This window comes from Larimichthys crocea, chromosome XXIV (genome assembly GCF_000972845.2).
Source record: "Larimichthys crocea isolate SSNF chromosome XXIV, L_crocea_2.0, whole genome shotgun sequence".
NCBI lineage: Eukaryota > Metazoa > Chordata > Actinopteri > Sciaenidae > Larimichthys > Larimichthys crocea.
Window position 1 is genome coordinate 11,419,927 of NC_040034.1, and position 138,563 is coordinate 11,558,489.

General features: G+C 40.5%; 14 protein-coding genes across 23 annotated transcripts; 6 read left to right on the top strand and 8 right to left on the bottom strand.

The window, feature by feature from the left end:
* Window positions 1-2,626: 2,626 nt before the first annotated feature.
* LOC104939609 (proline-rich membrane anchor 1) lies at window positions 2,627-14,647 on the bottom strand. Its single transcript, XM_027274601.1, has 4 exons — window positions 13,922-14,647; window positions 13,005-13,146; window positions 10,687-10,819; window positions 2,627-4,691 (listed from the first exon to the last, which is right to left on the bottom strand). Exons 1-4 carry the CDS (start codon window positions 14,201-14,203, stop codon window positions 4,592-4,594), a joined length of 657 nt encoding a protein of 218 aa, XP_027130402.1. The 5' UTR covers window positions 14,204-14,647; the 3' UTR covers window positions 2,627-4,591.
* An 8,220-nt stretch (window positions 14,648-22,867) lies between these two features.
* Window positions 22,868-34,745, bottom strand: LOC113744631 (proline-rich membrane anchor 1-like). 2 transcript variants are annotated; one of them, XM_027275242.1, is made up of 5 exons: window positions 33,618-34,745; window positions 32,689-32,830; window positions 30,377-30,509; window positions 24,620-24,696; window positions 22,868-23,588 (listed from the first exon to the last, which is right to left on the bottom strand). In XM_027275242.1, exons 1-5 carry the CDS (start codon window positions 33,897-33,899, stop codon window positions 23,551-23,553), a joined length of 672 nt encoding a protein of 223 aa, XP_027131043.1. In that variant the 5' UTR covers window positions 33,900-34,745; the 3' UTR covers window positions 22,868-23,550. The 2 variants fall into 2 exon arrangements, with proteins under 2 accessions (XP_027131043.1, XP_027131044.1); XM_027275243.1 differs by having other exon boundaries at window positions 22,868-23,585; window positions 33,618-34,744.
* Window positions 34,746-39,257: 4,512 nt separating this feature from the next.
* LOC104921400 (protein FAM181A) lies at window positions 39,258-43,084 on the top strand. 2 transcript variants are annotated; one of them, XR_002043170.2, is made up of 3 exons: window positions 39,258-39,638; window positions 39,747-40,818; window positions 43,016-43,084. XR_002043170.2 is itself a non-coding variant. In XM_010733923.3 (2 exons), exon 2 carries the CDS (start codon window positions 39,806-39,808, stop codon window positions 40,583-40,585), a length of 780 nt encoding a protein of 259 aa, XP_010732225.2. In that variant the 5' UTR covers window positions 39,258-39,638; window positions 39,747-39,805; the 3' UTR covers window positions 40,586-40,967. The 2 variants fall into 2 exon arrangements, 1 of the variants encoding a protein (XP_010732225.2); XM_010733923.3 differs by lacking the exon at window positions 43,016-43,084 and having other exon boundaries at window positions 39,747-40,967.
* asb2b (ankyrin repeat and SOCS box containing 2b) lies at window positions 40,993-47,215 on the bottom strand. Of its 2 annotated transcripts, XM_019279520.2 has the most exons (9): window positions 47,109-47,215; window positions 46,356-46,568; window positions 43,582-43,751; window positions 43,226-43,381; window positions 42,869-43,114; window positions 42,614-42,785; window positions 41,812-42,412; window positions 41,558-41,711; window positions 40,993-41,410 (listed from the first exon to the last, which is right to left on the bottom strand). In XM_019279520.2, exons 2-9 carry the CDS (start codon window positions 46,469-46,471, stop codon window positions 41,280-41,282), a joined length of 1,746 nt encoding a protein of 581 aa, XP_019135065.1. In that variant the 5' UTR covers window positions 46,472-46,568; window positions 47,109-47,215; the 3' UTR covers window positions 40,993-41,279. The 2 variants fall into 2 exon arrangements, with proteins under 2 accessions (XP_019135065.1, XP_027131042.1); XM_027275241.1 differs by lacking the exons at window positions 46,356-46,568; window positions 47,109-47,215 and adding an exon at window positions 44,405-45,016.
* A 2,342-nt stretch (window positions 47,216-49,557) lies between these two features.
* Window positions 49,558-52,084, top strand: ccdc197 (coiled-coil domain containing 197). Its single transcript, XM_019279523.2, has 9 exons — window positions 49,558-50,053; window positions 50,157-50,202; window positions 50,408-50,584; window positions 50,670-50,827; window positions 50,912-50,994; window positions 51,078-51,250; window positions 51,332-51,442; window positions 51,538-51,654; window positions 51,733-52,084. Exons 1-9 carry the CDS (start codon window positions 49,680-49,682, stop codon window positions 51,916-51,918), a joined length of 1,425 nt encoding a protein of 474 aa, XP_019135068.2. The 5' UTR covers window positions 49,558-49,679; the 3' UTR covers window positions 51,919-52,084.
* A 1,492-nt stretch (window positions 52,085-53,576) lies between these two features.
* LOC104921398 (ubiquitin thioesterase OTUB2) lies at window positions 53,577-55,293 on the top strand. The gene is made up of 5 exons (XM_010733921.3): window positions 53,577-53,872; window positions 53,951-54,069; window positions 54,153-54,237; window positions 54,755-54,946; window positions 55,055-55,293. The coding sequence occupies exons 1-5, from the start codon at window positions 53,792-53,794 to the stop codon at window positions 55,259-55,261; spliced, it is 684 nt and encodes a 227-aa protein (XP_010732223.2). The 5' UTR covers window positions 53,577-53,791; the 3' UTR covers window positions 55,262-55,293.
* Window positions 55,294-55,333: 40 nt separating this feature from the next.
* Window positions 55,334-60,324, bottom strand: ddx24 (DEAD (Asp-Glu-Ala-Asp) box helicase 24). 2 transcript variants are annotated; one of them, XM_010733918.3, is made up of 9 exons: window positions 60,200-60,324; window positions 59,093-59,993; window positions 58,537-58,995; window positions 58,299-58,452; window positions 56,919-57,431; window positions 56,404-56,479; window positions 56,098-56,286; window positions 55,882-56,011; window positions 55,334-55,797 (listed from the first exon to the last, which is right to left on the bottom strand). In XM_010733918.3, the coding sequence occupies exons 2-9, from the start codon at window positions 59,988-59,990 to the stop codon at window positions 55,517-55,519; spliced, it is 2,700 nt and encodes an 899-aa protein (XP_010732220.3). In that variant the 5' UTR covers window positions 59,991-59,993; window positions 60,200-60,324; the 3' UTR covers window positions 55,334-55,516. The 2 variants fall into 2 exon arrangements, with proteins under 2 accessions (XP_010732220.3, XP_010732221.3); XM_010733919.3 differs by lacking the exon at window positions 60,200-60,324 and having other exon boundaries at window positions 59,093-60,178.
* Window positions 60,325-61,861: 1,537 nt separating this feature from the next.
* On the bottom strand, window positions 61,862-64,117 carry serpina10b (serpin peptidase inhibitor, clade A (alpha-1 antiproteinase, antitrypsin), member 10b). Its single transcript, XM_010733916.3, has 5 exons — window positions 64,016-64,117; window positions 63,160-63,795; window positions 62,811-63,084; window positions 62,460-62,607; window positions 61,862-62,350 (listed from the first exon to the last, which is right to left on the bottom strand). Exons 2-5 carry the CDS (start codon window positions 63,761-63,763, stop codon window positions 62,159-62,161), a joined length of 1,218 nt encoding a protein of 405 aa, XP_010732218.3. The 5' UTR covers window positions 63,764-63,795; window positions 64,016-64,117; the 3' UTR covers window positions 61,862-62,158.
* Window positions 64,118-64,241: 124 nt separating this feature from the next.
* atxn3 (ataxin 3) lies at window positions 64,242-70,481 on the bottom strand. 2 transcript variants are annotated; one of them, XM_010733915.3, is made up of 11 exons: window positions 70,379-70,481; window positions 68,002-68,166; window positions 67,857-67,901; window positions 67,664-67,749; window positions 67,504-67,570; window positions 67,336-67,423; window positions 67,130-67,259; window positions 66,819-66,982; window positions 66,438-66,594; window positions 66,204-66,268; window positions 64,242-66,080 (listed from the first exon to the last, which is right to left on the bottom strand). In XM_010733915.3, the coding sequence occupies exons 2-11, from the start codon at window positions 68,053-68,055 to the stop codon at window positions 66,031-66,033; spliced, it is 906 nt and encodes a 301-aa protein (XP_010732217.1). In that variant the 5' UTR covers window positions 68,056-68,166; window positions 70,379-70,481; the 3' UTR covers window positions 64,242-66,030. The 2 variants fall into 2 exon arrangements, with proteins under 2 accessions (XP_010732217.1, XP_010732216.1); XM_010733914.3 differs by lacking the exon at window positions 70,379-70,481 and adding an exon at window positions 69,169-69,300.
* ubr1 (ubiquitin protein ligase E3 component n-recognin 1) lies at window positions 70,006-87,245 on the top strand. Its single transcript, XM_027274918.1, has 47 exons — window positions 70,006-70,251; window positions 71,779-72,038; window positions 72,882-72,960; window positions 73,291-73,401; window positions 74,652-74,779; window positions 74,869-75,007; window positions 76,080-76,142; window positions 76,275-76,398; window positions 76,555-76,662; window positions 76,761-76,849; window positions 76,929-77,027; window positions 77,169-77,326; window positions 77,401-77,500; window positions 77,601-77,729; window positions 77,831-78,011; window positions 78,100-78,152; window positions 78,292-78,402; window positions 78,504-78,569; window positions 78,678-78,779; window positions 78,881-78,944; window positions 79,024-79,148; window positions 79,242-79,294; window positions 79,385-79,487; window positions 79,574-79,622; window positions 79,717-79,871; window positions 79,974-80,073; window positions 80,166-80,269; window positions 80,389-80,469; window positions 80,793-80,974; window positions 81,090-81,298; window positions 81,388-81,484; window positions 81,612-81,764; window positions 81,853-81,953; window positions 82,328-82,427; window positions 82,522-82,670; window positions 82,751-82,806; window positions 82,922-83,018; window positions 83,180-83,247; window positions 83,431-83,578; window positions 83,665-83,752; window positions 84,137-84,273; window positions 84,355-84,463; window positions 84,544-84,606; window positions 84,692-84,769; window positions 84,863-85,033; window positions 85,131-85,232; window positions 85,968-87,245. Exons 1-47 carry the CDS (start codon window positions 70,207-70,209, stop codon window positions 86,107-86,109), a joined length of 5,229 nt encoding a protein of 1,742 aa, XP_027130719.1. The 5' UTR covers window positions 70,006-70,206; the 3' UTR covers window positions 86,110-87,245.
* On the bottom strand, window positions 86,208-92,717 carry prph2la (peripherin 2-like a). Its single transcript, XM_010733913.3, has 3 exons — window positions 91,035-92,717; window positions 90,527-90,773; window positions 86,208-89,569 (listed from the first exon to the last, which is right to left on the bottom strand). Exons 1-3 carry the CDS (start codon window positions 91,613-91,615, stop codon window positions 89,297-89,299), a joined length of 1,101 nt encoding a protein of 366 aa, XP_010732215.1. The 5' UTR covers window positions 91,616-92,717; the 3' UTR covers window positions 86,208-89,296.
* Window positions 90,621-101,907, top strand: LOC109142542 (protein ELYS). Of its 5 annotated transcripts, none has more exons than XM_027274919.1 (20): window positions 90,621-90,742; window positions 94,573-94,735; window positions 94,832-94,921; window positions 95,005-95,148; window positions 95,263-95,421; window positions 95,515-95,596; window positions 95,696-95,879; window positions 96,032-96,175; window positions 96,573-96,763; window positions 96,846-96,975; window positions 97,062-97,125; window positions 97,224-97,356; window positions 97,453-97,624; window positions 97,716-98,055; window positions 98,138-98,228; window positions 98,317-98,420; window positions 98,514-98,665; window positions 98,769-99,192; window positions 99,836-99,942; window positions 101,317-101,907. In XM_027274919.1, exons 2-20 carry the CDS (start codon window positions 94,645-94,647, stop codon window positions 101,425-101,427), a joined length of 2,913 nt encoding a protein of 970 aa, XP_027130720.1. In that variant the 5' UTR covers window positions 90,621-90,742; window positions 94,573-94,644; the 3' UTR covers window positions 101,428-101,907. The 5 variants fall into 5 exon arrangements, with proteins under 5 accessions (XP_027130720.1, XP_019132121.2, XP_019132123.2 ...); XM_019276576.2 differs by lacking the exon at window positions 90,621-90,742 and adding an exon at window positions 93,473-94,389; XM_019276578.2 differs by lacking the exon at window positions 90,621-90,742 and having other exon boundaries at window positions 93,473-94,735; window positions 98,344-98,420.
* A 2,568-nt stretch (window positions 101,908-104,475) lies between these two features.
* tmem179ab (transmembrane protein 179a, genome duplicate B) lies at window positions 104,476-107,251 on the top strand. Its single transcript, XM_019276665.2, has 4 exons — window positions 104,476-104,845; window positions 105,302-105,439; window positions 105,531-105,609; window positions 105,697-107,251. The coding sequence occupies exons 1-4, from the start codon at window positions 104,544-104,546 to the stop codon at window positions 105,868-105,870; spliced, it is 693 nt and encodes a 230-aa protein (XP_019132210.1). The 5' UTR covers window positions 104,476-104,543; the 3' UTR covers window positions 105,871-107,251.
* cxxivh14orf180 (chromosome XXIV C14orf180 homolog) lies at window positions 106,560-119,909 on the bottom strand. Its single transcript, XM_027274927.1, has 11 exons — window positions 119,831-119,909; window positions 119,386-119,620; window positions 118,609-118,639; window positions 115,477-115,563; window positions 114,039-114,159; window positions 112,065-112,095; window positions 111,479-111,587; window positions 109,686-109,852; window positions 109,437-109,569; window positions 108,984-109,010; window positions 106,560-108,596 (listed from the first exon to the last, which is right to left on the bottom strand). The coding sequence occupies exons 2-11, from the start codon at window positions 119,536-119,538 to the stop codon at window positions 108,391-108,393; spliced, it is 1,065 nt and encodes a 354-aa protein (XP_027130728.1). The 5' UTR covers window positions 119,539-119,620; window positions 119,831-119,909; the 3' UTR covers window positions 106,560-108,390.
* Window positions 119,910-138,563: the final 18,654 nt, after the last annotated feature.

Here is a 138,563-nt window from a genome sequence, read left to right on the forward strand (position 1 = left end):
GTGGGATAATTGTATCAGGGGCCTAACTGTTGTATTCAACAGATTTGAGTCAGTAGATGACTAAGAGAATTTCTATAGACCTGTGTTAGTAATAGTGAGGGTCTGAAAGTAAATGCTTGTTGAATCTTAGATATTCTCACCGTGTCATTCATATTCTATCACTTTTTAAGTTGCTTGGTTGCAAGCTGGATAATAAAAGTACGAGTTTTTCTAAATGCTTGGACACTTTGTCTTTTTATATGAATTGCAGACCGCTTCAAAATTCAAATGTGACATTTACTGCCCTTTGATGTCCTGACTGATAATGGAAAATGTCCAGTTTACCATAATGCATGTGGCAGAGCGATAAAATCATCTCTGTTGTTTACTCTCCTGGACAAGAAACTGAACCTCAGGTGTCTCTGGGAAAATGACATGACATGCATTACTCAGCTTCAGTCTCAGATCCTTGTCAGACTGTCAGTCATGCTGCCTCTCTCCATGAGAGCTCACATCAATCAGAGGGCAAATCTGAGTTACAGCAGCAACTTTGTAACTCGATAAGGTGGAGCCAGACATTGGAGGTAAACAAGACTATTCGGTTGTGCCCCACTCCCCGCCCCAAAGTGGAAAATCCTATCCATCCCCCTCTTCATTGGCAGCAGCGAAACAGATTGGACCACGTATAGACCAAGCAAACACAATTACCTTTGGCCTAATGTGGTTTGTCGTGATTAAGGATTGTTGTGGGGTCGAACTGCATTACCACAAAGCTCTTGTCTGAAAATAACAGATGACATGACAGCAGGGCTAGAAAGCCGAACAGCACATTAATCTTTGTTTTGATCTTTACTGCTGCAAGAATTTCATTATCAAGCTTTAACATGAATTAGATCTGATGATATAAATGTATTCTACAAGAGGAAATTAGTTTATTGGACAAAAATAGGCCCAATAGGTCCAATTTGATTGACTTTTTTTTTCAGCTTTTTAGTCACCGCAAGAGGACCCATGTTGAGATGTGTGCACCAAATTAATCAATGATATCAGAAAATGTCACTAATGAAAACACACACACACACACACACACACACACACACACACACACACACACTCACACACACACACTCCCTGATGACCTCAAGCGAGCTGAATCAGGCTGCAGTGCCCCTTCTCATCAACCTCCAGTCTTGGCTCATCAAAGAGCAACTCTCTTGCTGTGTGCCTCTGAGTGTGTATTAAAGTGATGATGGATGCAGGTGTGTATGTGCATGTGTCCCAGCATGCACGTGTGTGTGTGTGTATGTGTTTAATCAAGTCCCCGTTGCTCTGGAGTTGCACCTGTCAGCCACTGCCACCGTTGTGATCGTTTGAACTCGCAGCCCTTTTCCAGAGAACCTCTCTCATTAGCAGCAGCTTATGTAATCAGAGTCCCACAGGTATCCAGCACTTTCCCCGCCCCTGCCTGCTGCCTCCTGGAGGACCATATGGGAGCACTGACCTGATGAGCAGGCAGCTGGAGGTAGTGAGGGTAATTAACACTGACCAAAGGCCTCTCAGGCAGAGAGAGTGGGTCCTCAAAGATTGTGAAGGTCAGCTGAAAAAGCACTGTGTGAGCTCTCTCTCTCAGACACACGCACAGTGTACTTGTGCACCAGCATGGTGTGTATCACCAGGTGCTTGCAGTGGTGACATTCCTTGATTTAGGAGCAGGTTGAGAGAGATTATCTCATACAGGCTGTAACAGATGAAAATATCCAATAGTTTTGTACTGAACCCAAATTTCTAAGAATCTGTGTACCACCGTTCTTTTGCTCTCTAGAAGTACCTTCAGAAAGCCTCATGAAACTGGTTGAGACAGAGACAATCCCTGCTTCCTCGCCTCGTGCTGTCACATTGCTTTTATTACAGTAAAATCCAGTGACTTGGCTGGACAATGCATGAATGTTTAAATTGCTCAGACTGTCCATTGGCATTACTATCAAATGGCACATCTAAAGCAGGGAAGGCAAACTACTCTATGGTCCCTCATTCACATTGTAATTTGTGGACATTCCTCTTCAGTGCACCTCTGCATCAGCCAGGTTTGTCCCATAGTTTGTTTCACATCATTAACTGCAGTTAATGTAATGTAATGTGCAAATTAAATTAGAAACGGGAAAATGTCTATCTGATTTAATGTCTCTGTTTCACAGAGGTGTTTTGAATATATTCTCTTCTTTTTTGTTATAGCAACTTCTGTTCTTGCTTTAGCTGCAGAAATCCTTCACACACATCCATGATTTCTTCTGTCACATTATTATTGATTGAGCCCAGACTTAACACAATATGTAACGTATAACTTTTCTCATTTGCGTCATTAAGCCCCATGGAGTAGAATACGCTTAATAATCGCAGTTCATTAAAGATACAATGTGGGAGACAGACTGAGAACATGTCCTCCACTGCGGGGGGCTCAGGAGACAAGGCCAGCACAGCTCTTTCCAAGACATGAACGGCAGAACACAGCACAGTGCAGGGTGGGCACAGGCTAAATATAACAGTCTCACTTTTATCACCTTCGCCACATATGGGCCAGTTTATCCGCAGTATGGTAACAGATTTCTGCACATACTGTACATCTCGTAAACACAAGACTGCAGCTCTGTTGTTGTGTATAGTTTTATTTACAACTGAAAAACTCAGCAATGAAATCAACTTGCACATCTTTTTGTTTGGTATAATGCACAAATTGTGTACTATTGATTGCCATATATACATTAATGGCTTGCTCCATTAACTTGACAACATTGACATAATTTCAAATGGTAGCACACTGTTTAAGTTTTACTATGTATAAACATGTTCTGTTACACTGTACATTAACAGTCCAGAAGGCAGATATTTAAATATCAATATTTACATTCATGCATCCATCATTTCTCTCATATAGGTACATGTTGGGTTATACAGTTAGCTAATAACCTGTGCATGTTTAGATGCAAGCTTGTGTTTTTCCAGATTTCCACAGTTTAGCCAAAATCTATACTTAACAGACAGCCACAGAGAACAACCCACTCTCACCGAGTACACTCATCTGCATGCATACTCACAGACAGACACACACACTTGTACGCGCACACAAAAAAACACACACAAAGACATACACTCACACATGCACACAGTAACAGACACACACAGATGTAATGTAAAAAAAAAAAAAAAAAGAACAAACAAGAACAACAGAGCAGCGTTGAGTGATGCTCCAGTTCAACTCAGTTTTGTTTTTCCAGTGGGGCTGTGGAGGATGCATCTGACAGCACTGAGTCACACACGTCCCTGCTGAGGCCACCCTCTGTGCAACATGATCTCTGGCTATTGGCTCAGTCTCCTGTCTCTCACCAGTCGGAAAGGTCAGCCCTGGGCTCATGTCCCCTGTTTCTAAAGCAAAGGGCTAAGCCCTTCTTGACAGATAGAAAAATGAAGATTGTCAGATTCAAGGCTGAAGGCATCGAGCTGACTGCAGAACTCAGAGGATATTACCAAATGACTTGACTTTTTTGGGGGGTGGGGTGGGGGGGTTGAACACATTCATCTGATTCTTCAGTTGAAGCCTCAGAAAAACAGAGAGAAGCATATCAAACATCCAGAGACAAAACTACAGATACCAAAACTCTTTGCAGAGCAAGCATCAGTGCAAGCATCAGTGTCTCAACAAACTGACAGCAGGCTTAAAGCATCAGAGCATCACAGATGAATTATTCACTTAAAAACAGAGCTATAAAGAAATAAAATTAATTTATCAAGATGTTCAATATTTGTAAAGATGTGAATAACTTACAAGACAGTTATTTTTCTTTAAGTAGAAAAATAAATTCAAAGGTAGATAATTAAATAGAGTCAAATAAATCGATCAATGACTGAAATAGTATATTACATTGAGCCGAAGTCTTCGGTGGCATTTTTGGCATGGTAAAATAACTAAAATGTCCCATGTTAATGTCGTTGTTCCTCTTTATTTCCATGATATGGATTTCTTTAAATTGCATAGTCAGATGAATCCATATCTCAGAGACAGAACCGACAGTAACATCATGCCTGTCTCAAAAATGGAGAACAAAAGATGGATAGTGTGTGGATTGGAATATAAAAATGTTGCATTCTCTGTAAAAACTGCATGCACTTATTTATTATGTGTGATGGGCTGTCCTGCCTGGCCGCCCATGGGACTGCAGGGCTGCTGTATTGTCTGTTGCTCCGTTGCAGATGTCAACAGTGTGTGAGGTCTGGATCTGCGGCAGACTGGCAGACAGTCCCTCTCCAGCCAGCAGCCAACCAGCCTGTCAGCAACACTTGCTGTTACTAAGAGCATAATGTTCAACACCATGGGGGTTTATGGACTTTTACTCCATCCTTTCAGTCTTGATTTTTTCCTTCCATCTTTTACAGCTCTTCTTGAGCTGAACGCCGTCTTCAGTCCAGGCAACATGCCAAGCAAAGAGGGAAGCTTTACCTATTTGAAAACCTTGGGTAAAACCCAGTTGCATTCTGGGTGAGATGGGATTGTTGTGTTTGGTGGTGGGAAAGGTGAGAGACAGTAATGTGATGTCACTTGCTTCTACCAGGAGACAGTCTATACCACAGTGTTGTTCGTACCCATGGCCTTCTTGTTACGGATGCTCATGGCATATTCCCCACGACTTGTCCCGTTCTCTTCTTTTCGTAGTGGTTTCCTGCGAATAAACATTTTCATAAAGTGAGGACAAAATCCTTGACAAGAGAGATGTGACATTAGCTACAGGCCATGTAATTAAACAGAGTTTCTAGATTTAACCTTTAGGCTGATTTGATTTCACAGACTGCTCTGGTCTCTGCAGTCCTTTCTAATAACCTCAGTGTTCAAAGGTCACTTTTACAAGAAGACAGGAGGCATGGATACATTGCAACACAGGGGATGAGGCAATTACCTTCTCTGACTGGTAGATGCAACCATTCCTCTAAGTAATGAGTCTGTATGTGGCTGTCAAAACAACTTGGAAATGTGCGAGCTACCACAAAGAATATTCTGGGATTTGATATTGAGTTTACTTTCCTATCATTCTACTTGGAAAAAATATCAAAGGATCTGGATAACAGAGACAAGTATTTATTAAAACTTCTCATGCCAGCAAATAAAAAGGCAATAACTAGATGCTGGCTTCTTAGAGAACTTCCCACCTTGAACCAATGGACAGATATGATATATAACATAGACAGTATGGAATGCATAACTTTAGGTTGAGATTAAAGAAGGAAAAGGGAAAAGAATAATGGTCTAAATGGGTTACATACTTAGTTGATGCAGTGTTGGAGTGTGACAACTGAAATTGTAGTAAACACAGTTGTGAATGTGAATGAAAGTGTATCATCCTGTGCCTACGTGTATCATTGAATGTGACTAAATGACCTCATATTTGTGTTATGAAACAGTGTAGTGTAAAAAAAACAACAACAACAACTTGGAAATAAAATTGATACATCCTGTGAAATTCCCCCTCAGTACTGGCTGTGGTGTAATACTTTCATTTCTATGAGTATGTTCTGGTGTGAAATAAAGATGCAACCCATGATCCCCTTGCTACTACTGGTCTGTGAAGAGCAGTATCACTCAATACAGCCCATTTCATGCACTCCCTGGTGCCTTTGTGGTTATTATATTTGTCCAGTGTACTGTGGCTTCTGCACTGACCCCCTCAGCCGCTCGTTCCTGCTCAGGCTTATGTAACGCAGAGACAGATCTGAATACAGTTAGTACAGTCATTGTCCCACACAGCACTGTACAGTGCCTTCATTGGCACAGAGGACCCTTAAGCGACATCTTAGCTCAGTGTCTCCTCTGCTCTGAAAGCTGCCCTGGCTGGCCAGTCCAACTTTGACAAGAGTCATTCCCAGGCCAGTCCAGTACACATCTTTTTCCCTTCTCAGGAATCCTTACAGGATGAAATGAACTCCTTTATGACATTATGTTTTATCTTTGTTGGCACTGTGTCGGAGAGGGGATTTTTATCGAATCAAAATAAGAGACTATACAACTTTTGAAAAAAGAGTTTTTTTCTCTAAGAAATGATAAGAAATGATAAACTAATGTTTGATAACTTTGTATAAAAGTTGCTGTGAAAATGTAATTATTGAGTTAGTTAAATTACTTCTGTACACTACAATTTAGCATGTGTCATCCCATAAACGCCACAAATGGCAAGTTTAGTAAAAAACACAGACTACTTTTAAAAGAGTCAGTATGTGGGTGGCATCAAGACTAGATGCTACCTATACACCTACCTTATTTCCCCCTTGCTGTCAACTCAATTTAACAGCTGTCTTTTTTTGTTGCTCTCATGCACGTAAGCCAATCTGATTTCGCCACACCAATTTAACAATCATCTTGTTGCTGTCAGGTTTTTAAAACTGTTCATGTCTTGGCTGTTTTTCAGCTGTCATTTCAGCACTGTGAACCACCTCCACTTCACCACCTCCATCTCTCCACCTCCTGTGTTCAGAGCTCCTGAAAGCCAGCAAAACTCAATTTTTCATTTGAAGATACAGCAGGAAAACTTTCATCTGTCACTCCCAGAATTTTTACCAGTCTTTAAAAAGGTTTTTAAAAAAAATTACAATGAGGTCTTTGCTTTGCACAGTCTTTCGGCATTTTCTAAATCAGCTTCTTGAGGTAACCTGAAATGATTTTCCAATAATCCTGAAGGAGTTCCTACATATATATATATTATAGATATAGATATATAATATATATATATATATAATAATATAATATATGATATAATATATATATAAATATATTATATATATATAAAAGAGGAGAGAGAGAGAGAGAGAGAGAGAGAGAGAGAGAGCACTGTGCTGGCGTTTCCATCACTGTGCAGTCCAACTCATCTCAAAGCATCTCATTTGGGTTTAGGGTTTAGTGTGGAGGCCAGGTCATCTGATGCAGCACTCCATCACCTCTTTCTTGGTCAAATAACCCTTAATAACCTGGAGTATTATTTGGGTCATATCCTTTTGAAAAACAAATGATGGTCCCACTAAGTGCAAACAAGTTAGGATGGCATGTTGCTGCAGAATTCTATGGTAGCCATGCTGGTTAGGTGTCGTTTGAATTTCACCAACAGTGTCAGCAGAAAAGCACCCAAACTAAGAACTCCTCCTCCATGTTTCATGATGGGAACCACACATGCGGTTACCATCCATTGACCTTTTCTGCATCTCACAAAGACATGGTTGGAACCAAAAGTGTCAAATTTGACTCATCAGACCAAAGTACAGCTCTCCATTGATCTAATGTCCATTCCTTATGTTTCAGCCCAGGAAATCCCCCTCTTCTTGTTGGTTTCCACTAATGAACTTGACAAGACACACCTGTTGGTTGAAAACCAACCTTAGCTGATTCAGAGAAGACTAAAGCCTAAAATACATTGCATGCGTTACGGCTCCGGAACGGCTCCACCGCGGTGACGGAGCCGATACGTTGCTGATACGTCGCTGTGGTGGAGCCGTTCCGGAGCCGTTCCGCATGCAGTGTATTTTAGGCTTCAGAGTTGAAAACTGTCATCAAACCAAAAAGTGTCTACTTGGAAGAATCAAAGAAAATGTGTCCAGACTTCAAACTAACTCTTCTCACTTTTAACTGAAATGTAACACTGCAGATTGAGCTTTCTTTTCTATTTTATAGTCTCAGTTTATATTTTGATTATATTTTGCATTGTGATGTATGAGCAAGATGATTAAGAATTACTGTATTTGGTAACAATATTAGTTGAATTCTTGGTCGTGATGTGAGCTAATGGCTGTCAAGCAGAGGTATAAACAAAAAATGAGGCAATGACTAAGACTTACTGTGGGACTCTGTCAGATGGGAGAAAATGTATGGCTTAGGACACCATGAATACATGCTGGCCATATAGGACAGATGCTGTTTGCTGCTTGATGCCTGCTTTTCAGCCCCAGTGTGGAAACCCATTCTGCTGCAGGGGAGATGATTGGCCAATTGTCAGCAGTTGGGGGGGTGGGATATACCAAAGTTTTCTCTATGGGACAGATGACATGGTTTACCGCCAGTCTGGGAATTCTTCAACTTGAAATAGAGTGGGGTGGGGTTGATGTTCTTTTAACATTATGCATTGTCCTTGGAGGTCACCAGTGATTTTCATTTTAAATATTCAGGTCAGTATTCCATCTATTAGGTTGTAAAATGCTGTTTGACACTGGCATATTCAAAGGTTCTTTGGCCCTATTTATTTCTTCAAAGATGTAATCTCTGCTCAGGCTGACCATGTCACTTTTAGCCACCACACAGGGCGGAGCATTGGGGCCTCAAACTGACCTCTACCCAGGTCTTCAATAATAGATGCTGTGCTGTTGACACATTGCAGGTAGCAACACAACACCTCACAGGTTAGATGAATATTTCATATCAAAGCTGTGCAATCACAGCACACGTTCCTGTTTGAAGTTTGGGGAATGGATCATGACGAAATTGACGACATGTGTTGAGCTGTTTACAATTACTCCAGCCATCTGGAAATTAGATAACATGCTACGGTTCAAAGAAAAAGCATTAAGAAGCAGACTGTAAAAATCTGTCAACAGTTTTGATGTTGCTGTAATAGTCATTTTAAAATTAAACAGACGGGATAAATAATGTATTAGTAAATATTGGCTTTAAATTTTGCCTGACAAGTATTTTCCTTTTATTGTATCCGTGGTTGGTATTTTGGATATCCTGAATTGCCCTTGGGTGGGACCAACTGTGATGTATTATCTGTCTTTGGACAAGCCTCCCAGAGTGGTAAGTGATTAGAAAAGGCATCTAGCTTCATTAGTCAGTTGGTTTGAGTTTTGTTTGTTTTGGCTTTTTGGATGGCTAACAGCCTAGACTGCAGCATCATGTCTTTAGCTTTGGATGGCACAGCAACACTGAAACGCAGCATGTGTCTGAATCCTCTTCTCTATGCTTGCACACACCAGTCTCCCTGGTGCTCTGGATGCTGTATACAATTGTATGAAAGTGTTTTTCTCTCTCAAGCCCCTTTGCTCCTGACAGATGACTGGCAGACAAAGATTATAAAAAATAACAAAAGGCCAGGAGGGCTGGGACCTGCAGAGCTAGCTCCTCTGCTGTCTGCTCTGGCCTTGGCCCTCAGCCAGCTGATTTTCATTGGGAAAGCCCAGAGCACTGAGGGGCTGAGAGGGCTATAACTGGCTGTTTTTCTCACCGACAAACCCTCTCTCACATTGTTATTGACTAAGGCGCTCAGTTACTGCCTTTGCTTGCTTGGCTTTTTGCTGGGTTGTTTCCTCTCAGGAACGATGGACAATCAGAGCATCTTTGACGAATGTTAAAAGAAGCACGTTTTCCCCTGGACTGCTCTCCTATTGGCTGATGACTGATGAATGTCTAAGGAGGGTAGTCTGGCTGGACCTGAGTATTTTTCCCTCCTCATTCAGAGTGTAGGGCAACTCAGTGTGGCACAAAGTCTGCAGTCTCTAGACTGTAGGCTCTAGCCCACAAAGCTTCAGGACACGACCCGCTTGCATGTATAAAAGATGTGGCCTGCGACTGAATGACTGCGCAAATTAATTCATAAATAATAACTTGGGTTTGGGGATAGAGCCTTTTGCAACAACACTTTCCTACTGCTGCATTAAAAAAGGTGCCCCTTGGCTACGCAGGGCACTGGAGAATTGCCATAATGAATTCCTGAGCCAACCACCTATTACTTCCACTGCCTGACTGTGCCTATTTGTTGTTTAAAGACAGAGTTGCGCTGAGGAAAGCCACATCTGGCACGCATGCTTAATACAGTTCCATAAATTTAATAAAGGTGTGATACTAAATCAATTTAAATACACATAAATAAAACAATTTAATGCATGCATCTGTGGCTCTTCTCACATGCATGGGTGTGTGGGAGAATGTTTATGACACTTTCATAGAGTGCGTAAATATGCCAAGATGATGTATCTACAGTATGTATTTAAAGATGCTGTGTTTATGGATGGCTGCACACAAGTATCCTCTGCATACCCCTCTCTGTGCATGTGCAGTGCTTTGCACGATGCAGACGTGTGTATGTGTTTGTTAAATGTCTGTGAACGTTAACATGGATGTCAGAGTGCATGTGTGACACCGTGCTGCCTGAATGTCACACAGAGAATTGGGTCTGGTTTGTGCTGCAGGCTAAAACCTCACACAGCCTTTTCTCTAATAAGCCAAATGGGGGAAAACAGTTCCTGCTGCTACAGCAGCATCTTGGGATTCCTCTGCTTGCCATTCGCTTTCATGAAGCAAGCTGTGATTCTTGGAAGCTTTAGACACTTATGCAAATTAAAATGAACACGGGATCGTAAAGTCACTCAATTACTTAATTTAGGTTATAGGATGTTACTTGGTGACTCAGTGTAGTGGATCTTCCTTGTTGACATTTACAACCCTTTCCATTACCTAACCTCTGACCTCAGTGCGACCCAACAGGGTGATGACATCACTGTAGCCTCCTGTGTCCTCACACACTGAGGCAGGAGAGATAGTTCAGCCTCCCATGGGTCAAATTACGCATGATATGTTGAGTAGCCTTGCAGTGACAGTTCCTATTTCAATTTGTTCATAATTTTAAAATATGTCAGAGATGCAGCAGAGTGAGATTTAAATGAAAGCAAAAAGAAGTGACATCCAACCTCTTCATGGCCTTGTAGCAGATGATGATGGCTGAGAGGAGGAAGACAACTGAGGCACAGCCCACGGTTCCAAGCACTATAAAGTCCATCTCTGTCCACCAGGGCCTCAACAAGGGCAAAATGGGCTTTACCACTAGAAAAAAGAAGAAAGGGGTAGGAGAAGAAAGATGTGGATGTAGAAGAATTAATAGAATTCTAACAAAATATAGAAAACCAAAATGTATTATGCTGATCACTGACACAAGTCTGTTATTAAATCCTTAGTGGTTGCATTATACAATAGAATAACAGAGCAGCATGAAGGTGATTTCACCCCCTGCTATCTGAGTTGGGAAAACACTGTGCACTCGCCTGTTCTGTAGGTCTTAGGTTCAACGTTCAAAGATATCCAACCCAACGGCATGAATCATTTAAGGTCCCATCAGTCTTCCTTACACCAGCACGTCTATAAATCAGTTTAGTCATGTGCATATCTATCTATCTATCTATCTATCTATCTATCTATCTATCTATCTAATGACAGGAAGGATTTACATCATAATCACAGCAAGAAATACTCCTTAGTAATGCCGTAGACTATTTACCAACACAGCACATTTCTTTGGAGCATATAACAAGGCTAGTACTCCTATAGTATAGTACACCTAACATAAGTCAGTATAATTTAAAAGCTCCTCTCTGCCAAACTTCCATCTTAATCCTGCATTTTGTCAACAGCTGTAGGGTTTAATTCATGGAATTAATGCACGCTTCTTTGATAGACCATTTTTCATTTTACCACACAGACTTACTTAAGATTGGCAATTTTTCACTTTTTTAGATAAGGTCTCAGTCATTGTCCTAGTTTTGTATATCAGCATATTCATTGCATTTTTAAAGACTACAATTTAAAGCAAAATTTCAGCCCTAACCGTTCTGCAAATTGTGCTACTGAAGTGATGAAATGATAATTATGCGCCTTATGCGATTAAACTGAACTGAAAAAAAAGCTCCCTTAAAGTGAATTATTCATGGTGTCTCCACCCTCTCCAAACATTTCTGTGTGAAGCTGAAAAGGAATAAAAATTTGCCTGCTTATCATATCTATCATGATACACTGCTGTTTATAGAAGCTTTAAACACTCTAGATGTAGCAGTCCACTCATGCGTTGGGCATTCAACCCCCCCGTCTTAGCTTAGAGTCAGATGGTCCTGGCAGCATTTATGCAGTGACCAACATTCACAGAAGGGTCTATAACTCTCAGTTCATAGGTAGCTCACATGGTGAGTCAGGAGGGAAAAAGGTCCATTTAAATTGACCAGACGGGAAAAAAAATCACTGGAACTGATTGATTCAAACCTTTTCACTGCTGTCTGTTGAGACTTTAATGATTAAGTACCCCTTCCTGCTCATAATATAAAGGGCTCAGGGTGAGTGATTCTAAAGAGTCACAGTAATAGCTCAGAATGGCTGCATCATCAGCAACGCCTGTCCCATATTTCAGTACACTGTTCATTAAAATGCTTGAGAGTAAATACAAATCATATTAAGTTTCAGCGAGCATGCTGGTAAAATATGTTCTCCTATCTGTGAGTGGTTTACCATCTCAGAGTGGGACGAGAGAGGGAGTGTCATAGGGGAAAACTTCAACAGGCAGCGGATCCACACAGGTTTGCTGTATGTGCTTTTTACATACAAGCACTATTACATGAAGCACACACAGATATCCTTATTGCTGGCTGGTTAACTTAAAAAAAAACCTCCATAATGAAACTGGAACTACTGGGCTGGGTCATTAGCCTCTTATCTCTATCAAATTAAAGCTAATTTAATTAACTCATCTGTTTTAATCAGAGGTCCTCCAGGGGGAAACCCTACCACTGAACCACTGAGCTTGGCAGCCCAGCAGGCATGGATTTCACAAGCAGCTGGGTACTCCCCAAGGTCAGACCCAGCATAAAGTAGTCCTGTGTTCAGCTGTCAACATCCTGCTGGCTCTATCACACGCACAGAGGTGCACATGCAAAAACTGTGTCCATGCACAGGCCCTCACACATCAATCTCAGGGGTGTAGATGGTACATTTTTTGTTTTAAAAGAAACAACCATCCATCCATTATCTGTAACCGCTTATCCTCATCAGGGTCTCGGTGGGGCTGGACAAGTCTTTAAAAGAAACACTTCAAATCAAAAAGTTCTTCAGGTTATCCAGTTGCTTAACACCTGTGTCTAGCTGGGAATGAGATCCAACTATGGGGCGAGAGCAGACTGAAAGCGAGACAGAAAGACTTGGAGTGAGACAGGTGTGAAAACTGGGAGGGTGAGCTGAGAGTACTTACCTGTGGTGCCCAGTAACCGTGGGGGAGGCGGTGGAGGCGGCGGAGGAGGAAGGGGAGGGTATCTTTGACACTGGCATGCCAGCTGGCACTGTTCACTAACTTTCTCCGCCACAGTCCGTGAGCATGACCTCTGAAGTTCTCCCTTATGGTGTGAAAGAGAGACAATGAAATGACTGAGGAGCCCCCCTTCACTGCATTTACTCACAAGAGTATACCATCAGCACAACGCTGTGCAGCACAAATGGAGATGCTTGAACACTCAGGAGCCTCTTAGTGAACAGCACTGTGGATATCCTCTCAGCATTCTTTTCATATCACAGCTCCAGTGTTGTCACTTGTGTATAGTACATGCAGAATAGTATCACGTCTATCCTGTAAGAAACCACCCACCGAGAGTGGGCAGCAGGCTGCCCCCAGGAGTATGCGTGGGTTGACTTGGAAACTCAAGTCACATGAACCCTCGCAACACTGTGTGCGTGTGAACAACAGCTCACCATTATCTGTAGGCAGCAGCGTGGGGCAGAGGTTAGAATACTCATCAGTAACATATGCCTGCTGCAGAGATCCTGGTGGGATAACTGAATGTTGTTATCATTTAAACACAGTTGGCTTCTCCATGTTCCCACTGCAAGAGAGCTGAGTGTCTCTCTGTGTATTTCTCCTGCCTTAGTAGAAACTCCACTAATGCATGCCTGTCAGTATTCCCTAAACACAGGTGATGCCCTGGACTGGTGCCCCTAACATCCTGTGTAAACACACATGCAATATTAATAACTGCAGCATATCAAGTGCATAGGCTGTTTAAAAATATAATCTGTTAAACACTTCTTATCCATAATCCATCAGTAAATCAAACTCCAGGTACATTCGTGTAACCCCTTCTCATGCGTAAATAGTCAGCTGAATTTGGTGCTTACCTGGCATGAAAGTAAAAACAGTGAGAGAAGACAATGACCAAAGAAAAAAGGCCAAAAGCTCAAAGTAAATGACATTAGATCTTGGACCAGCATTCCTCCTGCGCTGTTCTCGAAGACACTAGGCAGCGTTTCCAACAAATGAATGCAATATTCATAGGCTTGAACAGTTTGGGAAATAACCATCCACTCTGTCCACTTCAGCGGCGATATCTGTGACAAGCGTCTCCAGAAATAGTTTATGCCACAATCATTTTCCTCTTGAAATCCCGTTGTCGATAGCATAGGACAAGTGAGCCGGTGGAATGAGTAGCAAATCTCGATAATTCACATCTCGGAAAGTAGTTTTTTCTTTTCTTACTGGCACTCAGATAGCGACCTTAATCACGCCGGTACTCCGTGCAATGTGAGGGCGGTAGATGGCCCGTACCTTACATCCCTCCTCGGCTGCAAGCATGAGTGCAAATGGGCCACTCAAGCCATCGAAGTTGAAGAAACAAACAGACGAACAGAGAGCTCCTCGGCAGGATTCCTCACAATAAGATCACACATCCCCTCAACTTATCTAGGCTGAATACTGTATGGGCGAGTCCGGAGGGCAGAGCCGAGGGTTAAACTGATGCATCGCCCTCTGTGCCAAAACACAGCGGACTATTTTATACTGGAGCATCACCACCGCGCACTTGATGCAGCGCTCACATCAGCTCAATCCTGACAGCGTGCTCAAATAAATTCACGCTCCGCTTCACAAACCCCCCCAAAATGGAAGGAGATGTAGTTTTAAAGGCGCCGGTAACGTCAACTAGGGTTTGTTTGTTTTGATTTATTTCTTTTTTTATAGGGTGGTCCAGGCAGAAAGTATAAGCCCACAATGCGTGGAGGCGAGTCCATAAGGATGACGCGATGAATTAAAGTCAAGTGGAGAGAAGAGGAGAGAGTGCAAGACGCCTACCGACTGTGCTGTGTGTCCCAAAGTAAGCTGCCATAAACATCAGTGATGTAACCTGGCATTTACTGCTTAACAAAGACAGTTTTATTAGATCTTCATTTTTAATTGCTCCTTTATTATCACCTCTGACACCATTACCTTGATGTAAGAGGTGATGATGCGGACCAGAGTGCAAAGATTCAGATCGCAATGAATAGTTTTTAAGAGTTGCAGAGTTGCATAATGTTGTTGGTGGTCTCCACTAGGCACAGTTATGAAATGACCCCACAGCCCTGAGCCATGTACATAGAGAGCCAACGTGACATTTATTGGAGATTACTAAAACAGTTAACTGACAGTGGGAATAAAACCTTAGTGCTCATCTTGACATTAATGGATGAAGCAATATAGAAGAAACGTTTTTAGATCTGCATTTGTGTCTCTTTGGAACAATTCTTTGATAAACACTACATTATTTTTACATCACCACATTCATAACAAGGTCCCTTTACTAACTACACTTGGTACTCAAATCACTAACAATGAGTTACCTAATTGATCACAATGAAGCTAAAGCAATTACTATTTTTGTATTTTTGATTTACTCTACAAGAAAACTGCACAGAATACCAAGGGTATATTGGAACTGCTGATTGAAGCTTTAAACGTGTTATCTTGGGATTTAAGAAATGGTGATTTTTCACTATTTTCTGACATATTTTTATGGCCTCAGGTATTTGCAGCCCTACACAATTTAAATACTTTGCCTTTCTGTATCCTACATGGATCTTTGTTGTCCCATCACCATTCCTTAAACTGTTAAAGATCCATTATCTTTCTTTCTCAAAGGCACTTCACCAGCTTGAAGCTTAATTGTCGGGCAGTGTTTATGGTCAGTACACATAAATTCACAATCATTTGTAGTGCCCAAATGACTTCTGTTCATCTGGTGGTATTTTGCTTGTGGTTCAAATATCAAAAGTGACAGCCAATTATGTCACAGATTTATTCAAAATACAAAAACTGCATCTAAGGCACCTATTCAAACAACTTTGGATTAAGATCATTAGATTGAACATTAAGCCCAACAGCCTTTTGTTGCAGCTGAGCTTTTATCACATTGCTTGCCTATCAAAAAGCTCTTCACAGACAGTAATGGGGTGAGCTCATGCACAAGAGCTGTGGATGACTTTTAGAGTGGAAAAATCGCAGCTGCTGTAAAACTACATTTGCACATACGATGCAGAGATATTTCAGAGTTTTTGAAGTGTAAGCCTGGATTGGGCATGTAGTGTACCCACTGGTCCAGCTTGTCCATCCTCTGATACAGTCTCTCCGTGTATTGATTATCTGACAAGAAAAAAACACTACATCCTGCTGGTTCCTTCCTGCTGGCTCAGTCTGCCAGAACATACATCACATCCCTTTTAAACTCAGATAAGAAAACCTCTTAATAAGATTGCTATGGTCTTTCAATGTTATTATTCTTGCCAATATACTTAATCAGCAGTACTACAAACAAACAGAGTCCAAATGTATTACATAAGTAATAGCAGGCAACAAGAGATTTTAAAACCCTGTGTCGTTTAAGGAATATTAATGTTCAGGTAAAATGAACTCAACTGCATGTACCTTTACTATCTGTGTAACAGTCCATCTTGATTGTATCATAGAGGAGGTAGATTGCCATCTAGTGGGAACATCTGGCAACACATGGCAAGACATTAAGGTGCTCTATATAAATATATTAAAAGATCAAATGCAAGTGGATTAATGCAAAACAAAACAACAGAATCTAATTCTGAAAAATCTAATTTTAGAACAAAGACATTTCTTGTCTAAGTAATATGGACAAAGTACACTATTGTCCTCAGGAAAATGACATCTTCCTTATTAATTCCATTGTATAATGTTTAAAACTGGGAAGTTCTGGATGTGATAAACCAGATCATCCAGCTGTCCAAGGATGAAGTATGGTCTGTCTATGTTCTGAGGAACTTTCTTTGTTCTTAACTTTCCATGTGCTTTTGACAAGGTACCACATATCACCACACCAAAACATCAGCCATCTGTCACTGCTGTGTCTGGCAGCATTTTTTTTTTCCATATTTTCTTTTAGCACATTTAACAGACTCACTGAGTGTGTCTCTGGTGATTTGCTATGCCACCTCCAGTCATCCTCGAAGATATTGAACATAGTCAGACTGAAGGGGCTATGTCAGGATTCAGAGAAAAGCCAGGTACCAGGTCCAGAGGCTCACTTACTTCCCGGCACAAAGACACTTACTTCACAGTTGAAGTTCCAGGGGAAACGCAAGACCAAATAGCATGCACATTTTCTGGAACTGGAACTTTTCTGCAATGTCTCTGGTGCTCCATAAGAGTATGCCCATTCTGATGCAAGCACTTCAGCCACAGTTATTGGTCACTGAGTAGAGAAAAAGGACTCTCGCAGAGAGTTGGACTGGATAGAGTTGTTATCCATGTAGTAGAATCACGTAACCAGTATCCATCTCAAATGGAGAGCCACTTCCACTGGTTCTTTGTGGGTAGGACTGCATGGCGAGTTAGCCAATTCTAGACCTGATGATGTGATGCTGAATTCCATCTTCTACGGACATGTCAAGTTCAAAGCTTCCCACATGAGGTGAAGGCTCTCAAGGCTGGCAAATCAGTACCACCCAGCTGCTGGCTGAAGATGCTGTCTCCTAAAATGGACCCTACCACTGGCCTCATCCACACTGGACAACATTTACAATGCTTGGATAGTACAAACTATTGTTATACAATTTAATTAAATAATTAAAAAAGTAGATTCACATCTCCTACCAAGTCAAATTCCAATTTGACTCACCCAGAGCTTCTGACTTTGGAGGCAGCGTGAAACCTGCTCAATCAAAATGCTGGTAACTGGTATCGGGGCTCTACCTGAAGAAGTTATACTTACCCTTTTTTAATGAGGTAGAAGGTATCTTCAGTGCCGAACCTCTTGGATATGTGACATCAGACATAATGGACCCAGATCATATCACGTGTAGTATGCTGCTGATTGGGTGGCAGGGCACCTCTTAGCACCAAGTAAACTACACATCACCACCACCATCTCTGTCACCAAAAAACAATGGCAACACAGTCAGACAATGGTGGGTCAATTTTGGATGATATCCACCCTTCAGTTCTGGCAAAAATAGTATCACATGGCTGAAGACTTGCTTTGGATTTTGTGGTAATGATTACCACATATCAGTCCTAATGGATGCATAACACCAGCTGGAGTTCAAATCAATGGTCGGAACTGATCGTCATCCTGTGACCTGGGTAGGTGTGTCCTTCTTGAACTAGAATAAAGCACATTTGCAAATGTAGAAAAACTACATAAATCAGTCAAATATCTGAAATGATCGACAAACATCTCATCCAACTGTCTAGGTAATAGGACACTGCATGTTGGGATGAATGCCAATTTGCATCTCCTCTTTCTCATTCTCCATCACTTTAAAAGCACAGGAGTGGGGTGACAGGCCAGGAGAGGAGAACCCCATTGTTAGTTTGCCTTTTCAGCTAAACAGAGAGGTATGGGGAAGAAAAAGAGAGAGGAGGACAATAGGGTCCCATTGACTCTCCAGAACAAGGGAGAGAGGGAGGGCTGCACTCTCTAGTATGATAGACCAGTCAGACCACATATAGACCTGCAGGGTCTCTCCTCAGACAACCCCAAACTGAGTGAATGAGGCAATCAATCATGTAGCCTGCAGCTCTCTGAATAAATGGCCCGTATAGCCTTGATATAGGCTGCGGAATTTTTAAAAAATTCCCTGTCCTTGTACTAAAGTGGTTCAGTATGCTTTAAGGGCAGCAGAGTGCACAGCTTCACTATTCTCTGTCTATTCTCTGTCTCCCCGCCTCTCCTTTTGCTGCCTGGGCTTTCCCCTCTATTCAGACTACAGAGTTTATGCTCTCTTCGCAGCATGAGCAAGGGAAAGTGATAATAGAAAAAGGCAGTCTTGCTGCATCAGTACATTTTCACCATTCTTTATCTCCTTGCATCCGGGATAAAGATAAGTTCCATATGTCCCTCTTTAATGTGTTAGACCTTCTGCAGGTCCAGGTAAAATACTGTCTTTATGTCCTTCACACACAGTCACATGAAATTTCATCCGGAATCCAGTTTTAAAACTGGCTGTGGGCTTTCTCAGTTTGTTATCAGTGCACGGTTAGCAGAAACTACGATAATGCAAAAGCACATGATCTCAACGCAGCCCGGGGTAAGACTTTAGTCGATGTGTGTTTGGATCTTATTAGAATCAGCCTCATAAAACAGCAAGAAACAAAGATAGGGCCCACTGTGATTTCCTCCTAAATGAGAAACTGTTTTTGTTCCTGATAGTGCACAACAGCAGCCATGAAATGCATGAGACAATACATAAGTGGACTACACTGCAGATATGCACACACTAACCACTTAAAGTAAGTCTTGTTTGAACTTGATTAGTATCTCTTGGCCAGGGCTCCCCCTTCTGTATGCCCATCCCTCATTGGTTTGAAACAAACAATAGAAACAATATCCCTTTAAATGAACCCTCCCAGGTTTTATTAATGTGATATATGACAACCTAACTGGTCTTTTCTGTTTTGGTCTTGATCTCTGTTCCATGCCTTCATGTTTGTCCAGCTGGGGACCATCTACTGCGAGCAGGCAGCCACTACTCCATCCCTGTTAAACCAGAACCAGAACCAGACAGCATCCTCCAGCGCCATCCTCACTAACCGGGAGTTCTGGAGTTGGGTTACACCCAGCATTCTGCAGCTCATGGCCCACAATAGTGATGTAGTGGTGAGTGCTCTGCTTTATTTTTTCCACTGGGGATCCTTTTAGGCTAGCTCAGGTAGGAAAACAGGTCTGGAAATGTGGTGTGCTTATTCATATGAAAAGTACATATGAAAAGTTTCAACTTTTGGATTGATTCCTGTTTCGGGTATTATGAGGAAACTATAACTCTGTTTGAGAAAATTATAGTTTCCTTGCTATAAATTTTCTCTCAGGTTGTAGAAATAGTATGTCTTCATGTTATTAGTTTGATGGAAACCATGCGAGGAGTGCAACTCAACATCATTCAAACTGAAATATTGTCACATTCCCTTCCTTGCCTCATCAGCATCTTTCTGTGACGCCACATTTGCATCTCCAGGCTATCCAGAACCAGGTGAACCACCAGCATCTGCAGGGCCAGACACATAGAGCTGCATGCATCCTCTCTAACTGAACTCTGTGACTCTTATGTAAACTGATGATGTGTGGGATTCATTGGACTGAATCATTTTCAGCACCTTTGTTTTAATACCTGTGTATGTACAGTAAATCTGTGCTATTTTGAAGTACTAGCACTGGAGCTGATAATTAAAGGTTTGGCAAGCTTGTGTGGGATAATTGTATCAGGGGCCTAACTGTTGTATTCAACAGATTTGAGTCAGTAGATGACTAAGAGAATTTCTATAGACCTGTGTTAGTAATAGTGAGGGTCTGAAAGTAAATGCTTGTTGAATCCTAGATATTCTCACCGTGTCATTCATATTCTATCACTTTTTAAGTTGCTTGGTTGCAAGCTGGATAATAAAAGTACGAGTTTTTCTAAATGCTTGGACACTTTGTCTTTTTATATGAATTGCAGACCGCTTCAAAATTCAAATGTGACATTTACTGCCCTTTGATGTCCTGACTGATAATGGAAAATGTCCAGTTTACCATAATGCATGTGGCAGAGCGATAAAATCATCTCTGTTGTTTACTCTCCTGGACAAGAAACTGAACCTCAGGTGTCTCTGGGAAAATGACATGACATGCATTACTCAGCTTCAGTCTCAGATCCTTGTCAGACTGTCAGTCATGCTGCCTCTCTCCCAATGAGAGCTCACATCAATCAGAGGGCAAATCTGAGTTACAGCAGCAACTTTGTAACTCGATAAGGTGGAGCCAGACATTGGAGGTAAACAAGACTATTCGGTTGTGCCCCACTCCCCGCCCCAAAGTGGAAAATCCTCTCCATCCCCCTCTTCATTGGCAGCAGCGAAACAGATTGGACCACGTATAGACCAAGCAAACACAATTACCTTTGGCCTAATGTGGTTTGTCGTGATTAAGGATTGTTGTGGGGTCTAACCGCATTACCACGAAGGTCTTGTCTGAAAATAACAGATGACATGACAGCAGGGCTAGAAAGCCGAACAGCACATTAATCTTTGTTTTGATCTTTACTGCTGCAAGAATTTCATTATCAAGCTTTAACATGAATTAGATCTGATGATATAAATGTATTCTACAAGAGGAAATTAGTTTATTGGACAAAAATAGGCCCAATAGGTCCAATTTGATTGACTTATTTTTTTAATTTTAGCTTTTTAATCACTGAAAGACGACCAGTGTTAAGAGGTGTGCACCAAATGAATCAATGATATCACTAAATGTGACTAATGAACACACACACACACACACACACACACACACACGCACACACAAATGCACCACCCACACACAAATGCACCACCCACAACACACACGCACACACTCCCCGGTGACCTCAAGCGAGCTGAATCAGGCTGCAGTGCCCCTTCTCATCAACCTTCAGTCTTGGCTCATCAAAGAGCAACTTTCCTGCTGTGTGCCTCTGTGTGTATTAAAGTGATGATGGATGCAGGTGTGTATGTGCATGTGTCCCAGCATGCACGTGTGTGTGTGTGTGTATGTGTGTGTGTTTAATCAAGTCCCCGTTGCTCTGGAGTTGCACCTGTCAGCCACTGCCACCGTTGTGATCGTTTGAACTCACAGCCCTTTTCCAGAGAACCTCTCTCATTAGCAGCAGCTTATGTAATCAGAGTCCCACAGGTATCCAGCACTTTCCCCGCCCCTGCCTGCTGCCTCCTGGAGGACCATATGGGAGCACTGACCTGATGAGCAGGCAGCTGGAGGTAGTGAGGGTAATTAACACTGACCAAAGGCCTCTCAGGCAGAGAGAGTGGGTCCTCAAAGATTGTGAAGGTCAGCTGAGAAAGCACTGTGTGAGCTCTCTCTCTCAGACACACGCACAGTGTACTTGTGCACCAGCATGGTGTGTATCACCAGGTGCTTGCAGTGGTGACATTCCTTGATTTAGGAGCAGGTTGAGAGAGATTATCTCATACAGGCTGTAACAGATGAAAATATCCAGTAGTTTTGTACCGAACCCAAATTTCTAAGAATCTGTGTACCACCGTTCTTTTGCTCTCTAGAAGTACCTTCAGAAAGCCTCATAAAACTGGTTGAGACAGAGACAATCCCTGCTTCCTCGCCTCGTGCTGTCACATTGCTTTTATTACAGTAAAATCCAGTGACTTGGCTGGACAATGCATGAATGTTTAAATTGCTCAGACTGTCCATTGACATTACTATCAAATGGCACATCTAAAGCAGGGAAGGCAAACTACTCTATGGTCCCTCATTCACATTGTAATTTGTGGACATTCCTCTTCAGTGCACCTCTGCATCAGCCAGGTTTGTCCCATAGTTTGTTTCACATCATTAACTGCAGTTAATGTAATGTAATGTGCAAATTAAATTAGAAACAGAAAAATGTCTATTTGATTTAATGTCTCTGTTTCACAGAGGTGTTTTGAATATATTCTCTTCTTTTTTGTTATAGCAACTTCTGTTCTTGCTTTAGCTGCAGAAATCGTTCACGCACATCCATGATTTCCTCTGTCACATTATTATTGATTGAGCCCAGACTTAACACAATATGTAACGTATAACTTTTCTCATTTGCGTCATTAAGCCCCATGGAGTAGAATACGCTTAATAATCGCAGTTCATTAAAGATACAATGTAGGAGACAGACTGAGAAGATGTCCTCCAAGACATGAACGGCAGAACACAGCACAGTGCAGGGTGGGCACAGGCTAAATATAACAGTCTCACTTTTTTCACCTTCGCCACATATGGGCCAGTTTATCTGCAGTATGATAACAACGGATTTCTGCACATACATCTCTTTAAACACAATAGCTCTGTTGGTATGTACAGCTTTATTTACAAATGAAAAACTCAGCAATGAAATTAATTTATGCACATCTTTCTATCTGTTTGGTATAATGCACAAATTGTGTACTATTAATTGCCATATATACATTAATGGCTTGCTCCATAACAACATTGACATAATTTCAAATGGTAGCACACTGTTTTACTATGTATAAACATGTTCTGTTACACTGTACATTAACAGTCCAGAAGGCAGATATTTAAATATCAATATTTACATTCATGCATCCATCATTTCTCTCATATAGGTACATGTTGAGTTATACTGTTAGCTAATAACCTGTGCATGTTTAGATGCAAGCTTGTGTTTTTGCACAGTTTAGCCAAAATCTATACTTAACTGACAGCCACAGAGAACAACCCACTCTCACCGAATACACTCATCAGACCCCATCGCGCGCATACACAGATTTAATGTAAAAAAAAAACAACAACAACAAAAAAACAACAATAGAGCAGCGTTGAGTGATGCTCCAGTTCAGCTCAGGTGTGTTTTTCCAGTGGGGCTGTGGAGGACGCCTGTAACAGCACTGAGTCACACACATCCCTGCTGAGGCCACCCTCTGTGCAACATGATCTCTGGCTATTGGCTCATTCTCCTGTCTCTCACCAGTCACAAGGTCAGCCCTGGGCTCATGTCCCCTGTTTGTAAAGCAAAGGGCTAAGCCCTTCTTGACAGATAGAAAAATGAAGATTGTCAGATTCAAACAAAACACGGCTGAAGGCATCGAGCTAATGCATTTTCTGCATCAGTGTCTCAACAAACTGACAGCAGGCTTAAAGCATCAGAGCATCACAGATGAATTATTCACTTAAAAACAGAGCTATAAAGAAATAAAATTAATTTATCAAGATGTTCAATATTTGTAAAGATGTGAATAACTTACAAGACAGTTATTTTTCTTTAAGTAGAAAAATAAATTCAAAGGTAGATAATTAAATAGAGTCAAATAAATCGATCAATGACTGAAATAGTATATTACATTGAGCCGAAGTCTTCGGTGGCATTTTTGGCATGGTAAAATAACTAAAATGTCCCATGTTAATGTCGTTGTTCCTCTTTATTTCCATGATATGGATTTCTTTAAATTGCATAGTCAGATGAATCCATATCTCAGAGACAGAACCGACAGTAACATCATGCCTGTCTCAAAAATGGAGAACAAAAGATGGATAGTGTGTGGATTGGAATATAAAAATGTTGCATTCTCTGTAAAAACTGCATGCACTTATTTATTATGTGTGATGGGCTGTCCTGCCTGGCCGCCCATGGGACTGCAGGGCTGCTGTATTGTCTGTTGCTCCGTTGCAGATGTCAACAGTGTGTGAGGTCTGGATCTGCGGCAGACTGGCAGACAGTCCCTCTCCAGCCAGCAGCCAACCAGCCTGTCAGCAACACTTGCTGTTACTAAGAGCATAATGTTCAACACCATGGGGGTTTATGGACTTTTACTCCATCCTTTCAGTCTTGATTTTTTCCTTCCATCTTTTACAGCTCTTCTTGAGCTGAACGCCGTCTTCAGTCCAGGCAACATGCCAAGCAAAGAGGGAAGCTTTACCTATTTGAAAACCTTGGGTAAAACCCAGTTGCATTCTGGGTGAGATGGGATTGTTGTGTTTGGTGGTGGGAAAGGTGAGAGACAGTAATGTGATGTCACTTGCTTCTACCAGGAGACAGTCTATACCACAGTGTTGTTCGTACCCATGGCCTTCTTGTTACGGATGCTCATGGCATATTCCCCACGACTTGTCCCGTTCTCTTCTTTTCGTAGTGGTTTCCTGCGAATAAACATTTTCATAAAGTGAGGACAAAATCCTTGACAAGAGAGATGTGACATTAGCTACAGGCCATGTAATTAAACAGAGTTTCTAGATTTAACCTTTAGGCTGATTTGATTTCACAGACTGCTCTGGTCTCTGCAGTCCTTTCTAATAACCTCAGTGTTCAAAGGTCACTTTTTACAAGAAGACAGGAGGCATGGATACATTGCAACACAGGGGATGAGGCAATTACCTTCTCTGACTGGTAGATGCAACCATTCCTCTAAGTAATGAGTCTGTATGTGGCTGTCAAAACAACTTGGAAATAACATCGATACATCCTGTGAAATTCCCCCTGAACACTGGCTGTGGTGTAATACTCATACTAATATTTTTATGACTATGTTCTGGTGTGAAATATATGATCCTCTTGCTACTACTGGCCTGTAAGGAGCAGTATCACTCAATACAGCCCATTTCATGCACTCCCCGGTGCCTTTGTGGTTATTATATTTGTCCAGTGTACTGTGGCTTCTGCACTGACCCCCTCAGCTGCTTATGTAACGCAGAGACAGACCTGAATACAGTTAGTACAGTCATTGTCCCACTCAACACTGTACAGTGCCTTCATTGGCACAGAGGACCCTTGAGCGACATCTTAGCTCACTGTCTCAGTGCTCTATGTGAAAGCTTTCCAAATTTGGTGCGGAGTCATTCCCAGTCTAGAGCAGCACAAATCTTTTTCCCTTTTCTTGAATCATGCAGAAAAGGAAGTCTTACAGGGTTTCTGATACACGATATAATGCAATTCAATGCAACAACCTTGCAAAAAAAACATACTGAAGACACTATTCAGAGCCATTGTTGGGTTTGTCTGTCCTGGACTCCTGTAGTAACATGGCCGTTCAACAGAATTCAACAAAAGGCTCATTCTTTGGTAACTAACAATGAGCCTTATTTTCAAATAATAATAATGACAATAATATTCAATTTCTGACATATTCTGCCAATGGACCTCCTCACAAAATCGCACACACTGGACCTTTAGAGGATCACCCTCCTCTTTCAAGGGCAATAGCGAAACTACTGGCTGTTAAATGCACAAAAACATTGAAGTGCTTTATTTGTGGTGTTCTTTTCAGCTAGGGGCTGCTGTAGAAATATGACAATGCAATATGGTGGACTCCATGGAGGAGGACCCACGGCATCTGTAGATATATTAAAGGTTCATTCAAAGGTAATAAAAACTAAAATTCATATATTGAGATAAGTATACACTAAAGTTATACATATTATAGTCAGTTTCTGCCATATGCTGTATATAAAGCCTCCCAAGACTTGGACCGCAATTTTGTGTTGTTGTTATTGAGTTACTGAGTTATATTTGTTCTGTGGCTTGATTCTGTTTCTGTTCTATGTACATGTACTTAAAACCTTATCGTTGAGTTGAATCAACATCTCAGTAAAAAGAAATGCATCACGCATGCATACATTGTGAGCTTGAAAACTGTAGCATTTATTTTAGGCCTAATACATAAATGATATTATATTCCACCATATATTATTTCCAAATTTCTGTTTATGCTTCCTGACTTACTAGTATTTGATTTTCATTTTTCTTTATATTTTTCTACTTACTATGTTTACTGTTAACGTACCAAGACACCAGGGCAAATTCCCCCACTTGGGAATAAACTGAATTCAGATTCATTGAACTGCATTACAGTTAATGCCTCCATATCTATTTGTACAGACATTTGCTGAATCATAATCAATCTGAGACCATAAAAGATATTGATGTTTCTCTAGAATATAACACAGTTGATATGAATATTCCTTCAGAGGTTAAATTATGATGTGTAGCCTACTTTTCTTGCACATGTTCATTTCCCCCTTGCTGTCAACTCAATTTGCCAGCTGTCTTTTTTTCTTGCTCTCATGCACATAAACCAATCTGATATCGCCACACCTATTTAACAATCATCTTATTGCTGTCAGGTTTTTAAAATTGGTCCTGTCCAGGCTGTTTTTCAGCTGTCAGTTCAGCTCTGTGAGCCACCTCCACCCCTCTACCTCTTGTATTCATCTGAGCTCCTTGGAAATCCTGATCAGTAAAACTCTCACTCTGTCATAGGATCATTAACAGTCTTTAAATTGTTTCATCTCAATGGAAAACAAATTACAGTGCGGTCTATCTAAATAATAAACACTCTCAGTATGGCATCCACTGTAATTCTTAGCAATGCGACATGACTCTGCCATTGCCACTGATCCCATGACTATTTTCTCTAGCATCCCCATTAGTTTACATTTGTTATTCTTATGGAAATGTTGTCCTCTATTGGACGGATTGCTATGAAATTTAGTACAAACTTTCTTGTTCCCCTTAGAATAAATTGTAATAACTTTGGCGATACCATTAACTTTCCATTTTGACCCGACGTTCATTATTTCAGTTTGTCCAATACTTTCATTTATGACCAAATCCCTGCAAAACTAAAGATATTCCCAGCCTCTGCTGTATTTTGTGTTTAGTGCTGATTAGAAAATGTTAACAGTCAAAACTGGGATAGTGAAAATGATTAACAACACACCTCTTTAACATCAGGGTAAGCAGCATCACTGTGAGCATGTTAGGATTGCATTTACCTCAAAGCACCATTGTGTACAGCCTCGCAGGACCACTAACATACTGTAGCTGTAGACTCTTAGTCTTGTTGTAAGTCTTATAAATCATCTTTAATCACATCTATAAGATTTCTTGGTCATTTTATAGTCTCAGATTGATGATGATTTTTGTGTTAATATCACATATGAGAAAGATGATAAAGAATGACTGCATTCGGTAACTATGATGTTGCTGGAAGTGATGTGAGCTCACTCTCAAGCAAAGTTGTAAACAAAATGTGATGCAATGGCTAAGACTTGCTGTGGGACTCTGTCAGATGGGAGGGGTTGTATGTCTTTGGACACCAGGGATATATCCTGGCCATGTAGGACAGATGCTGCCTGTCCCTGTAGGACATGAGGAAAGCTTCAAAAAGGAAACTGTCCAGCCCCAGTGTGGAAACAGATTCTGCTGCAGGGGAGATGATTGGCCAGTTGGCTGGAGCTAGAGGAATGGGATATACTAAAGTTTTCTCAATGGGACAGATGGCATTGTTTACAGCCAGTCTTTGAATTCTTCTTGAAATTAGGTGGTGAAATGCTGCTTGCCACTGGTGATCTATAGCCTGCTGGAAAGTGCTTTGGCCCTATTTATTTCTTCGAGGATGTAATCTCTGCTCAGGCTGACCATGTCGCTTTTAGCCACCTCACAGGGTGTAGTACTGGGGTCTCAGACCAACCTCTACCCAGGTCTTCAATAATAGATGCTGTGCTGTTGGCACATGGCAGGTGGCAACACAACACCTCACAGGTTAGATGAATATTTCATATCAAAGCTGTGCAATCACAGCACACGTTCCTGTTTGAAGTTTGGGGAATGGATCATGACGAAATTGGGACATGTGTTGAGCTGTTTACTATTACTCCAGCCATCTGGAAATTAGATAACATGCTACGGTTCAAAGAAAAAGCATTAAGAAACAGACTGTAAAAATCTGTCAACAGTTTTGATGTTGCTGTTATAGTCATTTTAAAATTAAACAGACGAGATAAATAATGTATTAGTAAATATTGGATTTAAATTTTGCCTGACAATTATTTTCCTTTTATTGTATCCGTGGTTGGTATTTTGGATATCCTGAATTGCTCTTGGGTGGGACCAGCTGTGATGTATTATCTGTCTTTGGACAAGTCTCCCAGAGTGGTAAGTGATTAGAAAAGGCATCTAGCTTCATTAGTCAGTTGGTTTGAGTTTTGTTTGTTTTGGCTTTTTGGATGGCTAACAGCCTAGACTGCAGCATCATGTCTTTAGCTTTGGATGGCACAGCAACACTGAAACGCAGCATGTGTCTGAATCCTCTTCTCTATGCTTGCACACACCAGTCTCCCTGGTGCTCTGGATGCTGTATACAATTGTATGAAAGTGTTTTTCTCTCTCAAGCCCCTTTGCTCCTGACAGATGACTGGCAGACAAAGATTATAAAAAATAACAAAAGGCCAGGAGGGCTGGGACCTGCAGAGCTAGCTCCTCTGCTGTCTGCTCTGGCCTTGGCCCTCAGCCAGCTGATTTTCATTGGGAAAGCCCAGAGCACTGAGGGGCTGAGAGGGCTATAACTGGCTGTTTTTCTCACCGACAAACCCTCTCTCACATTGTTATTGACTAAGGCGCTCAGTTACTGCCTTTGCTTGCTTGGCTTTTTGCTGGGTTGTTTCCTCTCAGGAACGATGGACAATCAGAGCATCTTTGACGAATGTTAAAAGAAGCACGTTTTCCCCTGGACTGCTCTCCTATTGGCTGATGACTGATGAATGTCTAAGGAGGGTAGTCTGGCTGGACCTGAGTATTTTTCCCTCCTCATTCAGAGTGTAGGGCAACTCAGTGTGGCACAAAGTCTGCAGTCTCTAGACTGTAGGCTCTAGCCCACAAAGCTTCAGGACACGACCCGCTTGCATGTATAAAAGATGTGGCCTGCGACTGAATGACTGCGCAAATTAATTCATAAATAATAACTTGGGTTTGGGGATAGAGCCTTTTGCAACAACACTTTCCTACTGCTGCATTAAAAAAGGTGCCCCTTGGCTACGCAGGGCACTGGAGAATTGCCATAATGAATTCCTGAGCCAACCACCTATTACTTCCACTGCCTGACTGTGCCTATTTGTTGTTTAAAGACAGAGTTGCGCTGAGGAAAGCCACATCTGGCACGCATGCTTAATACAGTTCCATAAATTTAATAAAGGTGTGATACTAAATCAATTTAAATACACATAAATAAAACAATTTAATGCATGCATCTGTGGCTCTTCTCACATGCATGGGTGTGTGGGAGAATGTTTATGACACTTTCATAGAGTGCGTAAATATGCCAAGATGATGTATCTACAGTATGTATTTAAAGATGCTGTGTTTATGGATGGCTGCACACAAGTATCCTCTGCATACCCCTCTCTGTGCATGTGCAGTGCTTTGCACGATGCAGACGTGTGTATGTGTTTGTTAAATGTCTGTGAACGTTAACATGGATGTCAGAGTGCATGTGTGACACCGTGCTGCCTGAATGTCACACAGAGAATTGGGTCTGGTTTGTGCTGCAGGCTAAAACCTCACACAGCCTTTTCTCTAATAAGCCAAATGGGGGAAAACAGTTCCTGCTGCTACAGCAGCATCTTGGGATTCCTCTGCTTGCCATTCGCTTTCATGAAGCAAGCTGTGATTCTTGGAAGCTTTAGACACTTATGCAAATTAAAATGAACACGGGATCGTAAAGTCACTCAATTACTTAATTTAGGTTATAGGATGTTACTTGGTGACTCAGTGTAGTGGATCTTCCTTGTTGACATTTACAACCCTTTCCATTACCTAACCTCTGACCTCAGTGCGACCCAGCAGGGTGATGACATCACTGTAGCCTCCTGTGTCCTCACACACTGAGGCAGGAGAGATAGTTCAGCCTCCCATGGGTCAAATTACGGATGATATGTTTAGTAGCCTTGCAGTGACAGTTCCTATTTCAATTTGTCATCACTTTAAAATATCTCAGAGATTTATTAGAGAGAGATTGAACTGAAAATAAAAGGAATGACATCCAACCTTTTGATGGCCTTGTAGGAGATGATGATGGCTGAGAGAAGGAAGACAACTGAGGCACAGCCCACGGTTCCAAGCACTATAAAGTCCATCTCTGTCCACCAGGGCCTAAACTTGGGCTTCTGGGGCTCTATCACTGGAAAAAAAGAAGAAAGGGGTAGGAGAAGAGAGATGTGAACATAGAAGAAAAGAATGAATAGAACACGTTTTCCCGAAATAAATTAGAAAAATACAACACAATAGCAGCATCAGAGCAGCATAAAGGTGATTTTACTCCTTGCTCATTGAGTAAGGAAAGCACTGTGCCCTTGGCTGTTCTGTAGGTCTTAGGTTCAATGTTCAAAGATATCCAACCCAACACCATGAATCATTTAAGGTCCGGTCAGCCTTTCTTACACCAGCACTCTTGTCCACACCAATTACTGTTGCAGGAACCTCTTCCTCCTGCCCACATTAGATCCATGGAGTAAGATCACTTCTAAATGTGAATGTTAAATAACATCATGTACATCAGCAACTTGATGTGTGTTATCCACTTACCTCCTCACTTTCTGCAGCATTTGATCTATCTGTCTATACATCCATACATTTACAGTTATTTCGTTATGAATGAGGGGTAGGATTTACATCATAGCAACAAATGGTAATGCTGTAGACTATTTTCCAACACAGCACATTTCTTTGAAGCTCATATGGCTCTCTCCAATACTGCATGAATTTAAAAGCTCCTCTCAGCCAAACTTCCATTTTAATCCTACATTTTGTCAATGGCTATAGGGTTTAATTCAGTCAGCGGTAAAGATATACTTCGTTGTGATAAAGCACACGCCTTTGAAGGACTTCGGAAACAATTTCACCACACAGACTTACTTAAGATTGGCAATTTTTCACTTTTTTAGATAAGGTCTCAGTCATTGTCCTAGTTTTTCACGTTAGCATATTCATTCCATTTTCAAAGACTACAGTTTAAAGCAAAATTTCAACCCTAACCGTTCTGGAAATTGGGGTACTGAAGTGATAAAATGATAATTATGCGCCTGTATAGATTAAACGGAGGACTGAAGGAAAAAAAACTCCCTTAAAGTGAATTATTCATAGTGTCTCCACCCTCTCCAAACATTTCTGTGTGAAGCTGAAAAGGAATAAAAATTTGCCTGCTTATCATATCTATCATGATACACTGCTGTTTATAGAAGCTTTAAACACTCTAGATGTAGCAGTCCACTCATGCGTTGGGCATTCAACCCCCCCGCCTTAGCTTAGAGTCAGATGGTCCTGGCAGCATTTATGCAGTGACCAACATTCACAGAAGGGTCTATAACTCTCAGTTCATAGGTAGCTCACATGGTGAGTCAGGAGGGAAAAAGGTCCATTTAAATTGACCAGACGGGAAAAAAAATCACTGGAACTGATTGATTCAAACCTTTTCACTGCTGTCTGTTGAGACTTTAATGATTAAGTACCCCTTCCTGCTCATAATATAAAGGGCTCAGGGTGAGTGATTCTAAAGAGTCACAGTAATAGCTCAGAATGGCTGCATCATCAGCAACGCCTGTCCCATATTTCAGTACACTGTTCATTAAAATGCTTGAGAGTAAATACAAATCATATTAAGTTTCAGCGAGCATGCTGGTAAAATATGTTCTCCTCTCTGTGAGTGGTTTACCATCTCAGAGTGGGACGAGAGAGGAAGGGTCATAGGGGAAAACTTCAACAGGCAGCGGATCCACACAGGTTTGCTGTATGTGCTTTTTACATACAAGCACTAACACACACATAAAAATATCCTTATTGCTGGCAGGTTAACTTCAGAATGAAACTGGAACTACTGGGCTGGGTAATTAGCCTCTTATCTCTATCAAATTAAAGCTAATTTAATTAACTCATCTGTTTTAATCAGAGGTCCTCCAGGGGGAAACCCTACCACTGAACCACTGAGCTTGGCAGCCCAGCAGGCATGGATTTCACAAGCAGCTGGGTACTCCCCAAGGTCAGACCCAGCATAAATTAGTCCTGTGTTCAGCTGTCAACATCCTGCTGGCTCTATCACACGCACAGAGGCGCACATGCAAAAACTGTGTCCATGCACAGGCCCTCACACATCAATCTCAGGGGTGTGTACGGTATATTTTTCTTTCTTTTTTTAAAGAAACACTTGAAAACAAGAATGGTTTTCCAGACAAGCCAGTTGCTTAACACCTGTGTCTAGCTAGGAATGAGATCCAACTATGGGGCGAGAGCAGACTGAAAGCGAGACAGAAAGACTTGGAGTGAGACAGGTGTGAAAACTGGGACGGTGAGCTGAGAGTACTTACCTGTGGTGCCCAGTAACCGTGGGGGAGGCGGTGGAGGCGGCGGAGGAGGAAGGGGAGGGTATCTTTGACACTGGCATGCCAGCTGGCACTGTTCACTAACTTTCTCCGCCACAGTCCGTGAGCATGACCTCTGAAGTTCTCCCTTATGGAGTGAAAGAGAGACAATGAAATGACTGAGGAGCCCCCCTTCACTGCATTTACTCACAAGAGTATACCATCAGCACAACGCTGTGCAGCACAAATGGAGATGCTTGAACACTCAGGAGCCTCTTAACACTGTGGATATCCTCTCAGCATTCTTTTCATATCACAGCTCCAGTGTTGTCACTGGGGCTGTTGTGTATAGTACATGCAGAATAGTATCACGTCTATCCTGTAAGAAACCACCCACCGAGAGTGGGCAGCAGGCTGCCCCCAGGAGTGTGCGTGGGTTGACTTGGAAACTCAAGATGATAACATTCAACATGAACCCTCGCAACACTGTGTGCGTGTGAACAACAGCTCACCATTATCTGTAGGCAGCAGCGTGGGGCAGAGGTTAGAATACTCATCAGTAACATATGCCTGCTGCAGAGATCCTGGTGGGATAACTGAATGTTGTTATCATTTAAACACAGTTGGCTTCTCCATGTTCCCACTGCAAGAGAGCTGAGTGTCTCTCTGTGTATTTCTCCTGCCTTAGTAGAAACTCCACTAATGCATGCCTGTCAGTATTCCCTAAACACAGGTGATGCCCTGGACTGGTGCCCCTAACATCCTGTGTAAACACACATGCAATATTAATAACTGCAGCATATCAAGTGCATAGGCTGTTTAAAAATATAATCTGTTAAACACTTCTTATCCATAATCCATCAGTAAATCAAACTCCAGCTACATTCGTGTAACCCCTTCTCATGCGTAAATAGTCAGCTGAATTTGGTGCTTACCTGGCATGAAAGTAAAAACAGTGAGAGAAGACAATGACCAAAGAAAAAAGGCCAAAAGCTCAAAGTAAATGACATTAGATCTTGGACCAGCATTCCTCCTGCGCTGTTCTCGAAGACACTAGGCAGCGTTTCCAACAAATGAATGCAATATTCATAGGCTTGAACAGTTTGGGAAATAACCATCCACTCTGTCCACTTCAGCGGCGATATCTGTGACAAGCGTCTCCAGAAATAGTTTATGCCACAATCATTTTCCTCTTGAAATCCCGTTGTCGATAGCATAGGACAAGTGAGCCGGTGGAATGAGTAGCAAATCTCGATAATTCACATCTCGGAAAGTAGTTTTTTCTTTTCTTACTGGCACTCAGATAGCGACCTTAATCACGCCGGTACTCCGTGCAATGTGAGGGCGGTAGATGGCCCGTACCTTACATCCCTCCTCGGCTGCAAGCATGAGTGCAAATGGGCCACTCAAGCCATCGAAGTTGAAGAAACAAACAGACGAACAGAGAGCTCCTCGGCAGGATTCCTCACAATAAGATCACACATCCCCTCAACTTATCTAGGCTGAATACTGTATGGGCGAGTCCGGAGGGCAGAGCCGAGGGTTAAACTGATGCATCGCCCTCTGTGCCAAAACACAGCGGACTATTTTATACTGGAGCATCACCACCGCGCACTTGATGCAGCGCTCACATCAGCTCAATCCTGACAGCGTGCTCAAATAAATTCACGCTCCGCTTCAGCCCTCCCTCCATTCTCTGTTTTGTTTGTTTTATTTCTTTTTATATATAGTGGTCCAGGCAGAAAGTATAAGCCCACAATGCGTGGAGGCGAGTCTGTAAGGATGACGCGACCGAATTAAAGTCAAGTGGAGAGAAGAGGAGCGAGTGCAAGACGCCTACCGACTGAAAACATTACCCATGTTGGATGTGCTGTGTGCCTGCTAGAACACTCCAATGTCCCAAAGTACGCTGACATAAACATCAATTATGCAACCTGGCATTTACTGCTTAACAAAGACATTATATATTTGATGTTCATTTTTAATCCTTCCCAATATCACCTTTGCACCATTACATCGATATAAGAGGTGATGATGTAGGTCAGAGTGCAAATTCAAATGGAAATGAATAGTTTTTAAGAGCAGAGTTGCATAATGTTGTTGGTGGCCTCCACTAGGCACAGTTATGAAATTACCCCACAGCCCTGAGCCATGTACATAGAGAGCCAACGTGACATAGTTTATTGGAGTTCACTAAAACAGTAGTTTGGATCTTGGAGTTTATTTGAAATACTTATTTGATATCACCACATTATTGTTACACCACCACATTTGTAAAAGTCACTATTTCAACAATTGTTAATTATGCAAGAAGAAAACTGCAGACAAGTTCCAGCTTCTCAGATGTCACAGCTACTTTATTGTATATTTGTTAATGTGATATCTTTGGGTCTTTCATTGCTGACTGGACATTTATATATGTCACCTAGGGATTTCGGAGATGGTGCATTTTTTTCTGACATTTTATGGTCTCAATTATGACATGCGTCATTAGTTGCAGCCTTACACAATTTAAACACTTTGTCCTTCTGTATTCTACATGCATCTTTGTTGTGGAGTCCCATCACCATCCCTTTGACTGTTGAAGATCCGTTATCTTTCTTGCTTAAAGGCACTTCACCAGGGATTATGCTTGAAGCTTAGTTCTCTGGCAGTGTTTCTGCTCAGTTTCATTGCTCATTCATGTTTCATAGTCATCTGCCGTGCCCAAATGATTTCTGTTGCTCTGACAGTATTGCTTGTGGTTTAAATAACAAAATTGTATCACAGGCTACTTGATACCAAATGATTTCAAATAACATAAACAGAATCTGAGGCACCTATTCAGACAATTTTGGATTAAGATCATTAGATTGAACATTGAGCCCAACAGCCTTTTGTTGCAGCTGAGCATTTATCACATCTCTTGCCTATCAAAAAGCTGTTCACAGACAGTAATGGGGTGAGCTCATGCACAAGAGCTGTGGATGACTTTTAGAGTGGAAAAATCACAGCTGCTGTAAAACTACATTTGCACATATAATGCAGAGATATTTCAGAGTTGTTGAAGTGTACAACAAGCCTGGCATGTAGTGTGTCCACCGATTCAGCTTGTATATCCTCTGATACAGTCTCTCCGTGTATTGATTATCTGACAAGAAAAAAACACTACATCCTCCTGGTTCCTTCCTGCTGGCTCAGTCTGCCAGAACATACATCACATCCCTTTTAAACTAAGATAAGAAAACCTCTTAATAAGATGACTATGGTCTTTCAGTGTTATTATTCTTGCCAATATACTTAATCAGCAGTACTACAAACAAACAGAGTCCAAATTTATTACATAAGTAATAGCAGGCAACAAGAGATTTTAAAACCCTGTGTCGTTTAGGGAATATTAATGTTCAGGTAAAATGAACTCAGCTGCATGTACCTTTACTATCTGAGTGTTTCTCCTTTATTGTAACAGTCCAGTTGGCTGTATCATAGTGGAGGTAGACTGCCATCTAGTGGGAACGTCTGGCAACACATGACATTTAGGCACTTCATATTAAAAGATCAAGTGCAAGTGGGTAAATTCGTTGTTGTTGTTTTTAAACTCTTGACTGAATAAGTAAATACCTGAAACTCAAGTAAAAAAGAAAGTAGTATAAGGAATATACAGAAAGCGCACTGAAGTTTCATGTTTTGCACTTATATTTGTACTTATACCTACCTACCTATTTTGTGTCTATATAAAGCTGTTTTGTCCCTTCATAACAATTTAAATATATTTTACAAGAGAGAAATAATAGCAAACATCAACAAAGAATGAAAACCAAAAGGACAATAAATTGGTCTAATGCAGTCCCAAAAAAAGTGAATGCCCCCCCACAACCCCACAGTTTCAGTGATCACTTTTCAGTGATTAATGAGAATTATATGAGAAACAACTAATAAAAATAATCCAAGTTCAATTTTAGTGAAATTAGGGTCAGCATGATAGCATTAAAAAGAGTCTTATTTACTGTCCCAACAAAATTCATCTTGATTTAACTAAGTATCCTTCCATATTCCCTCCACCACTATTGAGGGAGACCAACTCAAAGAAAACAATTGTTTGGGCAAAGAAACACAAGGAATGGGCATTAGATGAGTGGAAATCTGTATGGTCTGTTCCAAATATGTGATATTTGGTTTGGTTGACACAGGTGAATGGATGGTGTCTGCATGTGTGGTTCCCACTGATAAACAAATGTGATGGTGTTGGGGTGCTTTGCTGGTGACACTGGCAATTTATTCTAACTTTGAGGCACACCTAACCAACATGACTAACATAACATTCTGCAGTGACATGCCATCCCATGCACCTGCACTCATAGTTTGTACAATGTAGAAAATAAAAATAAAGGGAAAAAAGAATGCTCAATAAATGAATAAATACATTTGACTGGTACTGTATATATACATCTGTTCATATGTATATATACCTTACTAAGTCCATAGCATAGTGTTTAAAACTGTGAGGACCCACTATATAACAGTTTTTATTGCTTTGCAGTAACCAGTCATCTCTCACAGAGATCTGGGTTACTTCCTAACACGACTTCTTCTGTTGTCAATCATTACACCATCTTATTGTTCTCAGGAATCTAAAAAGTACATCTATTTATCTATTCTATTTATATGACGAGAATATTTAAGAATAGGCATTTATTTCCAGCACTGCTTTTGAATACAGTTGTTTTGGATAAAAGCGTCTGCTAAATGCAATGTAATGTAATAATGTAATGTAATGTTTATTTTGTTTGTTTATTTTTTGTGATGAAGAAACATGAAATGATTCAAAGTCCTTTCATTTCCTGAAATGTGTAGATTTGTGTTGTGTGATTAGTTTAGTTATGATTCCTATTTTACTTTGACCTATAGAGAGATATTATTGATATGTATATTATTGATATGTAATCCATTATATGTTGTTTTATGTCGTATTAGATGTTTTAAATGTCTTGTATTCCTTGCTCTTGTATATTTATCTGGTTTGTTTGTGCTGCTGTAACACTTTGTTTGTCCCCTGGGGATCAATACAGTGTTATCTTACAGCTATTTTTGAGCAAAGAGAGATGTTGCCATGATAAAATTCACTAATGGATTGAACAGCTTCTGCCAGAGAGCTAGTACAGACAGAGTCAGATTTCAGTTGTATTAGTGCCCCACTGGGCTTCTACTAAATAGATTTCTGTTACAGAATGCAAACATGGTGAGAAATGACGTTTCAGCATTTCACGTTGTATCATTTCAGACTCAAAACACTTCTGGGGTGCAACCTTTTCTGAGTGCAGTTTGCATGTGCACCAAAGATATGCAAGTTAGGTGCATATCTTTTGTGCACACATGCAGCAGTTAAAGTGACACTTGTGTGCCTGTCTTTGTTGGATGGATTGATGGTTTGTGTAGTTTTCTGTGACCCCCATAAACTAAAATAAAGTGGATAGGTAAATATAGAAAAGCTCCATAAATTAGCTTAACCCTCAAAATATGTGAAATGATCGACAAACATCCCATCCACCTGTCTTGGCACAAGAACAGGGACATGTTGTGAGATTTATAGATGCCACTATGCTTCCTCTTTCTCATTCTCCCTCACTTCAAAAGCACAGGAGTGGGGTGACAGGCCAGGGGACGGGAGCCCCATTGTTAATTGGCCCTTTCAGCTGAACAGAGAGGTGAGGGGAAGAAGAAGAGAGGAGGACAATAGGGTCCCAGTGCCTCTCCAGAACAAGAGGGATGCACCGCCTAAAAAGATAGACCAGTCAGAGCACATATAAACCTGCAGGTCTCTCCTCAGACAACCTTAAACTGAGTGAATGAGGCAATCAATCATGTAGCTGCAGCTTTCTGAATAAATGGCCCATAATATACTGCATAATTTTTTAAAGATTCCCTGTCCTGGTACTAAAGTGGTTCACTATGGGTAGCACAGTGCACAAGCATGAGGTGTTACTTACCAGACAAACAGTTTCCTCACATCTCACTCCACTGCTGCTGCGGTTCAGTGGAACGATAGGTACTCTTTTTCCACTTCAGTAAGGGGATGAAGCTCAATTAGCATTTCACAAGTCCCCTTTTCCTACTCCATTGCAACCTTCCCCGTGGAGCCCATGCTTTCTCTGGGGATTGTCCTGTTTTGGGCCCTTGTTGCCGTTGGCAGGGTGACAGTATTCGAGTGTGCAAACTTGTGCTATTGTCCGCGGGCCAGAGGGAGCCATGGAGACCCCATAATATGACACAGGAAAATGTTTGCTGATGGCAATTCTATGGGCTTTGTCCGACTCTTTCTCCTTCATGACGACTCGATTTAAGTCTCTAAATGTTTGACTACAAATGCAGGAGTGCTATCCAGCTCCTTCCCCTTTGTCCCGCGAGGTTTGAATGAGTAATTCAGCCTTTGTGTCGCTCGATTGAGGGGGCAAACAGAAAGACAAGATTCTTGAGCGTTCAAGCCCCTTTCCATGGTTATGCACTCTTTAGATCCCCCCCACCCTTCACCAAATCCTACAGCTGACATCACTCTTGGGGAGGGTATGGGGGGTATCTATGTTACAAGCTCAACGTTACCAGCTCCAGAATAAAGCTAGAGTGCATGCATATTTCAGCAGAAATTGCACTCATTTTTATTTTAGCACACTCCGAATTTTAAGAGATGTTTGGCCAACGCGCAGAAATCACCATGTAGGAAAAATATCGCATCCCCTCAGCGGTTTTTTCCAGATCTCCATGACAACAATTTGCAATGGTGAAGAATTCGATACCAGGGCGCTTGGAGGCTGATTGGGGTGCATTGTGAGGGGCCTGGGGTCGCTGATTGGTTCAAGGAAAGCACCATAACTACAAGGAGTTTATATTCATTCAACTAGTTGAAGTGTTCCCTACTGCAGCCTGGAGAGAAGTCTGTGCTTGGACTGTGGTTTTGAGGAGTCTGGACTCATCCAGCAGTGGTGAGTAAAGACTTATCACATTCAATTTAGACTTGATTGCAGAATTCCTCAAATACACAGAAATGCGCAATTACGCAAAGCCTAATTTTTTTTCTGATTTCCCTTTAGATCTTGATGGTGGACTACAAATTCTAAAATGGACTGATTAGGCCAAAATCATTGCAAATATGGCAAACGCAGACAGTGAGGTAAAGACGTTGCTGAATTTTGTCAATTTGGCATCCAGCGACATCAAAGCGGCCTTGGACAAGTCAGCTCCGTGCAGACGCTCTGTTGATCACAGGAAATATCTGCAGAAACAGCTCAAACGTTTCTCTCAGAAGTACTCCAGAGTGCCGAGATGTCACACACACAGATCTGCTGAGTACGGGTGCACCAAACCCATGGGGACTATTCACCAGAGTGTAAAGGTCGCAGAGAAATCCAGTCCTGATGCTCAAAGTGTGGAGAATGTGGGCTGCGCTGTGGAGCAGGTGCCTATGAGGAAACGCCAACTACCAGCCTCATTTTGGGAGGAACCTAAGTTGACCCAAACTAAGAGGGAGCACACACATTTAGGGGTCAAAAGGAACCACGCAGGCACATCTGAGGGCAGCGAAAACGAAAAGAGGAAAAAGAGTTATGATGATGACGCAAAGGCCAATCTGTCTGCATCCAGTCGACGCAACACTGCCGACAAAGACTCGCTGAAACTGGACCTGACCTCTCACCACTGTGTGAGTGTGTGCGCCTGCTGCCCCTTCCAATATCACGGACACCAGGTCCTCCACAGTCATATTGTTGTCCCCCATCCGCCCCTGGGACTGTGGAGCAAAGCAGCAGGGAGTGAAATAGAGAGACCCGAGCATCCTTATGGACAGAAAATTCACACGCACGTTGTGGTCAAACCCATACCAACCAAACCCACCGTGCAGTCACCGATCTTCAGTGTGTTTGGATTCATTTAATTACTCCTCTAATGGACCCGTCACACGATGTGTAAATAGGACTAATTATTTCCTCCTGTGCTCTACACAGACAACTCTTCCTCTTTCAACATTTGTACATGAGACACTTCCTCAAGCACTTACCGGAAAGCTTCATCTATTTTTATCGTATAACTCAAGTTGCACTTGCAAAATAGCGTCATCATGTTCACTTTCATGTCATTCTGACGCCTCTGAGTGTCTGAAAACTGACAGTAAGTTAAAAGGTTTCTACTTTTAGGTTTCTACAGTGAATGACTGTTGCTTTTTTTAAGTATACATGCAAATCAATGAAAGCATCCTGTTTTAGTTTTCTCTTTCAACTATGGAAATAGAATGTGGGACATAGTTTGCTTTTCTTTGTCAAAGTAATGTTTGATAGGCACATATGAAAAAAATGCCTTTTATTTTTTAATAAATGATTCAACTTCCCTCAAGGACTCCTTTGGGAAATAGATCATTTTTACTGGAGCACTTCTGTGAAACTGCAAAACATTCTGACATACAGATTAAAGGAACCCAGTGTCACATTATATATGTTATAAATAGATGTTTTATACATAGAACATTGCTTTTTTAGATTTAAGATATTAGAGGCAACTAAAAAAAGAAACACAATGATAAATTTAGTTCCACATCTGATGCCTATGTTGCTTGATGTTCTTCTTAAAGTCAGTCAGTCAGTCAGGGTCAGGTATCTGATCAGTCTGTTTGGCAGAGGTAGGCTTGTGAGAGATTTCAGTCTGTGTCTCCCCATTTCAGTCCGAATCTTTAATCTGCAAAGGTGCAGCAATGGACGAGGTGACGCTGTAGACAAGACAGGAGAAAAGACAAAGAGGACTGTCACTTGCATATTTGTAGACGAACTGTATTACATGCACATGTGAGGAAGTGAAAGAGACACATTTGCATGTTAGGATGGAAGTAAATGATAAGATTTTGCCTGACACTTACATGACTTCCTCTTAACAGCGAGCCATTCTTCACGGCTGTCCAGTAGTTCAGTGAGCTTGCTGCACAGCTGAACATGGCCAACATGCTCCAGCAGCAGGTCTATGATCGGTCCTGCCCATTTACACATAACTGATGCTGAGATCCACTCACAGAACTGAAAAAAAATTGGAAAAAAGACAAATTGCTTATAAAGAACATACAAATTTCAGTTACTTTGTGAAATCTGTGACATTACTTTTGCTTCCTTTTCAAACCTGTGTTTCCCTTTCTGGTGGCTCACTGCAGTTTAAAGGAAGTATATTTTCATTCAGCAAAACATATCCATTGCTGCCATTTCTTATATGGGATCCTTCTCCTGTTGGGTGAGGTGCATTGCCATGTGTACATGTAAAACAGGAGAGAGCATCGCAGCCATTGTCCAAAAGGCACTTGAGCAGAGACAGATTATTCATGCAAAGTGCAACAACAGCAGGGAACGCAGTAGCATAAGACGGGATTCTAGCGTTGGCATCGGCCCCTCTCTCCAGCAGTAAGGACACAGTGCTGACACAGCCCTGCCGTACAGCCATCAGTAAAGGACTGACTGGGTCCAGGCTTAGACTAGCACCAGCGTTTAGTAGCACCTCTGCTGTCTCAGTGCTGCCGTTGGCGATAGCAAAGTAGAGGGCTGTTGCTCGTTGATCAGCATACTGGACAGAGTGACTGTGGGCCAGTGTGGCGTTTACATCTGCACCTGTCTTCAGCAGCACAGCTGCCACAGTGTGTCTGTTGTGCTCTGCTGCCAGGTGGAGGGGGCTGATGCAACTGTGACGGAGCCTGGCTCGACTTGTCACTGGGACAAGCAGGGACACAATCCTGAACACAAAGTGAGGATGTTAACAAAGCAGAATACATTGAGGCAACAAAGACAAAGTAATTTATTTAACTCTTATTATATCACTATTTACAGTAAATGCTCTATTGCACATTGACCACAATTGTTGTATCTGAATATCTACATCTTAACCATTGTTAACTATTATAATGACACCTAATTACTCAGCTTACTCAACTTACTCATGGTGTCCATATTGTGCAGCAAAATGCAATGGCAGCAGTCCTGAGTTGGTGGGTTTGTTGGCATCAGCGTTTTTAGTCAACAGCACCGCTACGCTTTCCCTGTGGCCATTTTTACTAGCCTCATGCAGCGCTGTGACGCCATCACATGTCTGGATGTTCACATCTGCACCTACAGAAAAGCATCAAGTCTTTATAACCTTTAAATGAAGATGAAAAGCGTTAAAAGGGGGAATATTTTGTGTAGTAAAGTACCTTTTCCAATAAGGTAACACAGTGCCCTCATCTGTCCTCGCTGAGCTGCTACAATGAGTGGTGTGATGCTGTAGGTATTAGGTGGATTGATTGAGGCCCCGGCTCTTATTAGTATCTCACAGATCTCTGTATTGTTTTTGGATACAGCCTCATGGAGGGCTGTCCAACCCTGACCACACCGCTGGTTCACTGTGGCTCCATAGGACAGAATGAGGCTCACCATATCCACATTCTCCAACTCACAGGCTACAGAAACAGATAAGACACACTGAGTCATTTCCACACTACACACCTAGTTATCCACACTTGTTTTAGTCTATATAGATCTGCTGTATACAACTGATTTCACAGCTGTACCTTTGTACAAAGGGGTCTCTTTGTTCTTGCTGCTGATGTCGGGGTCGGCGCCTGCCTCCAGAAGGCACTGCACACATGACGAGTGTTCACAAGACACAGCGAGCAGCAAGGCTGTCTGCTCCTGCAAGGTACGTTTGTCCACTGAAACTGGATGGGCTGAAGACAAAAATATACATAAATACACAAAACAAAACAAACTGAGTGACTTTTGTAGCATATTAAGACATGTGCAAACAACGTTTGAAAGTCAGGGACATGTCAGCACTCTGTCCATACTGTTCTCATTTTCCTACATTATCGCACTGAGCCTATTTGATTCAAATTAAAGATCCTCAATAATGCTTTGAATGTCATACCCCTCAGTAGGATCTTCAAGCACTCCGTCTGTCCACAGAAGGCAGCATGGTGCAAAGGTATCCACCCATCTTTGTCCTCCTTCTGGAGGTGGTGAGCAGCGGATGTTGCCAGATCATTAAGAGCCTTCAGATCGCCTCTTCCAATGGCAAAGACCACTGGGTCAACATCCCTTAAAAGGAGAGAAAAAACACTTTATTATTTACACTAAAAATACAATTAAGTGTAATTTCAGACAGACATCAGCACTGTTTGAGGGCTGTAGTTGTGATGCAACCATGGACCTTTATTTGTTTGTTTACGTTTATTAGGGACCATGTACAATTAAAACATGCATTGTACCAGAGTTAGCCTCAGGCTAATTTACATCCGCAGTCCCTGGCAGGACATAAAACGTCAAAAAACATATGAACATGTACATATATACAATAGACAAGTCACTCATGACACACACAAACACACACAACATAAAAACATTCTGTCAGCACCATAAATCAGTGGTTACAGATTTGACTGTTTTTTAGTGTTTTCAAACATTTTCAGTTGTGATAATATATAGATTTAGATGAGTATCTGAATCTTGGCCCCTTTTAACAGCAATACTGAATTCTAACAAATGTAATATTATATATATATAGTATAGTAGTATAATATATTATAGTTATTAAATGAATCATTAAACATATCTCAATAATATTTTTCTAAAGTGACACAGAAGATCTCAGTTCTCACACACACAGACCACACACACACACACACACACACACACACACACGCGCGCGTAAACACACGCAGTCTCTGTGCCAAACCAAACAAAAGACTCACTCCGGCTCTGACGTTATGTCGCTCTGAGCGTCTCCTCTCCTCCTGTCTCCCCGCAGTCGCGACACAACATTATTACATTTACCTCCAGCATTACGAAATTGAGATAAGTATTCAGAATAGCTGAATTTGGTCATTACTGGTGAGAGATTTCACGGCAGTATGTGGTCACAGGGCGCAGCGAGCAGCGTCGAGCGGGGGGCTCAGCTGTGCTCTCTCAGATTATTTTGGGACTGTATTGTCGAGCCGCAGAGTGACGGGTTTATCCATATATGTCAAGAGACTCGGTCATTCAGAGATAAGGCAGGCAATGCTGGAGGTAATGCAGCCCAAAGATGTCTTTCTTTGCACGGAGCCTTTATTCTATTGGCTGGTTTCCACATTAAACAGCCAGTTAATAAAAAATGACTAATCTTAAAGGGGAACTTAGGCAAGAATGAGCAGGAACAATACCAGAGTGGGGAAACATAAAACAATTAATGACAACAACAGCTACAGAAGATAAAAGATAGACCCATCATCATTCATGAGTCTCTCTTTTTTGAGACCTATAAATAAATGAGTTCACAACAAAGCATAGAAACCAGGGCTGTAGCCAAGATTTTAGAAATACTGGGAGGTTTAGACTCTGTATCCCTTTGAAGTTTGCTGTCCAGGTCTGAGAACGATAAAACATGTTCAGCTGCATTGTACTGGAAGATGCTCAGAGAAGTCTTTTCAAATAAAGTATGAGAATCATGTCTAAAATCCCAATTGTTCATAACTTGTATGTTTTGGTAGAATGTAAACAACTCTGTAAACTCTCATTTACATTGATAACATAAGCTTTGACCACAATCTCTGGTTTATGTTTGATAATGTATTCACACTAGAGAAAATTAATTTATTTTATTTTATCTATTTCTAAGACACAGATTTTCCCTCACATGCCTCCTAAAAGGGTTCAAAATTAAAGGTGTGTAAGATTTAGAGGTTCTATTTACAGAATATGACAGAAATGGAATATAATATACATGACTATGTTTTCATATTATCAACTGTAAATGATTTTTTTGTTTTCATATCTATAGATGCTGCAGATCCAGCTTCCTCAGAGTCTGCCAAAATGAACTGCCATGTTCCTACAGTAGCCCAGAAAGGACAAACTAAATATTGACTCTAGATAGGACCTTTCATATTGTATTGCACACAACATATTTTCTCCTTCTTGATGAAAAGGAAAGGATGAGGAGAGAGGGGTGCAATCAGCCAATCCGCTATAGATGCCACTAAATCACTGGTCTTTTAAATCCTATTGGGGGCACTGGTGAGCAAATTGTGTCTTAACTTTTTTTTTAATTTGGCTTGGCTGCATAGTCTGGAAAAGCAACAAATACTGTAAAACAACTTGATTAGGGGTTCAACCAAAGTTTAGTTGTCTTTTTCCTGACAAGGGAGTCCTCCCATACTGAGGAATAGACCCTATGCTTTGGAAATGAAAGAACTCCCCATAGAAATTCATGAATAACAGCCAGTTATACTGGACATAATTTTACTACACAAACCTCTGGCTGGACATTATAACGAGTCACAGCTATGAGGTAAGACAAGCTGTCATTTCTCAAAGGAAGACACACAAAGTACAGCAAAATACAATAAAGTTAAAAGTGTAACAGTGTAATGAATAACTTTGCCAGCAGTTTCAGATATCCAGAAGGGACAAAACTTTTCCTTTGTTGTTTTCTTTTGGCAATTTAATGTGCTGATCAACTGTTATAAAGTAAAAGTAAAGTAAAAAGAAACACTGAAAGAATTACTTTATTTTAGTGGAAAGTGATTATAGTGAATATAAATCAGCATAGTCATTTCAACCAGAATAACACGAAGATGTATTCCGGGATTGTTTTACTATAATAAATGCTATGCAGTACCTTGTAAAAAAAGTGCCTAATAAAGTAATATCATGTTTCTTTACCTGAGCACTGTTGAGTTGACTGAAGTGTGGAGACTCAGGGAGTAGACAGCCAGCCTGTCTCTGATATCATTGTTTAATCTCTGGTAAAGAGACCTGGATCTGCTGACAGCGATCATCACAGGAGGAAGATGTGTTGCTTAGTCTGAGGACATGGACATCCAACAGTGCGCTGCTGCCTTCTTCATAGACTAGTGATAAAGCTGCTGGTCCAGACTGTAAGATTAGGAACCAAAGATAGAAGACAAAAGGTTTGCAAAGCCCCTAAAACTAAAGATAATGCATATACAGTAAAACACACATATGCTATCATAGCCATACTGTATGAATTAGCGACCAAGCTCTTTTGACAGAGCTGAAATCTGCACTGGCAGACATCAGAGAGCAGCAGCTTAGGGCCATGTGGATAGATGCCTTTTAAGGGCATGTTCAACTGTGTTTGATTCAACTTGATTCTGCTGCTCAACTCTGATGTGAGGCTGAGTTTAGTGCTACAGTGAGTTATGCAGCAGAAAGACAGCATTAGAATAACACATAAAGCTAGAGCTACAGTTTATTTGCTCAACTGTGTTTGACTACGTCCAATGGACTAAGAAAATGCTGCTATATCCTGAACAAAGAACACACACAGAAAGAGGAGAGCTCTGAACACATTTAGATGATCAAATGTATTAAAACAGTTTCATAAGCTACCCATTCATAACCTTATACAGAGACGTTTAAAGCTTGCACCATAATTCAAAGACTTTAACTCACCAAGTGTTGCTGGTTCCTTATTCACAGAAACTCCTTCAACATGTGTGCTGATCCTCCTTTAAACACATCCCCCTGTTGTTTCACTCTCGCATGATGTGAAATTTTAAAAACGTGCTTAAAGAGCCGTGACAGCTGATTTTTGTTTTGCAATCACTTCTTCTGACGTGTTTGTAAAAAATGCTTCCTGCAGTAAAATGGAAGTACACAAACAAGTTCTTCAGCTTATCTATGTACAACTTGAGGAACTAGACTACCGAGTAGCTCTGAAGTTGTTAACACACTTCTTTTTGGCTGACAAAGACAATCTGGAAGCAAATTGTTTTTTTATTTACATCCATAAAAATAAAATATAGTATATACAAACATATAGCTCTAACATTATAACCATCATGAAGGTGGAATTTAGAGCAGGGCTGTTGGATAAGAAGATTAGAAAGGTGGCATTTATTTACACCTATTTATAACTCAGTTCACATTGAAGTTTTCCTATAAGCATTACCAGAACTTTTGTTTTCTGTTTTTGTTTCTTTCTCACAAGCGTGTCATAACAATAATGTGATGCCTCAGTTCCATTGAAATGTATCAGGAAGCCTTGTCAGTGAGCCAACATACACAGTGACATGGCCATTAAAATAGTAGAGGTAAGTGAAGTTCAGCTCTTTGATATTAATTACACTTGTTTTCCTGCTATCTTTAATTTAATCTATAATTAGGATGCAGCTTCATATCAATGTCTGCTATGAAAAAAAAAATGTAATCAAATATTTAGCCCCCTTTCACTCAAACATGTGATTTACTTAATGTTACTTCACTTGAATGTTTGACCTTCACTGTGCAGAATGATGTATGTGTTTCTTTGTGCTTACATCAAATCTGTGTTTAAGGTGCGTGCAAGCACATTTTTGTGACATCACAACTACTTTGGAAACCATCATGGTTCAATATGCAACTTATTATGCAACACACACATGATGTTGAAACTTCTCACTGAGAATGAACTTTTCAGTGAAATATGAGATCTTGCATCCACCAGTTAAACTTTGTGTTATGAGCCTTTTTTTATTTTTATGTATGCTTTTATCATTCCATACCAAAACTGAGTTAATTGTGGGACATAGTGGTGTAAAGTACCAAATACATAGGTACAAATTTGAGGTAGTTGCACTTTGGGTTGAGTACTACTTGAGTATTTCCTTTTGTATTATAACTTTATACATCTACTTCACTACAAATATTGTACTTTTTTAATCCATTAAATGTGAACTGGCTGAGATAATCCTACTTCTTGGGAAATAAGCTGGAAAATGCATTGTCACAAGGCCGTTTTTCTCATGAAAAGTTGACTTGATATGTGGTTCTCATAGAATGGCGATGCTACAAACAAATGAACTTTTTTTTTCAAATGAGTTTCTAGTTTCACGTTTCAGGTTTATTTGTCATGGGTCAACAATACAATGAAATGTGTTGAACAAGAGGAATCTCAGCATTAAGAGCACTAATCAGTGTAGCAGCACTACACATAACAATAAAAATAAAGAAGTAAAATACAATATTCTAACATTTTTAGGTAATAAGGAATCAAATAGAAACACAAAATAAAGATACTAAATATAAAATAGGCTAAAATAGAATATGAAAAATATGTGTAGGTGTTCTGTATGTGTGAGTAAGTGTTGAAGTGTTACTATATACATAGATATGACATACTATATAAATAGGATATACTACAGTATCTAAGTTGATAGTAGGAGTAAAGTGGCACGTGTACACAGGGATATTGGAGTATTGATTTAAACAGAGTAAAGTGACTGGTGTTAAAAGTATTGCACAAAAAAAAATATCAAGTCTGGTTCAGTAGCAGCAGTCATAATTTGCAAAAGTCCTGTTTGGTTTTGTGTTCAGAAGTCTGGTGGTGCGTGCAGCCATTCCCCTGTACCGTCTGCAAGCTGGGTGGCTGTGGTCCTTTGAGATGCCTTCTGCAGGCACCGGTAGTGAAAAATGTCCTGTATGGCCGGGAGTCTGTTGCCTCGACTACTCTCTGTAGTGATGTGTGGCTGTGAGGAGCTCCTGTACCAAACTCTGATGCAAGCTCTCAATGGTGCTCCTGTAGAAGCTCCTGGATAAGTTCTTATAGAGCATGACGCATTGCTGCAGATTACACTACCTAACAATATAAAGTACTGAGCTCAACTGTAAACATCTACAGCAGTAAAGTGTAACATACACATTAATGCAGCAGTAATATTAATCCAAAAACATCATCTATGATAGGGGACCATTTTTACTACCATTTTTTTTAAACTTTTGATACTCTAAGTACATTTAGCTGATAATACGTTTCTGAACTATTTTTTTTATAGTATTGTAGTAAAGAACTGTGATTACTTGTTCACAAGTCTGCAGAGTAACAGACCCGTTCATCCCGTACTGTGCATCCCGTCTTTGGACCGCATGTGTCAGCCGTCTGTAGTTCGGTCCTCTGCTTAATTTGGTAAACAGTTCAGGGGAATTAAAACGAAGTGATCTCTCTTCATTTTCTCCTCGTCTCGGATCTCTAACGATCTCATTTCCATGCCATTTATTCAGTCAATAAAACAGTGCCGCCTCCCTGGCAGTTGCCATGACAACGGAGAAACGATCCCGGCACATTCCCTGTTGTCTCGCCTCCGTTACCTGGGCAACAGCTACACAAATCCAGGAAAACATCCGGAACAGGCCCGTTTGGACTTCTTTCTGATCGTCCAAACGTGGAATAACTACAGGACTTGTTCACTCATCAGGATTCCTGGACGATATATTTGCAAAAAAACAAAACAAAACAAAAACAAACGCAACACCATGACGACGTCTTTACTCCCTGTCATAGACAGTAGCGATCCTCGTCTAAAACTGACGGTGCAAAACAGAATGAGAAATATTTTTGTAACACAGTCGGAAGACACCAGGTAGGCATTTGCTTTTTATTATAAAGTGGGCAGCATGTCAATGTCCTTTCTCTTTAAAAACCCATTCATGAATGTTTCGCCTCATAATTATTTTTCTCCTCAGACAAAGAAAAGAGGAAAATGTCAACCACATACCAGTTGTAACAGAGGTGAGACAGTATAAAAATAAGGATACATTCATTTCTTGTCAACCTGTGTATTTAGGAAATATAATATTAATATTAAAATAACATTACTAATAAATAAATTTGATTTGTGCTGACTCACTCTTTCGTGGATCTTTTAGGCTATGTGAAAAGAGTTTTAGTGTTTGTGCAGCTGATTGTATTTTTTAATATGTATATATATATGCAGACTCCCAGCAGAGTCCTTGAGACAGGAGTGAATACTACACAAAAGACCCTGGTTCTGAAGAAACAGGCTGAGTTGGATGAGGTGGACAAACAACTAGCACTCAAACGGCAAGAGTTTAAAAGCTATGTGGAGGCTCTAGCTCGGAGAAGGTCTGAACTGGAAATAAAACAACAGCAGGTGAATGGGAACCTCCCAATTTGAATATACCACTGTCAAATGACTCTGTCCTAACACAGTTTCCCTTTGGGATCCGTTTACCCAGACTAAAGAGAGGGTGATGAAATTTGAAAAGTTTGTGGCTGAAAATGATGTGAAGCGACGCCAGGCGCGGAAAAAGTTTGAGGATGCACGGGAGCAGAACATGTTGAAGCAGAGAGAGTTAGAAGATCTGACAGAACAGCTGAAACAACTTAGAGCCAGGTGAGAACGAATGAAAGCTTTAATGTGAAGATATCACTTCTTAAGTCATCTTTTTCACCTCTGTTATCATATCTCAATTCACAGCCATCAAGTTTTAAAGGAGAGAATGGCAAAATACAAAATCTATGAGGATTACTTGATGAAAACACTAGATTATTTCCCCAGCTGTGAGTTCAAAACTGACTGTTTACATGGACCTGCTCTATTTATCCTAATGAGTTACTTATACACCGAGTGTAATCCTTTTCAGCTTACCTTGACAATGGGTCTGACTCTTTGGTTATGCCCATCATTCGGCGCCATGAGACCCTGTCCATCACCCACAAAGAGCTTCTGCAGCGTGTACGGCGTCTGGAGGAAGAGGTTGAGCAGGGCCAGCGACAACTGCAGACCATGAAGCAGGAACACAGCGTAAAAAAACTGGTCAGACACACAGAGATACTATTTAGATTATATGGCATTGCTTAAATGAACAACCTATTAGAGTTTTTATGTGTGTTGCAGATGGCCAATAAGGAACTGTCTGAACTCCAGAGTGAGTTAGAAACCCTGAAAGAGAAGAACAAGCAGATGGAGGTTAACCTGATGACGCAGGAAAGCCTGTCCAGAGAGAAGGTATGCTTTCAAGATTATGAGATGAAAATGACTCTTAGCTAAATTACAGACAGGAGATTTGGATAGAAACATTGTCATATGCCATTGTCTCTCAGGTTGGACAAGTGGGAGCCTTGCTTATGGCCATCAACAACCTTGCCGAGCAGTGTTATCTAGACGCATATGGACCTCTGGAAAACATGAACGTACTGACAATGATGGACATGGTGAAGGTAATATTGGAAGAAAAGAGTTAAATATTAGTATTTGTACTGTGAAATTGAAATTCCTTTGCCTAACTTTGTTTTCAGGAATATCTTCTGGATAAGGCAGACACAGAGAAGAGAGTGAGGAGACTGATGGAGTCAGGGTCTGCCATGACAAGTAAAACAGCTCTGACAGACAGAAGAGGGAGAGGATCGATGAAAAGCATGAGCAGCAAAACACAAATCAAAAGTCCGAGCAAAGTCAGCAGAAAGAGCGAAACAATGAGTTGATGAAGAACTTTTATAATTCTGATTTCATGTTTGTTAAGTGTGAATGTTTATTGTTGACCTTGAAAACAGTAGTTTGACTCTGGAGTAAATAAACCTTGTGTTGTGTTATTGTCATCAACATTTCAGAGAGTTTTGGCTCATCTTTGTTTAGTTTATGTTGTAGAGTTTCAGTAGACAGAAATCTTTAAATGCTATGCACCAAATTTTGCACTAAAACTTAATAGATTTTGTAAATTACTGTGCACCAGAACTTCGAAAATATGTGTCTGGAATGTAATCATTGCTGCATTTTGAAATAAATGGTAACATTCAAATTAAGCTGTTTGTAAGGAAGAATTCTCCCTTAAATGGGTGTGCAATGGCATGCATGCTATTTTCTGTTTTTAAATTATGTGGAGCAAGGATTCTTTGCAGTATTGTGCATTTTGTTTGTACAGTAAACTAAATATAATGTTGCACAGACAATCTGACATTGCTCTTATAGGTCCTACATATCACTAACACATTTTCTGCAAAGCAAATAATTGATTATGACCTGCTTGGCCTTGCCCGACAGGTTTTATACAACCTCCAAGTGCAGTGGATCACCAGTTATGCTGCAGTGCTACTCATCTGGGCAGTGCAGTGGAAGCAGAAAAACATGACAACATGCCTTTTTGTCTTTAATTTGTATTCCTGCAGTTTAAGTAATAATCTGGCATGTCAGGCTATGAAGCAACACTTCAGTTTAGAGTACTTCTGGCTAGTGTGACTATCCTCCATCCTCCTGCCATTTTAGTAGATGCTTCATAAATGTGAAAGGATCCCTTCAGTGGACTGTCTGAGCCCCCTACCTTCAGGGCTTCAGAATACTATTTATGACTAGTGGTGGAGAGTAATTAAGTACATTTACTCTTAATTTTACTTGGATAATTTTGAAATAATTGTATTTTAGTATTTATATATATTTTTGCTACATTTCAGAGGGAAATAATGTAACAGCTATAGTTACCTGATGGTTTGGAGATTTAAATATAGCAACAGATAAATATGATACATTATTGTACAGGTAAAATACAGTACTTTAGATAATACTTTTATGCTTCAACATTAGAATGTTTTTTATGTGTATTTTACTTGTAACAAAATATATTTATTTTACACTAAAGTATTGCTGATTTTACTGTTGGTGACTCTCATACAGTTATGGAAACATGTAGAAACTAACCTACAATAGGCTAATTATGTATTGTCGTAATGGTTGTTTGTCTCTATGTACCCTATGATGAACTGGCAACTTGTCCGGGGTGTACCCCGCCTCTCGCCTCGCGTCAGCTAGAATAGGCCAACACACCGGTGTCTATCTAACAGGACCAGTGTGCAGGATTTAGGGGCATCTAGCAGCTTAGTTGTTGATTGCAACCCCTCACCTCAATCTCTCCTCACGAGCATGAAAGAGACTGACCCTTGCTGACCCCGTGAGGTAACAGAAACATAGAGATACTTCTTTTCATGTGATTATACACTAAAAAAAAAAGTTATGCATATTATATTCTTCTGCCATATTTTGTAAATAGAGACCTCCTACATCTTACACACTTGACCTGTAAGGCTCATCCCAGGCTTCATCTACAAAGGCTTTAAAGCATGTACTGTCCCTTTAACACGAGCACGTGGTACATGCAAACATCCGGTTTTCAGGAAATGGAAATGAAATCGCAACAATGTTTTGACACATACCTTTGACGCAGAGAGTCTTGCCTAAACTATAATTACCTTTTCTTGCATTGCTGCCCCCCCCCTCCTCACATGTTGTTGAAACACGGAGGTATGTCACGCGGCTCGTCGGGCCCTGAAGCTGTGGTTTGGGCTCTCTAGTTAACGCTGTCGACAAATGGAGGCTGGCAGCCTGGTCTCATGCAGAGAGGACATTTCTTCGCTGTTTCCTGAGCAAACGCCGGGTGCCAAATATAAAGTAGGCTTTTTAACTTGGGTTTGGTTGGTGCACTGCAGATGGTATCTTATATTAACCACACCTATTGTCCTTTGTTAGGATTTAAGCAGCCAATTTTCCTCCGTGAGACAAGTGCGGGGGGATGGAAACTGCTTCTACAGAGCCCTGTGCTTCGCACACTTGGAGTCAGTGCTGCACAGTGCCAGGGCTTTGCAGAGGTCAGTTATCATCGTTACCATTACCCATTCGTGCAGACTGAACTCAAACTCATTTAAGTTGGTCTTGTTGGTTTCATTTTCAGATTTAAGGAGACAATTATACAAACCTGCAAAGATTTTGCTACTGCGGGATTTGATGAGAGTTCCTTTAAGCACCACCTGAACACGGTAAATCATTTCCTTTCCCAGGCACACCATTTATTTTTTTGTAGCCAGGTAGCAGAAGGGAACAGTAGGGAGTGATTATAATTAGCATAATAAACACTTTTATTGATCAAAAATGCTCAGACAATAAGGGGAATTTGTTTTTTTAAAACACACTTAGAAAAAATTACATGGAGGAGGCCAAAGCTTTGAAAAAGTGGCCTGGGACCTATTTGTTATATACCTTAATAATTCCAGGTTGGGTCGATAAATGACAATGTTTTTGTGACTGTAACAAAATTTCATTCACAAGTGAGCTTCTGGATAGGACAGCCACTTTTCCAATATACTGTATTGTACTTAAACCTACCATCTTGTGTGATTTCCAGTCAGTCCACACTCTGTAACTGTCTGTATGTTAGTGATTGACATCTTGAAAATAGGAACCCACTACTGAAAGTGATACATTTAAGAGTGACTAGTCTGCTTCGTATTAAAAAAGGTGCAGGAAAAGTACCTAATTGTTTCTGCTCTCTTGAAGCTGGTGAACGTTGTGGAGCAGTGCCAGGCTGATGAGCAGGAAGACCGGCTCCTCCAGCTCTTCAATGAGCAGGCGACGTCTGACAGTGTGGTGCAGTATCTCAGGCTGCTCACTTCAGCGCACCTGCAAAACCAGGCCGACTTCTTCTGCCACTTTGTGGAAGCGCCCAATCTGCTAGCCTACTGTCATCAAGTTAGTGACAAAGTGTTGCCGCCATCTAGTGAAGAAAAACAAAACACACACCGTCTTTTACTGTCCAGAAATTAACAAAATTGTAATGACTTCACTTTCTTCCTTCAGGAAGTGGAGGCCATGGCGATGGAGTGTGATCACGTGGACATCTTAGCTCTGTCACAGGCGCTGGGTATTTGCATCCACATCGTCTCCATGGAGGGCGATGATCAGCAGTTGGCTCACCATGTCATTCCAGAGGGTGCTGAACCCTCTTTGCACCTCCTCTACCAAACATCACATTATAACATTCTCTACCCACGACCTCAACACTGACCAGTCATCCAGCAGGATTCAACTCAGGAATATTGACTTTGGTTGAACAAAATCCAAACTAGGCTTAAGATGCTTATGAAAACAGATTTTTATAAAATCTTGCAGTATACAGCAATTCAACAACATCTGCATTTTTTTTGCACATTGTGCAATAAGTATTTCAATGAACTGCAGAGAATTTATGTAAACATTTACATAAATCAACAGTTACATAAATCCTTATGGCCTTTTTTTTTAATCACATTTGCATAAATGTTACTGCTCCTGTTGTTGTTTCTTCTTTTTCTTCTCCTTTTTCTGCTGTGGTGGAACACCTTTTTTTAACTTCTGTTTCTTCTGTATTGAAACCCGGGTAAGGGCACTTTCCTTCCCTGCGAGAGGCATGTGAGGCAGGGATAGCTTTCCCATTTGAGTGGGGTACTTGGTCTTTATCACATTCTTGAAGATGGGCTGGGAGATCAAATGCTTCAAATGCTTTTTCATCCCCTTCACCATCTTCTGCTGCTCTCTGTCATCGTCCTCATCTTTTGCTCTGCCTGTGGATATAGATGGTATATTCAATTGTCTGTATTTTAACGTTTCTTAATAAACTGGATATGTTACAATATATTTTGTGTTACCAATTAAAAGATTGTCATCCAGGTCCACCTCCAGGGCCTCTGCTGCTTGTCTGAACCAGGAGTTGTGGTGCTTCTCCCTGCTGTTGTGGAACTCGATCTTCTCTATCTGTCTGGCCAAGTTCACCCGCTCCTGTGGAGAAACACACTCGACAATAAACTATCAAATATAATCACTTTAAATGTCACATAAAATCAGGAGCTGAAGCTGGATCTCACCTTGATTGCTTCCATGCATTTGGTCTCTATGGGGAACATGGGAAGCTCCTCGTCCTTCCCAAGAGTCTTGTAAATCTTTTTGAAGTTCATCATGTCGTCTGGGCCTATTAACAGCAGACTCAGACCCTCTTTGGTGGCTCTTGCTGTTCTGCCACTCCGATGGACATAGGTCTCAGATGTCCTGGGAACCTGGTTAGCGTTGCAACTAATTAGTATCACAGTTATGTAGGGCAATACTCATTTGTCGTTTGAATACAAGTAGCTTGTTTTCATTTAAAAATAAATGTTCAGGTCAAAGGAGATTACCTGGTAGTGAATAACATGCTGGACATTGGGGATGTCCAGCCCTCTTGCTGCCACATCAGTAGTCAGCAAAACACAACTGTGAAAAAGTGGGTTTTAAAAAGTGTCAATTCAGACCTCGCCAAGACGGCTGCATGTACAGACAGATCAAAGTACACTCAAGTCTCTGCACGCTCCACTTAACAAAACTCTCGTACGAAGTTACAACTATGTCCTCTGGCCTTTGAAGAAGCTCCTCCCTCCGTTATAAAAAAATGTACTTTTAATTTGAAAACTACTGTGGCTACAAACTTGTAAATTACAGAACTATATTATATTCTGTCCTCATGGCTCTCAATGGTGGAACTAGTCATTAAAAACACAATCCAGGCTTTTTCGCACACACCAGATAAAACCTTTAAGCTTAGTTGGAGTTTAACAGGTTTTTATATTCCATCATATGTACACAGTTACTGTATTAAGTGCAACCCTAAGGCAAATACCTTCAGACTGGTGATGCATGTGTGTGCAAAACTCACCTGTCCCTTTCAGCAAACCGTTCCAGGTTTTTGAGGCGTTGTTTCTGGTGCATGTTGGCATGAAGAGGCAGTGGAGTGAAGTCCAAAATAACCAGCAGTGAGTTCAGTCTCTTGATACATTCTATACTGTTGGCAAACACCATGGTACGGCCTGGATACTGGAGCAAGAAGTAATAAAGATAGAAGTCCTTCTCCTCTTTCTGACAGTGGATTCGTGTTTCAGTCAGGGTCTCCACAGTTGCCTCCTTCCTGGTCAGGTCAATGACTTTGGGCTTGGACTTGATGCCTACTTTCTCCATGAGAACCTCCAGCCTGCTCCTCTGATCCAGTCGTTTCTTCTTCTTCTGCTGGAGGCGGGAAGGCAGAATGTGCACCATGGTCAGTGTGGCCGAGAACACAAATGTTTGTCTTGTGGGATTGAAGTGTGCAGTGTTCAGCATCTCCAGTAGACTCTCCAGCTCTGCAAAGTGGCCTCTCTCTACCATGCGATCTGCTTCATCAATGACCAGGCACCTGAAAAATAACACAACCAAGAAACCCTGTAAATTATCTGTATCATAAAATTATTAAGAACTAACTAAGACTCTATTAAAATCATTACGGTATCTTAATGACTTTAATTTTCAACACAGATTTTGCTGCCGCCTCTGGCCTTTTGTTTTAAAGTGATTGGACAGGGAACCCTCCAACAAATAGTAATAATGTACCTGTAGTCGCTAGGTCATTTTCATGGATATCTTAGATGATTTCTTCTTCTTTCTTCTCCTATGTTTGGAAATTAGCTAATACAGTCCCTCTGGACTAAATTTTTGACCACAAATCAAAACGTTCTTTGCAATTGTAAACAGGACGTTGCCGTAATAATGCATTTATGGCCATAAAATATACCCTTCAAGAACCAAAATCAATAATGCAGTTTGTCAAAATCTGATGAATAAATAAGGATAGCTAGATGATAATTCAGAGTTTATTGACTTTGAGTGGCTTTGTAGTGTGAGGACATGAACCTGTGCCGTCTAAATTGTTGAGTAAAAGCACACTGTAATTAAAAACTAATATCATACTAAACTGTATTAGGCTTAAGAGGGCTCTCTAAGATCTTTTACATAATTTAGGAAATATAAACCCCCTGACACATTCCCCCTCTTTTTTTGTTGATGATATATATACTGTATGTTTGTGTTAAAAACACAAATCAATAAAAACAGAATTAAATAAAATTATCTAATATTGAGTTATTGCAGTTTTTGTTTGCAAGTGTGATGCCCTTCATTTGATCGAGTACAGTTACATTTAGTTCAGTGTACTGAATCTGATCATTTTATCTTTGTTATTTTACATTTCTGCAGATTTTTAAGTCAGGTGTGACCTGCGACTTACCGGAGCTGTCTCAAGTTCTGCAGATGTGGATGCCTCTCCTTAATCAAGTCCCACAGACGTCCTGGAGTGGCGATAATGATCTCTGGTCTTCGCTTTAGCATCCTTCTTTGTTTCTGTTGCGCCATTCCACCCACTACTATTGCCGTTTTGATGTCTGCAGGAGAATAACGTCTTCAGTATCTTGACATTCATCATTTTTTAAATTTTAAATTAATTACAACCCTTTCATAAAAATTACCTGTGAATTTTGCGACAGCGTCGATATGGTGCTTGACCTGAACAGCCAGCTCTCTGGTGGGAGTGAGCACCAGTCCAAGCAGAGGTTGCCCCCGACTACCATCAGGTTTTTCTTCTGCTTCAGTCGTCGGATCAAAGTCAAACTCTGCGTTGTCGATAACTTGAACACATCCGAGCCTCTCGTTGTCATCTTGTTCTTCAACATTTTCATCTTCACTGTCATGCTCGTCTGCGTCACCTTGATCCTCCTCTGTGATGCTTTCACCTTCTTCCTCCTCAGCCTCCATGTCACCCACCTCTTCTATGGAGGATTCTCCTGACTTTGTGGACTCAGGTAAGTACAAACTCTCCACCTGTGTGGTTGCTTCAGTGTTGTCATCAACATCCTTTTCAGAACTGTTCCTCCACTCCAGGATGGCGTGGATCATGGGAATGCCAAAAGCCAGTGTCTTCCCACTTCCTGTAATGACAGCGCTCACATTAGCTTCACTCGTGGAGTGTCTTCACACAATCAAGATTGTTAGAGGACAAAAGAGCAAAAATTTCTTTTATCTTACCTGTTTCAGCTGCACCCAGTATATCCATACGATCCCTGATAGCTGAAGGCAAAGCCAGGGCTTGAATAGGTGTCGGTGACCCAAATCCAAGACTGCTCAGTGCCTTTAGCACAGGGGAGGGAACAAACAGGTCCTTCCAGGCAGTCACATCAGCATTTTTGTCATTAGAGCCAGAAAGTGCTGCGTTTGTCCAGTTCTTTTGCTGCTTTTTGGGGTTTTTTGTCATTTTGTCTTGGGTGGATTTTTCTTCTTCCTGAGCTTGAGGTTCTGATGGAGACTCCTGGTTTGGCTGTTCTTCTAGGACCTTTTGTATTTGGTGCTGCTGCTTCTGTTTCTGCTTTTTGTTGGTCTTCTTCGTTGGTTTTGATTGGGCGTCAGATTCTGCGTTAACAGCTGTGTCCTCCTTAGCTTCATCTTTCTCTCCATCCTCACCTGCAGCTACATCCTCCTGTGTCACTTCTGCAGAGGTGTCGTCTGGTTGGGCTGTTTCCTTTGTGGCCGGTTTCTTATTTTTCTTTTTCTTCTTCTTCTTGGCTGGTTCCTCTGTTGTACCTTCATCTTTGCTCTCAACATCCACCTTCTCTCCAGCCTCGCCTGCCTCTCTTGCTTTTCTTTTCTTTGCTTTCCTCTTCTCCATTTTCTCCTTCATCTTCTCCTTCATCTTCTCTTTCTTCTTCAGCTCTTTTGCTGCCTCAGCTACAGCCTTCTCAGAGTCCACCAGGCGGTAATCTGTCAGCTCTTCAAAACACACCAGACCCTCCAGGCCCTCCTCGGAGAAGATACTTGGATCAAGCTCTATAGCTTTCCAGCTGCCTTTCGTATGGATGCTCCGTTTGGCTTTCTTCTGTACCCCGGAGGACAGACGCTTGTTTTTCGGATTTATCTTCTTCGTCTTCATTTTCTTACAAACACATAAATCAACAAAATAACAATCGGTGTGTTAAATCACCTCCCTCAAGCTGAGTTGCTGAAGCGTGTGTGTGAAGTTAGCTCGCAGCCAAAGTGGCGAGTTACTCCAAATATATCGAAAATGCTCAGATACAGTTGGTTTGTTGCCTCACACAAATAGATAATAACTATAAGTAAACACAATGAAAAAAGCAGTACCTTAAATGTCTGTGGTTTCTCCAAATGTCAAAATATTGCTGCAAACTATAACCACGCATGACACGAGGAGGCAGCCATGACAGTGTTGATCACGTGGTTTGAAAAACTTTATTTGTACCACAGCTGGTGCAGTGACGTGTTCGCTGCAGGACGAGGCCATTCACAAAGTTACATGTGTGTAAAACTGAATTTTTTACTGTAATTTTTATTTATTTTATGGTTGCCCATATAAGAGCACATTTTAGAAATAACTTGAGAACTATATATTATATAAAACAAAACATTAAATCATCACTGAGGGGAAAAACATTATCACTTATTTTGAATACAAAGAAAAGAAACTATGTATTATTGTCAACCTTTATAATTTAATAGGGAAATGTCACATCCATAAATGTAGATTTCAAGATTCATCACCATCATTTAAGCTATTTTTGATTGAAGTTGATTATTATTTTAAGTCTCTTAAGTTAATTACTAATAAAAAATGTCTATCTATATTAAATATATTCATGCATATATTTTCAACCAGTTATAACTAGAACTTTATTTATATGTAAGATTACAAAGTCTGTCACATCTAAGTTTTCATATAACTATACCGATGCTATGTTACTATTGCACAATGTAAACTAGTATGACTGAATTTCTTATTTGTTTGTTTGTTCTTTCAATAAAGTTTGAAAAAAATGAAAAAACAAAACAAACAAAGTTACACGTGTATTAGTCATGTTATATATTTTTCACAAGTCGTCCTTGCTGCAATCACAATATATTAAAGTGTTCTATTTAAAATCATATCTGGTGATCAGCTTCTTAAAATCTAATAGATAAAGTCATAATTTCATTTTTAATGTGACTAAGATTAATGTTTAAGACTAAATGTAGCCTACTAAACTTAACAAAACATAAAGTATTTATATGTTGTAAGTAAGGGCTTTATTAATAATTAAAACATGTTGGGTTGGGAAACATTTTCTTGCTGGTAACAAATGTAAGTTGCTCACCTCCATAATTACTGTGGATATAAAATGTTAATAAGTCATTAATACATAATAAGCTAGCAGCATACAATTATAACTGTAAATAAATCATTAATAAATGTTTTTTCCTCCCCACAGTTGTTAATGTTATTAAATATTTAAAGGTTGTTGTCCGTCCAGCTCTTTTTTAGAATCAAATAGTCCACTGAAAGAGAATAAACAGCAGCCACCCTGTAAAAAAATAGTGCAAAGTCTGCCATACAAAGGTAAAATAATTCAAGTAAATGTAACAAAACTATAAATTTGAAATTTTCAGGCAAGAATTGGCAGAGAACACTGTTATTTAACAGATTATTAGAATCAAACAATAAAGTGATGATACTAATAGATCTATCAGAGTTCTATGTTCTATGTTCTTTTCTAAGATTTGTCATTATTGGCACTTTTAAAATGTATTTAATTTACAGATAATGTCTGTAATTACAGAGTTTTGTATATACTGTATTTCAAAAACCAGAAATGATATAGATATAGATAGATATAGATATAGATTTTACAATCTTGCAGCCTAACGGTTGTCCTTATTCATGGTTTTTCTATAAAGCATCAGCTATTTACTGTTAATTAAAGTTATAAATTCAGCCCCTTAAAAGATTTGTTGAAAAATTGACAACTGCAATTTAAGTCATTTGTTCATTTATTTATGATTCAGTTGTTGTGGCACTCACACAAAACCAACCACTCATTTAGTATGCACACATTATTATACCAGAGCTGACATGATTTGATCAAATCCAAAAGAAAGCCACACCAACTTCTATTCTTTATCAATAGAGGCTTACAGAAAAGATAGGTACAAGAATTGTAAGCCAAATTTAAGATAAAAAAAAATGCACTGAAGCCTTTTAAATGACTGAATAAACATGACATGGTCATGCGCAATCACTTCACAACTCAAACAAACCAGTCATGACTGCTATTCTTTGGTGGGGTCAATCACCCTGCCCATGAACAGCAGACAGTTTGTGGCTTCATGGTATATGAAGAAGAAGAATGGTCTGTTGACACTGAAAATCCTGGGTAACGAATATGGAGTAATGCCAATTGTTGTGGAAGCTGCTGCAGTGGTCCCAGTCTCATCCACCTCAATCACAGCTTTGTGCAGCACCTTTTTTTTTAACAGAAAAAAATAAATAAAATTCATCATCATTCATCATCTGCAGTTGTTGGAATATGCAAGTATGCTGTAACAGTATTTTAACAAATTTAGCACTAACCTCTGACACCTTGAGACCTGCATCCTTGCTCATCTTTGTCAGATTGGCTGAATTACTGAAGACACTGGCCATGCCCATACCTGGTAGAATTTTGTGGAGGAGGTACGACTGCTCCATCTTGAATTTGGGCATGTTGACTTCCAGCTTGCTGTGAACAAGACATGGACAGCCATGTTGAGTAGACTCAGACATGAGTAGGTAATTTCAAGTTTGTTGCTGGATGCGTTTACAGCACCTTTCTAAAGCAGATGTAATCTTTGCTCTTATAGCCAAAATACAACAGAATACATTCAACAAAATAGGAGAAAAGCTAAGAATGACAACCTTAAATTTTTCCACATCAAAACTTACGTTCTGTACAGTTTTTTGACCCAGCTGAGAAACCTCTCAGCAGAGATCTCATCATCAATTACAGTGTAGTCTACGCCTTTGTTGGGTAGAAGGATAAGCATGGAAACACCTTCCTCGTATGGTAGCTTCAACACTTTGGCACCAAGAGGAACATCTTCCATCATGTAGAACTTGTCCTCTATAAACATCATTGGCACTTGAACAACACTATAGTTGTCGATGTAGAAGGGGGCATTTGTAGTTAAATTGGAGTTAAAAGGGATCTGCCATGCTCCTGTAGAGGAAATAATGCTGTTAATTTAATTGTTGGACACTACAGGTCAAAGGTCAAATAGGAGTCAAAACATACCTTGGAAGAAAATTGTGTTGATTAACATGAGTTGGGTCGATGCATCCAGGGCATCCATCATGTCTGTCACTTTGTCCTGAGTTTTTTTCTGGATATACTCATTGATGAAGTCGATGCTCCCTTTTGTGTCACTGAAGTCTACATTTTTGATGTCAGCGTCAAAAAACCTCTTGATCTGGTCCTCAAACATCTTCTCCACCTGAAACTGTGGGTGCATAAAGAGGGCCATACCTTGGTCCAGTTTCAGTGATCCATTGTGTGTGATGTTCTCAATAAGGAGCTGAAAGAGTTTTGGGATAAGTTCTGGCTGGTCTGCATGCTCCAGCTGCTCCAAGTTAAGTCCCTTCAGTAGTTCCTGGCGTGTGAGGGCACCAGAAGCCTCTACGAGAGCAGCAAAGCTGGTAGAGATGCTCAGAGGTGATAAAAAGATGTTCTTGTCATGGTAGCTGGATATTCTTCTGTAAAGGTTAATGGCAAAGTCCATATTTTTAAAGGAGAGATCTGAGATGGTGGCACTTGGAGAGGGTACTTGGTGCACAGGATCAAGGAAGCACATGTAGATTATGATGAAAATAAATCCCATTTTCATTTTGTGTACCGCCATGGTTTGAGTCTGAGAAGGTTTGGGAGCAAAAACTGAAACATGCAGACATGTAGATGTCAAAAAGTTATTAAAAAGCACAATAAAACAGTAAAATGGCAATTGATTTCTACAAAAAAGACTAGATCTAATAAATAAACTTAATTTTTCCATTCACATTATCACCAAAACCACCTGAATAAATGCAGTTTTGAAACGCAATACATAATTATGATGAAAATAATTTTCCCCCCATATTAACCAACTCATACGTACCATTCAGCTTGAGCAAGATTATGTCTGAAAGCTCTATCTAATATTTGGGGATACAAAGTGCAAGTGTGCTCTGAACGTTACATATTAACCATGGCATACCGCCTGTTGTCCGGTTACAAATAGTCTCTGTTTTATTTGTACATTTGGGGACATCTTTTCCACAGCTCATGTCACAACAACTGTCAATAATGTTAAAATATACAAAAATGAGACATGACAAACTTGAGGAGGAGTGAATGTCACTTTAATCCTGGAACAAGAACTAATACATTAAATGAAAGAATGTGCTATGGTATTGTGAAATATAACAAAAATGAAGAGTACTTACTGTAAGAATGTAGTGAGTGAAAATAATGTAATGATAAAAACCCAGCTACCAACATTTTATACTCTGTCACAAGTGCATTTTAAATAGAGAAAAAAGCCTAACAGGATAAGAAATGAAGACAATTATGAAATCATGGAATTCTTAGAAGTCATCCAGCACAAGAAGTCCAAATCCTAACTTTTGTGGAAGAATCAAGATATAGCCATGCTGAACGGTCATCCAGAAAATAAATGTAAACACTGTTTTAATGCTGCAATATGGTTGTGTGTTGGAACCAGACTCTTCTGAACAGAAGCTTGTAGAGGGAAATGGAAAAAGATTCAAACAAGTTGTGGTCAGAATCAAACTCAAAAAAATAAAATCAAACATTAAGTGTATACATGGTGACACATTTCTGATGTATTGTTTCTTTCTTTGGATTTTGAATTACACAAAGTGTGAGGTTAAATACCCGTCACCCTTCATTATCACTATTTTATTCTTATTTCCGAAAGCCATAAATCAGTCAATGGCTTTCGTAGCTTTAATTCAGGGCAACCTCAGTGCAAATTAATATATTTTTGTACGACTAATGTGTACAAAGTATGTCGAATCAGTGCAATTCATGTATTTTATGGGCTGTGACATTGGAGGCTACAAACTCTTTATAATATCTTTCTAATATGGTCCGTGACAAATACTGAGACATATAAGGTAGGCTGATTGGTTTTAAGTGATTATGCTGTGCTGAAAATGTATTTATCTATCAGCAGCAGTTTCAGCTGCAGACTGCTTCTTTGTTCCCGCTTACATGTTAACTTATTCTGGACAGGATATGAAAAATATGCATCAGTCAAAAGTATTCAGCAAATAGCTCTATAGACTTATGTTGTTCACTGTCCATCCAACAATGGGTAAAACACTGTTAAATTAAGTGTTTGTCAGCTGTGTAATCTTACATTATTATGCCTACTTATACACTTGAAAAGTAAAAACAAAGCCACAACATCAAAAATATGCCGTTGTCTAAATACCTTAGGAGTTCACTCTCAGACACTCACAAGTAAAATGATTGATGATTTCAGGAATAAATGATCCACGTGTTAGTGATGCTGGCTAAAAAGATATTTCACTATGTTGCAACAAAAAATGATTTCAAAACTACAATGGTGTTCTGTTGGAGCAGGCGCTGGAATCACATCTCACGCCCTACAAACTCAAGTCCAATATAAAGAAAGGAGGCTCTAACATCAGTCAAGCTTTTATCTGTGGTCTTAACATTGGTCACCTATGACTCACCTAACACTCTGTATGTATTCACCTACTCAAGTAAACACAGCCTTTGTATGCTGAAGATTCTTTTCCATCTCTTCCAGAGGAAAAAACAAGAATAAAAAAACAGTATACAATAGAAATAGAAGGCGCCATGGTAAAAAGGCAATTGCAAACTTGGATTAACTGCATCATGAGTTCTGTGGTCACACCTCAGTGCCTCAGTGAGTTAGATTAGACTAACTGCTGCCTTTCTTTGCCGTTGTTCTCTTCTCTATAGCCTGTCAGCGAACTAACCAGGGGAAACGTGTCAGCCTTCTGACTGTCCTTATGTTCGCATGTGCAAAAGGTTAGAGGAACGAGCAAAGCTACCCCTGAATGGGGTTGCCAATCCAGGCAGCTGGTAAACAGCATAGGCAAACCTTTCACACTTTCTTCACTGGCTGGGCTTTTGTTGTTGGTCCTTCTCCCCAGTGTTTACTGATCCTAGAAGAGGGAAGAGGGCTTAGGTTAGTATGTTTTGTGTCTTTCTTGGATAGACTTTTTGATAAACTTCATTAAATAATCTCTACTATGAATATACTGTATATTAAAGTGACATGTACTCACCTGAGCCACCTGTTGATTTTGTGTCTGGTTGTTGAGGAATGTTCGGCTGAGCTTGTTGCTGCTGCCTAAGAAGTCAACAGAGAATTTATCTAAAAACTCATGCATTCATTTTCAGTTCACTCAAAGTGGTAATTTCAGGGCTGGGTACTGTAATGTCTAAAGAACATTATGATATAAAATATGATATAAAAATTGTTTGAAATATTGTGTTATCAGGCATGCAGGTACACCTACCGATCAAAATAGGCTTGTCTTCTCTTCCGTAGTTCTTCAGCTGTGAGCGTCTCATTCTGACCTTCTTTTTGTCCTCCTGCAGCACTCCCTGCTACCTGGGTCCCTGATTTCACATTTCCCATTTCAGACTCTGAGGACTTATTGCTCATCACTGCGCCTATAATATTATAAATAACAACAACAACCCAATATTAAGTACGAGATTTTAAATAAGGTAAGTTATAAGGTAAAAGTTATAAAGTATATGTTTAAAACAGTGTTATTATTGTGAACTTAGACAATTTGTGAAAATAAGACTGAAAACGTATTGACTCACTGATATAGGCAATGCCTTTTAATGCTTTGAGAAACTTTAAAACCTTTGGATGACTCCTGCTTTACCTTGCATGCTGAGCTGTATGGCCCTGCGAAGATCAGCTTCTTCATCTTCCACATCTATGTCCTGTCTGCTGAGAGCCAGCGCTCTCTTCAGCTCATCATCGTCATCCACGACCTCATCCTCTACACCAAAGGCCATCTCGGTTTGGGCCAGAGCTGCTGACCTGCTGCTCACAGTACAAGGCTTAATCAGTTTCCACAGGCAAATCAAAAGTGTATAGTGAGTGACATGAAACATAAACTAAGATACTTCTTTCTGAGTAATTTATGGCTTCTCTATATTGTTGTGTCTACTACAATATGGTAGTACATACCCTGCACTTGTCTGGGCATCCTCCTCTCCAATAAGCCTTGGCCGCTGCTGCTGCTGCACTCTCATGAAACCAAGGATCTGCTCTGCTTCACACTCAGGCAGGTTACCTCGGATCACAAATATGGAATACCCTGCACAGAAGATAACTTTTATAATTTGAATTTCAACATATAAACATATTATGGATAAAAGTTAATTTTACCACACCTTCTTGTTGTAACTGTGCAAGGAAAAGTGCTAGATAGGTGTCTGAAATCAGCTCTGGTCCAGTCAACAATGAATTCAGGTTAAACCACTGCAATGAAAACAAAACAGAGTTTTAGCTCAAGTAAAGCTGTATTACAAATGTGTATAATGACAATAAGTGCCTTATACCTGTTGTCCAAGTTTGCGTATAGTAAACCAGTGCTCCTTGTAGTTGCAAATGAAAGCTTTCTCATTTCTGAAACATGAGAGTAGGGATAGTGGTCACCATAAACTTAACTAGTAAAGTATTAGTGTAGTGAATACAGATTAAGACATCAAGAAACTTTACATTGGATTAATCATGAGGCTCTGGTACTCCCGGCTGTTGAAGAGGATTAGCTCCAAGCCCCACACTCTCAGAGCATTGCTAATTACCTAGTTAAAGTAGATGACAGGAAAGGAAATATTAGGATATTACTGACTTGTAACGGTTATTGATCCGTTATTAAGGAATAATAAAAAAGGAGATCTCTTAAGCTCACTTGTATTGAAAAGAACCCGCTGTCGTCCATGTTCCCAGATGGTTGCTAGAAACAAAGTCACAGACGATGAAGTTAGAAAACTGTTTGCATGTCATAAATAATTATAATATAAATAAATGGGCTTCTATCTTCTGTGTCTCCTCACCTGTAAGAAGGTCCTATACTCCTCACTGGCCATACCTCCCTCAGCCATCCTCATCCTCTCCTCTTCATCGAGCTGATGAGCGATGGAAGACAAATCCACAGGAGTGAAATACTCACCCTGCAGGAGGTTGTTGAGACAGTGTTGGGCGCAAAGTGAGCCCTCTTGCTACAAATAAAAAGGGTAGTTGTTGTTAAGACACCGGCACAAATGACACAGGATGATGAAATTGTTAGCTTTATGTATATGGGATAAGATAAGATGTCTTTCAGGGTTATGCCTAGTCAGGCACGGTATTGGTTGAAGATGCAGTCACATCTCCCTTACTGAAAACGCTCTACCATATCTCCATTACAGTTTATAGTTAGTTGATGATTTGCTGCTGCTGCTGTGCATCTGTGTCTCTCCATCTCTATCACAGGTTCCACTGCTACTGTAATCATTTTATCATTCATTGTAATGCATTGTCATTTTATCAGTCATTGTAATTGTACAATATGTTTGTGTTGATTTGTCCTGTACACGTGACATCTATTGCACGTCTGTCCATCCTGGGAGAGGGATCCCTCCTCTGTGGCTCTTCCTGAGGTTTCTTCCACTTTTTCCTTGTTAAAATGTTTTTTTTTTGGGCAAGTTTTTCCTCACTCGACCCGAGGGTGTCACTCCCTGTACAGATTGTAAAGCCCTCAGAGGCAAATGTAGTTTGTGACTTTGGGCTATACAAATAAAATCTGATTTTTGATTTGATTTGATTTGATAAGAGTGTATGGATTTGGTCTGTATCCACGGTAACAGTCACACACAAGTAAAGCTACACACAGCTATCTTACGTACCAGCAGCATTAATACTACTTTATAAGACCAGATAGCTGTGCTAAGCCAGTCCGTTAACTAACTTGATTAAAAACAACACACTTGCGCCTCTCACAAAGCTTTCTGTGTTTACATTTCAAGCTGAAAACTAACTTTTTTTTTAATAATCTCTGACTACCAGGTGCAATTAGCATTTTAGCTGTGTGGACAACAATACTGCCAAACACCAGCACTAATGTCTGCACATCGGCCGGGTAGCGCCGGGAAACAAACCGCCGCCACGAGTCCCGGAGCTTATGAGACAAACACGACGACTTATTTGTAGCTAAATGGTTTAATTTGAAGGTTTAAACTTACTTTCTCATGAAATATGGAATCCATATTCAGCTTTCTGTCAAACATTCAACTCTGACCTCTAGCCCCGCTGCATTCATCGACACAGAAAGCAGCGACGATTTCTGAGCAGCGCCCCCTGATGGACGCACGGAGCAGGTACACCACCACACACACAGAGACGCTGCTATCTGAAGTGTGTTTAGGAAAGTTGGATTTGTTTAAAAATTGAAGATATACAGCCAGTTATATGATATTATCTTTTATTTTAATCATCCAACCTTGTCTTGTTTCTGACATCATAAATGTTATTATACTCTTGGGTAAACACCATATCCATTGTGCAAAATGGAGAAACTCTAAACCTTCTTATTCTTGTTTTATTAATGAATTCAATATATTTTTTTCATCAATTAAAAAGCTAAACAACAAGTATGCCAAAACAAAAAATGAGCCTAAATATTTCTCGTCTCCTACTTTTCTAACTCATAGTTAAATTTAAATAACCTTTTGCTGCTCTGTTTATGTCGAACTTGTATGCCTGTATTTTATTTATTTGCCTCTATTTTTTAATTTGTTCTTGTGTTTTTGTTTAATGATTACCCTAATTGTTTGTTTGCACTGAACACTGTACTATTTTTATTTGTCTATTGCTGATATTATTGTCTTTTTTGAGAGTTTATATTCGATTTTGGTATTTTGCTTAATAAAAAAAAAGACTTTTATAGTTTTTTTTTTTTTTTTGCCCAGCAATTTAACAATATTTAACAAACAGACACTCAAACTATATTTGTCAAATCATGTTTAAATTACATACATGCTACCACCACCAGAGGCGAACACAATTTCTGTTTACAAAATGCTCATTTCAAACAGAGACATATTAATAACGAGAACAAATAAAAAACACGTTTAGTTGTTCAAAGTGTCCCGTTTGATTCACAAAGCATGAGTGCTTAACTACATATAAATCCTCCTGATTATTCTAATTACGGCCTAATAGCGTCGCAAAAGGATTTGGACTACAGGCGGAACGGTCGCCTCCTTTATGGCAAGCGGAATATGGCGGAGGGCGAGAAAACGGTAGACGGACTGGAGCTGAATAAGGTATGAGTTTTAAACAGGTAATATATCTGACAGCGGGTATAATAACTTAGGGACTAGACGCGTAAGTGTACCGTGTTGGTTGGTTTGTGTGATATAGTCTGACTGCGCAGTTAAAGTGTCTCCTCACCGGGCTAGCTTCGTAGTTAGCTCCTCTGCTAAGCGTTAGCTGTGCATGCTACACTGTTTATCGTCCGTGTTGTTGGTTAATGATTCAGGACGTTTAATAGAGGACAACACAGGAGATAATGAGCCAGTGTGCTCTGTAGTCTGTTAATCTCCATCCTGTGGTGTTTTTGGTGGATCTCCTTTTTTTTTCTTTTTTGTGATTTTTTTTTTCTCCAAAAAAAAAAACGCCTGAACATGAGTTTATAATAATTCTTTGATCAGTAATTATCCTGCACTGTCCCCGCATCAAACACACATGTGATGTGTTGTGTAAAGTTATAAAACATGTGAAAGTGAAACTGGTCTACATGGATATGATTTCTTTTTTAGGTTGAGATATTTACAGTTTGACACTCGAGTGCAACAAACAAAACACAGAAATGACACGTGATCTTGTAAACCTTACAACTATAAAATATGAAAAGGATGTTTGATTTCTACTGTATCTCAAGCCTCCATGTCATAGCGTTATAACTGTAAGAAAATAAAAAAAGCACATCATTATTGTTTGCAACAACCACTTAGATTGACTGTTTAATACAGATGCATAAATCCAACTTCATGCACAAGTGAGTACTGTAAAGATGCATGAAACTACTACATGTTTTGTGTCTTCTTTATGTGAGCCCTAACATACCAAAGCATCTTTTAGTTATACCTGGTATTTACCAGATGTTCATCTGCACTAAACAATCAAAACTCTAGAAATATTGCATTAATTCTGTTTTATTTATTCATTTCAAACATTTCAAACTCATTTCAAACCAGAGTCAGTTAAAATCCATTTCTCATTTACAGTAATTCACTCTTGAGCACAGTGCTATGGTGTCAACTTCATTACCATCATCTTTGCCCCTGAAACATTGTGGGGGGAAAAAAACCCAAACAGATTTCTAAAAAAATCCAAGATACACTTAATTCAGGGTGTTCAAAGAAGAAAATACTTCCAAGGTCTACTTGTTCTACCTCTAAAATAGTCACTTCATGTGTCATGTAGGCCTCAAAACACAGAATTACTATAGATCACTGATAAACATATTTTTAACGAGTTGTGCTCTGCCATATACTGCAAAATGTAATGATGTGATGTTACCAATATTAGTAATTCTTAGTACATAGACTAGATATCTGGCTGGTCTGCCACCAAAAACAATCCTCCTTCAGTCCTCTATGATGCTTATTGTCTGGCTGTCAGCCAACACAGAAAGTGTCGCAGTCCTTTAATAAAGAAATCAGGAACATTCCGCAATAACTTTACTAGACTGACTGAGAACAGTGGCTTATGTGTGATTAACGGTTATTAGGTGGAGACCGATGTGCGTCATCGCAAAAGAAGTTATGCTCTTGTCTTTTGCCCTGCAGGAATGGCTGGAGGCTGCAGACAGCAGGGCGGAGCTGCTCTGCTACCTGAAGGAGCAGGTGCCACAGATCTTTTGCCTGGAGACGGAGTCCTGCCCTCAGAATCAAGAGGAGCTCATTCAGAGCCGGCTTCTCCACCCTCTGGAGTGTTTCCTGTTCGGAGAGGATCCTCAGGAGGGACTGGAGAAGCTCAAGCAGGGATGCAGCTCCTCCCAGCTCTGTGGACGTGTCTTCAAAGAGGGAGAGACTGTCTACTCCTGCAGGTTTGAATAGAACCTCTGATCCTCTGTAATAAATAAGTCATAACAGTGAGAATAATTGTAGTTATGATAAAATATGGAATATTTATTTGCCGTTATTAGTAATGAACATTTAGACATGAAATGGAGGTATCAAAAAGTGTCGATTCAAGTGGAATCTGGGGTAACTGGATGGGATATAATGGACAGGAATAAACATACATGAAGGCTACTTAACACCATTAGGTACTTTTGGAGGGAATAGTTTGCCCTAAATAGGTTTTAGTTCTTGTGATCTGACACGACAACCCCGCGGTATTTAGGCTAAGCGTTAAAAATGAATAGTTAACGAGTTGACGCTCGGATTTCATTGTGAGGTAGAGTGTGAGTGGATCTAAATGATGTGAAGTACCGATACACTCAAACTTTGGTAGTTTAATGAAGAGTATATACCATAAGATGAGAAATATTTCTTGACAAAAAATGTAGGATACATTAGTAACAAGTCACTTTAACATAACAAAGATGAGTCATTTTAAAATGACACAATCAAAGGTTTGAGTTTTATAAAAATCTGTGAGTGCATGTTGCCTTAAAATGCATATATTTTTTAAAATTGGCACAATAAGACACCAAAATTGTATATATGTAATATATAATGTGTGTTCGCTGTTGTCTGCTACAAATCCTGTAATGAATTTGATGCGCTCATCAAATTGACACTCTGGATGTTCACATTGAAGTAAATATGTTTGGTTGATGCAGTTCAGTTTGTACAGTAATGCAAGTGGCACAGTGATGCAACTTTTGTTGACTTTTTGCTCGATGAAGTTACAAATGCTCTTCAACTTCTTTTTTTTTTTGCAGGGATTGCGCAATAGATCCCACTTGTGTCCTGTGCATGGACTGCTTCCAGGATAGCGTGCACAAAAGTCATCGTTACAAGGTTAGTCTCAGTATAAATGTTTACATTTTTAATGAAATCCAAAACATGTTTTATTGAGTGCGTTAATCAACCACAGTCTGCTTGTTCTAAGATATGGGTCACACATATTGAAACAAACACAACATAATTATTATAGATCTACTAAGATTTATGCTTGTGTACTTTAGTATAGGACTGGTATTTGGCCTTTAATGTTGGAACCCCAGTGCTTCATAATAATGATGTGTTCCCACAGTTAAAGCACTTGTATAACTTAATTGCGGTTGTGTCTATCCATTACTCAGCCCTCAGTGACATACAGTATGTGCTGTTTTTTTTTTTCCCCCTCAGATGCACGCGTCATCAGGCGGGGGATTCTGTGATTGTGGGGACGTAGAAGCCTGGAAGATCGGCCCCTGTTGCTCCAAACACGACCCAGGGGCAGCCACTGCCATGGTAACGGTGAGTTACATAATCGAGCGGAAAAAGGGACGTGGGAGGGGCGCACTTGTCCCATTCTGTGTCAGTGAACCCCAGAATGCTTATTTTCCCATCTTAGTCCTGGTTGCTGCTCTCTTGGCTGTGGCTTTAGCTCCGGAAACGAGAAAGAAAAGCACTTTGTTGACCTGCACCAACTGAGAAAATTTATAACTAGGTGAAGCGATTAGGAGAGTGATTTGAGAGCGTGAAGGCCGGTGGGAAACAGATGTCAGTGAGAATGGTGGAGATCAGCGTTTTTACAATGATCAAATCCTGCTGAACTGTGCAGAGATTCAGTTTACAGCTTCTCCAGCTACTCCTTCCACCAAACTGCTGCTGGGACACATTTTGGTGATCGGCTGTTACTGTTTAGCAGTTGTTTGCTTTGCTGATTACAGTGTTTGGGCTTTTCTCTGATAAAATCATGCTGTGCTTTGTGCAGACGTACAGCTTGACAGCTCTGTGCCTGTTTCCGTAAACAGCAGGTGCTTCTGTTCTTCTGTTAACAAAGGCATCAACTAGCAGCAGCCTGCTTTGTGTTTTCTACACCAGATCTGAACCTGCACCTATAACAAGCTGTGACGTATCACAAATGGCGGCCTTTAAAACGTTTCCACACTGGCCATGCTGTTTCAGAACCCTGGTTGTTTAGATTGTGGTAGATTCCAGTGCTTGTTCTCACACAGTAGTGTGACGTAGTGGCTGGTTTAAATACACACTCACTGTAAGTTTTGTTTGGTTTGTGTGTCAAATGTCAGACATTTGTATGAAATACTTAGCTGCAACGTGGAATGTTTGCCCTCAGGGAATTTGATATTAAATTTACCAGGCCAGCTGCCTGTTTATCTCCTTTAAAGCAAAATATTTATACCACTTCCTTGTCATATTGTGGAGTCAATGTTGGAAACACAGGAAATAGGGAATTAGTAAAGGTTATTCCAACAAACCATGTCTGTATCAAATTAACATGAGTTGCAAAGATGAATATCTGTATTGAACATGTTTTTTTTTCTGCTTTGAAGTTACAATATTATAAAAATATATATTTCTTATATAACTTGAAGTTCACTGTTGTGGTCACCAACAAATTACATTGTTATTTGTCATACAATGTGTGAGAAATGTCTCTGATATGTCCAAGACAGGGTTTCATGTACTTCTGGAGGTAGAGAGATGTTAGTTAGTAGTGTACTCAAAAATGTGAGTTCTGTGTGATTCTCTCATTTATGCAGGATGAGTGTTCTTTGGAGCCTGAGTTATATGAGCGTGCTGAGAAACTGTTCCAGGTACTGCTGCACTACGTCACAGAGTTCTTGGTGTGGGAGGAGAACTTGGAGCTATCGGCTGAACTGCAGCCCCGGTACGTCCTGTCTGATTACATGCAAATGAATAAATCCACATGCAAATCACTCAACTTAACTTTGAGCGTGTCTTTGTCCATCCTTGCAGGACAAAAGATGATGCATACTACTGTGTGCTGTACAATGATGAGCACCACTCGTACGACCATGTGATTTACACCCTGCAGCGCTCGGTCAACTGTAATGAAGCTGAAGCACAGACACACACAGCACTTATTGATAAAGAGGTATTCTTTTGTTTTATTTGACATTTATTTTATTTATTTAACGACACTGTCATGTAGGGTTATCAAAAATATTGATACTTGTTCGACACCACGTTTAAAATGTTATGATCAAGGAGAAAGTTATTTAAAAAAAACATCAGAACAACATGATCTGTGAACAGTGTCCATCTCAGTTTCCTCCTGTGCAGTTTACTGACAAGCACACAGCTCTACTTCTGAGACACAGAGAGCAGTGTTATCTGATATTGCATCGAAGACACGAGCACTGTGTTTATTTTACAAGCACGTACCAGGTAAAGCAACAGTGAACACACCTGGTTGGTGCTGATGTCGGTTTTGATCAGCTCCAAAATATGAGTTGCGCGTTCTATAAAAATACAAAAGAGAGAAACAGAAAGCGGTGGAGTTTGGCAAGCAGGTGTGTACTGTGAATGGTGTAGGTGTGTGGGGAAAAGAGAAGGAAAAGCACGGTGAGCAGATAAAAGTAGTTTGTGGGTAAACGCTCAAATAAGAAGGGGAGAATTGAAATGGTGATATAAAAAATGACCTACTGGATGTCATATGGTCATGTATTCAAATCAAATATGAAACTTACCCCAGTTACATACTGTGGGAAACTGAAATTGGTCCCCAGTGTGTTCTCTGATCTTTTCTGCACCAGCGCTGTGTGTAGGATGTTCATTTAAAAACAGAAAAGATATTTTCTTTCCTGTGGTATCGAAAGAAGTATAGAGTTTGTTTTTTTTAATTACTAGCTTATTAAGGTTTAAAATTCTGAATTAAAATGTTCCTGTGATGTCACATTTTGTGTCCACTGCATGCCATTATGAAATTATTGTTACAACAATTTTATTATTGTTAACTGTTAATCGTTAAGAGCTTTATAGTTCCAATTGCTTCAAAAGAGCCCAGAATATCATCAAGGATATGTTTTATCCCTTTATCTCTCTTTTTTTAAAGCTGCTTTTAAAGTTCTATTTACTTGTACTTCCTGCACTGAAGGCGACACTTAATGACCATAATGACAATAAAGATATTCTATATTCTATTCTGTTCTGTTTGGGTCTGACAGGGTCGACGGGCAGTAAAGAAGGGAACGCTTCGTTCCTGCCAGCAAGCAAAGGAGCTCATCAAGGTGAACAGCAGCTATTCTGAGACACTAAAGATGAGTTTAGATTTAGAAAGATGTTTAGCCTTGAACCTGAAATTAGTTTTTTCCATTTTTCATTTTTAAGTGAACTCTGTCTTTGTCACTGCTGTGTTGCAGTCCAACTCCGAGCACATTTCCATGCAGGCGCTACGCGTGGAGATCCTTCACGCAACGGTAATGGCTCATCAAACTTTCGCTCTGCGCCTTGGCTCCTGGTTCCAAAAGATCATCAGTTATTCAGGTGCTGGTGTCATTTTCACCACAGTGTTACCACACACTTTCCTTATTGATTGCTCACCATAAACATGTACTTTTTTTTTTTTTTAGAAAACCTATATACACCTTAGTGTTCAGTTGTCCAAGTACAGTTGCATGAATCTGTGTTTGTCTTGCGCAGTGGGCTTCAGACAGGCTTTCTGTCAGGTGGCGCTAGAGAGCAACACAGACAGAGACCGGCCTTGCCTCATCAGCAGACTCATGCTGCACGATGCTCGGATGTTCAAAGGCAAGTAACGCTTGATTTTCACACACAGAATACGTTTAATTTAATTTTCGATTACATATATGCCACTAACATTAATTCTTTTTTGTTATTTCCACCAGGAGCTCGGAAGATAGTACATGAACTGATTTTCTGTAGCATGCTGATGGAGACAGAGTTCAAAAGGCTTTTTGCAATTGAATTTACAAAGGTAAAAAAAAGGGATTTTTATTTAAGCTATTTTTGCAATTCCTTTACTTTCTTAAATTAATATAACTCAATCTTTTCAGCACTTTAAGCAGCTGCAGAAGGACTTCATAAATGATGACCATGAGAGGAGTATATCCATCACTGCTCTGTCTGTTCAGATATTCACTGTACCCACATTGGTAAGTGTTGTTTGTTGTTAAGACATCAATGTAGATATATCATAGTGGTACAAGCATTTAGTAATTGTGTTTCTTTAAGAAGACCAGACTAGATATATCTGTGCATCCATCTCTGTCCTCACGTTCCCGTTCCTCCTCTAGGCCAGACAGCTGATCGAACAGGTCAATGTCATAAAAGTGATAGTTGAGACAGTCATGGAATTGCTGTGTGAACATCTGGATGTCAACCATCGCTTCTACTTCCTTGGCTACAACTCAGACAAGTTCACACGGATCCAGGTCATCTTCCATGATCTCAGGTCAGTAAACAGAAAGTCATTTTAACCAAATCCTTGTTTCCCAACTTTGATGATGCAACTTGTGTCTCTCTCAGATATATTCTGATCAGTAAACCATCAGTCTGGACTGAAGAGCTGCGGACACAGTTCATGGAGGGGTTCAAAGTGTTTCTTGGGCTTCTCAAATGCATGCAGGTAATGATTATCTCTACCCTGAGTCATTCTTTGATAATGTGTAATGGCTGGCCTATTACATCAAGTTACAGTAATTGGCCTTCTTTCACTTTTTTATCAGGGCATGGAGGAGGTGAAGCGCCAGTTTGGTAAACACATCGCAGTGGAGCCAGAATGGGAAGCTGGCTTTACTCTTCAGATCCAGCTCCGCCACATTCTTGCTATGTTTCAGGACTGGTGTTCCTCTGATGTGAGATCTTTAGCAATTTATCTATTAAAAAATAAGAGCTGTCCCAGAGAGATGAGAGGTGTGAATTGCTGTAATCAATTATTGCCTCTTTGCCTCCTCAGGATGAGATCTTGCTGCTTGCATATAAAGAGTGCCACAAAGTCCTGATGCAGTGCAATAACCAGCCCTTCCATAGGGAACCCGCCGACTACTACATGTGCAAGCACATCCTCCATGTTCGTCCGTACAAAGTGTCTCAGCAGCCTGTCAGCATACATCTGCCCATCTCCAGACTACTGGCTGGTAGGAGAAGTAATATTTGCAACTCTCAGTAATTTATTGTATTTCTTTCTGTCAGCTGTGAATTTAATCTGTACATTGTGATTCCTAGGCCTGTACGTACTTCTGTGCAGAACAGGGGCAATTGCACGTCTGGATAATCCTGTAAGTGACATAAAGAAACCAAAAACATTGATTTAAATGTATAGTGGTGTCAGTGAGTCAGCAAACAAATATTCAGCGTGTGCTGTGCTGTTGTATTTATTGAAGGAAGAGAGTTATGGTTTCTTTCTGTCTATTGCAGGAGAGCTATGACCACACCCAGCTGGCAGAGCAGCCTCTGCGCTGTGTGGTTCTGGCTGCACAGGTCTCCGCTGAAATGTGGCGGAGAAACGGGCTCTCACTAGTCAGCCAGGTATACTTCATTTTTTGGATGCTCAAGGCAGTGTTTAATTTCTGTACGCTCTCTGTTATTATATTTTGTATTGATGAAAACATGTTGTTTCACATGATCAGGTCTACTACTATCAGGATGTAAAATGCAGGGACGAGATGTACGATAAGGACGTTCTCATGCTTCAGGTTGGTGGCAGTCAGACATAGGATTTTTCCAATGCTTTTACTCGTTATGTTTTATTTCTTCATATATACAATGTAGTGATATATGACCCTCCCCACAATTGTTTACAGATAGCTGCTTCCAAAATGGATCCCAACCATTTCCTCATGCTGATCTTGTTGAGATTTGAGCTTTTTGATTATTTCAATGGGAGTTGTTCGAGCAAAGACCAGGTAAGCAAAATAATAATTTTCATTTTCAATAATCATTCAGAAAAAAAAGCTGTGCCACCAAACATTCAATTGAGTGATAATACAATAAACTGAATTTGCAGGATGAACTGATACAGTGGAACCGTTTGACGGAAGAGATGCTCTACCTCCTTATCGTCATCATTGGTACAGTATAATAATCAAATTTGGGAAGTTGGTTTGATATGAAGCAGACTGTGGCGTCTGACCATTACTGTGTTCCCAGGTGAGCGCTATGTCCCCGGTATCAGTCAGCTGACCAAGGAGGATGTGACAATGCGAGAGGTTATCCACCTCTTGTGCATTGAGCCCATGGCTCATAGTAGCCTGGTCAAGGGTCTGCCAGAGAACGTAAGCTACATATACTGTGTAAAGTAGAGAGTTAAAATCTTAACTTCTTTTAATGGAATAATCATTTACAAGTTCAAAATGTTTTCTTTGTAGGAGAGCCATGAAACAGGCCTGGAGAATGTAATTACCAAAGTTGCAACCTTCAAGTATGTAAAGACTGTGAAAGAGCTTATGAATTATAACTTAACAGACATGTCAGAGTGTGTTTAATATGTTTCTTTTGCCTCTGTTCTTAGAAAACCAGGAGTTTCGGGCCATGGATTGTATGAAGTAAAAAAAGAGCGTCTGGCAGAGTTCAACCCTTTCTTCTATCATTATTCAAGATCTCAGCACAGCAAGGTAACGAAATGTTTCACCAGTTTTATGTTAAATTGACACACTGTCTATTGGATAGTCCTCATTTCGTTCTTATCTTTTACTTGCAGGCAGAAGAGTCTCAGAAGAAGAGGAAGATTCAGGAGGGCAGTGATAAAGGTGACTGACGTCTTTGCTCTGCACAGGCCTCGGCACAGCTCCAAGATGCGGCAGTCTCCAGCTCTACTAACTCCCTGTTTGTATTTGTTCTCAGCTCTGTGTCCTCCGGTGCCCCCAGCCTTCTGCCCGGCATTTTCCAGCATAGTCCGTCTGCTCTGCTGTGACATTATCATCCACGTCCTAAGACGTGTCCTGCAGAAAGCTGCAGAGGACCAAGCCACTCACTGGACAGAAGCCATGATCCAGAGGGTACACATTACATTATTTTTTTCCTTTACAGAATCTACCTGGTTTGAGCTTCGCTATTTATGACTCAAACCACAAAAAAAAAATCCTTCTTTTACCACACAGGCCCTCCACTTGATAGGTCAGGCATTGCTTGAAGAGAAAACACAGCTTGAGGATAGCACTGTGGAAGACGTGACCTTTGATTTCAGCCTCAAGGCCCGCAGTGAGTGAAAACCAATTGTTTTGTTGTTCACGCCAGATCCATTATAGTTCTGGTTTGGTTTTGTAATGTACATTTCTCCTCTGTTCTTCCAGAAATTGGTTCAGAACACGGCAAGTCAGTGTTCCTCCTGTTGTCCAAGATTAAGGCTGTTCCTTCCCTTGAAGCTCAGAAAGACATGATTAAATGGGTTCTACAGGTTGTTGCCTAGCCAGTTTTCATTCTGCATCACATGAAAGTTTTTCATTTCATTTTCACCGATGCATTCATTTTCCAGTGATGTTCACCTTTTTTGTTTTGCTGTTGTTTTTCTGCTAGATGTTTGAGATTGTCAAGTGCCTTAGAGAGAAATCCAGTCCAACAGCCTCTATGAGTATGGAGGCAACCAAACCTGAAGAGGTAAAAGAACAATGATGAATTACAAGATATGAATTAACCAATTCAAGTGACTTGATTTTACTGTTGCTTCTTTTATAAAAAAAAGGTTTTGGTCTGTGTCAACTAGACGATTTGGGGGTTAGATGAGTGAAGGTAAAATAACAAATTCAAGATTTAATTGTCTTCAACAATAAAATTGTTTAGTTTCGGGGGCCAGGTTCATCAAGAAATGTTTTATCATTTTAAACCAAGATAGCTAATGTGTGTGATGAAATTCTTAAAATCTAAAAAAACTGAAGAGAATTAATTGAAACATTTGGCTGTCTAATTTGTTGTTATTTCAGAGTGCTCAGGACAAAGAGAAAGCTGAGCGCAAAAGGAAGGCAGAAGCAGCCAAACTCCACCGGCAAAAGATCATGGCCCAGATGTCAGCAATGCAGAAAAACTTCATTGAGTCAAACAAGATGCTGTATGATAACATGCCAGAGAGCGGGGCGCAGGGAGAGCCTGATACAGCTACTGAGAGGTGAGGAGGATCACACAAATAAACAAATACCCATGGGTGTGTTTACCTTGCTTGAGATCAAGCCAAACCAAATTCATTTGACTAATTCCAGTTTGGGTTATGTTGATTACTCTAGCTGCGCCATGGAGCAGATGGAGCTGTGTGTAGCCATTGGGCCCCACCGAGGGTCCACTCCAGCCGAGAGGGAGGTGCTCACCTGCATTCTTTGCCAAGAAGAACAGGAAGTGGCTGGCCAGGCTCAAGCCATGGTACTGACTGCGTGTGTCCAGAGGTCCACGGTGCTGACACAGTGCAGAGGAAAGATACCGACCAACAACGCAGACGGTTAGTCTCCAGTTACTAATAATTTTATTGCTAAATGCTGTAATTTCAAGGGGAAAATGAAATATGTTCATTGCATTTATCCCTAACAGGGACAGGGACATATCCCCTCTTCATGCCTCCTGAACTGGCAGTTGGAACCCACACTGGCAGCTGCGGACATGTCATGCATTCCACGTGTTGGCAGAAGTGAGTCACTGCAGAAACACATTTTCCTAATTATTATTCTTTCAGTGCTCCTCTGTGTCTGTGTTTGTGTGCTCCACTAGAACGCTCAATTGGCAGTTTATTTGCCACTCTTCTCTGTGTTTTGCAGATATTTTGAGGCTGTTCAGAATACAACCAGGAACCGGCTGCACGCTGACATGATCATCGACCTGGAGAATGGGGAGTACTTGTGTCCCCTGTGCAAGAGTCTGTGCAATACTGTCGTCCCTCTCATCCCATTGGAACCACTAATGTTTAATTAGTAAGTCCAGTCTGCCTTCTTCAAGCCAAGTTGCCTCTTATTGGTTGTACAAATGTATAGAACTTATATATTTGTCCTCTGTGTGTAGTGAAAATGCAGAGATAATTGGACCGCATTTGACCCTGCCTCGCTGGATCCAGATCATCTCTGCCAGGATTAAAGGACTCAAGTCAGTCAATCAGGATAATGGTAAGAAGACAATACTCAATATACAATAATTGCATGCCACCTTAAAAGACATTGCTTTATGTGTGTGTTTGAAGTTATAGGGTTCAGCCACTGCAGCTTGTGTTGAGCTGACTTGGAATGGAAAACATGCACAAAAGGTCCAAATATAGATGTAGAGACTCGCGTGTGGCTACTTCAGAAAAAAAAAGTCACAGTTGCTTTTATTTGATGGAGGGTGTTGTTACTGTGAAGTATCTGCAGAGAGTGTTTTAATTTGCACCTTCTGCTTCAATAATACTTGTGTGCACCATTAAATATCATTATGCTTAGTTGCCTGTAATTTGTGACACTCCAGTAATGATGAGATGATTTACAATTTTCTTTCTCTTGAGCAGATTGCAACGCAGAATGCAGTAGTGCTGAGGGAGACATGGGACTGTGCGGAGAGGGCCAGCCAGACTTTAGATCCATTCTGAGCTATGGTGTACAAGAACCGTGAGTGAAACTGTCAGCTCCTTCAGTATTACTCAAGGATCTGCGTTTTCTGTGGCAAAGCAGTCTGAATTCTCTTTTGCTGGTTCTTTGTTAGGAGGAAGTTTTCAGACAGCATAGTGGAGATGCTGGTTGTGTGCGCCACCACAGTCCACAGGGTCGGGCTGCAGACGGCACCCAATGAGCTGTGCCCACGCGTGCCCCTTATGGCTTGGAACACATGTGCCTTCACTATTCAGGCCATAGGTACAGGAAGACTTGACTTATTGTGTTACGGGGTCTCTTTTCATGTTTTTGCAATTTTTAAAATGTATTTGTCTTCACAGAAAACATATTGCATGAGGAGGACAAACCACTCTTTGGATCCTTACAAAACAGACAGGTGGGGGTGCCACATATTGCAGCTGTCAACAGCTGTAACGCAATACATGTAATGTATAATGGTTTGAGTTGACCTTTGTCAGACATCAGTTTTGTGAGGTGTTTTTCGATTTCAGCTTGCAGGTCTGAAGGCAATTGTTCAGTTTGCCGCAGCTCAGAGACTTAAGAGCTCCCAGGCTGTCATTCAGAGGCACTTCACCGACATGTTGGGGGGTATGTGCTCATTTAAGAATAGCGTCATAATTATGTATTTATTGGATGTAATTATACAGCTTTCCTTTCCTTTTCATTTTGTTTTCCATGCTCTATGAAATGTGCTATATATTGTAAATAAAGGGTGCCTTGTGGTCATAACTGCAACCTCTTTTCCCCAGTTTTGCTACCGGTCGTGAGCAGAAAGAACACCCCTTCTGTTCTGGAGGTGGACTTCTTCCATCTCCTGGTAGGCTCAACTTAAAGGGAACAGCTTTATCATAATGATTAATATAAACATTCAGATGACCTGTATGTTTCATATTTTAATATAATTCCCATTCACAACCCAATTTAAAGTTTTTACTTGCATTTATTTGCATTAGAATTAATGTATTTGTTAATGGTGTATGTGCTTTCTGTGTTTTGTCAGGTGGGGTTGGTGCTATCTATACCGTCACTATATCAGGAGGAGGCTGTAGACTTACAGCCGTCTGCTGTCAGCTCTGCCTACAACCACTTGCACATCCTGCATCTGGTCACTATGGCTCACGTGCTGCAGATCCTTCTGACATCTACAGGTACAAACAGCAAAGACCTCAACCGTGCATTCGGGTCTAACGAGGATGATTAGGATGTTTTAAATATGTGTGTCCATTCTGTCCAGATTTCCCTGCAGTAGCATGTGGAGAGGAGACAGAGGAGGCAAGAGCAGCGGCAGAGCTGTGCACTACAGTGTCACAGTGCACTGGAAGGTACAAGTGTTTCTCATCATGCTATTATTTATCAGCCATCAATTATTATATGAAAATGTTTCTCAGCTTCTACTCTAAGAAATCTACCCTGCAATAAGAAGAAATGTGTTTTTTGACATTTTCACTGAGTGTTAGGGAAAGGTTGTAGCAGGCAGAGCGAGACATTAATTTTTTTTGTTTGTTTTAACCTGCTTTAGAATCAGACTTGACAGGAATCAACCTTGCCTGTTTGTCATGGAAACAAATGCCCTCTGAGCAGAACCAAACATTGCTCCTTGTTGCCTGTTGTCAAGGTCCTTTCCATGCTGCATACTCAGGGGTGTATACGGTAACGCAGACTCCGTTCAGCTCACTTGACAGGTTGTTCTGTTGTTTGCTCGTCAGGCTGATTCCAGATGTGTCTGGAAGCTCTGTGGCAGAAAGAGTGAAACGAGGAATCGAACCTTTCCTACGCTGTGCTGCTCTCTTTTTCAGTTGCCTTACAGGAGTGCATCCTCCAGAGGAGCTCTTTGGTACTACTGGTAGGTCAAACCAAAGTATCATGTCACATAATTTATCGCATGTTGGATGTGCATTCAAGCTGACATTTTGGGTCTTTGCAGTTACCTCTCAAGCACAGATGGAGGCACTGTGCAGCTACTTGGCACTACCCTCCAATGTGTTCCAGCTCTTCCAGGAGCACAGGAATTCTGTTACTCCACTGCTGCAACGGTAGGTGATAAACATTGTAGCTACACTGATGAATTATCACAATATTATACATGTTATAATAATGTTTTTTCTTTCTTTAGATGGTGTGGGAGCCCAGCTGCAGCTGTTACCAAAGCCTTGAAAGGAAAAATCCAGACAGTGAGGTATGTTTTGGCTTTTGTATTCCTTAATTCCAATTCCTTAATTAAAAAGATCTCCTAATAATTGATTAATACAATTTATATTTAGATACCCTAGAAGAAGGAATCGTTTAATCGAGCTTCCCGAGGATTACAGTGCTCTCCTCAATCAAGCCAGCCATTTTCAGTAAGTGATAAATTGAAGTTTCTTTCAATTGCCACCTTTCAGTGGAAAGCTGCGAGAGATCTTCAACCTGCTCGTTTCCTCTGTTGTCTACAGGTGTCCCAAATCCTCCGATGATGAGAGGAAGCATCCGACCCTGTGCTTGTTTTGTGGGGCCATGCTGTGCTCTCAGAGCTCGTGCTGTCTTAGCCAGCTAGATGGGGAAGATGTCGGGGCTTGCACTGCCCACGCTGCTACCTGTGGTGCAGGAGTGGGGATGTTCCTTAGGTGGGTTACATTAAAGGCTTTCCAACTCCCAACTGCATTTTTATTACTCAAATTCTTTCTTGTATGAAATTAAACATGTTAAATTTCATGTTAACAGGGTAAGAGAGTGCGAAATTGTTCTGATGGCCAGCAAGACTCGAGGAAGCACATACGCTGCCCCTTACCTGGATGATTATGGGGAGACTGATCCTCACCTTGGGTAAGATCATAGCTTCTTTTCCTGGTGCCGAAACTGCAGGCCAGACACCCTTTAGCCCCTTTGACACATGCACTGCACCCCTGAACTTACATGAACATTACCCAGAGGAGCTGTATGTGAGACTGCAAATATCCTCCTCCTTGGCCTGCACGTGTTTCCAACATGTGAGAACACGTCTGATACGGACAATCTCATTTTGTGTGCTACATGTGTGAAAGGGCAACTCTGGAAATTGATTCTTTTCACATGAACAGCCGGCTCTTGTCTTGCAAACCTGCAAGAAAAAAGTAGCAGGGCTCAGTGCTTTTATATATTTATATTTATATATATTACGTGCTCCTGTTTGGAAGTGGTCGGTACTTGATCAAATTGACTTTTCAGATTGGGAGCAAGATTACATCTCATATTCTTTATTACATTGAGTTAGATTTGAAGAGGAACACTGGCCAGGACATGCTCTCCTGTTTTGTTTTAGTCTTCCATTTAGGTCATGCAGAGTGATTACTGTTTGTAAATTTGCAAAGCTTGTATGCAACCTTTATTTGACTTCATTTGATTCAGCTGCAGGACTCTTTCATTTTTGTAGGCAGTGACTGAAAGCAGCAAAATAATTTGCAGCCAGTCAGAGCAGCATATTGCGATGGCCATGAAGTACATCATTTTGTCATAAATGTATTGTGTATTTTCTTGGACAAGCCCTTGAATAAATCGCTCTTTCTGTCCTTGCTTTTCCAGAAGGGGCAATCCATTACACCTTTGCCCAGAGCGCTACAGGAAGCTGAACCAGCTGTGGCAGCAGCACTGCATCCTGGAAGAAATTGCCCGCAGCCTAGAGGTGGTCAGCGTTGTGTTTGCCTTTGAGTGGCAGATGTTGTGATGAATGCTTCAGCTTTGTGGCCAGGAAGTAAAGAGCACAGCCATAGAGCACAATCTGCTCCAGTGCTCCTTAGTCACACACACACACACACACGCACACACTCACACACACACACACACAAACAGCCCTCCTACAATCTAAGGAGGCCTGAGCAGCCAATCCCTCCCTGATGAAACCCCTGCTGAGTCTGAGAGAAATGGGACAGTCAAAAAGGAGGAAGATGACAAATAGTGGAGGGTGATGGTTCATAAGTAAACCCAAGTCGCCTTGTTTTAATTTGATTGTCTGCTGTGAGAATGAGTTTATCCTAGAATAATGTTATTTGCAAAGAGGCTCATACAAATAAAGACAAACATCAGATACACATTAATATGTTTCTGTTATCAGTTAATGTATTTGATTTCTCTCCTCAGTAATGCTGTGAATTTTCTGCATTCTCTTTTTGTGTTAGAAATTCAGATTTGTCCTAAGTTATAATTGTTGAATTATACTGTTTTGAAGGGCATTTATTTGGAAATGTTAACAGGCATGATCACACATCCTACACATTTTTGTGCAGGCGGTCAGCATGATGGCCACATCCTACTTCACCTTTACTCGTATATTATATATAGATGCATATGCCATGGATAAAACGTTTATAAAATACGCATTATTTTCAAAGTTGAACAAACAGATTCAATATTCGGAGAGAAGTGTACAGTAATCTGCTTCCATAATTTTCTGATGTAATTATGATAATGGTGGATTACATTAATATAATGTGTTATCATTGATATTCAAAGCGCTTTGGAGGGAAGGGGGTAAGTCACCTCAACCACCACCAGTGTAAATTCATTTAATAATAAGCAGACACCAGAATCAATTTTTCTGAATATTTCAGCCATTTTTGGTATTTATGGTTGAAAGTTGTTACTGATCTTAAGAATCAGTGACTGAATTATATGAAAACGTCTCCACCATCTTACATGGTATTATGAGACGTCCTTTTAGAAAAAAAGTCTATTACGCCAAACTTATTCTAATTATCAGATATCCACTGTATGTTTGGAATGTTTAAAACTTTAAATGGACCATTGCAAGATTGTCAGTCACATGTCACCATATGGTGTTGATTCCTTCCACTTAACACAAATTGAATTGAAGTAAAAAGAAAACTATTTAAATAATCCATTTAAGAAGAAGACATGTAGAGATCAAAGGTAGTATATGATTTCTTGCCAGTTACTCCTTTGCATTATTGGTCAGCCTTTTCAGGAAAAAAATGTGTGAAAATACATTCTCCTCCTTTTTGTGTTGTTTGACAGTACTTCATGACTTCCAGGCTGTGGAAATAAAGACACGAGCCTCTATACAGATGAACTGTTCTGTGGCCTGAATCAATCTCAGTACAATAGTGTCACAGTTTCTAAAATTTATTCCATCTATATAATCTGTTTAATGGCCTGAGGGTGGGGTGTGTGGACTGCTAAATTATTGTTCGCTCATTTAATGAACATGATTCTTCCAACATATTAGATAAATCGGCCTATTCATTAAAACAATTTTTACACAATTTACACATTGATGACAGCTACCGATGAATCCTTGTGCTGTCATCTGGGCTGACGCTATAGGCTGCCTTACCCATCATTTACACATTATTTTAAGCCCAGTTTAATATGCAGCACAATTTTATACATATAATATATGAAGGAGAGGGTCCCTGCTTCGTGGAATTCAAGGCCATGAAAGTTAGAGTAGACATAAATAGGCATGGATCAAAGTGCTTGAATGTATATATTTTGTACAAGTATTTAAGTGCTTTTGATATATAATTTTTTTTTACTTATTATAACATCTGTGTAACCACAGTTGGCAAGTGTTCACACACATTCAAGCCTCTGTCTTTAATTGTTGTGTCTGAGCTTCTGTAAGGCCTGATAGTTCTCATTATAAAGATTCTCAGTGTTCTAACAGTAATTTACCTTGATCCGTGTCTCAACTATTTGTGTTGGGTCCTTGAATTTGAGGGGCCTAGAAAGTCTGTGTAGGAACCATTTGTTTTAAGTGACAGCCCCAAATGAAGCAAAAATATGAAACATTCTCCTTTTTCACAATTGTTTTTAGCCACAATGAAAACTTTATTAACCTACATGTTTATTTTAACAAACCTCCAAGCCCCCCCCCCCCCTCCCTTTGCTCCAAAATGCTTAAACCGTAAGCTACCTTCTCAGCTGCCTTCTACTCTATAATTTCTGAAAAGAAAGGCATATAAAGCAGAAAGATGGTTACTATGACCAACAGACAAAACCCTGCTACCAGCCAACATGTTGAAGGCTTTATCATTAATACAGAGTACAGCATAGTAGCCTAGTTTGCCATGGCTTGGATCCTACAAACAGTAAAACTCAGCCATCAGAAGGTTTATTGTAAAGCTTAGTAGCTCATCTCAGCAAAAAATGACTGAGGTGTTTTCATAAGACCATGGTGGCATTGCTGAGGCACATGAGATTCATACTTGTGACAGCTTAAACATTCTAGAAAATGTAGTATATTGTGTTATCAATTAGATTTCTGTCTGGATATGTGCTTTTAACTCATGTGTAAGCAAAAACATGTTGTATTCCTCCCATTGTTAACTACCCTTGGTGCAACCTTGTTTGCTGAAGTTAAGTGAAATGCACAGATCCAAAAATGTTACTATTTATCTAAACACCCACAGCTATGTAAAGTTAATCTTTCTCTCCAGGATTTATACTACGACTTATTTAACTTGAGGCCAAAACACTCTATTAATGGACTTTCATTTATATACAAATTCTTTCTATAGTTGTTCTACACTCTGATTGTACTTTATATCATACATTCAGGCAAAACAAATCTGTGGGCTTCAACTTCTGTCTCCTATCTCTAATTTATTCTTATGAAACAATAATATATTTCAAGTTCCTTTTTGACTCCAGTGTTGCAGCTGACAGGCGTAAACCTGTTGCAAAACCACACACAATACACAGGCAACAAGATATCATTCGTAAACAACAGATGTACAGTACAGATGTGGTGATTTATGTGATGTTGTTTGCATCAATGAAAAAGAAACATGTATGGAAAGATTTGGATTCATATGTATGTATGTAATTTGAACAAGTAGTCTAGATGAAGGCCCTTATTTAGTCCTTCAGGGTTCACCGAGGCCTGAGAAAGATCAACTGTCTTCAGGTGTTTCCTTCGGGGGCACATTGTCTGGCCCATAGTGTGCTTTTGAGGTGGAGGGAACGTTTATGTTGGGGTCTCCGTTGTTGGCAGTGTCTATCTGGTTGCACTTGCCAAGGTTTTTAATGATATTCAGGTTGATGCGAGCTGTTTCTATAAAGCTATTTTCCAGCAGCCAGCCGTCAGACTCACAGTTGGGGTCACCCTGTCTTAGCACGTTTTCCAGTGAGGTCTGGAGGAAACGAACCCCGGTCAACACTGACAGCTGAAACAAAACACACAGACACATGTGACAAAAATGACAGAAATCATGATATGAGAGGTCAAAAAAGAGTTTTGTTTGCTTCCTTCATATGCTTCAGTTTTGCCTCTAATTTGTATTTGCAGCTCTGTGATACGTTTCCTAAACCAATATGCACCTGAGTAGAGGACAATAGGAGAGTCCACTTTAAGTGCTGCATGGATGACCCAGAGATAATACGACAGTAGAGATTTACTCAAGGATTAGTACTGAAGGTGTGTGAAGGGACTGTGCAATAACAAAGACCGATCATGTTCTCCACCTGTGTCTTCTTCTGTCATCTTTTACTGTTATAGTCATTGAACTTATCTCACAAATGTATATTATTTCAGATTGTTTTAATACAAATCTATAAGGACTGTAAAGCAGAAACAGCTACTGTTACAGCAGCCTAATATATGGAGTTCTTTTTGGAGAAAGCAATCACTTTAAAGGAATACTACATTAATTTACCATTGCACTACTATAACATGGTAGGACTTATGATAGAAAATTTTAAAAAATATAAAAAAAATGCAGCAGAACAAGAGATATTTATTCCATGCGTCCCTCCTTCTAATAAAACCCTGGGGCCTACATTACCCACAATGCAACCCAACCACCAACAGTCCAGGTGTGCTAAATTCAAACGTAACACAAACAAGCGGGCTACAGAGATCTGGTAAACTCGCTTCTTTCTAACTTGATTGTAGTCTTTGGCCCCAACTGACATTGCCTCAAGTTACGTCACTTGAGGTAATTTATCAGACTTCTGGAACCGCAAAATACTTTATAAAACATTTTTCACATATGTAGTAGTATTTATACACAATAATATTTTCATATTCAACAGTACTAGTCTCCAAGACCTGAGACAATATTTGATGTGTTAAACAAGTGGAGTTCCCCTTTATCTTCATGAGTGTTTAGTGTGTTCCTCACCTCAAACAGCCAGGTGATAAGGACTGTGAGGCCAATGGACTGCATGATGTGATTGTAGTACTCCAGCAATGCCTGGCGACACCCTTTCATCCACAGGTTCAGCTGCTCTGTCTGGTGCTCGTAGTTGAAGTGAGCAGAGTTGTTGGTGATTTGCTGTTGGATGCAGGGCCGCGGAGAGAATGTGTTGCAGCAGCTGAAGGGGACTCCATCCATCAGGTACTTCCCCTCCACGTTACTTCTTAATCGGCTATAAAGCAGGAAATGGAAAGAGAAGGTCTCTGTGTAAAATATTTAATCTTACTGTGTAGTTGTTTGGGACTGTACAAAGATTATTACATGGGAGGGGATATGTCATTTTTCTTTCTGTAGCTTAGTTTAACCTTTTTAGAGGGAGTAGGGAGGGATCTAACTAAACTAACTTTCTGAACTTATCTGAAATGTACATTTCTTTATTAAAATACCCCAGTTTTTACTAAATCGGCATGCTCATTCTGTGGTTTGCACTTACTCTGCCACCTCTTTTTGGGACATGTCCAGGTAACGGCTGCTGATCCACTGGATTTGGAACCAGTCTTTATAGCCATTGTTCCCACAGCACTGAAACTCTATCTGTAGCATATCCACAGTGCGCTTCAGGAAGCATCGTCCTGGTGTGTCCGTGTCCTTATAGAACTTCATGGCCTCTGTTAGCCCCAGGTTCAGAGACTCCTCTAGCTCCCCCCGCATGCTGTAACACATCAGAGCCCCCACCAGCACGCAGAAGGTGAAGAAGAAAGTGCATATAATGTAGGGCAGCATGATCAGCTTCCAACGCAAGAACTTGGTGCTGTCCACGCAGTCATAGCAGATCTTCCCACCCAGGAAGTTTATGGCACAGGCGATGAGGCCCACAGCAATCAGCATGTTGGGTACGTACTGGATGTCCCTCTTAGCCATCAGCTCTTCTCGCTTGTAGATCTCAACCTTGAGGAAGAGCCCCAGACTGAACAGGATGGCCCCTGTCACCACTGAGATCCAATTCAGGATCCATAGAACCTGGGCCAACTTGTCCCTCTTGGTCTTTGTGAATTTCATTCTCAAGACCGCCATTGTATATATCTCCTTTTAAGTTTTCTTTAAAGTCCAAGGGGGGGATTAAGGGTGGGATGCAGGTAGAGCAGGGGAGAGGAACAGGTTATCCCCCAGGGGTTGTGGGGGGCCAAGGGGAGGGGGATTGGTTGTATAGTTCACTGAAGGTCCTCTTATAATCAGCTTAGCCTGGTAGTCGTGATCAATATCTTGTGGACGCTGCATTATGGTTATACTGTAGATGCAGGCAGGCCTGTGAGACTGCAATGGTTAGAGTGTGAAAAATAAGAAATCTCACATGACAGTACAATTCTTGGAATGGAAAACACTGTTAAGACATAATCCAATGACATGATCGGCTGTATGCTAGCGTGAAACAGTATACATGTGAGACAAACTGAGGAAAGATCATTAAGATGTAATGTGGTTTAAAAAAAACAGTATCTCTTTTTGAATCCAGTGATCCTGGCATTTCTGCCTGGACAAACCTTTGAAAAACAAAATGAAAAGTAAGAATGAAAGAAATAAGAAAGAAATAACTGACAGTGAAACAGAATCCACGAAGTCCACTGTACCAACCTTATCTTGGTCAGCACTGACCTTGAAGATCTCACGTCATTCTTCTCTCATTTTTAGTTTGTATTCCTGCTGACGTCCTCAGATTTAGTCCTGAGAGAAGCGAGTGGTCGTAGTGACACAGATACTATGAAGGCAGCCACGGCAGCATCAGAGTTAGACCAGTAGCCAAGTCCCGACCTACCGCCTAATCCCCTTTAATCATTAATCATCCCTGGGCCCCACAAGGGATTTGGACCTACCTTCTGCCACCTACGCAAATCTGTAGACTGTCCCAGCTCTGTGAAAGTAATGGATGGCGGCCATTACTGTGTGTGTGCTTGTTTGTGTGTGTTTTCATTCATGTCCAAAGTAACAAAAGTGTCTATTCATTCTGAAAAGTAATATTTTATAGTTCATCTCCAGCATCAGTCCACATTTGAATCAAGTCAGCTTGTAATGAGAAATAAAACTTTTTATCTATTTATGAATACAAAAAAAGAAAAATCAGGTCATAATAACTGAAGGTGTGCTGTCCTCTGGTGCTTTTTATGAAGACCACACATTCGGGAGCATTATGAGATAGATAGATAGATAGATAGATAGATAGATAGATAGATAGATAGATACTTTATTGATCCAGTATGCAAACATACATTAAACATACATTAGAATTAACCTATAACAGAGTAACCATACGTTAAAATTAACCTCAGATAAATCTAAATTTAAATATGTACAGAGAAATTAAACATTTGTAGCAAAATTAAACATTTGCTGAGAAATTAAACATTTGCATGGGATTTAAATATGTATAGAGGAATTAAAAATGTGCAGAGGAGTTAACTCTAAAAGTTAAAAAATGTGCAGAGGAATTAAACATTTGCATTGAAAATAAATATGCAGTAACCTGTGCTAAACATACAAAAACTATATAAAACTCTAAAATTTCTAAAGAAATTTTGAGTGTGCCTGACTCTGGCCCCGCCGCCCCATACATTATTACTGAAATTAAATTAAGTATTAATACAACAAGCGTAGTTTTTTTCCTTCCTTCCTTCCTTCCTTCCCTCCTTCCTTTCATCGTTTTTTTCCTTACTTCCTTCCTTAGTTCCTTCCCTCCTTCCTTTCGTCGTTTTTTCCTTTCTTCCTTTTGCCATTTTTTCCTTCCTTCCTTCCTTCCCTCCTTCCTTCCTTCCTTCCTTCCTTTCATCATTGTTTTCCTTCCTTCCTTCCTTCCTTTCGTCATTGTTTTTCTTCCTTCCTTCCTTCCTTCCTTCCTTCCTTTCGTTGTTGTTTTCCTTCCTTCCTTCCTTACTTCCTTCGCCCCTTCCTTCCTTCCACGTCTAATGTCTTTTGGATACACTTCTTTAATTTTGTTCTTTCATATCACTAAAGACTAGAAAGATTAAAAACTAAAAGAAGCTTTAAAAAAAGCTAAGCTATGGTACAGTACATATATAAGGTAGTCCCCAGTATATTCTCTTGTCTTTTCTTGTAAGGGGTCCTTGGCTGAGAAAATCTGAGCGCCTCTGATCTATAGAAGTATACTGTATAGGTCATTAAGGGTTAACTAAGGGCAAACGCTGACATAATTATCTAAGATGCTGCACAGCTCTCTACTGCTCGAAACTTTCTCAATTTGTCTTTGATTAGTCAATTAATGTCAGACAAAAGTAAAAAATAGAAATGGAATGTGTGATTTCAGCACTCCAAGATCCAAAGATACTCAACAATCAATCATCAGTCAGTCATCTATGACAAAATAAAGCATGCATGTGGTTCTTTGGATGAGTGATGTCATAGTAGGGGTTTTGCCTGTGCAATATGGTGGAAAAAACTTGTTGCGACGTCACTGACTGGGATGTGGCCAAAAGTACAAAATGCCTGATAGAGAGCAGGGTAAGTTTTCTGCTCTCTGTCATTTAACAAGTTAATTTTGAACCTCCTGCTATCATCTCACCCCTGCAGGTCTTCCCTTTCCTGTTGCCAACTTTCATTTTAACACACACACACACACACATTAATACACCCACAGCCATGCTGCCAATCAGCCAATGAAATGTTAACTGAGAGTGAGATTAGTGGATTAACATGTACCAAAGTAGCTTGTGTAAGAAGAGAGTGTTACCGTAGCCACTGGGCCAGTCAGCAAATCCTCCAGGCAAGTGTAGCACACAGCACAGAGACCAAGAGCAGAGTTTAATGGAGCTACTGGACTAACTAAACCACATCTCCAAGTAAGTGAGAGATTTCAACAAATCTTTACAATTTTCTCTGAGGCTCTTACAAATAATGACACATACCACATTCATGCTTTAATCTGTTCATATACATAAACATATTGATGGTCAAAACATCTTGAGTATACAGTAGGGTTTCATGAATGAATGAATATTTTCTTCTGCTATAATATACCATAGGAATCAGCATTTTTTCCAGAAATGGTTCTTTAATCCTACCATGTGAATTGACCTCATGATCTGAGGGCAACCATGCTGGATACAGAGGGTCAGTGGTCTGAAGCGTTAGCCAGCAACAACATAAGAGCCATCATCCGCTGGCTACGGAAACTTACAGCTGAAGGTATATTAGAAGCATTTGACCATTATACAAGTGTAGAAGTAGTAGTTGTTTCCACTGCTTGCAAAAACACTCATCTTCAATGATACCCTGTTGCAGGTGAAATAGATGTGGAAGAAATCCTACAGACTTTCAGCTGCTGGGTTCAGAGGACATCAGAGTTTGCTAAAAAAGAGTTATTAACATTATGTAAGAACATGTTCCTTCATCAATCACGTTTAGATATTTGAATTTAAAGCACACATTTAGGATCTCTGTTTGTCTTCCTGTAGGTTTCAGCCGCTGCCAGGGCCTGTGGATGTTTCTGGATCGGAGCTCTTTCACCAGAGTGCACATGCTGCTCCAGAGACTGAGGAACCTGCTCACACTGGCCCAGTGGGCAAGAAGACAGCTCAGTTCAGCCCACCTCTGGCATGGTACACATTTTACTACACTGAGCAGCATGATGGTTTGCTTGATATTTTTGACACTAACTACAGCGTTTAACCCTCTGACATGTCTTAAATTAAACAGTTTATGTTTTTATTTAGGTATGGGAGTCCCATGCATGGTGTGCAGAGATACATTTGGCTCCTCAGATGTCAGACATGGCTGCTGGAACCGAGAGCACAGGGCTCTAAAGCAGCATATCTGGCTGGGACGCCTGGTTCAATGGTGGGGCATCGTGGGGCTTCTTCCCAAGTACCCTGGTACTGATATGATCCTATATATGTGAACATTTTGATGTGATGAGCTGTTCCAACACCTCTAAAGGTTTTTCTGTTCTCTGCTGTTGCTGTCAGAGGCACAGGAGGTGAAGCGTATCTCTCAGATGTGGAAGGAAATGAGTCACAGCCATCGGAAGGCTTGTCTCGAGACACCTGGGTAAGTCGGATGATTTGACTTGATAGAATTCGAGCCGTTTTACCTTTTTTCTCTCACTGAAGGATCTTTCTGCTTTTCTATTTCCTTATATTCGACTAGATGCGAGGAAATAGGAAGATTTAGGTCTTTGATACAAGGGATGGTGACTCACCTGGACAGACAACATGGGTGCATTTGGACTTTTGAAGACTGTGCAGACCAGTGTTATCCTCCTCCTAATCTACAGTCCCTGCTGAAGCTTGTGCTGGTGCCTCATATCGACAACATGTCAGTCCAAGCTCTCGTATCCATCCAAATAATCTACAAGTTCTGTGGAACATACTGTGCATCTTTTTGTGCTTTGTTCTGTTTTATTCAAGATAAGATAGCATTTATTCTACACTGTATGTACTATATATTTTCTGTTATGTAGTTCCTAACCTTGGTGTATCACAGCTCATGTACTTTGTACTGGATACAGCAAACTTCCTGCAGTGCAAAGATGACCTCCTCCAATCTTTCTGCCATGCCTTCACGATTCCCTCCAGCTTTTCCCAACAAATCAGGGCCTTCTGGATGCTTGATCGTGGACACATCAAGGTATATAACCAAGAAAATTGATTTTATGTATTAGGGGATTCTGATTTTGATGAAGTCATTAAAATGAACGTATCCAAGTTGACTGCAAAGTGAGCACCATTCAAGGGCCAGTTAACCATCTTGTTGATTACATTAGTGTCCTTGTTTCAGCAGCCATAATGGTCTGCAGGTGACACTAATGGGCCACTTGAGTAGCGCATATGATTAATGTAGTAACGCTCCACTGTGCAACTCGTTAGTGATGAAATTACAGTGTACCTTTCTTTTAGAAGACGAGATGGATGATAAGAAAGCTGCAAGTTTGATTCTTGATAACACATAGTAGAGATGTAACTGATTAAAATATCAATCAAAAAACGTTACCATGCTGATTTATGTCATGTTACATGTCACCCAGCCCTCCATGGAGCTATTACTCAGCCCCAGGGCTGCGGTTCCTCGGCTCTCCTGGCAGCATCATTGCATCATCCACTGTCTGCTAACAAGGAAGCAGCCTCAGTTAGCACTGAGGTACCTCCACTGGACCAGACCCGCAATAGAGAGCACTGAGGATGCTAAGCTCTGTGCAGATGTACTGCTTCAAAACAGGTACAATCTGTGGCTTATTGGACTTTAGATTACATTACAGTCATATTTGACTTGTCTTGTTGACAATGTGTCTGCTCTCCAGTTATGTCTCCGAAGCCTGGGCTCTGCTGAAGAGAGGAGAAAGCAAAGACATGGTCATGTACTTCCTCCAGGCTTGTAATAAAGTTGGTCTGTGTGCAGAGGCTTTAAAGTGCACCCCTGCAGGATACATTGTAGGTGAATGTCTTGTAATACAGCATATATATGCACCAAAGATATTGAGTCTTTAAATGACTTTTTTTCCATTAATTAATCTCAGGTTGAAGAAGACAATGTAAATGGAATTGAAACTACAGGATCAAAAATGCCACTAATGAAGAAAAGTAAGGCAGATAAAATGAATTGAATATCCCAAATAGTTTCAGGACAGAATAAAATGATTATATCTAACTATGGAGTTTCAATTTATTCAACCATTCAGCAGGAAGGCCACCCTGTCCGCTGTCTGCCAAACTGTATCAGGCTCAGAAAGTCAGCACTGTGTCCCCAGAGGAACTAGTCCAACTGCTCAGAAAGGCTGTGGTGGAAGTGAGAAAGCCACATCCTAGGACAAGGTACTGAGTTTGTAGAATGCATGTGGACAACAGAGGTCAAATGGTGTTAAATCAGTACCCCAGAGAATTCAACTGATTATTTCTCCATTATTCCAGGGAGGTGATGTGGCCAGAGCACACAGAGAGAAAATCGAACAGCAGAGAGATGTTTCTGTCAACCCAGGCTCTGCGTCATCTCATGCCCAGCCCCTCCCCAATGGACATGTTAGAAGAAATAGAACAAACAACACATACAGATGAACCAGGAGAGGAACAGCCTGTCCAAAATGTATGCATTTTCATTGTCCCTGCTATAAGATTACTGATTTTTACAGCACATGGTTTTGAAATAACACCATTTATGTGTGTTCTTGCCCTAGCAACAACCAGAACCACCACAGCACATTTCTTCTTCTGAGGATCTCAGATCTGAGTCCGTCTCCTCCTTCACCTCAGCCTCCTCCTTGTTTCTGTTAAGTCAGGACTGTCCTTATGTGTATGAAAGTACTTTGACTCTACAAAGGATCTCCTCTTTCCTAACTGATGGGGAGAGCCAAAGCAGGGAAGAGGAAGATGAAGAAAACAGCAGAACCCCTTCATCAAGTGATGCCATGCCAGATTGCTCTGAGCTGAAGGAAACACTAGATGGCACCACAGACCCCATTTTCCTCAGCAACCTGAACAAAGAAGCTTTAGTGGAGCTGGTCGGTTTTGTCAAAGGTAAGCTTTGTGTTGGTTTTCATTTGCACACCACTCACATTAAAAGGCAGAGTGATAAATACGAATTGTAATTCTTTTCTAGAAGAAGAAGAAAATGAAGATGTTTTCCCACGCGAGGATTTTCTTGTTGATGCAGAACCTTCCATGAATAAAACCCTTCCTGTGACCAAGAGGTCAGAAGTCATTTTATCTACACTATATTTATGGTAAATACTGTCAATGACTGAAACTGAGGGATCATCTTGTGGGGTTCATTTTCAGAATAATTCTTCCTCTTTCGCTCAACAGCAATGAGGACAGCCAGTCTGTGCCCTCCCTCTGTGAGCCCCAGGTGGAGACTCACAGCGATCTCTCACCTGATGATGGTGTGTGGGTGCATCCAGCTGGAGTGACAAAATTATCAGCCTGAAATGTGGTCTACTGAATGTTCACAGCACTGCATGAACTTTCATCTGCAGAGAAAATGGCCTGCTGTAAAGGAGTGTCTGAAGAAATCGTTCACGGCCCCCCAGATGTCACCGATCTGTGGAGCTCTGCAATGTCACTGAACCAATCAGATTGCATCCCATATGAGATTTTCAGTTTAAGTGAGGCAGAAGAACCTGATCAGGTATGCAGTATCTCTAAAAAAAACACACACACTGTAGGTTCATTATTCACAGTACCTGTTTTCAAAATGGGGCTTCTCACGTATTTTCACTCTATGTGCACAGAAAATGTATGAGCATCACCAGCAAGAGGAGACAGTGGGATGCTTCAGTCAAGGTTTTTCTGGTGCCATGTCTGAAACGATTCAGGACCTACTGAATGACCCTCACCAGAGCCTTCTGTCAGAGGAGCCTGTAGCCAGCAGCACAAGGGCCTCAACAGGGATGGATCAGTGGGACATCTCCCTCCTCCCTCCCACGTGCAGCTCCACACAGCAGATCTTCAGTGGCTCTCTGACCTCCAGCTTCACCTACAACATCAAAACCACCTCTTCTCCCTCTGACACCACCAATGAGAGCTCCCTGAAAGCCCAATTAACAATGGATGAACCCTGTGTCCAGAGCACCTCAGCCTGCCTCCATCATTGCAAAGTGGGCAGCTGGTGGAAACAGGACTGTGCTACAGAGCCCGGAGCAGATATCACACCAGGTGAAGAATTTAGCAAACCTATGCAAATATATGGTAATGAAATATGTGCTCCAAAAAAAATCCAAACATTCCATAGCAATATGCATATTGAACAAATTTGTGTTATTGCTATCAATGGTCTAAGGCCAAATAATCTGTATGTGTGTTTTGGCCAAGCATAATTAAATGTCAGAGGTGCTGCTATCCACTGCAGGGTGCAGGGCACAGATACATGTAGCAAAGGCGGGGGGTCTTTGCTACTAAGGGAAGGAGACTGGTGAGGAAGTGAAGTGTCAGAGATTGGTTCCCTTAACCTTGCTGCAGCAGTCAGTCATCCATAAAACAACCCCCTCTTCCTCCCTCCCCCATGCTTCCTATGGTGGAAGGTGCACTGTCTACCACAGCAAGCAGACCTCCCTCCATCTGCTGAGTTGCGTTGATCACCGCTGGGCCTCAGGGATCTACGGCCTATTGCCCCACACTGATGCCCCAACCTTGTCACTGGGACAAGGGTTAAAGACAGTGGAGCAATGTTGCATAAAATTAAAAGCATAGCATCATATTTTTCCCTAACAACTATTTCCGTTTCCAGCAATGGATACTTACAACAACAAAGAAATTCTGACAATTCTTATTTTGCTGTTTTGTTTTTGTTCATTCACAGATAATAAGCGTCGTTCTCTTGTACTGAGCCAACCATATTCCTACAGTCTGGTCAGCTTTATGGACTTCACTGCGAAGCAAAAAGAAGACAACAGAGATGACAAACAGGTACATTGAAGCTGTGGTATAGTCAGTGAAAGCCTGTCTGATCAGTAGGGGTCACTATTGTTCCAATTAAGAAGCTTGACAGCATTTCTGATTTGGATGATCTCATTTTTGGTCCCAGAGGATTTTGCTTCATCACAACCCAGCAGGTGCCCTCTTTACTACCCTTCATCCCTGTTCTCCTGTCCTCCAGCATAAACACAAGTGCTTTTAAGATCTGAGCCTACAATGATGTCATTTTACAAATATGAAGACAGTGTTTCGGGGGATGTGAATCATTTGTATTCAGGTACAGAGTCAAAAGTGCACACAATGTAGCTGTTATTTGTCAAAAACACACTCTTAATGCTGATGTAGTCACCTTTTTATATTGCATAATTTTACCGCTTTCTTGTGCATCAGCCTGAACATTACATTGCTAAACACTGTAATATCATTGCACGGATATGACCAGGTAATTGTTTTACAGAGGTTTCATTGGATAATTGTTTAATTGGGATGCAGTCAGCTAATTATTTTGTTCAAAATTGGGGACCATATGGAGCTTGGCAGGTGAAACATAATTAGGCCATGTTAATTTATGATGATTATACTTTGGGCCTGAGTAGCTTATACTGTACAAACAGTGTGTGTGTCTATCATGGAAAATCTATTTGGTTGTACCATGCATGCTTGTCGTGGATACATTACATTCATTAAGGTGCAGTCACAGTGTGAGTGGGTGCTTCCAGGGGGTTGTTTTGAAAGAAGTGCTGTTAGTGTTATCTAATTGTTCATCATGCCAGAAACAATACTGCGTAGGGTTTGCTTAATAGAGGGATATTAATGACTAATGTGTTGAAATTAGTTTAAGACAAACCCTTAATGGCTGATCATTCAATTTAATGCCAGAGTGGCTAAAGATATGGAAATCAGGATATTAAAGATAGTTATTAGTGCAAACTATAAATTTTGATCTTGTCCCATTTGACCTCATGCATGAATGTTTATGATGGTTATTGTGGCATGGTTATAAATGAGATATTCTCTGTGGTGAAAACAAAGTCATCGATCAAAAAGAGATCATGCCCGCTTTAAAAGATATCGCAAAATGAAATGTTATCGACTTAGCTGTCTTTATGAAAATGCCAATATTTGCAGAGAGAGAGGGAGAGGCAGGGAGTCGTGGTGTAGTGTGGTGATGTCGCATGTTAAAACATTTGAGATTCAAGGGGAGACGAATGGCCTCTATTAGGGGCATTTAATCAGTGTTCCCAGTCTCCTGTACCCCCTGGGGAAAGATTAATGGGTACAGGATATTTCATCAGGCCCTCCACATCACTGCCCAGGATATGAGGCTGTAATTGTGTCTGTTTTTGCTGTTGTTTTGTGTTACAGACAGACCAAGAGGAGCCCGCAGGTTGGAGTAGTTTTGGGAGGGGTTCACAAGGTGCCATAAGAAATGGAAGAACACGTTCACGGAAAGGAAAACGAGTCAAGAGAGCCTGAAGATTTAGTACTTTTCTGACACATAGTGCAGCACATGGAAGACTGAACTGAATGAGAAAACCTGTTTTTGTCTTTAAACATGATGCCTATCTGTTGATTCATGAATACGTTTGATAAAATAAATAAATGTGTGTAAAACAATACTATTAAAATTAGCTCACACCTGACCATAAGACTGACTTGATGATCAGTACACAGACTTTTCACCTTGACACGATCCATCTCCGTGTCCTCATCAATCACCCGGTCAAATTGTTCTGATGGCTGCTGCCACAGCTGCTTCTGTCAGCGGTCTTTCCCACCCATGATATTGTCCCACCACGCCCTTTTTCTTCCACTGTAATACCACATGTCAGAAACACTCACTCAATAATGAATTTCTCAGGAATTATTGATAGACATACATTATTGAATAATCTGCTAATTTAAAACTCCAGTAGAAATAGCCGTTATTGTGTATTTTTATTATCTGTTCAATGTTCATCCACTTAAAGCATAAATGTACTGCATTTAAAATTAAGTGATGGTGTCCTTGAAAATGATTCTGCACTTTAGATTTTTCTTCTTGAAAAAAAAAAGGATGTTTGCTTTGCTGCCATTGCACCTCATGAAAAATGGATGACCTCCCATTGCTTTCTGCTGCCCATTGCTCCCCATATTTGCACAGAGCCCAGGGACTGCATTTGGGTTAGCATCCTCATCCCTACCTCCCTCTCTCTCTCTCTCTCCCTCCCTCCCTCCCTTTCTTCTTTCCCTCCTCTGTGGCTTGTTCTAGGGGTGAATAACTTAACACATATTTCAGCTTGACACACTTCTGCTCTGGGTCTCCCCTGGGTGCTCAGTTCATGAGCCCACACATGCTGTATTATTTAAAAGTGTAGTTTGGAGTTGTGTGTGTGGATGTGCGTGTAATCTCCTGTTTGTATAAGGGAGGGATGTCTTATAGAGTTGTTAAGCTTTTCCTTATGACCTTGCAGGTGTGGCAGCACATCTGATACCAGATGACGTCTGAGGTCCTTTTGCTGTTGTGTGCTCTGAATCTTTTTTTTATAGAAAATGTAGAGAATTCTATTTTACAAGCCGTGCACTACCCCAGCTATAATGTATCACAACAGAAGGGTTTAAACTGCAAAATGATTTATTACAGCAAATAGTAATCTGGAGAATTTATAACACACCAGATAAAGATCTGCCAGAGCTAAAAAAAAAGCCCATGGAGCATGAAGCACAAGTAACAATACGTAACCGACTCTGAACGTTAGAATGAAATCAACTTTCAGGCCAAGACCACTCACACAATACCTCAAACTAGTTAATCTAGCTAATCTGAGAGCTGATAACGTCATGGAAATCAGAGTGCTGTGCTGCAGCAATATGACACATAAATCATGTGCAACGGAGAGGATGCAAAATGCTGCAGTTTGTATGATGGATACAAATAGCCGTCTGATGTCTGGAAAGCTCTTGTATAAATACTTCGTCTCTGTGTTGGATATTTCCAAGGAAAGGGAAAAAGACTTGATGTCAGCAACTAGAAAAGCTGTTCATTTTGCTCTTCAACTAAACCATCATAAATGGAGATTTTTACATTTTCTATTCAAAATCAAAACATTTCTTGGGCCAGTTAACCAGAGTTAACCAAAATGCAGTATTGTGTATCTGTAGAGTGTACATTAAGGCAATGATTAACTTGGAACATGGAACGGAGGGGTCTGACTATGCAGTTGCATTGGCCACTGGGGGGCACCATGAGCGGCACCAAGGCTGGGTGGCCGAGGGAGGTTGAAAGACACCTTGGCCAGCTTGCCAGATGGGCTCAGTGAAGCATATCAGATGGCTGTGACAGCTACCTGCCCTTCCTTAAGGACTGTCACCGTGTATAAACAAACCATTACTGTAATTTGTGAGAGTGCAGCTTTATGTGTGTGTGTACAAAATGTATGTCTGCATACAAGGGCATGATTTCATTTAACCCACTGAAAGAACATTATTGGAGAGTTGCAGCAACAGTATATGAGAAAACATTTTCTTGTTTTGTTTATAAGGTATTTACACTAATGCCTAAACTTGCTGTGCAGGCTAATGTTTTTTTTAAATCTACGGATTGTCTTTATATCTAATGGAAAAATGGTGTGCCCACAGTTTGAGAGTGCAGTAACACTGTCGCAAATATGGACAGTTGTATACATGCATTTATTATAATCGCATCAAAAACTAGTGAGTCAACAACTTTGGTAACTCACTGAAACATCAAGCATGTGCAACACAAGACACTGCAGCCTTCTAATATTAGAAGCCCAACTTGGCATCAGTCTTTCAGCCTTTTATTTCACTATTTTACTATGTCAGTCCCAGATTTACTCTTGTCCGGTGGCCTCTTGACAGGTCACTCTGTCATGTTAAGTCCATAGAAGCTGTTGAGCCCACTTGCATTGCCCGCTCACCTGGCCCCCATTCTGCCATGACACCGGCCCCGCTCTTTGTCTGTATTCCCCCATGCCCAGGGCCTGATAAACTCCTCTCCCTGGTGGTCCAAAATGTCTGTGGTACAAGCACAAACACTCCTCTGGTGATCTGAGCTCAGTCCGAGCAGCCTGGCTAACAAACTGAGCTAACATCAGCTAACAGCAGCTATAGTTTGCAGCTGTTTACTTCAGGAAACTCTGTAAATCACAAAGATTGATGCCCAATTTTACGAAAATCAGCTAAATAGTTGGCGGTGTGTGACTTAATGCCGTAAAGCGTCACACACTTCTTGTACTTTGTACTTTATCTTGTGAGTTCAAAGATACACAGTAAAGAAACAGGTGTACAGGGTGCAGAGTGGGAATGAAAGAAGCCCATTTATCTGATTACATCAACATTTTTAAATCTGTTATTTTATGGTAGAAAAGTTAGACAATGTTGCTCTAAATGCTCGCAAATGAGAACACCAGTGAAGAACAACATCTTCACAGTTTGGATGTAGATAAGATGGAAAGCCCTGAAGGCCTCTGCCTGCTCATTAATTCGCAGCAGAGCGCGTAGTCGGATGCTGCGCCTCCGCTCATCATCACTGCCTCCACTGCGCAGCCGCAGTTTCTCCAGGACGCAGAGCAGAAGAGTGAGGCAGAAAAATGGCCCTCGATAATTTAATTTTCGCCCAATGCATCCTTTATTTCTTAGCCTTCGTATTTGGTTTCATCGCCGTGGTGCCTCTGTCGGAGAACACGGAGGATTTCGGGGGGAAATGCCTGCTCTTCACGCGGGGTATGTGGCAAAATGAGAACATCACTGTGTCGAAGCTGCGCTTCATCGTGGAGGAGTGGGGACCCGAGACCTCCTGCAGCTTCATCACTTTTGTCGGGATAGCGTCCCTCATCCTGTCCGCAGTGCAGGCATGGAGGCTGCTGTTCTTTCTGTGCAAAGGACACGACGAGTGAGTGACATTTCACTTGTGCTCCTTCAACACAATTCAATGCCAGCACCATAAAAAGACTCAGGCTTAGGTTTAAGGTCTCAGTGTAAATGTGTTTTTTCTTTCCATCTCCCACGCCCTTTATGTTCGCTATATTCTGATAAGAATCATAGACTGCATGCAATGGATGAGATGATGATAAAAGCCATAGACTGAGCCGATAAAAACGATTCGTCACTGTCGTCTCCATTATAAAGATGGGGGGGATACACTTGTGTAGGCTTTAAAAAAATCAGAATCATACTGTGGCTTACATATTCACAGCATTTCCATCACAGAAACCTAAATCATGCTGTGTGACAGCCCTGACTGTGTTTCAGTTTTATAGGCTGACGTGATCCAGAAAAAAACAGGATTTATTTAAACATTAAGCAGAGATTGCAGTTTTTTTTTTTATCCTCCTGTACCTGCCTGCAGCTCCATCTTCAACGCATTCCTCAACCTGCTGATCAGCTCCCTAGTGGTGTTCACAGTCTTCCTGTCCAGCACCATTGTCAGTGTGGGTTTCAACATGTGGTGCGACTCCATCACAGAGAGTGGGACCATGCCTAGCAGGTGAGAGGGCAACACACAAACTTTTCAGACTCTTATTATTAAACTGCACAGTGGTCCTCCTAAATACCAGCTTGTGTGTGTCATGTTTTAGCTGTGAGGACCTGCAGGACATTGATCTAGAACTTGGGCTGGACAACTCGGCCTTCTATGACCAATTTGCTATAGCTCAGGTGAGACTGTTTTATTGATGATATCATCCAGGCCATTTAACAAAATCATGAATCCAATCATGTTTGCAATCATGTCTCTTCCTGCAGTTTGGCTTGTGGGCTGCCTGGCTCACCTGGCTTGGGATTGCAGTGATGGCTTTCCTGAAGGTCTACCACAACTACAGACAAGAGGACCTGCTGGACAGCCTGATCCATGAGAAGGACCTGCTGCTTGGCCACTCCTCGCGCCGCAACTCTGACCTCAAGACCGGCCTGATCTAGAAACTGGCGGACGCACAAACATACACGCTCACACTCAACCGTACAGTCCTCTCACCTGCCATGAGAAACACCAATGTTTGCCTATGTAGACAATCAAAATGAATTGGCTTTTGCTCTCATTGACCACGGATTGAATCAAATGAAAGGTTTTAGCTTTGTTCTCTAAAGGTAATTATTTTCCCCTCAAAAAAATCCCTGAGGAGTCCTGCTTTATTGAGTTTATTCATCATTGTGTGCATTCCTCTTCAGCACACACAACCATAGTTCAGTTCAACTAGTGTTGATACCATTGAATGGAAATACACACCCCTTTTTTAAACGCAGTATGAATGGCTCAGACAGATTGGCCGATGGATCATGTTGTCTTTGTGAAACTTCTGCATGGACCTAATGCATGACAAAGTAATGGGGTGGTGGTTTTTAGATGTAAAGGGATGTTCTTTTGTTTTATACACCATAAATAAATGTGTTCCTTAAAGCAGACTTCTTTCTGGTAGGATGCACACTGCAAACTACTGGATGAAGTGAGTATTCTTTGCATGCTGCAGCAAAGCAAAATTATGTGTGTCTTTGCAGTGTATTCACACTTTTATCAGCAGTTACAAAAGGTGTTTTATAAAAAGCAACAAATCGTAGTTCAGAACATTCATGTATCAGGCAGCCAGTCCAAAAATGCTTTTTTAGCAATCTGTGTGAGATAAAAACAAATCCTATTTTGTTCTATATACAGTAGTAACTCAGGCTTCACTTTATAGGCTACAAACCAATATACTGTGTTACTGTGAATAGACGCACAAATGTACCTGCATGCATCTCTCTCTTCCTGTTACATACACATCACACACACTCGCTTACTGTCAGAGGTTACAGGAAAAAGCGAATCACTTGCTTGACTTTGATAGGCAATGACAGTTTTATTCAAAACAACTGAAATCATAAAACGGTAGGAACTAAGAAAACCCTCCATAAAGGCACTTCTTTCAAAGTGACCGTAAATGTTTGGACAGCCGTGAAATGCAGCTTCTAAGCTAAATGTGCATATACAGGACATGAGTTCACTGGCTATTGTTTTATTGCTAATGACAATTTAATTTGACAGTACAGAGTGGAGAGTATTTCTTTCTTCCATACATGCGTTATTAGCCTTATATTGCTTTGACATTCAAATGTGAAACCCCCAAAATCCTTTGCTTTTGAGTTCCCTGAAACCTGTCATATAAAGAACAACGTTTTACTGGAAACTATGTGATGTGTGTTATTGCTCATAATGAGAGGTTTGTGGAATGTGCATCACTGTGCCCTTTGATTCCTATAATCCAGTTGTGTGGTGGTTTGGCTGTTTGAATTATATTTGCTTCATTTGATAAAGGGACTCATACAATAACATACAGTATCTGATTCTGTTATGTTTCTGTGTTTGGCCTCATATTAGTAGTTATGAACTTGATATAAGGAATTTTATGTATTGCAAATATCTGTTGAGCCCACACCCATCCATACATGTGTCTTAAAGCTTGATGAGCATCTGACATCACGGTTAAAACCTGAATATTATTGTTTTTAAATAGAAATGTAACTGGTAACAAAAAGTTAAAAAATTTAAAATAATTGAAAGTTGGATATTTGCGCAGATGCAGATATACAGTATAGAAGAATAAATAACATTTAGATAAAGGTTATTTTGTGAGAAGCGGTTATAAAGAGGAACACTGTCAAAAGCATTAGCATTCATTCAGTTTGAGTATATTCTCTTTGATGATAGATAAAGAGAGAGAATTGATAACATTGTGCTGCAAATGTCCTCCTCAGCTGAGCTAGGAATCAGCTGAAGAGCAGACAGTCTGTAAAGAAAGAGGTGTTTTCATCTGTTAGTCATTCAACCTGGTACTGTGAAGGGATGCAGCCCTGTTGTTTTCTATCTCATTATCGAACAGTTTGCACATTTGTGCTCTCATCCTCATCCTCCTCCTCCTCACAAATCAAAGCTGTTTCCAAACATTTCTACATTCATTTATGTGCAATTACGAGGCTGAATATTGTGATAGTCCTTATATATTGAACCATATATACACATTCAGTTCTGTGTAATATCTGATATACACAAGTCATGTACGGTAATAAAATAAATATTTGCATTCCATGGTAACATTCACTCACATAGAGTAGACTGTGACATGACCTGAAAAATCAAAATGGTTGTGGTGATTAAGTGAGCGTTATATGTGAACATCAACATTGCAGATGTGCAAAATCATTACAACTTAAATAAGGAGTGGCATACCCACCACCTTATTACATATATACATACAGACATGGAAGCTACATATTTCTGGGATTACACATTTTTCCCTTTTTCACTGTGACAGTGGTTCAACACCGCAGACAGTGTACAGAGCCTTGCCGAATGGCTGAGGTGTTTGTAGGCCTGGACTCCTTCCAAGATAGGATAAAAGACGGGTCTGAAAAAAAAAAAAAAAACAATAAAGGAGGCTCCATGTCTCCACCTGTGGTTGGTTTCAGTCACTGCATGGTCAGCCATATCCAACATCCCCACAGAAGCTGTTTCATGTGCAGCAGGTAGACAGCCAAAGCAGCTTCCAGCTCCTCGCACACTCGCTGTGGGCGCCGGCGGTCTGTGCAGTACATGGCCACACCAAGGAATGACATCAGCAGGAAGAGGCAAGTGAACAGAGCGAGGTGGGGCCGGGACGGTGTCGTCTCATAGGCTGGAAACATAAAACCAAGACCATTTATTTTTCTTTTTTTCACAATTTTGGTTTGTAAATGAGCATTTGAATTGTCACATGCACCAAATGCTCTATTTCCTTTTGACCTGATAAAGTAAAGTGCTCAAGAGAGAAGGTTTTGGTATAGTGCCACACAAACTGTGCTTTCTGTGTTTCAAACATTGTTAGAGAGGGGGTGACAGTGAAAGGCTTAACTCTATTTTGCATTTCAGGCAACAAACGTAATCAAAAGTGACATTTAATTCACATATTTTACCTAACACATAGCTATACACATATTTACATCCAGTAGAATTTTTTCTAATAAAAGTGAAGTGTTGTTGTCACTCTCTCATGCATATTAGTGATTCTTTCAGATAGACTTACCACCTAAACAGTCACAGTAAGGAATGTCTGTGAAGCCGACAGAAAAGAGGCCAGTCAGTCAACAAGAGCCAACCTGTGTGAAGTGCAGCAGCCACCAGCACGCTGCTGTGCCCTTGTAGACTCTACTATCTCTCAGGAACAGACTCCATGGTGCCTTATTTGCATGCATAATTAATTACCAAAGAGTAAATCACTTTTGGAAGTCTCTTGGTGTTACATTATTTTTTAAATAGTAGAGAATTCCCCCAAGGACAACAGTGTGTTATGATGCAATCTCAGGATGTTGCAATTCATTTCGTCTTTCCTCTTTCTTACTGAAGAAGTGCAAGGCGTACAAATATTATGGGTTGAGGGCCTTCTTGTCCTCTCTTGTTGTACAAACACATTTGATCGTCTGTGACTGAGCAGGCTGGTCTCAAAACAAACTGTTTGCAAATTTGTTTGTTCTCTCACCATGTACTGTGGTCTCTGGCTCCCTGAATCGAACCCTCCGTTCGCCTTTCCGTCTGTGGTTGGGTTCTGTGTCTGACCCGTAGTTGGGACTTGGCCTCTTTAGAATGGAAGTGGGAACTTTGCCATTGGTTACCTGCATTAGATACAGTTCAGGATTAGTATAATATGATACATTTCTGAGACTGCAAAGAAAGAGCTTGTATCCAGAGTAACATTGATGAAGATGCCCGCAGGTATTGTCAACACTACCTTAGGTTTTTGTGTGTCCTCCTGTTGGTGGTGGGTGTCCTTTCTGTGGCGGACCTCTGAGTGTTTCTCCCGGTGGGAATGAGGAAGACAGTTGACTGTTGAGTCTCTGATGGACTCTGCAGCAGCGAAGCGTTTGGACAGTGCAGACACACACTGACCCAGGGAGTCTAGTAATAGAACCATGACCATACATGAGCAGTGATCAAGTGCTGCTTCACACTGAAGTCTGCAGTCTGTTCCACAGCAGAGGTGAAGTTAAACATACAAAGTTAAACATGCAAATAAGTTAGAGACAGGACACAAGTGTTAACCCTGTCAGCACCAGGTAGAGCACAGCTTAGTCTGATGAATTTGTCACTTGCCAGGCTGATCGGTGATTTAATCAAGTGATAAGTCAGTTTATTACTGTTATGGGTCGTTTACAACTAACCAGCTTCTTTGGAGTATAATTGATTGAAGGAGAAAGACCCTGACAGACGTTGTTCGTAACTTTTTTAATCTCTGACTGACATGGGAATTTTCTTGCTGAATCAATTTCTGGCATACAGGCTGGGCCAAAGAAAAAATAGTAACCTTAAGACTGAATAGAGATGATAATGAAATAAATATGCTCAATCTATGTACAAATTTCAGGGGCAAGAGCAGGTCCCACAAGATTATGGACTTTTTCTTTTTGCTAAAATGTGAGTAGTCAGATTTTTTTGGAAGAGTGGAGGAGGAGTACATTTTATTCCAGCCTTCCACCCTTGTGCTGTGCTGAGCTGCCACCTGTACCTCAGTTATTTCTTACCATTATTTGGTGAATAATGTGGAATTTATTGGGACATTTACACATTCTATTTATACATTCCTTAAGAAGTTAGTAGTTTCAAAACATACTCTAATTCATATACATGTAAATAGGATTTTAACTGAGGGAGGGTGACCGATCCAGGTTACAGTGAGTAGTAGGGGATAAGAAAACACGTTTCACTGTGGGTCAAAGAGGATTTCACTGTGTACAATACAGAAAAAAAAGGTTGAAAAAAGTGCACACAGATTGTGCAATCTGAAGTGCAATAACAACTACGACCGCTCTCTGACCCTGCACTTTTTTACCACTTCACACAAACATGTTTAAGACCATCTAAGGTGAACAACAAGGACTGTTGTAAATCTGCTGCACACTTCTGTCTTTACATAGCTGGCCCTGTTCAGCATCGCTTCCTCTGAAAGCTGACTCAACAACAAAGCTGGTTTCTATTGCTTTTAACACCACAGCAGTCTTCACAAAAATGCAGGGTTCAGAATCGGACAGAGAGTGCTGTTCCTCCTTAATGCAAGCCAAGCATTCATCCTGTACAACAAAAGTGTACCCTTAAACTGTCACAAAGCTGTTCTATTTATTATTTTATTGCTCTACATAAAAGCACTACCGTGTCCAGCACAACTGCAAGTGTTTACTAATTTAACATTTTCACATGGTGACACAGTTTGAAGGCTAAATGAACTACTTTAAAACCACATCCACGCTGTGCTGTGTGCTGCAGAGAGGAAGAACTTGTTCTTGAGATCAATGTCACTTTTCTGGTATTGTCATTCTTCACAAGATATGAAGGGCTCCACCCTCATGCTTCAGACTGATTGTTAGCAGGGTTTGATTACATACAGCTGAGAGAGGCGTCCTTCTATGTTTGCTTATAGAGTCGTGTTTGTTTTTCACTGTCGACTAATCTCCATAAAGCACGCTCCTTTGTCAATATCATGTCAGGATGCCATTAGTGTTTACTGTGTCATCGTAGGTGAGTGTTTACCTGAATATTCAGTCTTGCCAATTTCAGCATAGACCGTGGCCATAAGCTCCAGGCTTCTGGCTGTAATGGGGTGGTCATTTCCAAAGGCCCTCTGGTGGATCTTTGTTGCCTGAAAGATGAATAAACAGACTGAATTAATTTGAAGTTGACGCATGAATGCAGTGGCGGAAAAAGTACTCAGATCTTTTACTTTAAAAAAAAAAAAAAACACAGAATATCACAGAGTGGACTCTGTTACAACTCCTGCATTCAAAATCTTACTTATGAGTACACAAATATGAGCATCAAAGCAAACTTAAATTACTAGAAGCAAAAGTACTATCCCAGAATAATAAATGATATCACTGGATTTTAATTCAGGGATGCATTGATGTGTTCATCACTTGCAATGTTGCAGCAGGTAAAAGTGGAATTTTAATATTGTCAAATAAAGGTAGCAACATAAAAAGTACAATAATAGCCTCCAGAATGTTAATAGAGTAGAAGTATATAGATACTTAAATTAACATACTTAGTTACATTCGACCACTGCAGGGGTGCCAAAAAATCTAAAAAGGACACAAAGAGGATGATGAAATGTACGTACCTTACCGCTGTATTCTAGAGCAAGATGAGGCCTGCAAGGAAAGGGAAAGGAAAATGGCACTATTAAACAAGTGCGTGTTCTGTCACTTTGTTTCTGTAGCACAGGAGTAAAACATTTTGTACCTGCTAAAAAAAAAAAACAAGTCTCGTACAAACAGAACTATCTGATGAAATCTACCTCTACACGTTGTTCCTCCATTTAAACACAAATATTTTCAAAGACAACAACAAATGCCTGACCTTAATCAAATGCAGTGGCGCATGTTGCATTGTCAGGTCAGCATATCTGTTTCAGCGGAGCACAGCAGCAAGAGAAATCCAAACATACGTGTGCTGTGATTAGACACAGAACAGGGCTGCAGGTGCTCAAGCGCCTCATGGAGGAAGTGGAAACCTTCTATTTCTGCCAGCACTGACTACCCCTTTCTATTCCCCAGGGTGAATTACAGAAGGCATGGCGCTTACAGGTTGGTTTACTGACTAGTGCCCTTCTACCACTCTTCTGCGTAGTGCTAAGCTAGGTGAACATGATGTGGTTCACTGAGGATCTGCCAGCTGTTCCGCTCATATCTGCCTTGGAAAGTCAGCCAAGGACATTCATCACCCTCACACCTTCACGTGTGCCTATAGATGTAGAGCAAGCTCTGTTTAGTGTGACAGATGTCAGCTTCGCTGTTCAAAACCCACACTTCTCTTCAATTAGTAATGGCCAGGTGTCAGTTTGCACTACTTTAGAAGGTCCTTTTCAGGGGACATCTGATAGGCAAAGACAGAAAAAGCCCTTCACCGGCTCAAAGGACTTCCTATGACATCGCCGAATGATTCAGGAAGTATTACAACTTCCTGTGAACAAGAAAGAAAAATGGGGCTTTAGGCTTATGGTTGAGAAAAACAAAGAACAGAAAGTCCTGCTTAGCCAGAAACCCGAACCACTGGGTACAATCATGCGCAATCAGTTCAATCTCATTCAAGTTTAACTACTGTATGTTCCTTGCATTAATGAAGCACGTCACCAGCGCTCGACTGAGCAAACCTTCCACCCCACGTCACCCTCCTTGGCAATCAGGTTAAATGGCCTAATCCAAACAATGACAACAGAGGCACATAAAATGGGCACATGCTACAGTCTAACAAAGTACCCCTGCAACAGGAGCCACCAGATCCAGTTAAGGTGTTCCTCCTGTAACACTCACGTAGAGTGCGGTGTCTCTTTTCTCCACATCTACAGGGAAATTCAACTCTTGCTAAAAAAGACTTGGAGCTGGAGTTTATCTAGTTCGAAAAATTTCCATTCCAGAACGAATGTGTATACGTACAAGATGACATGGATATGCAAATATTTTTTTTGCCATGCAGCGTACAACCATCAATGACTGTCCTGAGCTTTTATAAATTACACATAACTATGACATGTTAATAAAAGCAAAGACAAAAGTAATCCATTCCTGGCGAGTTTTTTTTTTTTTTTAAATGGTCACAGAAATTTACAGTTGCAAGCCAAATATTTATTTCAGGGATCTTGAAGTAAATGATTTATCTCAAAATTATATTAGCTTGATCTTACAAACTAAGTCAAGAGTTTTACTTGATAAACAAATGAGCCTTTTATTGCTCTAAGTTGCTCCTTATGTAATAAAACTGATAACAATAACAAACGCAAATGCATTGTTTGCTTTGCTCCCACTGAATCAGCACTATTTTTACATCAGCTCTGTGAAGTGAACTCAAATACAACCTGTGTGTGTTCACTCACACACACACACACGCACACAGACCTACACTTACACATACACCATTGATGTGTATAAGAACATATAGTATTTTAACTGTATACAAAACTGGTGATAAAACAGTCATAAAAGTGACTTTTATTTTACTATGAATTCATTCACTATGAGCCCACTGGGGCCTTAAATTATAATTCCTCATTAATTACACCACAACAGTAGCTACAGCAGGACACAGTTTTACCTACTGTTTGCTCATGATGCACAGCTGGGCCAGCCGTTCGAGGTGCTGTGCCTGGGAGGCCTGCTCCGAAAGCTCCTCTGGGGTTGTCCATCCTGCAGAGCCCAGCGTAGCCTCCTCCTGAGGCCCTGTTACACAAACACAGGGCATGGAATCACAGTCAGCTTGCCAACAAACACACTCTTTCCTTCTGCTTGTCTATCTATCCCTGTCTCTTTGCGGTCCTTTGCTCTCTTTCCGTCTCTACCACTGCACAGAGTTGAAAAATAAAGCCCTGAAAAGCCTAGGCAGTCTAGCTATTAGTCTGTCTGGCACTGCTGCGGACTTTAAGCCTGAACAGCAGAGTGGAGCCAACTGAGGACTGGAGACACGAGAACAGAGATAAGGGCATGACAGAGTGGATAAGGGAGTCAAACAACACATTCACCACGCCCACTGGAAGGAACAGATGCATGCACACTGTGACAAACGACAAACATACAGTATGTACTGTACACACCACAGACATACAAGAGTAGGGGTGGAAATGAGTTTGGCTTGTAATCCACGAGCAAGTGCAAATAAATCATTGTAACAGGTGTTTGCATTACAAAAACCACAAAGTGACAATTATGTTAGCTGTCAGTGGGAAAATATTGAGATAGGTACATTTAAAAAAAAACACACAGGGGAGAAAGAAAGCTTGTGAGCTGCAGCTATAGTGCCAGCTTTGCCCCTGGAGAAGTCAAGCATTCAATCCAAGTGAGTGCTGAATCAGGGGCTTCAGTATTGTATAGCGACACACAGCTCCTAATGAGCAAAGTGTGGCCATTTGTCTTCTACTACGTCTGTCCCAGATCTCCTCCACTGTGCCCAGCACGCTACACTGCGCTGCTGCCTCAGCAGCAGACAGAGGTAGAAACAGACGTCTGGAGCGGCAGCGGGTGATGAATGAGAGGCCTTGCCGTGAGTGTGCTCGCTCAACACTCCACCAGGTATATTGTAAACAAAGAAACCAAAATGGGACATCATTTTCATGTTGGTTTAATGAGTTACCAGAATAGAGAGAATAGAGAATAGAAAGAACTGTACAGTTTGGCACTTTTATAGGAACAAAAGAGACACAATTCTGAGACTGGCAAATTAGTTACTGGTTAACCTTTTTTTTTTAAAAGAGTGAATTTATTTAACCCTTCTGCACATATACTTAATTTTACAAATTCCACATTTTTGCAAGGTTATCAATTAACTGGAATCAACAGACTAAACTAAATTAACATTCTCTCTATTTGACCTATAATCAGTACCATATTGAGGTAATATATATGGAAAGAAAATAATGAAACATTTAAAAAATATATAAAAATATCAGTCAAAGTCAAAGTAGATGACTGCACATGATTTATGCACTATTGTATATGCACTTAAAGTATATTGATGGATGTCTTAATGTCAAAAGTACTTGCCTGTGCTGCCCTGAAGAGCTGTGAGCTCGATCAATGCCACCTCATAGAACATTTTTTCAGCCTGGATGAACTGCAGGGCCTTCCCATCTGTTTATATGGGTGAAGGATCAGTCTCAGTTGTCACCGGGATTAGTCAGTTGTTGAAGTTAAAAACAGCCTTGTTGCCCACCCCATCATTGTTTTTTTTTTTTTCCACCTCTCTTGAGAATGACCCCTTCAGGCAAACAGAATGTGTAGTAATCCAAAACAGATTGTTGATCTTGATGTGTCTGTATCATTGTTTTTCTGCGGTTATCTGTGGTTTGTGGTTTTCGTACTCTATAACAAATGGAGCAACTGTGATGCAAGTGAGATGACCAGTTTCAGATGCTGATTCACTGTGTAGATGTATCTGATCACACCTCATTGTATCATCTCACATCATAATCATATTTTGATGTCTATTTTTATCTTTTGTTTTTGTGTTTTGTACAGAATCCCTATGATTAATCTTTATGCCAGTTTTGATTCCATGAAAAGACACTCTATAAAAAGCATCCTAGAAATAGAGCCTTTGTCAAAAGCATTCTGCGTACTGAGAGTGAGTCTGTTCCACAGTAAAATGACACCACTGATGCTTGTCAGGTGAATTTAAAGACCAATGGGACGAAGAATGCTTAAAATAAACACAGCCCTGCCTGTCTAAACGTCCTACTTAACACCAGATCTCTCAAGTGTAAAACGCTATGAATTCCATTCTGGGTATTTCACTTTTCATCACTGTGGTGACACTATTTGCCAATTATACTTTATTATATTTCACCTAGAACTAAATATCTGCTGCTTTAAATTGAGGTTGGAAAGTTGGTTAATAGGCTTGGACTTTTAAAGAACAGTTAAGCCTGGAACTGAAAACCACAACAGCTGGTTTCCTTCATTTTGTCACTAGGAGAATAAAGAAAAACTATGACACAGTACTGATTAAATCCTATTCTACACGCGGCTCTAAACATAAGGAAATATTATCAAACAGAAACATTAAAAATGTTTCCTTCAGATGAGCACCACAATATAGCAGAAAAGATGAAGGGTGCTGAGGGGTGGATGTTAAAAAGCTATTAGTGGATGTACATCTGAATAATTTAATGTAAGGGAACACAAAGCAACATATCGTTATTATTACTGCACACAATACCACGCATTTGGTTTATTGTTTTGATCTAATCTGGAGGTATATCACAGAAATGCAGTATACCTGCCCCGGCTCCTGCGAGTCACCTGAGAATGAGGTGAGTATGAGCTGGACCATCTGGGAGGGAGGATTAGGGGAACAGCCATCATCAAAGGTCAGAGCACTACTTCTGCCTGCTATTTTTAGCAGAGCTGGACCACAACAACTCCACAACAGGAACTTCACACAATCCTCTCCAGGGAATGTGTGCTACACTCATCTATACACACAGACATACACACACAACCTCCCCTGAACTGGTAATTGGACTGCACTCTGAAACTCGACAAGAACTTGCATTAACACTAGCACCTTCAAAGGCACATCTGACCACACGTGCCACACAACTCTGCAAGAGTGCACTGATATAAACTCATGAAGTACACTTTCAACTCCAGCCAGTATGAATCTGGGATTTCCTCTAAAATTATATATCATGTGAACAAATATTACTGAATGTGATACTGCTATATTGATTAGCTTGTGTTTATAAGTTTCCCGTGACTATTTATTACTGTTTTTTCTGTACTGCATTTACACTGTAAAAATGTCGATCGGGGAAAAAATGATCTTCTTTCCAAGAACCATGTATCAGTAAACACTCAGCAGCCAAAAGAGCTTTTGGCTTTGAACAAAGGTCACTTGTGAAAAACTGCCAGCTTTGATAACAATACATCAAGCTTTAAGTGGTCATGGCATTGCTACTATCACTATCAACTGCACCTAATAGAGAATATTTGTCTGGAATAAAGCCAGTGCTCCAGAAATCAAGATACTTATATACTAATACTTAATATGTAAAGTCAGCTTTGTTTTGCCACTTGCGGTTTTGTTTCAGATATGTGAAAAGAGCCTGTAAAATTTGTTGTTGTAAATATTTATGTGAAACTCCAAAGTTCCCACATCCTCTCCCAGTTTGAGCACACTGACCCTTCACCTCCCTCCCTGGAGGACTGCATTGCCAAGACCACGTTATCACTGATAAAAAAAATCTGAAACAAAACAAAAAAGAATAACAGAAGCAGCTTCTGGAAATGAAGCAAATGACCACATACTTTGAATATCTGCTCACGATGATATATTTGAATTGCTCCTCTCTGCGGCTGACCTACTAAACAGCTACCAATGTATGTGGTTACATTTCCATGGCTGTAACCTTATACGAAGTGTAAAACAATGTAACATGGTAACTCTACCATACATAAAATGCCACAGCTTGACATAACACAACACCATTACTATTGATGTTGTTATGTAATAATGTACTGTATGTCAGAAGATTTAACCCTGTCATTGTAGATGACCCTCTTAAGTAGATACTTGTTCATGCTGAGGAGGGGCCCACCGCTGGCTATTGATGAAGTGAAGCTCAGCAAATCGACCTATTTTGGAAAATGGACAGTGAGGGGTAGAGCCATGCTGAGGTGGATAACCTGAGCTGGCAAGTTAAGTGTTGGAGTGTCTCAGTAACGGGGAGAAGAGCCATGGAGGTAATATATCCTGAAACGTAACACCTCTCTATTACCTCTATGTCCTATACCACTATAGTTTATAGAAGCAGTGAAGTGGCGACACACAGACTAGTCAGTGCAGATACAGGTTAATTAGTGCGCTTCCACTCTGTTGTGCAGAGATAAGAGGCTACAAATCCTCTTATGAGACAGATACATAGCCTGAGCTACACACAATACGTATGGCATTCTGAGACAAAGACATCCACTCATGCCCATTTACAGTGCTTTCAATAAAGGGCCTGCATCCTCCATTGTGCTGGAATTTGCTGAGGCTTACACCAATGACATCCCTTCACATGTTCACAGAAATACAATGCTAGTTTTATAGTTAGCCTGCTTCCTAACACTTACAGCCCTGTAGGGATGGGGATGGGGAGTGTGACTTTTCCCTGAGTTAGTAAAGGATACAATTCTTTTCAGTGATGAAGAGTTCTGCGATCTGTAAAGCACAAAAAAAAAAAAAAAAGAAAGAAAACATCCAAGTGACATGGTTAAATATTAAATAATTCATTCCCAACATGATTCCCAGTTGTGTGTGCGTGTGTGCATGATGTCATGGGCTGTCAAAACAAATAATTCTGCTCTCCTCGCAGTACTGTTGGTCTTGTCAACATCGTGCAGCACATTCCAAAGTTCTGGAGTAAAGGCTTTGTTTGGACATCAGGGACATTCCTTTAGGCACTACTAAACAGAATTAAAATGATAGCCTGGCCTTTGTAAGGGGGCCTTTTAAAGCACCACAGTATGTAATCTGCTACTTTGGCCTGGCTACTCAATGCCAAAACATAGCCCACACACAATGGGACAGACATGAAGTGGATATTAAAGTATTTTTAACCATGTCAGCTGTCTAATAACACTGTCATTGTATATTAGAGCTGTGTCCGATATCTCAGTTATCAGCATGCACATCAGTCCTACTGACACTAAAATGATCATACAGTGTCAACACAGGGACACAAGAGGGACTGTTGGATTTGACATTGGCGTTAGTGATATCAAGGTTGGATGTGTCCTGTTTGCTGGGGTGTGTGATAATTTATGATGTCCTTAAGGAGAAGTGATGCAAATGTGTCTGTACAGCTGTGCAAATACATGATACAGCAAATTTTGCATGCATGTAATGAACATGCACATGCATTGACACAGTAAGTGTGTGTGTGTGTGTCCAGTCTTCAGGCTTACCTGGTGTAGGCAGTTGGGCAAAGAGGTGAAGCTCTGCACATGGGTCAGTCCCAACAGGCAGCTGAGGAAGCAGTGGAGGGCGGCCTGGTACTCCCCCTGCTGCTGGAGCTGCTGTCCCAGCTCAAACAGGCCCTCCCTCCCCCCGTTCAGCATCCCCAGTCCCAGCCAGAGCCAGCACTGCCTCCCATCAGAGCTCCACCGGCTGAGGACAAACGTTCCTCTCCTCGCCACTCCACTGAAGCACCACAGGTAGAGAGAAAACAGCCACACACAGAGTGAGAGATTTAAAAAGAAAAGAAAAAAAATGCAGCTGCTCACATAAACACAGACAGAGAGGTGCCTGAGGGGAGGAATAAAGCAGCACAGCTTCCACTCAGTCTCGTCTGAGCACAGTAAGTCAAGGACAGGTGGTAAGGAGCAGGCTGAGGGAGCTCCGGCGACTCACACAGAAAAGATCCATTCCCCTCCCTCCTCCCTATCTGCACCAGGAAAGGAGGACAGAGGAAGTCGGAGAGTATTTGCTGTTTGAGTGGCAGAGCTGTTGACCAATCCCTGCTCTGCTCATGTACAGTAGCTCCACCAGCGTGTGTTTAGCACATTAGGTCTCTCTCCAATCCCTGAAAAGGGAGATTGCAATACTGTAGTTTCGATGATGAAAACCAAATATGGGGTGCTTGTGTTCTATAATGTATATCTAAATGTAATATATAACAAGACTTCTATCTATTGTGCATTTATAGAGCAGTGCATTAGGTATATCTACAGTGTGTGAATCTTACTGCCCCACTTATGATTTATAAATGAGGAGTGCATAAGAATTATGCATCAACAAGCAAACTAGAATAAATGCTGTGTGAGCATGTTTCACATTACCACAGAGAAACCAAGCTTGTGTGGATACGCTGAAGCAGACAGCTGAGGCAAATACAGAGCCATTAGGAACAGCCACAGAACCGTATGAGAGTGAGAGAAAGCACTCCTCACTATCCAAACAAGGACAACAAATATTTATTCAAAAGGAGCGCCTCCTCTGGATGTTTGCTCACTTCCCTTCACACTCTGCTAATCAACATTAATGTGAGACCAATCTGTGCCGGAGGAAAGAGTGAGAGAGAGAGAGAGAAAGGGAGAAGAGAAGAAGAGATATGGACACAGCACTTGATCCATAGATGATCCAGAGGTTCATGAATGGGACTTGACTTTCAGAGCAGCACTCCTCCCCGCCCGCTCTCCATTTGGACACAAGCGTGATAGCTGGAGGAAATGAATGAGGTAACACAAAGCAAATGGGCAGAGTCAGTCTCCATTAGTGTCCGATGCACCTAGCTAAGCAAGATGGGATTTTAATGGTTGTGAATGCCAGTGGATGGGGGAAAGGAGAGCATTAAACTTGCACTGGCAGGTCAGACTCAGGGAACTGTGAACGGTGCTCATTTTGGACTAACAGCATCTAGAGCAGCTGTGGGACTTGATTATGCTGATGCAGGAACTCTTTATCCCTTCCAACTGGAGAGCTCGGGGACACAGACAGATGATTCTGCTCACTTTACTGTGGTGTCAATAGTGTTGAGTTAGAATTCAGCAAGAAAGTAAACAAAGCTTCTAGTTTGATTGAGCTTGAGGGCCACTGGCTGACTCAGTGTTAAATCCTAATTGAAAAAGAGCGGCCTCCATCTTCTTATTACAGGCCAGTCAAGCTGAACAGGCAGACATCAGCTGTGAGGAGGCAGCAGTGGGTTATTGTTTTCATGTTAACAACATGTGACAACAACCATGCAACAGGAATCCCACCCAAGCAGGACTATAACCTTTTCAAGCTGTTGCCTTGAGGCACAGTGTTGCCTGAGGCACAGCGTTGCATGACAATATAGCAATAATTTTACAAAACCTGGTAATGTTGTGGAGTAAGTAACACACGAAATACACAAAATAAGTACAGAAAACAAATTACTGGCAGTGTGCAGCTTGTCTCCATACATTATCCATACACAATATGATGGAGCACATACTGTTTTTGTGTCAGTGAATCCACCATAGAAATATTTTTGAGACTATCCATGTATGCACCACACCTCTTATATCTAAATCTTCTTGATATTGCAGATTTTCATTTTTTCATGGATGAAGACCCCTCTAGTGTCAATATGATGACCATTTCAAAATTATTTAAATATGTTTTAAAAATGAATTTATTGTGTGTAAATGTAAAACTATGTAAAAGAAAATAAAACACCAGTGTATGTATGCATTCCTAAAGCTCATCTACATCTCCACTGTCTATAGCACATGCCACATCTTTCAAAATGGTAACAAAAAATTTCACTGAAGTATCTCTTGGCCCAAAGATCACTTTCAAATTCAGTGGCGATATTTAATTGGGTTCCTCACCATGAGGCAATGAAATTTATAGCTATTTTATATCTTGTTTTACACTGTGGTGTAAAACCAAACCACCAAAATATTCTATACTGGATGCAATTTTGCAGACATTGGAGATTTGGTGATTTACATCTCCCCACACTGGTCTGTTTATTTTTATTTTGATATACAGTTGTTCCTTGGAAATAGACAAATTCGACTTTCCGCAAAGCTGTAGGACACATCCTGCACCAAATACCTTTTTGTACATACTGGCATTTTGACAAAGATATTGACTGATGTTCACTATTCTACAATGCAAGAATGGAAATCTACCTGTAATTGGGATATTGATTGTCTGTCGTGCAGAGTTGCTGGACAAATACATCAGTATGATCAGTAAACACTCTCCACAGCAGCCATTCCCAGGGAAGCCAATACACCAGACTAATGTAAATGAATGGTGAGCAGGCCTCTGCAACAGAATGCAGAGTAGAATGAAAAAGTGACTTATCCACAGATATAAATCTAACATCAGCGGGTTATCGCAATGCAGTAAACCTCAATATATTCAATTAGTGCTAATGCTTTGTGTAATCTATATTTACACTACAATATAGACTACATCTTCAGCGGGTGTAAATATAGAAGTGTAAATAAGTACATCTAGATAACCACAAAACTTAAAAAGCGAGTTAAAATCAAATGTGGCCCTTGTTTTATTCTGAAAATCTCCACAGCTCCAGTTTTGCAGAGTCGGACTATGTGGATATTTACCATAAGGTCATAAATCTTAGATGATTTCATAAACCATTTGTTAGAATAATGTATTTTGCATTGTCCAGCAGGTTTGCAGAGGAACATTGCTTCTCTGGTGTCCTCGTGTCATTTCACAACACTGCGCATGGCCCTACATCAGCATATACTATTTATATTTCCTGCATTGTGCACATACAGCCACTCTATGCAATTTTACTGTAGCCTAGAGGCCTCTGGTATAGAATATTTTACTCTGTGTGAGTGACAGCAGCTACGTCCCTTGCTACAGTATGCCAACTCCAATGATGTGAGGAGAAGATCAAGTACTCTCTTTAAAATAAGGCACGATAGAGTTGTGCAGAGTCTACGGACACAAAAGTTTCAAAAAACACTGTATGCATTGTTACAGATATGAAAGTTTGTGTCATTGTTCAGATACAGTATACAGTAGATATTGTGTGCATGTACTATGGATGTTGAAGTCTCTAGCCTCTAGGCCTACTGTTTAAAACCCTCCACTCTCCTGTCTGTGCAGCTGCATCCCTCTAAGATTCAGGCTCTGGCAGTTTAATAGCCTTGGACCTGACACCCCCAGCTACTGAAAGGCACTTTATGACCTCCATGTAATCAGCAGTAAATGCTGCCACCATCTGTCTCTTTTTACTCAATTATCTGACCCAGTGACTTTTACTGACAAACACTGTCCAGGTAAACACAGTAACGCAAATCCCCCAGCTAAGATTATGACACCTCTATATATCATCTAACACTCTTTATGATTTCTTTTGGGTCAGTTCTTATTCCCGTGGTCCTCTGAATGCGACAGCTGTCCTTCAGTTATGAGCTCTAAACCACAGATCCTGTACAATTACATCTGTGGGGTGTTTTTACTTGAATCCTCATCACTGTTTCATTGTGAAAGGCTCATACAGTATATATCGTACATTGCATTCAGCATGACAAACACTGTGAAGAAAGAGGTTTATTTAAAAGTCCTTAATGAAAACTGCCTTATAACTGTGTTTATAATGATTAATCACAGTATGTTTAAATCAATTCATTAAAACTGTTGATTGAAGGGGATGCCGCCTCCTACAGCACCTCTGCTGGGCTCATTATCTTTTGCTCCACTCTTGCACCCTCTAGTGGACAATTCATAGATGGAAAACAGTCTAGAAAATTGATGGACAATTCTTTCAAAAAGCTTTGGAAAGCAGGATGAAGCAATGTGTATCTCTGTGGTTAAAGAAGAGTCTCATCTACACGGTACACTGTACAAAAAACGTTTGTAGTAAAGCAACACAAAGAATATATTGATATAAATTACTCTATATGTAACAGAAATACATTTTCAAAAATGAATATTGCAGTATTAAGACTATGTTGATGAATGCTGATAAAGCAGTGGTGGTATTGGTTCAGGGAAAGTAGCAATACCACAATGTACAAGTACTCAAATAAAAATTCTGCATATATTACTTGAGCCAAAGGATACAAGTATATGCAGCAAAATGTAAGTAAAGTTTAATGAAAGTATCGAATTTACATGTGCTCATGCAGAATGTCTGTGTTTTTTATATTTTCTGCAACAAGGTGGGAAAAAAAAGCTAATTTATTCTTTTTAGTGCATGATGACCTGATGTAAATCTGAGCATATTTAGCTTTGCACAAACCACTACTTGAGAAAAATAGAAGTTACACCACTATATATACGGCAGAAGTAAAGTGCTTTTATTCATGTATGACAACAATCTTTGTCAAGACACCACAAGAATCTAGTCACATGATATTTTGATGCTATAAATCTTTAAATGCCCACGCGACTCATGGCTCTTTTCGGCTTTTCATTGTGCGTTAGGTTAACTGAGAGACAACAGCATATGTCAGGACAGAATTGACTTCTTACTGTGAAATTTCTTTGTCTATCACAATTACATACCTGTAAGTCACTTATGACAGCCACTCAGATCTGACTGCTGGCTGTTTGATACCGTCACCTACTCCCACTCATCCTTTTGATCCACCCTGATCTGTCACATTTATTGTGATGCTCCTCTGCAAAGCTCTCTCTTTTGTTTCTTTGTGCTTTTGTCTCAGCCCTTTCAAATGCTTATGGGACATGATGTCAGAGTGTAAGAAATGAACAGTGACACTCACAGCTGCTTACTCATTCTAACAGGGATATCATGATGCCTACAGTCACAGGATCTCTGCCAGACCTTTTAGACATAACCCTTTTTCACACTGCTTTGCACTGCATGGTCATACAGCACACAGTCATTACGAACAGCACCTGGGTCTTTTGTTTGCTAGTTTTCCACTAGAGAGAGAGAGAGAGAGCGGGAGATACTAAGTAAACCAAGCGAAAAATCTAATTATAGCATCCCTGCAAAATCGCTTAAAAACCAATAAACAATAAATAAATGACACCTTAATAGGATGTAAATCTTGTCCAAACAGCGCCAATTCACAGAACAGTCATCCCAACTGGAATCAGTCTAACAAAAGGTCTTTCTAGTGGTGAAATAGATCACTGGTTTAATATCTGTGATGAATTCAACACAGAACACATGCCACCTGTCAATCGGGCTCAAGTGTTAACAAGACACCTGCAGCCTGGTTGGCCTTGTTGCTGCTCATCATTTCAACATTTTCATTCTCCCATGTTTCCCCTCTCTGTGTAATCATGCAGATGTGGGCCACTCCATCAAAGCGGTAGCATTTGGCTGCTTCCTCTCCTTCAGGGTGTCCGAGTAGAACAATAATGATGAGATCTGGGAGGCTTTTGTGACAACACCAAAGCCCAGTTATTTTTTCCAATTTGAGCCAAACATATAGCTCACTAAAGCACTCCAGGACAGACACGTATCTAAAGCTGATTCTGAGGTGAGAGGAAACAAACAGTAATTCTGTAGCCACATTGTTTTCACTTTTTCTCCACTAGGAGTCTAAATTGAGCCACAAAGAAACAAGAAGCATACCACACAGCAAAGCTACTGTGGGATTCTGCATTAAAGAGTGTTATTACTGCAAAACTGTATACTTAAGCTGTAGATAGTTTAGAGTTTTTGATGGTGATAAATAATAAGAAATGCATATTATAGGGACTCAATTGAAATTGGAATAAAGCCTTAAAACAGCTGCAAACAAACCAGTGAGAATGTTCCTGATGGAAATCCTTGCATCTTAAACAACACTCTGATCGTCACGTTTTCATTGCTTTGTATGCACTATAAGCATAAATCTTAAAACACACAAATTAGTTGGTGTAGCTGTGTGGATTACAATCTTAGTCCACCCACTTTAGTCCAGATTTAAATACACTGTCATGAAATTTTGTATAGACATTCATGGTCCCCAGAGGACAAATCCCACTGACTTTTCCTCTAGTGCCAACATGAAACTGTTGTTGATTTTTAGTGAAATCTCAACAGCTATTGGATCGATTGCCATGAAATTTTGGACTCAATTCGTGTTGCCTCAGGATAATTTGGAACAGCTTTAATGATTCCCTGATTTTTAATCTTGAACAACATCGGGGCTAAATTTAAATTTGTAAAACACATTGGCTCATGACCAAATACCTGAAAACTAATGAGATTCCTACCAGCCTTAGGCTCGATAGGCCTCAGTCATGCTAATAAACTAAACTAACATTGTGAATATGTTAAATATTATATCTGTTAAACATCAGGATTTTAGCATTGTCCTTCTGAACATGTTAGCTCTCTGTACCTGACAAGGCCACCTCCTGCCAAGGGGCAGCAAAAACCTTTAAAACTTTAATATTTTGTGCCATGTGGCCAAGTCTGTGGCAAGAGTATATACAAAATGACAATTTAAAATATTACAGTTTAAGAAAAGAAACAAAATGCAATTGTTATAGTCCCAATGTTAAAATGTAATGCACATATTTATATTTAAAACATTATTAAAAGAAGTACAAAAAAAATACACAGATACACAGATTTCCGCAGTACACAAGGCTAAAAATGTATTAAAATACACAGATAACACATGTTTACCAGTATCTTTGGGTCTCTATAGCCACAGCCGCTTGTGACCACTTCAGTAAAATGACAACATACAAATAAAATTTCCTACAAAAAACTATTGTAAGTGCTGCTCAATACAGTTTAGACATGGCAAGCATCAGCATAGAAAAGCGGCTGCATCAGCAAAATACAAATGAAAAGATGAGGCCCGACTGAGACCTGCGGCAGAGAAGTTGACCGAAAACTAATTTTTGGAGAAACACAACCCAACGTCATGGATGATGACAGAAGAACCTTGTTTACTGTGTAATAGTCTAACATTATGCAGTTTACGGAGCTATATTTTTAAGATGGGATTTCTGGTTAGTACCTACGACAAGGTGTGCACAACAAAAGTCAAAGGGCTCTCTACTGACACTGGTACACTACGCTCACCAAGATTCTCAAACTAATGTACCTATGTACAGCCCCACACAACATTTACTGCTTACATATTGATGTTATGTTGAAATATCTTGTTAAAATGAGTATTTGCATTTATAACCTTTTTTTTTGTGTGAAAGCTTTTCTGAGACACTCCAGGGACTCTTGCATGTCCCTAATCTGATAAACTGAAGCTCCTTGCAGAACCCATTTCACCTTCACTTTCATTACATGCTGGTAAAATGGTAATTTACTGGATATCACTGTTGATCAGAGCAGTCGACCAAAACTATCAAGCAAGACAGCACTCTGATAACAACTCCTGCTTTTTAATGTAACGCTGAGATAATCTTAATTTGATATGTTCCTCCTGCATGACTTCATATCATAAGAAACATCTCACAGGTCTGAAGGAATGCCAATGATAGAATTAAAGGTTAAGCGTCGTCTCTTTCCACATTCAGTGACCCACACTCATGACCGTGACGGTGTGATGCTGCTGCCTCAGGAGAAGGTATGGTCAGCGTCACGGTCAATCAACCCCTGATACAGGCTGAGATACACACCTCACTTTATGATAACTCAATAGGTAGAGGAGGGGGTATTATGGAATAGCAGAGAAGGCCAGAGACTAGCAGGGACTGGCCACACACAGTAAATGTTTATGTGTCATTATTCATCCTCCAAGAGAAGCTCTACAGTTCTACTCTCAAATTCCTTTTTATTATGGTCCATTCAAAACCGGGATAAGAGGCTTTTAAATTTAATTGGTTGGAAAATTTGGTCGTTTTGTTTTTGGTGGCGAACTGGTGATACTGTACATACTCAATCCTAAGAATTTCCAGTCATTTTACATGTGAGTGGTTTAGAGAGAGTCAGGGAAATTGGCTCATCGCTCAATAGAGTTGTGAGAATTCTGCTGATGACATTTCCATTAACAACAGGACATAATATGTTTATAGATCCCTGTTTGGTTGGCCCTTTAATTTCTCTCTCTGCAACACAGTTTCTAACAGCTGCATGGGCGTGAGGAGGGAGGGTTTTATAGATTGTCCATACAGTGGATCTATAGGCAGTAAATTGTGCTGACAAAGCATGGCAAGGTGGCTGGGGTAGAAAACTTCATCAGAACATGCAGAGCTGAATTAAAGTAGTACAATGAGATTGCTATACATTCATTGATACTGGTAATGTTACAAAATGTACCCCTCAGGATGTAAATATTCTTATATGGTGCGATTGTACTCTTGAACCCTATGATGTAGACCTACTAATGAAGAGATTTTCAGATAATGATGATGGCATGATGAGGTCAATTGATTTTCTAAATCCAAAGAGGAACAAGAAGAAAATCACTCATGAAAGCTATTGCAGCATTTGCCAGATTTCCTGTTTCTGTGTTATAGCCCAGGTTTCAGCTGTTCTGGTGTTAACAGACAGCTCCTTCCACATGATGTCCATTAATTGTCAGCAAATTTGATTAAATTCTGTATGACCAGGTCTGCTTATTGGGTGTAATTGGGTTTGTGAAGCCACAATGATGTGTTCCTTCCACAGTAAGGAGATTGTTGGATTTTTGATGCAAGAGAAGACGTTTGCCTGTCGTATAGCAAGTCGGGAAGAAGTTGTGTGCAGAAGCAAAAGAGGCCAAAGCAACAGGACATTTTACCAGTGTAGTAACATAAATACAAACCTTAATTTAAATGCACTAAACAAAAAAATTGTAGTTTCACTGGTAGAAAACTGACACTAAAATGTCCTAGGAAGAACTACAAAAAAATAAAATGAAATAAAGCAAAATAAATTAATCTTTCAGACATTATGACTGAAATAGTCACCACAAGCAATTCATAACAAAGGAACATTGTCCTTTGTTGCCTTATCTTGATTGCTGTCCAATCTTTATTTAGACTAATACACATTGTACCCTATGAATCAAAAGCTGATTAAATTACCTCCAAATAAAACATGCAGAGAGGCTTACTTTACTTTCTTACTTTTTTTTTTCAGTTTAGCAGCTAGACAGTCAGGGGATGACACTGTGGAAGTGTTAGGATGGGGATGCGGCTGGCGTCTCTCTTCTAAAAAATAGGATTTTTCCAAGTAGAAATCACACCCTGAGACAGACCCTGTGCCTTAGGTTGGTGAATGGAGGCAGGTGGTGTTTTTAAGTCATGAATTGTAACAATAGAAAAGCTGCAAGAATCGTAGACCTGAACAGCCACATCTGCCATGTGATGATTACACAATAATAATTACATTGGTCACCGGAAGCCAAGAGCTACTGCTCCATGAACTGTTTATTTACGGAGTCATCAACCTCTGGACAATTTCATCATGGGAAATAAACAACCAGGGTCACGTCCTTCACTAGTGAAATATGTCAACTCGTCTGTGAGGCACCGCGTTAATAAAACATTCTGGCACAGAGACATAAAACTCGAATATTAGGTGCACACTCACACACACTCACACAAGGTTTATACTAGATTTAGCTTCGGTATAACCATCTGAAATCAGTGTAAAATGCTGACATTTCAGTGCACCCAATTAACAGAATCCATCAGGGATGGCAGCTTTGACATAATTTGGATTTTAATTCAAGTGAGAAAGAGCGGGAACTCTCAGAGTGTGCATACTTATACAATGTGCTTGAGCTTGACAACAAAGAAAATCTATTTATTCCTTGAGAAAAGAAAAATCTAAGAGACGATCCTAAAGAAAATAAAAGCAGACATTTAATAATCTGCTAGCTTAAATGAAAAATATGAAGTTGATCATTTATACCATGTGTAATTAACATGGTTTTGGATAAGCACAATGGTACTAGGCGTTTACTTGTCCATATTGTATTAGTATTGTGATAACGGTTTTAGAAATGTCAACACAGCAGCTCTCACTCTTCTTCACCTGACCTGTGTTGTAGCTTCTGATGCATGAATCAGGAGATGGATTAAAATAAAATTTGAGTATAATTGCTTGTCTTCGAAATGAATCAGGGCGTTTATACAAAAGAACGACAGGAACGATCAGCGTGCTGATTCATAGCACAACTAGTTTTGTGCTAATAATTGAGCTAAATCTAATCTCTGCACAAACAAACCTTTTTAAAAATGGTGTTTTAACTGTTTTCATCTGACTGTGATGTCCGTAAAGCATTTCCACTGAGGATGCTGTGTGGGGGCCAGGAGCTCTCATGGGAAATCTAGTAGTTTGTTTGGCGGGAAACAGGAGGCGTAAACAAATGGAAGGCGGAGGAGGATTTACAGTTTCCTGATGCATACATCTCCGTGGTGGGACAATCCCACCTGCTCAGCAATGGCTCATTCTGACAGGCCGCAAAGAAGCAGTCAGACAGACTAACCTGCTGCTCCTGTGAGTGTTAGAATGTACTGCTGCTTTTCTGTTGTACAATACTGGAGTAAAATGTACTAAAACCACAGAATTACCTTCCATGCAGTAAATTAAACTGAGGCAAAACACACTGGAAACAGCTGGTGGTAGATTTGTGTCTGCTATAAAGGTTAGAATAATTAGCCACAACTGCCCTGTAGTTGACTTTACATGTATTTTTTGAGGACAATCTTCATGATAAAAGGTAGGCAATTCCCTTACTTCCTTTGGCCATGATGCATAGCAATAATTCTGTTTTAATGCAGCTCGGGAACCTTGACATGTCGATCCCGCCTTTGCTCCCATCATTCCTGTCACTCTCCAGTCACATAACAATAAAACAAACATGCCAGTGTCTTCCAGAATAAGAGTTATATATATTGCATGAGGTTCTGACAGCAATCCAAAACCAAGGTGCCTGAATATTTTGAAGATGAAACTTTGAAAAACCACTTTGTGTGCAGAAATTCAGAAACAAAAATACACTGCAGAAAGAGTTTGGCGCTATATGTTAGGTGGAAGAGTGGTATCTTACATTGTAAGGGGGACTATTTACAGTATTTACAGTATTCTATTTGGATCCAAAAATATATTAATTTGTTATTAGTATATACTTTATATAGTATACATAGTATATATACAGTGCAAACTGACTGTAATTTTTTGCAGTTGTGCTGGGAATAACAAGTGTGTCTCTACATAGCAAACTTATAGCAGCAACACTATACAGATCTGGACATAAGTTATATCTCACAAAATATCTAACATCAAACAACTTGACTGCATACTGTATAATATGCATTATGTTGCACATTACATTAGTATGCAACCACTGATGCGTTTATTTTTTTATTACATGTTCTCTTGACTATAAAGCAAGGCTAATGTATTACATGTAAGATAGTAAGGCAGTGTTTTACTGTGAGCTAATAAAAAGCAAAATTCATCTGCAAATGCTTGACAGTTTCCCCTCCAGGAGAAATGCAGTAGGCATATTGTAAAATCCATGATAATTATCTTACAATATTGGTTTTATTACTGGAGGTTGTATCCCAACCGCATGCTGCTTTCTGGTATAATTTCAATGCTTCACTGCCATATCATGAGGGAAATTATACCCACAAAGCAAATAGACAAAAGCAACAAAAGACCAGTCCAGACTTACTCTATATGGAATTGTTTAGTACAGGACAGGGAGGCACGAACTCACATTATAACGTAAACATTAACACCAATGTCTTTGTGATTTGAGATGATGTATTATGTTTCTAACAATGCACAACATTCTTTTCCTTCCTGCTTCTTCCTGGTTACCGCATTACTGTAAAAATGTATCCATTGTATTGTTGTAGAATATACTGTTGTACGTATGTAACCTGAATTTTCAGTCACAGGAAAATCTCCTGGTCTGAACCAGGGTTAACGCTGTTTTTTTTTTCATTTAAATTGCCACTCAAGTTGAATTAATAATGTATTTCACATATTGTATATACTGTATCTACATGCTGTAAAATGAAACGCCCTGTATATGATGCAAATAGTCTACATCTTACTCTCAGCCAGACATATTTGGGTTCTGAAATATTTTCAATTCAAATTAAGACATGGCTAAGAGTTTACAGCGCTGGCTTTCCATAGATACTGTGTTGCTTACTTAATTAGCACTAAACACAAAGGTTTTTTAAACCAAAGTAGCACACATTTAAACTTTGACCTGATGGTGGCGCTAGAGGAAAAGTGAGTGGACCAACAAAGTTATCACAATTAACTCTGAGGAGGACATAAATGTCAAGGCAAGCCTTGAAATAATTATCAAGACATCTCACCAAAAAACACAAATGTCAACCTCATGGTGTGTTACAGTAAAAGGCAGAGATCTCATGACAGACAGGGTTCTTCAAAAGCTTCCAGAAGCCATTGCCATACTGAAGCTGTACCATTTTTACACACAATTTATGACTGGGAAACACATGGTGCACAATTTTTAATGTCTCTAGGTTAATTTATTCTTAATCTGGTGATGGTTCATCACAGGGGGGAGCCACTAAAGCCAAACATTCCTCTTTCAAGTCACTTCCTGCTCACTACCAATATATGTGGGTTTAGCATGCCTCTTGCCTGATTAACTTCTTTTCAGAGGAGAATTGGCCCAAAAGGAGGAAAACCTCAGCAGGACCTGCACCCACTGTAGCACTCAGTTGGCAGAAATCTACTGTAAGACCTCTTATCCTTAGCTTCCATCCTCCTAACACCATCCGATTATAATGCACCTAAAGATCCATGTACAGACTCACATAGCTTACTGTCAGACCTCACATGACCCTGGTCTAAAGGTTGAGTGTCTGTGTATAATCCTGAATGAATGCTCCTTGAATGCCTGTCAGTGAAAGAATAGACAATTTTCAGGTTTGTTCTACATGCTTGCAGGAATTATGGAAGTATGCACAGTTTCAGTGAAGCTGTATTTATGATTTCACAGCCATTAAGTTTCCATTTTTTGCCTTCTGGCAAAGACATGCAATGATGTCATTTTGATGTCAATCCTGAAGGGATTGGAAAGAAAAAAAAAATCTATGGTGTGTATGCAGCACATCGCCGGGCTCTGCCTGACTAAAAGCAGTCTGGCAGTGCAGTTCAGTAGGGCATTAGGCTTGTGATAATTGCATCCGCTGTCTGAGGTCGCAGAAGGCCGGCGAGTATTGGACTGAATGTGTGTTACTGATGGAACCTTGTGGAGTGAGAGGAGCCCATTACTGCAAGTCCTAGACAAGAGTGAGAAATGAAATGGCTTTTCAAAAACTGGGCTGCTGTAACTGGGTGCCATATAGTGGTAGAGTAACTGTGTCAGTTGCAGCGGGGGGAGTTGGTGAGGAAGTGGGCAGCTCAACAGGCTTAGGGAAGATGGAATGATATGAGAGCAAGGTGTAATTTCCTGGAAGTCCCCCAGAGGATCCCGGCCTCTGGATGGGAATTGTCACAAATTGTAGATACACTGCTGCACACACACATACAAGCTTGATTCCCTTTTGTGACCACACACACACACACACACACACACACACACACACACACACACACACACACACACACACACACACACACACACAGTAAATCCCTCTTTTGCACTTCTTCTATTTTTACTATGGAAGTAATTGGCTCCAGCAGAAGCTACAGATGCTGTTGGGGAGAAATGGGGCAAATAAAACAAATCTAATTGCAAATAAGTTACCTGGTGAGTTCAGTTAGATATTTTCCTTCAGGGCCTCTGAGGGAGAAAAAAAGCACACCTGCTGAGATACACCCAATGCTGCATCTGCCACACCTGTTGGGTTAATTGGATTGCCTGACATTCAGAATCTGATCATCTACAGTATATCGCCCGTGTACTGGCAGTTTTACATTTCCAAATGATTTTCCAGGCCTGAAGAGGGCAGACATGTCTTCTTTTAAAGACAGAGGGTGGCAGCCTTTATCACATCCACAGAATGTTTTCCCCAAATGCACCCAGAGACATTTGTTAATTTGTACAGCATTCATTTAAGAGTAATATGACCTGCTGATACAATACAGGGTATTTTAGCTCATTATGAAGAATTAATTAGATTTTTTTGACACATTTTTTCAACAGCTAAAAAAATAATAACTTGTTTATAAAACGGTGCATCTCTACATCCTCGTATATAAATATATATATTTATGAGGATGTAGAGATGCACCGTTTTATAAGCTTTAACAGCATTGTGTTCGGCAACCACACTCTTATCAGATCCATTAGTTCCAGCAAAGTAACAGTGACAATAGCATGATAACTGCCCAGCAGACAAGAGCAATCAGGGGAAATAGAAGTGTATTTCTCTCTGACGTGTGCTATAAAAGGCATCCATCCAAAGAAGCGTGTGTGTGTTCAGACAAAAGCCAACACAGTGGCACATGGCTGGAAAGCAGAGAAAACACCTGTCTTCTTATCTTTATGATGCTGCGGCTGTGGCGCTTCCCGTGGCTGAGGCTTTTACTACAGCAGGAGTTCCCCTCATTCACATCCTTTTGTTTTCTGTCCAGGAGAGTTAATGTCAGCTACTGTGTAGTTACCATTTATGGACTCATCAATACAGACAACACTCCACTCGACTCGACTTTTGAATATGCATAGAAACAAATCCTCTTCACATAATTATGTTAATAGAATGTCCAGAATAATAAAACCTGATCTATGGTTTAATCCATGATCATTTTCATGCTATGGAAAGTGGTAAAAGTCTTATTGTGAAGGTTCGAACCTTCATATGCAAAAATGGGAGCAAGCAAACCAGTGAATTTGCCGATGATAAATAGTTTAATAAGATAATTGGATATCTCAGGAAATCATATTGGTTCTTTCATTAAGAACATGCTGGAAACAGCAAAAACAGAAAATGACCGTCCTTTAAACTGGAGGAGACAACCTACTTAACTTACGAAATGGTCCTTTTATAGGAAATGAGATTGTTATGGAAAACAATATGGTGTAATTTCTGGTGTGGTAATATGACAGAAATAAACAGTTTTTCTACTGTAATCACATTTATGCGTTGTTAAACCCAGTGGTGTGGAGTAGATGGATGTCATTACTTTGTGGTCACCAGATCTATCGCTCTCACTGTAATAGTCCATAAAATTCTACTGCAATCATCTCTCTTAGTACAGTAATGTTGCAATGTCTTTGAGAAACAATGGCATGACTCGCACACGATGATATGTCTTTGGATTTTGTAGCGAGATCGGCTTGTCTCAGACAAAATAATGGCACTGGATGCCGCTCTGCCTTCCCTTTCATAGTGGAAATGAAAATGAATCAGGGCAAAAGATAAAAGCTTGACAAGCACCACAGTCAATCCTTCAGTTTAACAGCCACAGAATTCACTACTGAACAAATGAAAGTGGGCTGCTGGGAAGAGGGGAACGGCATTATTGTGAAAGAGGATGGCATTGCGAGAGCTGAGCAGTTTAATGTGCGTGTGTGTGTCTTTGTTGCCACTCTGCACTTTCTCACTTACAGAGAGAGAAAAGAAAGCAGGCGTGCATGTATTTAGAGGATATGGGCTTTGAACACAGAGGAGATGTCAGCTTCAGACCTTCCTCAGAGAGGGCAGATTTGACCGTATAAACCGCCCTGGCCCTCTGAAGTCTGTTGCCCTTCTCTTTGTGGAGGACCGTTGTATTATTCACTGCAGTTCGGTGAGTGTGTGCATCTCCGCTTGGCATTGATGCAGTGACTTATAATCAGTAAGTAAGTCTAGCATCAGCATTTCGCAGAAGACGTGTTGCTGTCTCATGGGCTGCTGACCTAATCGCTGGAGCTAGCAATGAGCAGACTAATCCATCAATGTGACACCACCAATCCCCCCATGCCCACCACCTTCACCACACACCTCTACATACAAATCTAGCCACACTTAATGGGTGTGGACAGTGAGGACACCAGCATGTGAAATCTGCTGTAAACCCAGGGTCAAAATGAGCCAAAGATTTCTGCTTAGTTTGTCTTTTGTTACAGGGTAAAGCTTCAGTGTGGTGGTCTTGTGAGTTTTCACAGTAAGGCCTCCAAAAGTTACAGTGTCCTTTGCCCCTAATCGGATCACCACATCTCCTGTGTGAGGTCCTGCAGGCTACACTAATCTCATTACAACCCCCCATGTGGAGGAGCTGCAGAGGAGCTTCTCGGATGCCACACCTGCTCACACAACAGAGCCCGGCGCACAGATTTAATCAGGTGATATGCCCATCATTGATTTTCAGCTATAAAATTTTGAATAGGATTGAAGTGGACTGAGGCGAGGAGAGAGACAGGAAATGACAAGGAAAAAAAAAGAAATGGGATGGAATGACCATATGAGAAAATCAGGATAATGTGTGTGACGATGCAAGAACCACGACATATTCTGTCTGCTGTCATCTGCATATCCCCAGGGCTCAGACAGAAGCCGTCAGTGTTGGAAAGTGAAAATAATTTATCTTTACAAATCCTTTAATTTAATGCAAAGTCTAAAAATCTTTTTTCTTAAAACTAATGACAAAATCTGCACGACAGAATTCTAATAACCCCATTACACTCTTATTATATATTCCTGACAAGTGAAGTGAAATTGTTTTAATTATTCACTTTAAATTCTTTTGTGAGTGAGCACTTAAATCAGGTGAAATCACCTTATGATATTCAGTTTATCAAGTGCTCTTGGAAGCCCACAGAGGTTTAAAGTGTGTATAATGGCATCCAGAGGAATGATAAGCATTACATTGTTTGTTGTATCTCTTCGACTCCAGCTCATTAATGCCCTCTCACTGTCGCTGCTCTTGCGTTGTTGATTGGAGGGGAAGACACATAACAAGTCTGACGGACAAAAAGAGGATTAATAGGGAGGCAAGCTTTGGCTGCTGATATGAGGTCCAAGCAGACAGAGGACTGGATCCCTCCCCCAAGGGACAGCTTAATGACAGACATTAAAAATAATTAGAAAAGACAAAACAATCCTGCTCGCAATGAACCCTCCTTAAATCCAAAACATGTCCCTCTGTGAGCAGCATTCAGGCTGTTCAATTATGATTAGAACAGATACTTCAAACGGGAAGTAAATCTGTTTTTATGATGTGGCGTTTACTGTTTCACATTCAGTATCAGGTATGTTTGCCCCTTGCACATGTTAGTCTTTTACTTGCTCTGCCTTTAAGCCAAAATGCCACAAATAAGCTATTGTGAACACACATTTTGAAAAGAAACCGTGATTGGAGATTAAATTGGTATAAAGAAGGAGATAGCAGAATTACCATGTCCATTAGCCGTCTTAACTTGGGATATATCCTGTGTTAATTATTTAACTTAAATCACTGAGCTAATAAGACTTTAGTTTGCTTAAGGGTCTCACTACAAGAAGTGTGGAGCACAGCAGTATTTCACATTCTTATTATTTTCCATGTGGATTTAATCTGGAGGGTATTTTAAAAACAGAGATCCATGGCCAGTATGAATATATAGATTTTCTTGTTCTAACTTCATGATGCACATCTCATTACCAAAGATTGAGCAGCCCTAGTGTCTTTCCAGTATAATAATCAAAATGCACTGAAATTACATTAAGCAATGAATCATGGAAATGATGTTAACCACCAGTCACTTGTTGCGTTCTTATCCAATTAACTTTCAGAATTAAGAGCAGAGTAAGGCCACTAATAGATTTTTCAAATCTTACACCACTAGGTATGAACTGAATACTAAATGAGTTGGGAAAATCAGTAGCTTGTTGCTGAAATGAGACCTGGCCATTGTAATTTCACAGTAGAGGACTCCATAAAAAAGAAAAAGTAGAGAGTAACTAGAGAAGATGGGCCAAGGGAAGTGATTTGTGTGGCTCTCGCAACCATATAATTTATAGGCCGTTGGGGAGTGTTAGTTAGAGTTACATGTCCAGTGGACAGCAGCTTCATATTTCCATAAAGCCTCCTTTCAGATCCCACACTGGGTATGAATGTCAGAGACATCCGTCTGTTCTGCTCTGGGGACGACTGGGACAGTGCCAGAAGCGCAGTGGATCCCTGTTGAAGTCCAGTACCACCATCAGAAAGAGAGAATGGGTGGGGTGGAAACCAGATAGTGCTCCTTTTCCCCCCTCCTGGTCCCAAAAGAAGGGATGTATTGGCATCAGCAAGCTGCAGACCCCCTCAAATAATTAAAAGTGAGGTATAAATCAGTGTGTAAGCAGTAATCACACAAGCTCCTGCCAACTCCCCACAACGATCATAAATCTAGAGGAAAACAAAGCTTCAGCACTAACAAAGGCTCTGCAATCCTCACTGATCTGGGGTTGGATATGCATTTCATAGAAACCACAGTGACCTTCTACTGCAGAAATAATAGATCTATAGTGCAGAAGATACGGTTTTATGTTTAAATCAGTTCAAATAGATCAAAGGCTTTGCAAGAGATGACTTCATACTGAAGTTATTTTTTTTTTCATTAAAGAAAGGCTCTTGTACAAGAATATGGATTAAGAGTAATTTTAGTTTTATCGTTCCTTATGCAGTCTTAATCTCTTTGGCCTGTGTTTAACATGTTTAGTATGAAAGAGACCTTTACAAGAGCCACAAAAAAGGAAAGGGAAGATGTTACCACTTGTATCTGACATTTTGACAGGAACAAGTAAAAGCTGAATGGAGCCAACGTTACTCACATTAGTGTGGGGATGGTGAGGTGGTAGCAGAACAACACATCACGCACCG

What these genes read in the sequence shown, in the direction of transcription:
- LOC104939609 (XM_027274601.1), bottom strand. Translation starts at nt 14,203, where the DNA reads ATGCTATCGACAACGGGATTTCAAGAGGAAAATGATTGTGGCATAAAC. An exon ending in TGTTTTTACTTTCATGCCAG is followed by an intron (nt 13,147 to 13,921) that starts GTAAGCACCAAA and finishes TCACACCATAAG; the next exon opens with GGAGAACTTCAGAGGTCATG. An exon ending in ACGGTTACTGGGCACCACAG is followed by an intron (nt 10,820 to 13,004) that starts GTAAGTACTCTC and finishes TCTTTTTTCTAG; the next exon opens with TGGTAAAGCCCATTTTGCCC.
- LOC113744631 (XM_027275242.1), bottom strand. Translation starts at nt 33,899, where the DNA reads ATGCTATCGACAACGGGATTTCAAGAGGAAAATGATTGTGGCATAAAC. An exon ending in TGTTTTTACTTTCATGCCAG is followed by an intron (nt 32,831 to 33,617) that starts GTAAGCACCAAA and finishes TCACTCCATAAG; the next exon opens with GGAGAACTTCAGAGGTCATG. An exon ending in ACGGTTACTGGGCACCACAG is followed by an intron (nt 30,510 to 32,688) that starts GTAAGTACTCTC and finishes CTTTTTTTCCAG; the next exon opens with TGATAGAGCCCCAGAAGCCC.
- LOC104921400 (XM_010733923.3), top strand. Translation starts at nt 39,806, where the DNA reads ATGGCAAACGCAGACAGTGAGGTAAAGACGTTGCTGAATTTTGTCAAT.
- asb2b (XM_027275241.1), bottom strand. Translation starts at nt 44,538, where the DNA reads ATGACCAAATTCAGCTATTCTGAATACTTATCTCAATTTCGTAATGCT. An exon ending in GTGTTACCTTATTGGAAAAG is followed by an intron (nt 42,786 to 42,868) that starts GTACTTTACTAC and finishes GCTTTTCTGTAG; the next exon opens with GTGCAGATGTGAACATCCAG. An exon ending in CACCAGAAAGGGAAACACAG is followed by an intron (nt 41,712 to 41,811) that starts GTTTGAAAAGGA and finishes ATTTTTTTTCAG; the next exon opens with TTCTGTGAGTGGATCTCAGC.
- ccdc197 (XM_019279523.2), top strand. Translation starts at nt 49,680, where the DNA reads ATGCCATTTATTCAGTCAATAAAACAGTGCCGCCTCCCTGGCAGTTGC. An exon ending in CTGAAACAACTTAGAGCCAG is followed by an intron (nt 50,828 to 50,911) that starts GTGAGAACGAAT and finishes CTCAATTCACAG; the next exon opens with CCATCAAGTTTTAAAGGAGA. An exon ending in CAATGATGGACATGGTGAAG is followed by an intron (nt 51,655 to 51,732) that starts GTAATATTGGAA and finishes CTTTGTTTTCAG; the next exon opens with GAATATCTTCTGGATAAGGC.
- LOC104921398 (XM_010733921.3), top strand. Translation starts at nt 53,792, where the DNA reads ATGGAGGCTGGCAGCCTGGTCTCATGCAGAGAGGACATTTCTTCGCTG. An exon ending in TTAAGCACCACCTGAACACG is followed by an intron (nt 54,238 to 54,754) that starts GTAAATCATTTC and finishes GCTCTCTTGAAG; the next exon opens with CTGGTGAACGTTGTGGAGCA. An exon ending in TGCTAGCCTACTGTCATCAA is followed by an intron (nt 54,947 to 55,054) that starts GTTAGTGACAAA and finishes TTCTTCCTTCAG; the next exon opens with GAAGTGGAGGCCATGGCGAT.
- ddx24 (XM_010733918.3), bottom strand. Translation starts at nt 59,990, where the DNA reads ATGAAGACGAAGAAGATAAATCCGAAAAACAAGCGTCTGTCCTCCGGG. An exon ending in ACTGGGTGCAGCTGAAACAG is followed by an intron (nt 58,996 to 59,092) that starts GTAAGATAAAAG and finishes CTGTCATTACAG; the next exon opens with GAAGTGGGAAGACACTGGCT. An exon ending in CGCTGTCGCAAAATTCACAG is followed by an intron (nt 58,453 to 58,536) that starts GTAATTTTTATG and finishes ATTCTCCTGCAG; the next exon opens with ACATCAAAACGGCAATAGTA.
- serpina10b (XM_010733916.3), bottom strand. Translation starts at nt 63,763, where the DNA reads ATGGCGGTACACAAAATGAAAATGGGATTTATTTTCATCATAATCTAC. An exon ending in GTCAAAAAACTGTACAGAAC is followed by an intron (nt 62,608 to 62,810) that starts GTAAGTTTTGAT and finishes TCTTGTTCACAG; the next exon opens with CAAGCTGGAAGTCAACATGC. An exon ending in CAGGTCTCAAGGTGTCAGAG is followed by an intron (nt 62,351 to 62,459) that starts GTTAGTGCTAAA and finishes TTAAAAAAAAAG; the next exon opens with GTGCTGCACAAAGCTGTGAT.
- atxn3 (XM_010733914.3), bottom strand. Translation starts at nt 69,213, where the DNA reads ATGTTTGACAGAAAGCTGAATATGGATTCCATATTTCATGAGAAA. An exon ending in AGTATAGGACCTTCTTACAG is followed by an intron (nt 67,902 to 68,001) that starts GTGAGGAGACAC and finishes CTTTGTTTCTAG; the next exon opens with CAACCATCTGGGAACATGGA. An exon ending in AGCCTCATGATTAATCCAAT is followed by an intron (nt 67,571 to 67,663) that starts GTAAAGTTTCTT and finishes CTCATGTTTCAG; the next exon opens with AAATGAGAAAGCTTTCATTT.
- ubr1 (XM_027274918.1), top strand. Translation starts at nt 70,207, where the DNA reads ATGGCGGAGGGCGAGAAAACGGTAGACGGACTGGAGCTGAATAAG. An exon ending in CAGCACTTATTGATAAAGAG is followed by an intron (nt 75,008 to 76,079) that starts GTATTCTTTTGT and finishes TGGGTCTGACAG; the next exon opens with GGTCGACGGGCAGTAAAGAA. An exon ending in GTTACTCCACTGCTGCAACG is followed by an intron (nt 84,464 to 84,543) that starts GTAGGTGATAAA and finishes TTCTTTCTTTAG; the next exon opens with ATGGTGTGGGAGCCCAGCTG.
- prph2la (XM_010733913.3), bottom strand. Translation starts at nt 91,615, where the DNA reads ATGGCGGTCTTGAGAATGAAATTCACAAAGACCAAGAGGGACAAGTTG. An exon ending in TCCCAAAAAGAGGTGGCAGA is followed by an intron (nt 90,774 to 91,034) that starts GTAAGTGCAAAC and finishes CCTGCTTTATAG; the next exon opens with CCGATTAAGAAGTAACGTGG. An exon ending in TTATCACCTGGCTGTTTGAG is followed by an intron (nt 89,570 to 90,526) that starts GTGAGGAACACA and finishes GTTTTGTTTCAG; the next exon opens with CTGTCAGTGTTGACCGGGGT.
- LOC109142542 (XM_027274919.1), top strand. Translation starts at nt 94,645, where the DNA reads ATGCTGGATACAGAGGGTCAGTGGTCTGAAGCGTTAGCCAGCAACAAC. An exon ending in GCTGGTCGGTTTTGTCAAAG is followed by an intron (nt 98,056 to 98,137) that starts GTAAGCTTTGTG and finishes ATTCTTTTCTAG; the next exon opens with AAGAAGAAGAAAATGAAGAT. An exon ending in ACCCTTCCTGTGACCAAGAG is followed by an intron (nt 98,229 to 98,316) that starts GTCAGAAGTCAT and finishes GTTCATTTTCAG; the next exon opens with AATAATTCTTCCTCTTTCGC.
- tmem179ab (XM_019276665.2), top strand. Translation starts at nt 104,544, where the DNA reads ATGGCCCTCGATAATTTAATTTTCGCCCAATGCATCCTTTATTTCTTA. An exon ending in CTGTGCAAAGGACACGACGA is followed by an intron (nt 104,846 to 105,301) that starts GTGAGTGACATT and finishes ACCTGCCTGCAG; the next exon opens with CTCCATCTTCAACGCATTCC. An exon ending in AGTGGGACCATGCCTAGCAG is followed by an intron (nt 105,440 to 105,530) that starts GTGAGAGGGCAA and finishes GTCATGTTTTAG; the next exon opens with CTGTGAGGACCTGCAGGACA.
- cxxivh14orf180 (XM_027274927.1), bottom strand. Translation starts at nt 119,538, where the DNA reads ATGCTGAACGGGGGGAGGGAGGGCCTGTTTGAGCTGGGACAGCAGCTC. An exon ending in TGCCCAACTGCCTACACCAG is followed by an intron (nt 118,640 to 119,385) that starts GTAAGCCTGAAG and finishes TGTGCTTTACAG; the next exon opens with ATCGCAGAACTCTTCATCAC. An exon ending in TGGCAAGACTGAATATTCAG is followed by an intron (nt 109,853 to 111,478) that starts GTAAACACTCAC and finishes TTCTATTACTAG; the next exon opens with ACTCCCTGGGTCAGTGTGTG.